The sequence below is a fragment of the Armigeres subalbatus genome, chromosome 1, assembly GCF_024139115.2.
Source record: "Armigeres subalbatus isolate Guangzhou_Male chromosome 1, GZ_Asu_2, whole genome shotgun sequence".
Lineage (NCBI taxonomy): Eukaryota > Metazoa > Arthropoda > Insecta > Diptera > Culicidae > Armigeres > Armigeres subalbatus.
The window spans coordinates 13,642,614-13,774,043 of NC_085139.1; the positions used below are offsets into that span (position 1 = coordinate 13,642,614).

Here is a 131,430-nt window from a genome sequence, read left to right on the forward strand (position 1 = left end):
TTTTAGACCCCCCTAACCATTCATTCATAGGCACGGTAAGCATAAAGCCGCATCACACCAAGAATTAGGGGTCACCTGTGTGGTGGACTTTTACCACTGGAACAGGCAATCCGTAGCGTTATTCTTAGCCAGACAACCGGCTGCCGACACCACACGGCTATCTAGGCTGTTCGTGGAGAGAAGTTGACATTGACTTTACGTCAACTCTCAATGTGGCCGAACAGCCGCGCTTTTAAACTTAGTTCCCCTTAGTCAAATGAGAGTATTTGAACATTTTTTTCAGGAGCTTATGCAGTGCAGTGCATTGGTTGTGTATGTTGGGAAGATTGAACTAAAGTCGACAAGAAAATCACTTGTAACAACTATAAAATAACTAATATGCTCATTATTCTTCCACAGTGCCTTAGTCGAACCATCACCTCTGGATTTTGAGAAGGAACAAGCAGTGGATTAACATGATAAAAGCCCTGAATAATCGACAAGGCAGGTTTGGGTAGTACTTAGGTTGCCTTGACATCATTTAAAATCACACCAAGTCTAGCTTCGATACCGAGAATAGTTCTAAGTTTTGATAAAAAACAGAATTCATGTCAGTTGAGTTTAGATGAAACTGAGTACAATTCACTAGTGGTGCACCTGTCATTTTAAACGCGGTTCCTTCTACGGTTAGTGGGTTTACGAGGACTCGTCTAGCTTTTGCTAATGGTCCCTCGTCCAGTTTATTTCTCACACTATCCACCCTCGTAGAAATGCTTTCGCTAAACCCATCAGCACCATTCCATTTATGGGGATTTACTCCGAAGTGCGCGTGCTATAGGTGATAAAATTTGCTGTTGCTTTTCTCCAAACACCACCCATCAGTCGGCCAACGCCAACACACCCACATGGAGCCATGCTCAACAGCACGTTTCTTGGTGTCCTCGTTCACACCGATGGGGGGTAGATATTACTGCTTCCTTTTCCACAAACCGTTGTGCATCGTATTTTGGAACGATTTTTTTTATCGGATTAAGATAAGGTACAAATTGCAATAATCATCGTGATGAATGTTACTAGGGTTTTCAGTACCGACCCTTTTTGGCGAGTCCCGGTACTACGGTACTGAACCCCTCAGTACCGGGAGTACCGGGAAAATACCGGTACTGGAAGTTTTTTTTTCGAAAATCATTAAAATCAATATAAAGTCAGGATTTAATGGTAACGATTCAAACTTTATTCATTGCATTCAACATTTGTCTTGGGGCTTGTTCTTATCCTTGAAATATGCTTTCAAAACGCACAGCATATTCAATGTTTCGTCAGACATATAGGATCGTATTTTAGTAGCGAAGCTTCCAGAAACAAAGAAAGCTCTTTCTGAGTCTACAAAAGTAGGGGGAACTGTTGCTTGTGAATCATGAAGCATTGACAAGTATTTTCCTTTCAGCTTTTTCTGAGTCCTTGTACGTTAACTCTTGTCTTACAATCTTTACGAATCCTGGTGCAGTAATCGAACTTACAGGAACACTCTTGCCTGAAGCGGGGACGATTTGGGAAAATACTGATAAAGTGTGACGATTTTTTTGGGATGTGACGATGTCGTTGCGGTTGGATTGTCTTGAGGTACGTCATCGGACGCCTGACGTTTGTCCTAATTGATTGTAGCTGTCGTCACTGGCAAAACATCTTTTGCTGGCAAGGATAGGCCACTAAATGTCAACGATGGAGAAATGAGTACGTTTTGACAGATAGGTAGCCAATATGTTCGGGGACGATAACAAAGGGAACCGCAGCGACAATCGTCCTGCATAGTTTATTACCTCTATTGTCAGGTGTTTGAAAATTTAGTAAAAACAGATATTGCTGTTCCAGAGAAAACTTTCCTCTTTACGGTTCAATTTTTAAACTACCGCAGCTGTCACTTCATACTTTTTCTCTGCTGTTTGGCATGGCATTCTACGATGATAACGCCAAATATCAGATTTTTGTTTCAGTGTATTGAAGCTTTTCAGGCTTGCGGTAGAACTTTGACAGCTGCGGAAGAACTTTACGGAATCCGCAAAATGGAAAATTTTAAAAAGATCCGCAATATTATCTTCCTTAATAGCTGCTGCATTCAAATAATGTGGTTTTAACCATCGGAGGTTTTAACCAAAACTTTTTCCTTAGTATCGAAAATACCGGTACTTTCATTAAGCCAGTACCGGTATTTCGGTACCGAAAATTGGTCGGTACTCCCGGGAATTCCGGTACCGGTACTCCCGGTACTAAAACCCTAAATGTTACTCAGAATCTCTATCGATGATGAATGAATCTTTTTATGTGGCTTAGTTATTTTGGAGTTATCCAAATAATGGATCAGAACGGTAATAAAAGCTCTGCAAGTGGCACATACAAACATAACGTTTCAGGCTAAAATGCGTGGTATGGCACTGTTCGTCGACGTTTTGAACCAAGACGATATTGGGTTCAACATCAAAGAATTCAAATTTTTGATTACCATGGATGACGGTTTAATGAATCATATTACCGATAAAATACTTCGTAGATTTTAAAAAATAAGCCATACAGCAGAATATTCCCATCGGCTAATGTGAAATTCGTCAACCAGTGTTAATTTTATCCAAGTGAACACCAATCTGGGGGGTGTCCACACGGTAACCAATACCAAAGCACACCCACACAAGGGCAACAGCAGCCCACCGAGCAGCGACGAATGGGGACGACGGTCGCGGTCAGAGCCAAAAGGCATCAGCAAAAATCATCCACCATTTGGGGAGGAAAAACTTCGATGTTCAATAATTTTCTTCTCTTACTTCTCTAAAAACGCATCACAAACCATCGAAATATACTTAAAGGATCCGGAACGAATCAATCTACCGAACGAAATAATTATCAAGTCGAAGTTCAAGCCGAAAATTGTTGAATATATTGTGTATTGCTCTGTGTGTCCTCTCCCGAAGTAACAACAAGTATTTTAGTTTTCAAAAACCGTTTATGTGTCGTGTAAATAATAATCGAAAATCAAAAACTTTGCCCCATACAGAGCGTGGAATGATGAAGCAACCGGAAAGGCTTACACCTTTAATCGTTCGAGCTGTTTTGGGTTCGATTGTTTGAAAAGAAAAATTGCAAGCCTTCCGGAAGAGAATCGAATTGAAGTGAAACCACCGCCTGAAAGCAAAAGATAAAATCTGGGTTTTCCAGCGCACAAACGCAAAAAAAAATTAATGAGCAACAAGAATGCCTGATCGCTGAGCTATGATAACGCAGCAGCGAGTAAAAAAACTAAGCAAATTAACCAAAAGTGACAAACGGAATCATAAAACGAGGAAAAGTTAAGGAAAGAAAAGTTTCCTCGTCACACGCGACTGAAGAAAGCATGGAGAGAAGAATGTGAAACGAAATTAATTTGTGATCTGACAAAAGAAAATCAAACTAGGAGGTTCGACTCGGTCCTAGACCAGACACCCAGCGCCCTCCCCTACAGGGGAATGCCGAGCTAATGCAAGTGAGGACAACCGCGAAATCGCCATACATTCGTCCTTAAAACAAACATCGAATTTTTACGCAGAAAACGCAAACGAAAAATAAATCAAGGAAATATCACCGCACGCATACACAAATAGGTGGGATCAAATTCGCCGAAGTCTTTTTTGTTTTTCGTTACAAAGTGATGTTGAGCATATGATATATTCTACATTGTTACCACAGACAGTTGATAAGTGAATAAGGATAAGCAAGTAAGGGAAATATTTAGATTAAGGTGTTACCGAAAAGTTGAAAGAAACGCTGGAAGGCGTGTGGGAGAAGAAAATCGGAGCAAACATAAAGCAAGAATAGTGCCCAGAAGGCTTCCAAGCTCGGAAAGTGAAAGCAATTGCACGCAGTCGGCCGTGTCCTTTTTTATTAAGTGAGTAGGCGCGCGCTCTCCCGAATCCTGATCGTCACGGAATATCGCTCTCGTGGGGTAGACAACATCGTAGCAGCCGAGAACTCTGTTCGGCTTCTGGTCGTTTTTCGTACCTAGGGTTACCCTCGAAGCAGGACGACGCATTTTGTTGAACCACCCTTACTGTTCGGCGTGTAAAACCTCTTCATCCCCACAATCCACCACCCCACCACCACTACAGGCACACAACTTTTCACACTCGCTAGAACCCCCACCTTCCCCTCTCACCAATCCTAACCAACTGCGGCAAAAATGGGTGACGACAGGAATAACAAGAAGATTCTGCAAAATATAAAAATGCCAGAGCAGAGCAACGACTACCGAGTGGTGAGTATTTTTCGTGAATTTAACCGTGAAAAGGGCCGTTTCCGGGCCAAATTCTGGTCTAATACGCTTTCCGAACCTTGCAGGTGGTGTTTGGCGCTGGAGGTGTCGGAAAAAGTTCGCTGGTTCTCCGGTTTATCAAAGGAACGTTCCGAGAAAGCTACATCCCGACCATCGAGGACACCTACAGACAGGTATCTATAGTCAGTGGGGGGGCTCCATGGCAGCGGGGAGTGTGGTGCAGATATTGGCGCAAACCCGTCGGGGCTGTCGTCACTGTCACGACCGCATTCAGTTTGGGGGAAACCGTTGATGAAGAGTGGGTGTGCAATGTGTGAGCTATTAATGGTTTGCTATGATTGCCAGCCATCCCACATGTGTCACAGCATGTCCCGGTCGGTGCAGTTGATGGCAAAAAACGCTGCACCCAGAACCGCGCTGCTGATAATTCTGGCTTTGAGGATGGCAAAGGTGGCGGTGGTAAAAATATTCGCCAATATGTGCTGCGAGTCCGACCAACCGTTCACAAGGCAACGGGGCTGTGATTGCTTTGCCTGTGTTGGTGTGCCGACTGACGACGCAGTCTGCCGGATATGGGCGAAGGGTGACTTCATTTCATTGATAAAACATCAGAAGACACGTGAAGTGCGACGCGGTGTGAGTTAGTGAATGGTGATGCCATGCTAAGAACAAATGCAGTGGAGACGCAAGGTCTGCTAGGAATTAATTATGGTCTCATCCAGGCTCACATTGTACAAAGCTATTTTAGTCAAACATATTATGAATAGAAAAAATACATTCGGAAATTCCTTTGACAATAATAATTTTGAAAGACACATTATGACGAAATAGCAAGACAGTAATTTCACAACACAGAGGCAATAAGCAACGTCAGATTCAAACACAAATGTTTTTGGCATTGCAAGGTCAATGAAAGAATTTATTCTCGAATGAATGGGATCGATCTAAACCTTTTCTCACAACAAAGAACGGTCTTGTCAGTCTTTCCATCTAGCTGGAGAATCTGTTGGTGCAGATTTTTTTTTTAATAATATGCACAATGTAATACTAAGCATCATTTTCTTCATATCCTTCGTTCGATGTGCTAACAACAACGGTTCATAAGCTGCTTATTCATGGGTGTAATATTATGAAAAAGGATTGGTGTTGTTGATGATCCAAGGAAACCCATGGGGTTATGCACTAAGAGAGGATGCAGCTTCTATTAATTGCATTAGGGGAAGGGCTTAGATTATTATTCACTTATTCACACTTGAACATATTTTTATACAGAAAAAATAAAGTGTAATAAACTCCGACTCCTACGAGGGTGCAAAAATAGGCAAATGGCAGATCTCCCCGGCAGGTTCTTCTACCGTAATGCGACGACGACGTATGCGCCAAATCACGATATATTTTCCATTTTTTGTTAACGAGTACGATGAGTTGTCTTCGTTAATACCTTTATTGCATTTTTGGCGTATACGTCACTTTTTCAGTACTGCGCTTCGGTACTTTCCACACACACGACAACCTTATCATAATATTCTGCATTGTGAACTCTCCAATGAGTACAAAAAGACCATGGACGACATCAATAATCTTACTGAAAACTTCTCAAGAAAAACATAAACCATAGGAAAAAAATCCAAATCAGGGGAGTAAAATTTCTGATGATTTGGATAATTTGACCATTGGAAACCGACTCTTGCGGCGCCAAACTTCTTGTTATGGTGGGGTACCCAAAAATTTTGACGTAGTCGATAATTCGAAGTCAGCAGTAAGAACTATAATTGGAGGCGTTGATCAGCTAAGCCAGCGGTTCTCAACCTGGGGTACATGGCATGTGGGGGTGCCTTCGCTGGCCCCAGGGGGTACCTTGGACAAAAATGCGTAATGGCGGATGTATTACAATTCAAATAAAAAAAACTTATTGTTAAAGTTTAGATAGAGGAAATGACGGCTTTGGCAGGTTTTGTTCTATTATTGTCAGGGGGGTTTTTGTGAACCGAATTTTATGAAAAAAAAATTGAGCATTATTAGTCATAGAAAACCCTCCTTACAATAATAGAACAAAACCTGCCAAAGCCGTCATGACGCGTCATTTCCCCTATGTACACACTTAATTTTTTTTACCGGGATCTCAGCAAAATATTGAACTTTTACCGAGATTCGCACAGCCGTGCCCGTGAATCCTGTCCACCTCAACCAGTACAGTGTGTAAAGGGCTGTGATACAAAAGATAAAAGGGATAAAACAACGACTGGACAAATTTAAAAAATCTTCAAAGTAATTTACCTGTTCGAGGCAAAATGTTGAATAATATTCTTCTGAACAAAATCTAGAATTTAATGGTTCGGAACCTTCTATTTGAGAGACAAGGAGGCCTTTTTCCAAAAAAAATCAGTAGCTTTGGGGCAAACAGCTCCTTTCAAGAGGCTCGGAAGCCTCCTTTCAAGAGGCTCGGAAGCCTCCTTTCAAGAGGCTCGGGAGCCTCCTTTCAAGATGCTCGGGAGCCTCCTTTCAAGAGGCTCGGGTGCCTCCTTTAAAGAGGCTCGGGAGCCTCCTTTCAAGAGGCTCGGGTGCCTCCTTTCAAGAGGCTCGGGTGCCTCCTTTCAAGAGGCTCGGGAGCCTCCTTTCAAGAGGCTTGGGAGCCTCCTTTCAAGAGGCTCGGGAGCCTTCTTTCAAGAGGCTCGGGAGCCTCCTTTCAAGAGGCTCGGGAGCCTCCTTTCAAGAGGCTCGGGAGCCTTCTTTCAAGAGGCTCGGGAGCCTCCTTTCAAGAGGCTCGGGAGCCTCCTTTCAAGAGGCTCGGGAGCCTCCTTTCAAGAGGCTCGGGAGCCTCCTTCCAAGAGGCTCGGGAGCCTCCTTTCAAGAGGCTCGGGAGCCTCCTTTCAAGAGGCTCGGGAGCCTCCTTTCAAGAGGCTCGGGAGCCTCCTTTCAAGAGGCTCGGGAGCCTCCTTTCAAGAGGCTAGGGAGCCTCCTTTCAAGAGGCTAGGGAGCCTCCTTTCAAGAGGCTCGGGAGCCTCCTTTCAAGAGGCTCGATGAGCCTCCTTTCAAGAGGCTCGGTAGCCTCCTTTCAAGAGCCTCGGGAGCCTCCTTTCAAGAGGCTCGGGAGCCTCCTTTCAAGAGGCTCGGGAGCCTCCTTTCAAGAGGCTCGGGAGGCGCCTTTCAAGAGGCTCGGGAGGCGCCTTTCAAGAGGCTCGGGAGCCTCCTTTCAAGAGGCTCGGGAGCCTCCTTTCAAGAGGTTCGGGAGCCTCCTTTCATGAGGCCCGGGCGCCTCCTTTCAAGTGGCTCGGGAGCCTCCTTTCAAGAGGTTCAGAAGCCTCCTTTCAAGAGGCTCAGGAGCCTCCTTCAAGAGGCTCAGGAGCCTCCTTCAAGAGGCTCAGGAGCCTCCTTTCAAGAGGCTCAGGAGCCTCCTTTCAAGAGGCCTCGAGAGCCTCCTTTCAAAAGGCTCAGGAGCCGCCTTTCAAGAGGCTCAGGAGCCTCCTTTCAAGAGGCTCAGAGCCTCCTTTCAAGAGGCTCAGGCCTCCTTTCAAGAGGCTCAGGAAGCCTCCTTCCAAGAGGCCTTTCAAGAGGCTCATAAGCCTCCTTTCAAGAGGCACAGAAGCAACCTTTCAAGAGGCTCAGAAGCATCCTTTCAAGAGGCTCAGAAGCCTCCTTTCAAGAGGCTCAGAAGCCTCCTTTCAAGAGGCTCAGAAGCCTCCTTTCAAGAGGCTCAGAAGCCTCCTTTCAAGAGGCTCAGAAGCCTCCTTTCAAGAGGCTCAGAAGCCTCCTTTCAAGAGGCTCAGAAGCCTCCTTTCAAGAGGCTCAGAAGCCTCCTTTCAAGAGGCTCAGGCCTCCTTCAAGAGGCTCAGAAGCCTCCTTTCAAGAGGCTCAGAAGCCTCCTTTCAAGAGGCCTCAAGCCTCCTTTCAAGAGGCTCAGAAGCCTCCTTTCAAGAGGCCTCAAGCCTCCTTTCAAGAGGCTCAAGCCTCCTTTCAAGAGGCTCAGAAGCCTCCTTTCAAGAGGCTCGGAAGCCTCCTTTCAAGAGGCTCGGAAGCCTCCTTTCAAGAGGCTCGGAAGCCTCCTTTCAAGAGGCTCGGAAGCCTCCTTTCAAGAGGCTCGGAAGCCTCCTTTCAAGAGGCTCGGAAGCCTCCTTTCAAGAGGCTCTCGCAAATGAATGCGAAAATTTATTCGAACATTTCTTTGTAATTTCAGGAATTTCTTCAGAACTATCTCCACGGATGCTTACGGAAAATGTGCGGGTTTTCTATTTAAATTCCTTCATACATTCTAGGGGAATTTCATTTCTTCGAAAAATTTTCCTGTAGTTCCTTAAAAATTTTCTCCAGGAATTCCAGGGGTTTACGAACGAATTCTGGAAGGAATTTTTCAAGGAATTCCCATAGGAACACCAGAAGGATGTCAGTAACTACTTAAATCTACCTCAAGAATTCCTTTCGACATTCCTCCACGATTTGCTTCAAAACTTTTTCCAGAGATTCGGAAACAAATCCAAAATTTATTTTGGAAATCCCGAGGGGGGAGACAAAATAGTGTTTAAATATTTGTATCGTCCTTATATAATTTTTTAGAAAAATTACGAAGAATATTTGAAAAAAATTCACCTAAATTTTGTTTTGGAAGAGCTCTTGTGGAATTTTGTGTCGCAAGAATTCAAGTAACTCGAAAGGATTTTCTTAAATTGCTTACTAAAATTTATGAAGGATTTTGTTCGGGGATGGTTCGACGATTGAGTTTGCCTTCCTACGTTGTGGGTCTTCTTCTGTCTTAACCAGATAGCTATTTTGGATATCTCAGCTCACTTGCGATACACTACCAGACGGATACGAACTCCCTAGCACTTCAGTTAAGGACGCTTTCTCATGAGATTTCTGTTTTCCACTTTTAACCATTTACTACAAGATTTAGTTCCATAAAACTGTTTATTAACCGATTGACAACAAATTTATTTCGTTCCACAAGAAAACACGCACGCACTATATTTGTTGTCTATCGTATGGCTACTGGTCAAGGGTCTAGCCAGAGGGGTGAAGGGGGGTCCCGCCTCCTAAATGGTGGAAAGATTGAACGGGTACTGAAATGAATTCCCTTAAATTTTATTTAGGTATAGGTATATAGTCCAACATTTAAAAACAACTCGAAACATTTCGGGCTTAAGAATTCTCTTTGAAATTCTTCTAGAAGCTTCCCTGGGAACTACTAAATTCCTCCGGAAAGTTATCCACAAATTCCTCTGAAAACGGTTCGAAAATCTCTCTCATATAATTGTAATTCCTCCTTATCTAGAAATCTAGAAACCCCCCACTATTTTTTTTTTAGGAAATTCATGAGGAAATTCCTCGAAAATTTCTTCTAGACATTTCTTTGGCTATTCTTCCAGAAAAATCTCCTGCATTTCCTTCAGGAATGCATTTGAAAGTTCCTTTCAAGAATACACACGGAATTTCCTCTCAAAATTCCACCAGAAGTTTCTTCAGAAATTTATGACGGAAATCCTCCGATTTCGCTCCTTAATTTCACTTGTAAATCTATAAGAAATTCCTTCGGAAATTCTTCTAGGAACTTCTCCGGGCATACCTCCAGGAACTCTTCTTTTAATTCCTCCGAGATAACTTCCAGGATTTTTTCCGGGAATACCTCCATAAATTCAGTAGCCTCTAGGATTTCATTCTGGAATTCTTTCCTCAATTACTTCTGAATATCCTTCAAGAATCCCTCTAGAAATTTCTTTAATAATTTCTCCAGGAATTCGTCCAAGTATTTCCCCGGAAATTCTTCCAGGTATTTATCCGGGAATTCCTTCAGGAATTTCTCCGGGATTTTTTCCGCGGAATTGTCCTAAAATTCTTTCCGGACTTCACTCGGAATTTACTCTAGAAATTCATTCGGAAATTAATTTGTGAGTTCCTCCAGGACATCTTCCAAGAGTTCTTCCATGAATTTCTTCAGAACAAGCCCCCGGGAATTCATCCGGTAATTTCTTCAGCAATTCATCTGGGAATACTTTCAAGATTTCATCTTGGAATTTCTGCATTAATTTCTCCTGGTATTTCTCCGGGAATGCCTTCAGATATAAAATACTTCAGGAACTTCTCCAAAAATTATTTCATGACTTCCTTATGGGAATTCCTCCGGAAGTGCTTGTGGGAGCTCCTCTGGGAGCTCCTCCAGGAGTTTTTCCAAGATTACCTGCGGGATATTTGGCAGGAATTTCACGGGAAATGGGATTTCGGAAGTTCCTCTAGAAATTAAACTCCGGGTATTCCTCCGGCTATTCCTCTGAAAATACCTCCGGGAGTACCACCAGTAGTTCCTTTGGGAATTCATTCATGTTTTCTTTCAAGAATTCGTTTAAGCTCTCTTTAAGAAATTATCTACAAATTCCTGCAGAAGTTCCTCGGAGAACTCCTCCGGGAGGTCCTTCAAGAATTATTCCATTTTCCATGGCATTTCCAGGGATTTCCTCCGAAAATTATTCCTGTAGTTCTTCCAGAAGTTCCATTGGTAGATCCTCCGAGAATTTCTCTGATTATTTTTCCGGGAATTCCTCCGGGAGTTTCTCCGGAAATTGCTGTGGGAGTTCCTCTTCAGAGGAACACCCGGAGAAACTGTCGGTTAAACTCCCGGAGGAATTCTCGTAGAAACTTTCGGTGGACCCCCCGGAGGAATTCCCGAAGGAGTTCCCGTAAGAACTCCCGGAGGAATTTCAGGAGGAACTCCTAGAAAAAATCCTAGAGGGCCTCCCAGAGGATCTCCCAGAGAAACTATCGGAAAAACTTCGGGAGGAATTTCCAGCTAAATTTCTGTAGAAAGCCTAAATGATTTCCTGAAAAAAAGCCTGAATGATTTCCTCTCCTGGAGGTACTCTCGGAGGAATTCTCGAAGGAACTTCAGGAGTAATTTCTGGAGAAATTCCCGGAAGAATTTTCAGAGGAATTCCCGTAGGAACTGCCGTTAGAACTACCGGAATAGTTATCGGAGGAAATCTTGAAGTTTCCACTGGAATTCTTTCAGGATTTCTTTGGAAATTAATCTAGGAATTACCCCGAATATTTCATTGTTGATTTCATTTTCGGTATAATTTCTGTATAAATTTTTCGCGAAGTTCTCAGTAATGTTTACTGACAATTCTGCGGAATTCCACGGTACATTTTATTAGATTTTTTGTGAGAAACTTCCGCCAAAGCGACCGTGTGCCGCTCAAAGCGCACAAGCCCAAGTCCTGGTGTTAGGTGGGACGCTAAACAGCCCTGACACGACGGCCCTCCGGCGAGACATGAGGTATGCGGCGAGACAGAGATAATGCGACACGATATAATCGGCAAAGACCTAGGCGACGAATAAAGGATCACGATTGGAAGCATCGAACATGGAACTGCAAGTCGCTAGATTTCGCAGGTTGCGACAGGATGATCTACGATGAATTACATCCCCGCAACTTCGACGTCGTGGCGCTGCAGAAGATTTGCTGGACAGTGTTGGCTATAAGAAGAGCAAGGGAACCCCCTCACAAAGAATAAAAAATATTAGAGTTCCCTCTCTACACCACGGCAGGCTACTGACTCTTTATTCAACAATAGGTATCTACAATACATCCATAACAATATTCCTTAATCTACCCAAGAGCAACTACAACCAACTGGCGCCTACCTCCTATATACAGCGAAGCGTCGCACACTACCTGATATTCCAACAGACAGGACAGAAAGTGTGGAAAAGCGGGCATCGGGCGGCTACTTTCTACCAAAGCTGTGGCACCACCAACGAGCTGGGAACCGGCTTCATAGTGCTGGGTAAGATGCGCCAACGCGTGATTGGGTGGCAGCCATCGACCACGTTCTAATCGACGGTAAATTCTTCTCCGACATCACGAACGTCCGTTTTTACCGCAGTGCGAATATTGAATCCGACCACTACCTCGTTGCAGTATGCCTGCGCTCAAAACTCTCGACGGTGTACAACACGCGTCGAAGTCGGACGCCGCGGCTTAACATTGGGCGGCTACAAGACGGTAGACTAGCCCAAGAATACGCGCAGCAGCTGGAAGTGGCACTCCCAACGGAAGAGCAGCTAGGCGCAGCATCTCTTGAAGATGGCTGGAGAGATATTCGATCCGCCATTGGTAGCACCGCAACCGCTGCACTTGGCACGGTGCCCCCGGATCAGAGAAACGACTGGTATGACGGCGAATGTGAGCAGTTAGTAGAAGAGAAGAATGCAGCATGGGCGAGATTGCTGCACTGGGTCATTACCAAGATTTGCGAGGAGGAAGTTTTGCCGCAGGAGTGGATGGAAGGTGTCGTGTGTCCCATCTACAAAAAGGGCGATAAGCTGGATTGTAGCAACTACCGCGCAATCACATTGCTGAACGCTGCCTACAAGGTACTCTCCCAAATTTTTATGCCGTCGACTAGCACCAATTGCAAGGGAGTTCGTGGGCAGTACCAGGCGGGTTTTATGGGCGAACGCTCCACCACGGACCAGGTGTTCGCCATTCGCCAAGTACTGCAGAAATGTCGCGAATACAACGTGCCCACACATAATCGATTCATCGACTTCAAAGCCGCATATGATCAAATCGATCGGGACCAGCTATGGCAGCTAATGCACGATCACGGATTTCCGGATAAACTGACACGGTTGGTCAAAGCGACAATGGATCGGGTGATGTGCATAGTTCGAGTTTCAGGGGCATTCTCGAGTCCCTTCGAAATCCGCAGAGGGTTACGGCAAGGTGATGGTCTTTCGTGTCTGCTATTCAACATCGCTTTGGAAGGGGTAATACGAAGAGCAGGGATTAACACGAGTGGTACGATTTTCAATAAGTCCGTCCAGCTATTTGGCTTCGCCGACGACATAGATATGATGCCACGTAACTTTGAGAAGATGGAGGAAGCCTACATGATAGTAAGAGGTTCAAGAGAAGACAATGTGAGCCACCCACCGCGAGTTGGCATCGGTGGTGACGAAATCGAGGTGGTAGAAGAATTTGTGTACTTGGGCTCACTGGTGACTGCCGAAAATGATACCAGCAGAGAAATTCGGAGACGCATAGTGGCTGGAAATCGTACATACTTTGGACTCCGCAAGACGCTCCGATCGAATAGAGTTCGCCGCCGTACCAAACTGACAATCTACAAAACGCTCATTAGACAGGTAGTCCTCTACGGACACGAGACCTGGACGATGCTCGTGGAGGACCAAGCGCACTCGGAGTTTTCGAAAGGAAAGTGCTGCGTACCATCTATGTTGGGGTGCAGATGGCGGACGGTACGTGGAGGAGGCGAATGAACCACAAGTTGCATCAGCTGTTGGGAGAACCATCCATCGTTCACACCGCGAAAATCGGAAGACTGCGGTGGGCCGGGCACGTAGCCAGAATGTCGGACAATAACCCGGTGAAAATGGTTCTCGACAACGATCCGACAGGCACAAGAAGGCGAGGTGCGCAGCGGGCAAGGTGGATCGATCAGGTGGAAGATGACTTGCGGACCCTCCGTAGACTGCGTGGTTGCCGACGTGTAGCCATGGACCGAGCCGAATGGAGAAGACTCTTATATACCGCACAGGCCACTTCGGCCTTAGTCTGAATAAATAATAATAATAATGCTTCCGACGCAGTAAAGTTGGAATAATAAAAATGACAGACTTGGCGAGCGTGGGCGTGAGGATGGAGAGATCCGGCCTCGAACTGTATATTGTGGTGCCCTGGAAAAGGCGAGTGCATTTAGTTTTGGATTCCTTTTTTTTAAACGATAGGATCCATGAGTCAAGAGCTTTCAGAGATTGTAATATTTGAGCTCAAAAAAGGTCAAAAAAGTATTTCGCAAATAGTCAAACAATGTCAAAACACTCAGGGGAACTCTCTGCAAACCACAAAGACTTTCAAGTAAATATGAATCATTTTTTCATTAATGGCCAGGAGAAGAAGAAAGCTAGCGTACAGAGTTTTGTTTTAGTGGACAGTACCACCCTGGGTATAGTTGCAGACAAGTCCCATGATACCATTCCCAAGTAACATTTCTAGTTTTATTCCACTCTAGGAATGGTTTTCAAGATCGAATTACAAGAACTGAGAATAAAACCCATTACTACAGGATTACCTTCTGACGACCACTATAAGAGTAAGATATGTCCAAATGGCCCTCTCTAGATTACCACTATAAACCTCTTATAAGAGTATATAAAAATCCGTTTCAAGCCACCCGCAAAAAAGGGAATTTGGCTGCGGCAGGTGTCAAAAATGTTGCTTTGAAAAAAGAGAAACAAAATCTTGCAAATAAATAATAACAAACTAAAGTGTTGATGAAAATCATGATGAGGATGACTACAAAATAATACTTTTTCAAGTTTTTTTCTTTAATGTACTTTCATGGAAATGAGGTGCGCGCTCGATTTCATGGTGAAAGCTAGTGCAAAAATGAGATTGAGCACTACGCGCCCGCAAAATAATATAGCTTTGGGCATTGAATTTAAAATCATTATGACATCAATAACGTAAATCTTCACTAAATTAATTGATATTACACCCAAATATGTTTGTTGTTTATATCTTTTACCACAAACGCGTCTTTGCCGGCGGAAACACCGTCTAATCATAAATTCCAGTGATAAATTTCACTGACTTGATTATGGTTCTCCATTTCCAATATGGCCATCATAGATTTCGATCAGAAAAATGTTGCTCTTATTAAACACCGTTATAAACCCTTTGCAATGTAAATATTCTTATTGGGGTTATTCATTTGACCACATTACGACCCAAAATTATGGCTTTGATCAAGCTTTGAAAATTGGACTTATTATGCCCTTCGTTACAACCGTAGAGCTGTTAACAAGACCAGTCGGCATTTGACGTTTGAAGCTTTTCGAGCAGATTTATTAGAGGTTTATTGATAGCAATAAGATCGCCAATAAATCTGAGCAACTAGCCATGGTGACTGCTGTCATAAATCCGCTATAAGATTTAAACAAATCTAACAAGCATGAAAATTGTTACTTGGGTTTGGACGGAAGAGTCCATTTTAAATAATCACTTCGAGAAAATTTTGTAGGAGCTTATAGGGTAAAATGCCCAATAGTGGACCCTCTAGTAGCGAAATTCTGCTCTTCCTGGCATAAGGAGTGGAAATTTTCAAAATATTAATTTTGCGTGATATCCAATATCAAGCTCTGCATCTCCTTTTCACGATACATACATAAAATACTCAAATACTCGACGTTATTTGTTGAAATTAACATTTTAAAGTCTGACTGAATCCGCCCTATAGTAGACCCCCTGGGGGTCCATAATAAGAAATTGCTTCCCCATAGTCGACACTTCCTTTGATTTTTATGTTCCGTTTCGGGACGTTCTTCTTCCCTATTATGGACCCCCCAAAATATTCCTATAATGGACACTTTCATGTTTATTTTTTATAGAATATGAAAAAAATCATCTAATTGTGCTATCCATAACATTTCCGATGCATGTAAACAAATCATAGGACTTTAAGGTAGGTTGCCCCGATGCAATTTCATAGCAAATGTTTACATTGTGCTGTAATAATGCAAAAATGGCCGGAGGGTCCACTATTGGTTGGGGGCCCACTATTGGGCACTTTACCCTAGCTTTCACATGCAGTCAAATTTAATTTTTGGATTACGTCATAAAGTCTTGTGTCATTTGCAAGGAATGTAAAATAACAACATTGCCAATGACAACAACATTGTCCTCTCTTGTAAATGTTGGGACAAACTTCACTCGCAATAAGCGTTTGTCCCAAACTGCAACAGAATAGGACAATGATCGCCTGCCACGCATTTTGAAAAGTAGTCGGTTTCCGATGATGTTTTTGGTTAAATAAGTATCAGCTATCATAGCTTAGACATATCTTTAACCATCTGTACACATGATTTGTGTTTTACTTCTGAAATATAAAAGTTATCGCAGTTTGAAAAGTTCACAACAATTATCTCTCCATGTTTGTTGCAAATAAAATGGAACGCAACAATGTCTTTATCCTCTGCAGATGAGGACAAAGAGTTATCGCTATTCTCTTTTGTCGCTTGTTTTTCGCATTTTTCAGCGACAATTACATTCCTTGGTCATTTGTCATTTCTGATCCTATGCACGATGAGGACAAAGAGTTATCGCTATTCTCTTTTGTCGCTTGTTTTTCGCATTTTTCAGCGACAATTACATTCCTTGGTCATTTGTCATTTCTGATCCTATGCACATTCTTATAGCTTATTGGAAAAGGCTAAAATAATGGGAACCCGAAAGAAACCCTGCTTATTTGTATGTTTTCAATCATATAGGTAAAAGAGAATTTGCAATATATTTTATCTGTTCAAGAAAAGAGCGGCACAATACAGTGAATAGTGGCTGAAACACGGGCAAAAGCGGTCTTATGTTCTTCCACGATTACCCATTTATTTACATTTGCGGTTAGCAAATAACCTCACCACATCATGAAAATATCGTCCAAATGCACCAGACCGCATCGTGCTTTCGTGCTGTGCGGTTCTTTCTCTCTTTGCGGAAGGAAGTTTTTAATACTACCCGAAGCTATTTTAATTTCAACGGTGCTTCTTAGCGCTATTTGTACCCACTGATCCCGTTACGATCTTTGCAAGGACCCGTGCCTTCGTTTTACGTTGGACCCGTTTGCGGAAGTAAAATTCCGACAAGCGGTGGTAATCCTGCAGGGACACCGTTCTGGGAAAAACCTCTTAGAAGGTCACGTCTCCACGCTCAGCAATGAGTATTAACAAAAACAAGAGGAAGGAGTCTCTGAATTCTCCACTTCCTTCAAAGAAACAAGGTTTCAAGACCGTCCTGCCCAAGCGCGGAAAAAATAGAAGGAAGCTGGAGAATTCAGATATTCCTTCTAACTCTAATATCGGAAATAATTCTTCTCCAATCGAACTGAGCAATCAGTTCGATTTGATTAATGATCGGTGCCCAGGTGATTCGATTCATGCGAAAAAGCAAAGGATTCCGCCAATTGTGGTATCTGTTGCCGAGTTTTCTGGCTTCCGGAATGAGATTTTGAGTAACCTTCAGGGGATCAAGGTTTCATTTCAGATTGCTAGGAAGGGTGACTGCCGCGTTTTACCGGGATCCTTTGACGATCGCAAACGTCTTCTTCACTATTTAACTGAGAAGCGCCATAAATTCTTCACATACGACGACAAAACTGAGCGATTGTTCAAAGTCGTCTTGAAAGGTCTCCCCAGTGATGACAAATCACTGGATGAGATTAAAATTGAAATTTCTCAATTACTTGGATTTTCACCAGCCCAAGTAATTAAGATGAAAAAGAAATCCCATTCTGGTACTTCCCAGAGGGCATTTCTCAAGAAGTTTATTGAGTTCATTTTAGCAAAAAATAATATTTGAAGTTTGGAAAAGGCCTGTATTATGTCTCATGTCCGTGTTACATGGGAACATTTCCGCAGGCCTGGGGGAAATTTCCAAAACCCTACCCAGTGCCGTAAGTGCCAAAAGTGGGGTCATGGAACCAAACATTGTCACATGGATGCTAAATGCATGATTTGTGGTGGAACCTCTCACGCAAAGGACGCATGTCCTGTGAGAGAAGATTCCAATAAATTTAAGTGCGCAAATTGTGGGGGCAATCATAAATCCAATTTCTGGGAATGCCCTTCACGCAAAAAAGTTTTGAATTCCCGTGCAAAATTGATGACGGTAAATTCCAATCGGATCCCAGATTCGACGGGTAGAAATTTTTCAAACGCTCAAATTTCGAAACCGGTTACCGGTCGAGCAATTCATACCCACCACAATTCACAAACAAATTTTGCCGCTCGTCAACGGGTAGCAAGCACTTCAGTAAATTCCAATTTTTCCAATGTACCTACGTATGCAAACATCGCTGCTGGTAGACAAAATTTCTCTTCTCAAAATGAGGTTTATACCCATGTCCCAACGGAAAACAACGGTCATGTTGCCGATTCAGGTAGCATGACTGCTTCCGACTTTGATTTTTTAACTGAACAATTGCATCACATGATTGATGCAATGTTCAAAGCAAATACCATTCCTGAAGCTGTTCAGGTTGGTATAAAGTACACACAAAAAATTGTTATCGGACTCCGTTTCAATGGATCCAAATAATTGTGTGAAAGTTCTAAATTGGAATGCCCGCTCTCTAAAGGGTAAGGAAGATGAATTATTCAACTACCTTTCAGTTCATAATGTGCATATTGCCATTATAACTGAAACGTATTTAAAACCAGGACTCTCCATTAAAAGAGATCCAAACTATTTTATCTACAGAAATGATCGTCTTGACAGCGCCTGTGGTGGGGTCGCCATTGTCATTAATAGACGTATCAAACATAAATTATTTTCTTCGTTTGAAACCAAAGTTTTTGAAACCTTGGGAGTTTCTGTTGAAACAAATTTTGGACAATTTTCCTTCATTGCAGCCTACTTGCCTTTTCAATGCAATGGACAGCAAAAGAATTTGTTGAAAGCTGATCTTCAAATTCTGACTCGCAACAAATCAAAATTCTTCGTAATTGGTGACTTCAATGCCAAACACCGTTCATGGAATAATGCTCAAAGCAATTCCAATGGTAAAATTTTATTTGAAGATTGTTCTGCGGGATATTATACTATTCAATATCCCAATGGACCAACTTGTTTTTCTTCCAGTCGAAATCCTTCTACAATTGATTTAGTTTTAACGGATTCAAGTCAGCTGTGTGGCCAATTGGTAACTCATGCTGACTTTGACTCTGATCATCTTCCTGTGACATTTGAAATCTCACAAGAAGCCATTTATAATCCAATCAGCTCTACTTTTAATTATCATAGAGCTGATTGGGATTTATATAAAACGTATATCGATAGGAATTTTGATGTTGATATTCCTCTCGATACCAAAAGTGATATTGATAATGCTCTCGTATCTTTGACAAATTTAATTGTCGAAGCCAGAGGCATTGCAATTCGAAATGTGAAGTTAAATTCAACTCCATTATTATTGACGACGATCTTCAGCTACTGATCCGTCTTAAAAATGTGAGCAGAAGGCAATACCAAAGAACTCGCGATCCCGCGTTGAAAGTTATTTGGCGAGATTTGCAAAATGAAATTAAAAAACGTTTCGCTATTCTGAGAAATACCAACTTTGAGAATAATGTCTCGAAGTTGGATCCCAGTTCGAAACCCTTTTGGAAATTAACGAAATTCTTAAAAAACCTCAAAAGCCAATTCCAGCGCTTAAAGAGGGAAATAAAATTTTATTAACAAATGGCGAAAAGGCTCAAAAACTTGCTCAGCAGTTCGAGAGTGCCCATAATTTTAGTCTAGGTCTCACTAGTCCAATTGAGGATCAGGTTACACGGAGCTTCGAAGACATTCTCAACCAAGATAATGTTTTTGACCCTTCGTTGGGAACTAATTTGGATGAAGTGAGATCTATTACTAGAAAATTTAAAAATATGAAAGCCCCAAGTGATGATGGTATTTTCTACATACTTATCAAAAACTTCCTGAGAGCTCTTTATCCTTTTGATTAATTTATTTAACAAATGTTTTCAATTGGCATACTTTCCAGATAAATGAAAAACGCCAAAGTTGTTCCAATTTTGAAGCCGGACAAAAATCCAGCTGAGGCTTCTAGTTATCGCTTAATCAGTTTGCTTTCTTCAATAAGCAAACTGTTTGAAAAGATTATTTTAAATAGAATGATGGTTCATATTAATGACAATTCTATTTTTGCTGACGAGCAATTTGGTTTTCGCCATGGGCATTCAACCACTCATCAGTTATTAAGAGTTACGAACTTAATTCGGCTCAACAAATCTGAAGGATATTCGACTGGAGTTGCTCTTCTTGATATAGAGAAAGCATTTGACAGTGTTTGGCATGAAGGTTTGATTGTAAAATTGATGAATTTTAATTTTCCTCTGTACATCATTAAACTGATCCAAAATTATTTATCAGATCGCTCACTGCAGGTAAACTATCAGAATTCTAAATCTGATAGATTACCTGTAAGGGCTGGTGTCCCCCAAGGCAGCATACTGGGGCCCATTTTGTATAACATTTTTACTTCTGACTTACCTGATTTACCACCAGGGTGTCAAAAATCTTTGTTTGCAGATGACACGGGCCTTTCAGCCAAAGGGCGAAGCCTTCGTGTCATTTGTAGTAGATTGCAAAAAAGTTTGGATATTTTCTCCACTTACTTGCAAAAATGGAAAATTTCCCTGAATGCTTCCAAAACTCAGCTTATAATTTTCCCACATAAGCCGAGAGCTTCTTATTTGAAACCTTCTAGCAGACATATTGTCACTATGAATGGGGTTCCAATTAATTGGTCTAGCGAAGCTAAATATTTAGGACTTCTGCTAGATCAAAAATTAACTTTTAAAAATCACATTGAAGGCCTTCAAGCCAAATGTAACAAATATATTAGGTGTCTATATCCACTTATAAAAAAAATTAAAACTTTGTCTTAAGAACAAACTTTTGATTTACAAACAAATTTTTAGACCTGCCATGTTGTATGCTGTGCCAATATGGGCTAGTTGCTGCAATACCAGAAAGAAGGTACTCCAGAGGATTCAAAATAAAATTTTGAAAATGATTCTGAAGTTGCCTCCGTGGTATAGTACCAATGAACTTCATAGAATTTCTAATATTGAGACATTGCAACAAATGTCCAACAAAATAATTTCAATTTTAGATAAAAATCGTTGCAATCTTCTATTGCAACGATTAACTCCTTGTACCCTTAGTATAAAATAGGTTAAGTTTAGTTTAAGTAGAAAACATTGTAATTCCTACATGGTTCAATTCAACCAGAGGAAAAAATTCTAACTGCTAGAGGCAATTGAAATGTATTAATAATAACTAAAAGCGTAACATAGCAAATAAGGATGATAGTGTTAAGAAAACACGGAACACCTAGTCTAAGAGATGAATGCATGTATTAGATAATTAGCAAATAAAATTAGTTAAAAAAAAAAAAAAAAAAAAAAAAAAAAAAATCGTCCAAATGCAAATAAATCTTCAATCTGAAAGCTATTCACAAAATATACTCACATCGCTAACATTTTTCTATATTTTTCATCGTCTCCTGTGCATTCTAGGTTATTAGCTGCAACAAGAACATATGCACATTGCAAATCACCGACACCACCGGGTCGCATCAATTCCCGGCCATGCAACGACTTTCCATCACCAAAGGTCATGCCTTCATTCTCGTTTACTCGGTGTGCTCCAAGCAGAGCCTCGAGGAACTGAAGCCCATCTGGAGCCTGGTTAGGGAGCTGAAGGTGAGACAGCAATGCATAATTGGAAACTTAATTACATTTTATTTCCCTCCCGCAAAACAGGGCGAAGAGATATCGCAGATTCCGGTGATGCTGGTGGGAAACAAGTGCGATGAACCGGAGGAATTGCGGGAAGTCACCAACATCGAAGGCCAAACGGAAGCTGCCACCTGGGGGATTTCCTTCATGGAGACCTCTGCCAAGGAGAACCACAACGTCACCGAGCTGTTTCAGGTAAAACATTGCACATTTATTCAAGAGCTCAAATAAATTTGGTTGAACTTTTTGTCTACAGGAACTGCTGAATATGGAGAAAAATAGAAATGTGTCCCTGCAGCTAGACGGTAAGAATAAAAAGAAAAACAAGAAGAAAATGATGAAGGAGCAGGCGAAGGAGGAGAAGCTACTCAAAGAAAAGAAGGAGAAGGCGAAACAGCAAGCCAAGGAGAAGGAAAAAACCCAGAAGGAGAAGGAAAAGAAGAAAGAAGAGCCCAAAGATAAGGCGAATGGAACCAAGACCAAAGACGGTGCTGCTGCCGGTGGGGCTGCCGAAGGCGAGGGGAGTGGCAGTCTGAAGGAAAAATGCAAAGTGATGTAATTGTGAAGCAAGTTGATATGCACAGTCTTGCCAATCGCTGAGAGGTAAGGCGTAAAAACCAAGAAAAAAAGCAACAAGCAAACAACAAGAACAACAAAATCGAATTAAATCGAATAAAGTAGAAGCAAGCAAGCAAGAATATGAAACAAGTGAACGGGAAAAGAGACACACACATTATCAGGTTTTAAATCGATTTTAGACACTAAAGAACACATAATTGATTGAAAACAAACACGAAAGAAGAAGCAGCTGATAAAGAGACAAAACAAAAATGATATTATACAACCATAATTATATTTATATATACTAAAAAGAAAAAAACAATATTATGTACATATGATAGTGCTAATTTAAAATTATAACGCAACGTAGAAACAAGCAGACGCTTAAAACTTCATGATATGCCATTAAAATCACTAGCAAATATAGCAAATTATTATATATTTTGCTTCGATAATTCAATAAATTTGAATAAATCGTTAAATTTAAAACCATCTATACCAGTTATTTTGTTTTATTTTGGATAATGTGTACATCACATTCATTCGAAAGGAAAGGGTGCAGATGGAAGACAGTTCACACCGAAAAAATCAGAAGATTGCGGTGGGCAGGGCACGTAACCAACATATCGGATAATAAACCGGTGTGAAAATGGTTCTTGACGACGATCTGACGCGCACAAGAAGGCGAGGTGCGCAGCGAGCAAGGTGATCGATCAGGTGGAAGACGATTTGCGGACCCTCCGAAGACTGCGGGAGTTGAATGAAGAAGACTTTTATTTACTGCACATGCCACTCTACTCTGGCCATATTCTGAGAAATAATAAAAAAACATTAATTTATCTATGTTTATTCTTAAATCAACAGATGAATCGCGTATGTAATGATGCACATTTTGGCACGATTTTGGCCTGTTGTTCTGAAAATATTATATTGGTAAATTCATTTGAAATTTATCACTTATTGAGCCGTCAGCATTCCGTGCAGGAATAAAAAAATCTTAAAATTCGAAAAACCTAAATTTCATGGATTGAACTTCTGCCACTTTATGTCGCTATGCCATTCCAATAAGCACTTACGTCTTCTAAAACAGGTTACAATGAGGCCACTTTCTGAATTATATAAGAAAATCTCAATCGTAAAGTTATTGGAAATTCAACGTAATTAGTTCTTTCTATTCTTGTTAATATTTATTTTTAATATTTCGTTTATTTGGAAGCTCATTTGCCGTGAAGCGTTACGGAGCCGAAACATAGGGAATGTAAGGTACTTAATGGAAATCTTGAATGATGTTTTATATCTATCATTTTATTGGGAGTAGAGATGTCGTAAAATTCCGATTAATCGATTAGTAACTAATCGATTACTCTCGATCCTCGTCGATTACTGAATCGATTAATCGTTGGATATTAATCGATACAAAATTAATCGATTATCACAACGATGAATCGATTAATCGAGGAAATCAATCCAATTGCGACATCCTTATGATGTCGTAAAATCCTGATTAATCGATTAGTAACTAATCGATTACTCTCGATTATTGAATCGATTAATTGTTTGGTAATAATCGATTCAAAATTAATCGATTATCACAACGATGAATCGATTAATCGAAGTAATCGATTAATTTGCGACATCTCTAATTGGGAGCCAATAACGAGAGGAAGACATACGCAATAGAATAACGACAGGCATCGCAACGGATAACAAAAGGGAAAACATTCGTGATGAAGTACGATCGTCAAGGAGGTGGGCGAACTATGATTACAGTACAACATAATTTTCAAAAAATCGAGATCAAGGCCCGCCAACAGCCTCCTAATAAGCTTTGGTTGAACCCGGAGATGCTCAGTTCAGGGTTGTGCTGAATCATTATCATACGATAATTTTTGGAATTATCATTTGATAACTTCTCATGTGTGAAAAGTAGGCGGGTTGTCGTTGGCGATAACTTTTGAATTTTTTAAATCAATTAATAATAAACACAAAATTATCATCTAAATGTAAACTTTACCTATATCAATTTAATGGCAACAATGAAAGTTCTGCCTGCACTTCAGCTTGTCACCTTTCTTGTAGATGGGGCTTCCTTCCACTCTTCCGGTAGCTGTTCTGTTTAGCAGATTCTGACTATCAGCGTGTGCAGAAAATTGGCCAGCTTTTCCGGGCCTACCTTGATTAGCTCAGCTCCGACACCATCCTTACCAGCTGCTCTTTTGTTCTTGAGCTGTTGGATCGCATCCTAACCTTCGCTCAGGGTGTGGGCTGGTTGGTTTCCATCGTCCGCTGAACTGATGTAGTCGTCTCCTCACTGCCTGTACTCTCAGTGCAATTTAAGTATTCTTTGAAGTGCTACTTCCACCTTTCAATCACTACACAGGCATCCATCAAGATGCTCCCGTCCTTATTCCTGCACATATCGGCTCGCGGTACAAAGCCTTTGCGGGATACGTTGAGTTTCTAATAGAACTTGCGTGTTTCTTGAGAACGACATAGCTGTTCCATCTCCTCGCAATCCGCTTTTTCGAGGCGACGTTCCTTCTCCTGAATGAGGCGTCTCCATTTCGGCTATAGCGTTCCACGTTCTGCCAGGACCTTTGCTGCAGCGCAACCGCCCACGCTGCGTCCTTCTCCTCCATAATTTGACTGCACTGTTCGTAGAACCAATCGTTCCGTAGACTTCGTCCCATATACGTTGCTCTCCGCTGCGTCGTTAATGGCTGCTTTAATTGTACTTCAGCAGTCTTCAAGAGGGGCCCTTCGATGTTGCTTCAGTCGCTCTAGGTCGTACCAAGGCGGTCCACCTGAGCGTTTAAATCTCTTATGAGGATATTGACTCGAATTTAAATTTATTCGCATAACGGTATCGATGTAAACTATAGTATAAGAGAGCAGCGTGTGTGAAAACAAATGGGAAAGAACATAATTTGAAAGTTATCGCTAGGTTGCGACAAGCATGAAAATGATTTTTGAAGAGATGTTGAAGTATGCGAGGTCCATTTGAGAATACCTAATAGCTATCGAAGCACCCTCTTTACTGTACATCCCGTTGGGGATGGTTCAGACAGTGGATGGGAGTCACTCCTACCGAGACTGGCTAGCCATCCCCAACGGTATGTACAGCAAAGGCGGACGCTTCAATAGTTAGGGGAGGAGGTTCGGTTGTGGGCACCCTTTTGTCTTTGATCTATAACTTTGGCCCTAGTTGATCTTATGCCGACATGTGTATACCAATAGAAAGCTAGACTAATAACCTTACTACTAGAGAAAATAGTTTGATTTCATCGGTTGGAAAAAAAATATTGACAATTTTACAAATTTGACATTTTTGGACATTTCAATTTTGTGGTACGGTTGTGGTTGTGGTTGTGGGCCCTATTATTCTCAAATTGCCGTCGCATACAAAAACTTCTTTTCAAAAAGCATTTTAATATTTACTTGTCGCAACCTAGTGATCAGTGCCTTGGTTTTTCATTAATACTCATGAGCAAGGAAAACGTTTTGTATCTCAAAGTAGTCTGATTGTTGTTGTTTTGAACACCACACCAAACAGTGACTATATATGACACACGCAAGATGAATACACGACTAGGTGTTCCAATCTGCCAAATTCACGATTCAGCCATCTTGGTTTTTAGTATGTGAGAGCCAGCGAGTTTGTTTACGCTTCGCACTGAAAATGAATTTTTCACCCCGCCTTCTTCTCTTTCATAAATTTAGCAGATTGGAACACCTAGTACTCTAGTATTGTCAGATTTTCTGGATATGATACACTGCGCGGCGTTTGTAATGTTCCCAAATGGGTACTTGCACAAAACTTCACGCGGCGAATGACTGTCGAAAGGTACGGCCGCGACAAACGATACACCGCAATGCTATTCATCCATAAGAATCAAGTAAACGGGGTGCAGAAAGCGCGGCGGTACCTTTCATGAAAGGTTCGCCGCGTGCAATTTTGAGAAAATCAGGCAATAGTGTATTCTTCTTGGACAAATGAGTCTATTTCCTTTGCATCAACAGCAGATGAACTATGTTTGCCATGAAAAATGAACGTGGAACTAAATGTGATTCATGCAATTGGTCGTCATGGTTTGATTTGATATTCAATCAAAGCAAGACAAACTTCATCTGGCGTAATTGAACTTCATTTCTAGTGGTAATTTCGAGGTAAAAATTTTTATTTCCTTTGAAGCCTAGAACGTAGTAAATATGGCTTTTATTTATTTTCCAGTTTGTTTTCTTTTAATTTACTTTCTATTTACAGATCTAGCATGACGCCGGCACTGACGCCTGGCTATGTTGAAAATATCGTGGGTGTTCCACGTAGCATTCTACATTGACCCCGTCTGAATTATCCTAAAACGAAGAAAAAGCTATGCGTTTAGGTATTTTTTTTTTCGGTGAATTTTTAGAATAATTCGATCTGCTTATGATATTTTCAGTTATTGCTATAGCGAAATTGGGACTATCAAAACGTTCGATTATTTAATCGGTTTTGAACGCGATCCGCTCCAACCTAAGCATGGTTCGTTCTGAGAAAAATGCGAGACGGATGAAAAAAATATAATTAATGTTGATGGGGCCTTCTAGGACCTCTGGGATTCCGTGGGAGGAATTACTTCCACTGGTACAGTGGCCCAGAAAACGCAGCAAACAATTACTCACAATTATCGAGCCGAAAACTCATCAATTAATCGCCACAGCTGCTTGCCAGAATCGTAGGCAATTCGATTTACGGTTTCCCTCACAGCTTAGCCACCTTATTGAATGTAATGCGTTCAACTTCACTCGCGGGATTGAGTTTCGGATCAAAAACAGAATTCGTCACTTTTTTACAGCAATTTATTGAACCGTATACACCAACTGGGGGAAAAAACACTATACGCCCGATTTAAACGTTCACCGTCCGAGGTTTATTTTCATACTAAAAAACGTTACTGTTGGACGTCGGTTGGATTCTACCTCTCTTCTCATTTCAATTTCGTGGTCTGACTGACCTGCTGACCACTACATAGCCAGTGTGCACGTAGGAGAGTAGAATTAATGTTTGATCGGTGATCATGATTGATCTTTAGGGTGGATCATACTTTTAAGTTATTTCAGTTGGAAATGGAATTCATCTTAATTTAAATTTAGTCCTTAATCTAATATTATATACAAATTCATTCATCATTCCGGCCACCTTGAAATGGTTCAGACATTTCAATACTACTCTCTAAACTATTTACACTATTTACAATTGTGTCACGAACGACTCTCCACCGTTCTCTATCACACGATGTTTGGTTGATGATCGTGGCTACTCGGATAAGCAACCATATGACGATTCGGTAATATACAACGTGACTTCTCGGCTCTCGACCACGTGACTGCTCGGCTCAGCAATGCGCAATCTCGGTTCGGGTGGGTGGCGATGCTGACACTCAGATGCATTGTGAAGGTGGAGAGGATCGATTGCCAGCGGAGAAGAACGGTAGATCAGTCGAAGACATCTGGGAGAGAAAAAGACCCGGTAGATCGAACGCGAAATGGAAAATGTATTGGAACCGCAATTACCTACGAGGCTCCCACGAAGGCATCGAGCAAATTTCGGCGTGCTCTACCAGGATCTCTTCTTGTAGACGAACTACTGATTCTAGGGCTTTTCCGGAACTGGGAGAACTGCTAATCTAGCAACTGCTCTGACGACTGCTTCGGATGACGCTGTTTTGAGGGTGACGACTCGCACTACGCCGTCCTTGCCGGGATGAACTTTCATTATCTTCCCGAGCGGCCATTGGATCGGCGGTAGGTTGTCGTCCTTTATTACCACAATTTTCCCTGGCTCGATGGTGACTGGGCCTTTGCATCCTTTCGCGGCGCGTGATTGGAGCTGCTGAAGATATTCTGGATACCATCTAGACCAGATTCTCTGGAAACGCTTCTGTGTGAGCTCCCAGTGTGACAGGCGGTTGTCGGGAACTTCGGTCAGATCGCACTCGGCGACGGCTTGCAGGTTTGTTCCTACCAGGAAGTGTCCCGGAGTGAGGGCTTCCAGGTCGGACGGATCGTTGGGTATTGGTACAAGGGGTCTGGAATTTAGGCACATTTCGATTTGGGCTAGAAGAGTACCCATGTCCTCGTAGCTGATGTTCGTGTTGCCAATTTCACGCAGTAGGTGGTGCTTGGCGGATTTGACGGCTGCTTCCCACAGACCGCCGAAGTGCGGAGCACGTGGTGGGATAAAATGCCAAGAAATTTCATTTTCTGCGCAGAACTGCAAAATCTGCTCGCGACCGGTATGGTCAGACTTCAGCATCTGGTATACCTTGTGAAGGTCATTCGCTGCACCTTTGAACGCAGTGCCGTTGTCGCTGTGCATTTCCTTCGATCTTCCACGGCGTGCGACCAGACGGCGGAGTGCTGATAAGAAAGCTTGCGTTGATAGGTCGGACACAAGTTCGATATGGACGGCTCGCGTTGAGAAACACACAAAAATGGCAATGTATGCTTTCGTCGGAGCTCGGTTGCGTACAGGTGACTTAATATAGACTGGTCCACAATAGTCTACACCACACACGGCGAATGGCCTAGTTGGTGTTACACGAGAGGTTGGCAAATCAGCGATGCTTTGCTGAACCAGGATCGGCTTATTACGGAAACATTGGAGACATTTGTGATAAGTTTGACGAACTAGGTTTCGGCCACCGATAATCCAAAATCGTTGTCGGATCGTGGCCAGCATGAGTTGCGGGCCAGCATGCAGAAGGTTTCGATGAAATTCTCCGGCCAGAAGAATGGAAAGTGGATGTTTGGCTAGCAGGGCTATCGGATGTTTCACTTCAATGGGTATCGAAGCATTACTGAGGCGTCCCCCAACTCGGATGAGTCCATCATGGTGGAGGATTGGTTTTAGCCACTTTAGTGGTGACGACGGCGATACACGTTCTTTCGAGGCAAGATCTGCAGTTTCATCAGGGAACATGTCTTGTTGCGCAAGGCGGCATAGAGCGACATCTGCATCACGCAAATCTTCAGTAGTGAGGAACTCGAACGGCTGCGGCTTCTTTTTCTTGGAAATGGCTTGCAAAACACGGAAATATCTTCGCCAATAGGCGACAGCACGGCGTAACTTCGAATAGTTGGAGAAACGGCTAAACAGCTCTTCGGTGAACTTGGGATCGGCAGTGGTGATCATAACCACGGCGACCTTGCTTCTTGCTTCGGGTAAACTGTAGGGATCAACGGATGGGATGTCGATTTGCGGCCAATTAGAAGGCGGAAGCGATAGCCATGGCGGACCATTCCACCAAAACGAACAGCTTGCAAGCTCGGTGGGGCTGAGACCTCTCGAAAGGACGTCAGCTGGATTGCAGACTCCGGGAACGTGTCTCCAGGAATTCACATCGGTAGATGCTTGGATTGTGGACACCCTATTTGCCACAAATGTTTTCCAGCGGGTTGGGCAGGATTGCAGCCAGTGAAGGACGTTCAGAGCATCGACGTGGAAAAACACTTCGACTGGCTTTTTGATGGAACTTTGCACCTTCTTGTAGAGTTTGGTTGACAGGACCGCCCCACACAGCTCGAGGCGGGCGATGGTTTGAAGCTTTGATAGCGGGGCAACTTTAGACTTTGACGTCAGTAGTCGCGCTTGTATGATTCCGTTGGAAGACTCGCAACGGACGTAGCAACACGTACCGTAGGCCTTTTCCGATGCATCGGAGAAAAAATGTAGTTGGATAGACATAGCGTTGGCCAGGAACACACACCTTGGAATCCGGATATTTGACAGCACTTCGAGCGTACTATGGTAGGATTTCCACTCAGCTTGGAGATGTGGGGGTAGTGGACGATCCCACTCGTAGGAATGTCCTTCGTCTGTGTGCAAGGCCCATAGACGCTGCATAAAAAGCTTGGATACGACGATGACTGGTCCACTGAACCCTGCTGGATCGAATATCACAGCAATGTAGGACATAATCTTCCTCTTGGTAAGAACAGCTGCTGGTAACTGAAGCTGCACCTTGAAGCGTAGCATGTCGGACTCCGGCTCCCAGACTAGTCCGAGAACGGAAACGGATTGCTCGTCTTGTAGGTCGTGAAACAATGCAATGGCTTGGTCTTCTTCAGGAACATCGGCCAAAACTTCAGGGACGTTGGATGCCCATTTCTTTAGCGGGAACCCTGCCGCTGAGAGCATAGCGGAAACTTGCTTGCGTAAGCGGATTGCGGATGGGAGGTCATCTGCGCCGGACAGGAAATCATCCACGTAGAAATCCTGTTTTACAGCCTGGACGGCGGCCGGGTACTTCTCTTTCTCATCTTTAGCAACTTCGTGTAGGGTGCGAGTTGCCAGAAACGGCGCAGATGCGAAACCGTACGTAACGGTTTGAAGCTCGTATGTTGCGAGCGGCTGATCTGGACTGGAGCGCCAGAGAATTCTTTGGAATGGACGGTCTTCTTGGTGTAGCAAAACTTGCCGATACATCTTCTCACAGTCGGCTACGATGGCGATTTGGTGGGTGCGGAAACGCATGACTATCGACAGCAGATCCTCTTGAACGACTGGTCCAACTAGCTGCATGTCGTTTACCGAAAAACCAGACGTGGTCTTACACGAAGCGTCGAATACAACACGGATCTTGGTGGATGTACTCGAAGCTTTAAACACTGGGTGATGCGGAAGATAACAGTGCGGAATAGTGTCTGCTGGATCGTCGATTCTCCGCATATGTGCAAGGCGCTCGTACTCGTCCATGAAGCTGCAGTATGCATCCTTGGTGGGTGGATCACGCTCAAGTCTCTTCTCCAGGTTTAAGAAACGGCGCTCGGCAATTAGGCGGGATGTACCGAGGGTGACGAGCGGATCACGGGTAAGTGGCAAGCGAACGAGATAACGACCGGACGAATCGCGAGTGGTGGTAGCGGAATAAATTTCTTCACAATAGGTTTCTTCTGTGGATAACACTGGATTGGAATCGATGGCCTCCAGCTCCCAGAACCGTTGTAGCGCTTGTTCTAGGTTTCGATCGACAGTGGTGAGGTGACAAACACGCGGAACGTTTGCGGATTGGATAGAAACTTTCCCAGAAACGGTCCACCCGAATACTGTCTCGATCAACGTTGGGAGACCTTCACCAAGAGGAACTTTACCACCTGTGTGTAGCTCATGGTAGGCTTCGCCACCGACAATCATGTCGATGCCTGCAGGGATGTGGAATTTGGGATCTGCCAACGACACTTCGGGGAGCTTCCACTGGGATATGTCGACTGGGATGGTTGGCAGATTAATCGTGGGTTTCTTCAGGGTTAGAAACTCGAGTGCTGTACTGAACGGAGTGAACTTGGACTGGATGGTAGCAGTCAGTTTGAACTTGATCTGCTTCGTGGATTCTCCGATACCAGTTACAGCGATGTCGACTGTCTTGCGACGAAGATTGAGAAAGTTGGCAAGCTTTTTCGTCATGAAATTGCACATGGATGCCGAGTCTAGTAGTGCTCGGGCGGAATGCCTTTTACCATTCTGGTCGAGGACCAAAATGTCAACCGTTTCTAGCAGCACTGTGCTGCGGCTCGACTGGACCGACAGACTCACTTGGGGGTTTTGGTTGGGATGTCTTGCCGGTTCCACTGCCGTGGACGTGGATGGTTGTTGGATTGGCTGCTGTGGCGTAATTACTGGGGTGGACGATATCTTGAGAAGTGCTTCTTGGTGCAACAGAGAATGGTGCTTGTCATGGCAGGTCCGACACGTAAACTTCGATGTGCAGCTCCTTGCTAAGTGTCCAGATTTGAAGCAATTCCAGCATAGGTGCTTCTGGGAAACCAGTTCGCGTCTCTGAGCGACAGACATCTTTGCGAATACTGGACATAGGAAAAGGAAATGCTTCTCTGAACATGCGATACACTGTGGTCCACTACTATACGGCTTGGACACAACAGTGTTAGCTGCCATCTTGAATGGCTTCTTCGGGAAAGGTATTGAACCGGCCCAGTGGCGTAGCCAGAAAATTGGTCTGGGGGGGGTTTTCTGAACATATTTTTTTTCGAAAAAAAAAATTTCTTCTGAAAATTTTGTCTTTGGGGGGGGTTTTATGCCCAAAACCACCCCCCTGGCTACGCCACTGAACCGGCCACCTTGGCCGATATCGGTTGTTGTGAACGTTGCTGCAGATCTGTGACGACGGATTTCAGCATTCGAGCTCGTTGATAGAGAAAGTCTACCATCCTCTCATAGGAAACATTGTCTTCGCTGCTGGTTGACTCTTCCCAAGCTCGTAGCGTTGTAGGATCTAGCTTGTAGGATAGGAGGTTGATTAGAGGTGTGTCCCAATACTGAATTGGCTCATTCAGCTTTCCTAGGGCCTTGACATGACGCTGGTAGTCGTCCACAAGGTTGTGTAATTCCTGGGAAGATTCACGCTTGAGGACAGGTAGATCATAAAGAGCGCGGAAGAGTTGACGCTTCAGGAATCGCTTATTATCATATCGCTTCAGCAACGCGTCCCAAGTCGTCCCGTAGTTATCTGCTTCCACATCTACCGACTCGAATGGCTTTCGAGCTTCTCCCTCGAGCGATTGCAACAAATATTGCAGCTTAGCAACCGTTGGAATGTCCGCATTAGAATGCACCATTGAAGTGAACGTATCTCGAAAAGATAACCAACGAGAAAAGTCACCGTTGAATTTAGGGAGATCGATCTTGGGTAATCGGAGGTGGAAAGCTGCATGGAATTGATGGTCAGGGTGCATTGTGCTGTTCATCAGCGTTTGGTTTTGCTCAGTTGACCGCTTCGACAGTAGAAATCCCTTCGCTTCGCAGTATCGGGTCTCAAAATCTGCTCGTTCACCGAGATGGATGTCCAGTGTTTCCGGCTTGTCGTAGCATTCGATGTCGGATTGAACTTCGAGGAATTCCTTGTATATCCGATCCAAGGTCTCCAGACGTACGGGAATTTGGCATGTATCCTTCGCTGCATCAAACTTTGCCACGAATTTCTCCACCTGTGCACGCGTGATGAAGATTGCTTTGCGTTTAACCATACACTCAGCCAGCATTTTTTCCAATTTCGTTGCCATCTTGTTTGGGAACCACTGGACTGTCTCACCACTGCACTACACTACCACCACAAAACGAACACGGTATCGGAAGTCGGAAACGGCACGTATATCGAAAACGGACTCCTTCCCGGCGCGGACGTACCGTTTCTACACGACGCGGACGAAATATGACACCAATCGCACGAATTAGCTCCTTCCCGTCGCGGGTATCAACTTTTCCCGGAACGACCGAGGCTGATACGATAAATCGTACGAATAATCCTTCCCGTCGCGATCGTACCACCTTACGCGATTGACTTGCCACTCACCACCACCTCAACATACATGCAATTAAATAGGAAAATATTTGCTTCAATTGGCCTTTTAACTTTTCAAGTTCCCAGGAATTTCCAAAACAAAAAAGCACACCGTTGCCGCGAAAACAATTAGGCCTTCGAATGGTGGGCTTGGATGCACACAAAGGGGGTCAGGCATCCAACAAAATGGCTAGGTTGGAGCCAAAAACCTGCATCACAGCATCCAGCACGCAATCAAATGGTAATGGCTTACTCACCGCACCTCCTGGTTGGGGGGGACCTCCCATCCGGTTCGAAGGACCAAATGATGGGGCCTTCTAGGACCTCTGGGATTCCGTGGGAGGAATTACTTCCACTGGTACAGTGGCCCAGAAAACGCAGCAAACAATTACTCACAATTATCGAGCCGAAAACTCATCAATTAATCGCCACAGCTGCTTGCCAGAATCGTAGGCAATTCGATTTACGGTTTCCCTCACAGCTTAGCCACCTTATTGAATGTAATGCGTTCAACTTCACTCGCGGGATTGAGTTTCGGATCAAAAACAGAATTCGTCACTTTTTTACAGCAATTTATTGAACCGTATACACCAACTGGGGGAAAAAACACTATACGCCCGATTTAAACGTTCACCGTCTGAGGTTTATTTTCATACTAAAAAACGTTACTGTTGGACGTCGGTTGGATTCTACCTCTCTTCTCATTTCAATTTCGTGGTCTGACTGACCTGCTGACCACTACATAGCCAGTGTGCACGTAGGAGAGTAGAATTAATGTTTGATCGGTGATCATGATTGATCTTTAGGGTGGATCATACTTTTAAGTTATTTCAGTTGGAAATGGAATTCATCTTAATTTAAATTTAGTCCTTAATCTAATATTATATACAAATTCATTCATCAAATGTACATAATTGCATTTTGGAAAGCTCGACTAGTAGCACTAACACCATCATAGTGACTAGACCTTGTATCCATTTCCATTCTGCTATTCAGAGTCGAGATAGGAAATTGCTCAGGTTAAAACTAAAAACGACATTATTGGACCAAGGTCGATCAAGTCTACATCCTCAAGTCAGCTATCACACTTTCTTCTCAAGAGCTTAGAGCACAGTATGTCTAGTTAAAGCGTTACCCGTTCAGTCGACAACATTATTATCAGTTCAATCAAAGGTAATTGCCTATTTCCGGGGAATAAACCACCCGACTTGGACGTTAATTTACAATGTTATGAAAACTCATATGTGAATATGTACGTTATGTGGAAGATATTGATTTGAAAAATGTATTGGAGGTAACCACTTTCCCTTCGATGGGACTCGAACCCATGACCCTACAGTACGCTAGACTGGTGCTTTAACCAACTAAGCTACGAAGGACCTCCGTCGGCCTTCGCAACCTAGCAGCTACTGAACGAGCTCGAGATTCCCAAATTGGACGCATAGTCAAATCACTCGCAATCCATTTATCAAGCCAATACTTCCACATGTGTATTGTACACGTCCACATTAGAGGAGCGTGAGTATTTAGAATGTCTGGCGGCTATACACATTCTTCATCAGCAACGGTACTGATCAAGTGAGGTTGTGTAAGCTATTTGCCAGTCGGTCGTCAAGCTCAGACCCGACCGCATTGCGTAGGCAAGAGCACGCAACTCAAGTTCAGTTCAATCAAAGGTAATTGCCTATTTCCGGGGAATAAACGAGTGATTTGACTATGCGTCCAATTTGGGAATCTCGAGCTCGTTCAGTAGCCGCTAGGTTGCGAAGGCCGACGGAGGTCCTTCGTAGCTTAGTTGGTTAAAGCACCAGTCTAGCGTACTGTAGGGTCATGGGTTCGAGTCCCATCGAAGGGAAAGTGGTTACCTCCAATACATTTTTCAAATCAATATCTTCCACATAACGTACATATTCACATATGAGTTTTCATAACATTGTAAATTAACGTCCAAGTCGGGTGGTTTATTCCCCGGAAATAGGCAATTACCTTTGATTGAACTGAACTTGAGTTGCGTGCTCTTGCCTACGCAATGCGGTCGGGTCTGAGCTTGACGACCGACTGGCAAATAGCTTACACAACCTCACTTGATCAGTACCGTTGCTGATGAAGAATGTGTATAGCCGCCAGACATTCTAAATACTCACGCTCCTCTAATGTGGACGTGTACAATACACATGTGGAAGTATTGGCTTGATAAATGGATTGCGAGTGATTTGACTATGCGTCCAATTTGGGAATCTCGAGCTCGTTCAGTAGCCGCTAGGTTGCGAAGGCCGACGGAGGTCCTTCGAAGCTTAGTTGGTTAAAGCACCAGTCTAGCGTACTGAGGGTCGTGGTTACCCTCAATACATTTTTTTAAATCAATATCTTCCACATAACGTACATATCCACATCTGAGTTTTCAGAATATTGTAAATTAACGTCCAAGTCGGGTGGTTTATTCCCCGGAAATAGGCAATTACCTTTGATTGAACTGAACTTGAGTTGCGTGCTCTTGCCTACGCAATGCGGTCAGGTCTGAGCTTGACGACCGACTGGCAAATAGCTTACACAACCTCACTTGATCAGTACCGTTGCTGATGAAGAATGTGTATAGCCGCCAGACATTCTAAATACTCACGCTCCTCTAATGTGGACGTGTACAATACACATGTGGAAGTATTGGCTTGAAAAATGGATTGCGAGTGATTTGACTATGCGTCCAATTTGGGAATCTCGAGCTCGTTCAGTAGCCGCTAGGTTGCGAAGGCCGACGGAGGTCCTTCGTAGCTTAGTTGGTTAAAGCACCAGTCTAGCGTACTGTAGGGTCATGGGTTCGAGTCCCATCGAAGGGAAAGTGGTTACCTCCAATACATTTTTCAAATCAATATCTTCCACATAACGTACATATTCACATATGAGTTTTCATAACAACATTATTATCATTTATTCAGACTAAGGCCGAAGTGGCCTGTGTGGTATATAAGAGTCTTCTCCATTCGGCTCGGTCCATGGCTACACGTCGCCAACCACGCAGTCTACGGAGGGTCCGCAAGTCATCTTCCACCTGATCGATCCACCTTGCCCGCTGCGCACCTCGCCTTCTTGTGCCCGTCGGATCGTTGTCGAGAAACATTTTCACCGGGTTATTGTCCGACATTCTGGTTACGTGCCCGGCCCACCGCAGTCGTCCGATTTTCGCGGTGTGAACGATGGATGGTTCTCCCAACAGCTGATGCAACTCGTGGTTCATTCGCCTCCTTCACGTACCGTCCGCCATCTGCAGCCCACCATAGATGGTACGCAGCACTTTCCTTTCGAAAACTCCGAGTGCGCGTTGGTCCTCCACGAGCATCGTCCAGGTCTCGTGTCCGTAGAGGACGACCGGTCTAATGAGCGTTTTGTAGGTTGTCAATTTGGTACAGCGACGAACTCTATTCGATCGAAGCGTCTTGCGGAGTCCAAAGTATGTACGATTTCCAGCCACTATGCGTCTCCAAATTTCTCTGCTGGTATCATTTTCAGCAGTCACCAGTGAGCCCAAGTACACAAATTCTTCTACCACCTCGATTTCGTCACCACCGATGCCACTCCAACTGGGTGGCTCACATTGTCTTCTCTTGAACCTCTTCCTATCATGTATTTCGTTTTCGACGTGTTGATGACTAGTCCGATCCACTTGGCTTCCCTCTTCAGTCTGATGTAGCCCCAAGTAACAATGATAGCTGAACAGTGAGAGCAATAGCTGAACAATGGTTGGTTAATGGTGTTGATAGCTGAATAAGATGATAGCTGATTATCAAGTTGAACAGTAGCTTGTTGAGTATATAGCGTGTCTCTTGTTCAGCTTATCATAGTATGCTGAATATGATACTCAATAAAAGATTATCCATCTACTCTACCACTTTCTATCCAGCTTATCTGTAATATTCAATGGTGAGCACAATGAATCTTTTATTCAACTGTTGAATGTAATAACAAAAAGTTTGTGCGGATCATAATAAAACCCAGAACACTCAACGATCGATTGCAAATATGCTGAGGAAAATATATTATCGAAAGGTAATCTTTTGGAGGTTTGGTAAATGATAAAATATCACTTGGCAATTTTTATTTGATTTATTAAAAGACAACAACGATTTTCCCGATAACGAACAAATACCGGGGGAATCATCATCGGCAGGTCCCAGAGACGTGGAGAAAGGTGAAGACCGTTGTAGCGAAGGAGATGGTATTAGTGATAATCATGTCATTAAAGTTCACTTCAGAGACTTGTTTCGCAGCGCCTTTGGTTCGAAGTTTCTTCGAAGAAGGTGGTTGCTGGAAGTCAGAATCAGAGTGGCCGGACATTTATGCTGCCTCAGCTTTCGCTTCTGCGAATGTCTTGAGCGATTTTCGTTTCAGTGCACATGGAATGCTATGCCAATTTGAAGACGGGGCTGATGAACGGTCTTTGATAAGTGCAGCGGCGTTTTTGTTCGGCCACTTCAAAACACTTCCGCTGACCCAACGCTGAGGCACAATAGTTATAAGTTTTTTCCCATTTTCTACCGTTTCGACTACGGCAAAACTGTCAAACGTATCTACAAATAAATAAAGAATACTTTTATCCACGCCTTGAAGGTATTTTATTTATATTTACCTGGATTTTTCTTCATTTTATTGGATTTTGCCGGAGATCCACTATAGTTGAAAATCTGGGCGAGCACTAAACTGTAAACAACAGCTCTGATATTTTTGACAGCTAAGCCATGTGTTCTTACAAGCACTCACATCGCTTATTCAGCTTTAATACAACCTTTGTTCAATACCTTCCAACCTTCATTCAGACATGACGGTATGTATATAGTTATAAGTTATTAAACCCGTACCATTCCAGGTGGAGCAGATGCTAAGGTAAGTGACTATCAATCAATGTACTCAAGTTCGATTCCCAATTATAATTATTAATTCGTATCTTTCAATTTCAGGCAATATGAACAGTGTATATACAGATATCCTTCCTAAATCTAGATCTAGAGTCACATGATAATCGGGACAATTTTTTTCGTGATACTACATAAGTGATGATTAATTGCTGATTTGAACATGATTAAGCGACTCTAAAGCTTCATCTGGTCATATTTTTTGTTCTATAAATAGAATCATAAACGATGCACATTTGCTGGATTATTGCTGTTTAATTGCTACATAAAGGTATAAGAAGCGCTCTCACATTCCTGCAACCTAAAAATAAGCGCTTCTGCAGCCTTAATTCGGCGCCCCGAAGAACTTTGAATCGACTTATGGCTGAATAAAATCACCAAAATTAGATGTTTAAGGTGATTATAGAATGAAGCCAGAAAATCGGCCATTTTGTAAACCACGTGCTTTTCCAATATTTTTTTCAAGTGCACGAGATGAAAGAACCATAACGCGTATGGGGCTGAAATAATGGTAGATCGTTTGCTTAATTATGCCGAACAATCATAATTTGATTTTCGGCACTGTACGAAAACTATTCCGCCAGATTTGGGCTTATTAAAATGTATGTAGATAAACGTGTGGTGAATTTGAAATTCACCACGGGCTTCATTCTATAATCACCTTAAGACCTGAACAAACGATTATAGTTCTTTTACGCAGCTTTTGTTCAAATGAAGGCTGATTTGTAAAAGCTAGAGAAGCGCTTAATCAGCATCAAATTGTTACCTGGGAGGCTTCCTCCATCTTCTCAAAGTTACGTGCCATAATATCTATGTCGTCGGCGAAGCCAAATAGCTGGACGGTCTTATTGAAAATTGTACCACTTGTGTTAATCCCTGCTCTTCGTATTACCCCTTCCAAAGCGATGTTGAATAGCAGACACGATTGACCATCACCTTGCCGTAACCCTTTACAGGTTTCGAAGGGACTCGAGAATGCCCCTGAAACTCGAACTACGCACATCACCCGATCCATCGTCGCCGTGTCAGTTTATCCGGAAATCCGTTTTCGTGCATTAGCTGCCATAGCTGGTCCCGATCGATTGTATCATATGCGGCTTTGAAGTCGATGAATAGATGATGAGTGGGCACGTTGTATTCGCGGCATTTCTGCAGTTCTTGGCGAATGGCGAACACCTGGTCCGAGGTGGAGCGTTCGCCCATAAAACCAGCCTGGTACTGCCCCACGAACTCCCTTGCAATTGGTGCTAGTCGACGGCATAAAATTTGGGAGAGTACCTTGTAGGCAGTGTTCAGCAATGTGATTGCGCGGTAGTTGCTACAATCCAGCTTATCGCCCTTTTTGTAGATGGGACACACGACACCTTCCATCCAAAACTTCCTCCTCCCAAATCTTGGTAATGACCCAGTGCAGCGCTCTAGCCAGTGCCTCACCACCGTGTTTAAATAGCTCTCCTGGTAGTTGGTCAACCCCAGGGGCTTTGTTGTTCTTCAGCCGGTCAATCTCCTCGTGGATTTCCTGGAGATCCGGAGCCGGTCGAATTATGTCCTGCGCGCGTTCCCCCAGGTCCATCACCATACCGCCATCTTCGTCTGCCACATCGCCATTCAGGTGCTCTTCGTAATGCTGCCGCCACCTTTGGATCACCTCACGCTCGTTCGTAAGAAGGTTCCCGTTTATGTCCTTACACATATCAGGCTGTGGCACGTGGCCCTTACGTGAACGGTTCAACTTCTCATAGAACTTTCGTGTGTTATTAACGCGGCACAGTTGCTCCATCTCTACACGGTCTCGATCGTCCTACTGACGCTTTTCCGCTTCCGCGCCTGTTTATATCGTGCCTCGTTCGCCCTCGTTCGGTGTTGCAGCAATCTCGCCCATGCTGCATTCTTCTCTTCTACTAACTGCTCAAATTCGCCGTCATACCAGTCGTTTCTCTGATCCGTGGGCACCGTGCCAAGTGCAGCGGTTGCGGTGCTACCAATGGCGGATCGAATATCTCTCCAGCCATCTTCAAGAGATGCTGCGCCTAGCTGCTCTTCCGTTGGAAGTGCCACTTCCAGCTGCTGCGCGTATTCTTGGGCTAGTCTACCGTCTTGTAGCCGCCCAATGTTAAGCCGCGGCGTCCGACTTCGACGCGTGTTGTTCTCCGTCGAGAGTTTTGAGCGCAGGCATACTGCAACGAGGTAGTGGTCGGATTCAATATTCGCACTGGGGTAAGTGCGGACGTTCGTGATGTCGGAAAAGAATTTACCGTCGATTAGAATGTGGTCGATTTGGTTTTCCGTTTCTTGGTTAGGTGATCTCCATGTGGCCTTGTGGATATTTTTGCGGGGAAAGAAGGTGCTTCGGACTACCATTCCGCGGGAGGCTGCGAAGTTTATGCATCGTTGGCCGTTATCATTCGATACGGTGTGCAGACTATCCGGTCCGATGACCGGTCTATACATTTCCTCCTTTCCTCCCTACGTGCGCGTTCATGTCACCGATGACGATTTTGACGTCCCGCTGTGGGCACCCATCGTATGTCTGCTCCAGGTGTGTGTAGAACGCTTCTTTCTCGTAGTCGGGTCTCCCTTCGTGTGCGCAGTGCACGTTGATGATGCTATAGTTGAAGAAACGGCCTTTAATCCTCAGCTTGCACATCCTTGCGTTGATTGGCTGCCACCCTGGCATCACGCGTTGGCACATCTTACCCAGAACTATGAAGCCGGTTCCCTGCTCGTTGGTGGTGCCACAGCTTTGGTAGTAGGTAGCCGCCCGATGCCCGCTTTTCAACACTTTCTGTCCTGTCCAGCAAATCTCCTGCAGCGCCACGACGTCGAAGTTGCGGAGATGTAATTCATCGTAGATCATCCTGTCGCAACCTGCGAAACCTAGCGACTTGCAGTTCCATGTTCCAAACTTCCAATCGTGATCCTTTATTCGTCGCCTAGGTCTTTGCCGATTATATCGAGTCGCATTATCTCTTATATTGTTCGTAATTATTGGTTTTCCAGGCGGCTTATTGGGCCTGCGCAAACCTCCTGTCTCGCCGGAGGGCCGTCGTGTCAGGGCTATTTAGCGTCCCACCTAACACCAGGACTTGGGCTTGTGTGCTTTGAGCGGCACATGGTCGCTTTGTCGGAGCCTAGTTGCGGATACATGCAGCTTTTTATAGAGGTTTAACAGGGCCCACTGTCAAACCCCATCCCATCCTAGGCAGGCGCCACAACTCGCAGATGGCCTGGGGAGGGATCGTCAAGCCCTTGGACATAGTCCCTGCTGCCCAATTCGACAACATGTTCCGTTTTATTATTTGAATGAGCGGAGATTGACATTACGAATATGTATATACGCCAAACAGGCCCTCCTTAGCCGTGCGGTAAGATGCGCGGCTACAAAGCAAAACCATGCTGAGGGTGGCTGGGTTCGATTCCCGGTGCCGGTCTAGGTAATTTTCGGATTGGAAATTGTTTCGACTTCCCTGGGCATAAAAGTATCATCGTGTTAGCCTCATGATATACGAATGCGAAAATGGTAACTTGGCTTAGATAACTCGCAGTTAATAACTGTGGAAGTGCTTAATGAACACTTAGCTGCGAGGCGGCTCTGCCCCAGTGTGGGGATGTAATGCAAATAGGAAGAAGAAGAAGAATATATACGCCAAACAAGCATGGAGAATTGGAGACGCATGGTTGCTTGTATTTTGTCAAATTTCCACTTACGTCCATCGGGGGTGACAATGGGTCTGGGGGGTGAGAATGGGTCTTCGCTCTCACCGGCAGCCTGGAGGTCGTAGAGCGAAATCGTTCAAAAAGGTCTCTTATATTTTAGTCTTCTTGCCCTCAGATACATTCAATCTATTCTACAAGTATTCTAAGTAGCTGAAACAGTTACCCATTCTCACTCCCATTTGACCCATTGTCACCCCCGACGACGGTACTACTTAAACTGCATCAAGGATACTTAGAATTGAATTCGCACGCTGAAACTATCTACTGGTCATTTAACTGACGCGAGCTGTAATTTGATGATTTCTTAATCTTGTTTCCTGGTGATTTTATGTCTTAAATCGGAAGCAGCTGTGCTTATTTATTGTTTAAACAGCAGCTGAAAGTGATAGAAGTAAAACTATCAGGTTTGTATATAAAATGTTTTTTTTTGCAAATCCTGATCATAATACCTGGTTTACAGTTCATGTTTGAATGATAAAATGACCTACTTTTGCATACCGATGAAATGGGCACTTTAATGACCATTATGCAACTCAAATGGGTTGCATAATAATAGTTCTAAGTATTGCACGATGGAGTAGCTAGAACAAATGGCTGGCCAAAAACCCTTTATCAGTTTTTGAATTTTTGCACGGTATTACATTTTTGGAAAATTCTTCAATATGTTCTTCATTATGTGTCATTGAAATTTTTACGTTTATTGCTTATTAGTACATATTAATGACATCCTATTAAAAAACATGTTAATTTAATGTTTTTTTAGCGTGCCGTGAGACAAAGTTCAGTTACGACTGCTGCCAGATCTAAACAACACAAATAATTAGAGGGTTTTAAGACACAAAACATTATTTATGCACAACGCTTGGACCTCTGTCAGTTGAATTGGGTGAAACTTAACATTAAGTTATTTTTTCATAAACATAAGCAACATGGAGTTTTTGACACTTTTTGAGTGGAAGAGAAGAATCCAGCATGAGCGAGATTGCTGCAACACCGCTCGAGGGCGAACGAAGGACGATACAAACGGATGCGGAACAGACAACACTCGGTTTTCCGGAGGAAAAAGCGCCAGCAGGAAGATCGAGACCGTGAAGAGACGGAGCAACTGTAGCGCGCTAATAACGCACGAAAGTTTTATGAGAAGCTGCACGTTTTCTGGTTCCGGAAATCTAATAAATCCAGGAGAAGATTTGCTGGCTGAAGCACAACAAAGCCCCTGGGCTTGATCAGCTATCAGGAGAGCTACTTAAACACGGTGATGTGGCATCGATCAAGTGTAGGTCGATTTGCGGACCCTTCGAAGACTGCATGGTTGGCGACGTGCAGCCATCGACCGAGCTAAATGGAGAAGACTTTTATGTACTGCACAGGCCACTCAGGCCTTAGTCTGAAAATAAATAAATAAATGGAAGTAGGAAATTTCAATTTACTGTAAATACGCTATTTCTTTTTGCCCGGTAGGTTCCATCACTTACTTACTAAGAAAGGTAATACGACTTTCATACAATTTTTATTCACTCTGTGTCGAAATATGCAAATCAACTGACTTCACGAAATGCTATAAAATCATGTTATACCACAAATTTCACCATTATTAGATACTCAAACCTGTGAATCGACCCTTCGTGTCACAAACATTGCTGCAGAATACTCACGTGGAACGCCTGCGCACCATTTGTTGATATCCATCAGGATAAATCAATACCACCGCGCGAGTGAGGAACCGACGGACACGGCAGGGGTGGCTTTCGCTTTCTTCGATGCCTCTACAGAACAGCGTCGGACCTGTCGTTGAACGCATAGCATAGCGATGTGCATCTCCGATTATTAGCATGTTGTGTTTCCATGCATATAGTAATCGCATCGGGATCACGGAAGGGCAGTCAATAGTACAGTGAGGTGGAGAACAGGAATCCTGGCAGTTTCGGGCGAGTGAAAAAAAAAACGGGACGAACGTTCAATCAAGTGCAAAATGGATTCCTCAGCAGCACCGGAAGAAGCATTCGGCGTCGTCATACCGAATAGTTGTGTAGTGGACCGTTCAGAAGCTCATTGTGACGAAGTTCGTGGCTTATCAGTGTTGTCGCAGTTCGGTCATCGCGGCAGAGTATGAATATTTATGCCGTAGTTCGTATTCAGTGTTTAGCTTTCCACAGTAGGGGATCAGTGAACCGCTAGTAGATTGCAGGATTGGGATGCTGAAGGAAAATGGTGTCGTTTCGCGAGTGAAAATTTCAATATTGTAGGCGTTTGAATTCGGCACCTGAACAATCAGTGAAACGTAGAGCAAGCGTAGCAGAAACAACAATCATTTTGTGAACTAGAAGCCTCTGTCTTTTTTTTCGAAAAGTGTATCTCTAAGTAGCACCAGTCATTATCGTCCCTAGGAAATTGATGTGCCTTTGAAACTTTTAACTGGTCACCCCTCATCCCAGACACCGAACAACCAGCATAGCAACATACAGCGCCAGCCGTGAATTTTCGATCTCCCACTCTGCAAAAAAAGCAAAAAGCAAATAACAACATTATCGCTTTGTATCGTACCACTCTGGCAAAGAGAAGGAAAATTTTACTGGCGCTTTTCTACCGACAACGGTGTGTAGCAGCAATCAGCATCTTCTTGACTGTTTTGACGAAGGCACACTCAGCGGATATTTAACTCTTTGTAACACTAGTCGGCTTCGTAGCATAAATGGCAACTATTGTGCATCTTTTAAAGTAATCATCATATCAAAACCGATATCTTTACTTCAACAAATATTATACACTTATATGTGAGTATTGTGATAAAGAGAAAAATGTTGGAATGTTTGGAAAGGTTTTGCGATCAAAAACGAGTTATTCAATCCCCATTTCACAAATGAATAAAAGAAAACATGAATAAAAAACCCTTATGGGGCAGTGCAAACTGTAGGCGTATGACTACGTAAATGAGTACACAAGTAACACCAAGCATTACAATATTGCACATATATCAATAACAAATCGGCATGCTAAATGCTAATTGCATTAGATCTGTTTTAACGATGTGTTGTTGCATTTATTTATCAACTGTCAGGCAACGATACTCTAAATCCGCAGTACGAATGCAGCGATGCATTACTGGTGCTTTATTTCAACATGCCAAAGTAATAAACCATTAATTCGGTCTTATAATTGCCCTTTTCCACTTTAAGTCAATTTTAAGGGCTGTGTTTTTTTACAAGCATATATAGCTTCATGGTTACTTGGGTAGAACCCGTTACTTTAAAAAATGTACTCAACAACAAAATTTAGAAGACTGGCTACATATCATATCAATCTTCTACTCGAAACAAATAGTCCTCTGTGATTTTAAAACGAATTGAAATCGTAAATTCTTGCTCGAGGAATCATTTTTTGATTTTGTTTTCGTTTTAAACCATCATCCACCACGCTAGAACAACGGCCAATACGCCAATTATGCTAAAAATCAAACAAATATTTTAATAACAATATCACATTTTAAAGGAAATATTCGCTAAAAATGCAGTAAAACGATTTTATGTGTTGAGTCATTGACTGATAGTGGGAAAAAATTATGTTTGAGAATACAGCACAAATCAATAGTTCACTTTTGAAAATTATTAGAAAATTGTAATGATTTTGAATCCTAGAAAAAAATACAATCGATTGATGATTAAATAATAAAAATCCGTTGAGAAATGATCGACTTTTTAGCCTCCAAAACCTATCAGTTTTTCGTGACGGTCTTATTAATCCAAATTCTGAAGTATACTCCGAAATCCGTATAGAAAAGAAATACGTAGTCCTACGTCAAAGTATCACGAGTAAAAAAATATGTTTATTCAAGCAAACATCAACAGAAACATTTTGCCCCAATGATGATGTATAGTATATTGTAATGCAATAAACAGTTTATAAAACATGCAAAAGGATTTATCTGCTGTTTAGCAAAAAAGTTATAAAAAACGTCGACGCTGAGATTCTAAAAACAATCTCTGCAGTTCACAATTATTCTCGAATCGCGCCGTACATATGGTAGTGAGGTCGATTGAAAGGAATCCTCCAAATTGTGTTGTTCCATAGCGCTTTGAGACGGATGTTGAGGTTTATTTGCTCCAAGATAATCAGAAGAGCCCGAGTGGCTCCAAGTTCATCAACTGGCATTATGCTTCGTAGCTCTGCTAACGTAGTGAATCCTTCCAAGGCACTTTTGACAGAGCGGTGTACAGATTCAATTCTGTCTGAATTGATTGATACGGTTCGGGATCACAACGTACATCGAATAAGTACAAGAAAACATGTCGATAGACATTGCCATCCGGAAAATAAATGCAAGGATTCAGAGACTATGTTCCTATGAATGTTAATTGAATGTTGAGGATTTTTCACCTGCGTCCGAGCATTCGATGATTGTGTCTAGAAACTCAAAGTCGATGTTAATCAGACCTTTCTTTCGAGAAAAGGTAGTTATCGAAATTTTGCTGGATTCACCACCTTTTGGTTGATAACGCACGCGTACATGGGTACTCTAAAGTAAAATCACGCCCGTGATGTGCAGTAAAAAGAATAAAGTTCCTTGATGGCTTCCGCTTGAAATGACTGGAAAATCGTCTGGTTAACAAATGGTTAAAAATCAATTACTAACGATATCTGGCTAATTTTACATGTTTACTCCAAGTTTATCGGAAATTCATCCAAAAAACCCTCCTAAAATTCTCTTGCAAATTCGTATAGGAATTCTCCTGGAAATAAGAACTGGAATTCCATGAAAATTCTCCTACAGCTTCTTCCAAGAAATCACCCAAATATTTTGTCGGGAATCTCCGGAAAGTCTTTTAAAAACTATCCTTCAAACTCCTCCAAAAATTGCTTCAGAGATTTATTCATAAGTTCTTTCAAAAATACCTACAAGAAATCCTCAAGAAATTTCTACAAGAGCGCCCTCAAAAATGTAATTTCTTAAGTAACTTCTCCGGACACTTCACCTTTAGTAACTTCTCCAAAAAGTTCGAATCTCTACAAGTTCACTTTAAAATTCATTCGAAAATTTCTACAAGAATTCTTTTCGGAATCTCCCTGAAAAATCTATCCGGAAGTTCACCCAAAAATTCCCATGGAAATTTCCCCTCGGATTTCTCCAGCAATTCCTTCAAAAATACCCACAGTGATGCTCTCGGAACTTATTTTAAGAATCCCTCCGGAAATTTTTCCAGGTATCTTTCCGGATGTTCACTCAAAAATTGTTCCGGAACTTCCTGCTGACTCCTCCGTAAATTCCCCCACGAATTCCTTCTTTATTTTCTTCAGGAATTTCTGCTAACACTCTACCAGTGATTCTCCGGATATTACCTTGAGCAATTTTCTATAAGCTCGCCCTGGATTTCATGAGGAAATTCGCACCGGAATTTCTGGTCAAAGTCCTTCAGGAATGACGCCGCAAAATTTCCCAGCAGTCTACAGAAATCAAGACTTTCTCTTGAACTTCCATTTCTAACGTTCTCCGGAAATTGGTAGATAAACTAGAAGGTTAATGCTTCAAAGATTTTATCTTCAAATTCTTTCTAATTTTTTTCTTACGAATTTCACCAGAAATTTCTTCTGGATTTTTTTTCCAAATTTTATTTAGGTCCATTGAGCCGATAAAATTACACTCACAACTTCTAGAAACTACTGCAGACCTTTTCGGTTTTCCAAAACGCCCGGGAGCTCAAAAGATGCGATCTACCCGATTAACCAAGTCCAGAGAGATGTATGCGTGCAACGCTAAACATCCCAGTAGGTCCATTGAGCCGATAGGATTTCATTCAATACTTTTACAAGCTACTACAGGCCTTTGAGGTTCTTCAAACCGGCCTGGGGTTCAAAACGTGTGATCTACCCGATCAACCAAGTCTTGAACGATGTATTCGCTCAGAGCTAAACATCACGGCAGGTTCATTGAGCTTGTACGATTTCATTCACTATTTTCAAAAGCTACAATAGGGCCACCATGATTCGATGTTCTGCTACTCGGTATCAACTCGTGGAAACAAATGATGCCATTCTAATGATATTTTCTCGGTTACTCTGATGGTTCATTCGAACAATTTTCCATGGAACTTCTACTCCACATCTCGATGTATGCTTGAGTCAATGGTCCTTTCATTAGCGATTCATAAAGGATCGACTGTTCTATAGACCCTTTTTGGAGCTCGGATATGATCTATCTAATGAACTAACTTATGAATGGTGTATGATATGATATCCTAGTAGGTCCATCGAGTTGATATTACTTTTTTTAGTCATTATTCATACAAGCTAATACAGACCTTTTAGGTTCACCAAAACGTCCTGGAAACCGTAACGATTGATCACTTGATCATCCAAATCCGTGAACGCAAAGTAAATCGCAGGTTAACCTTATTTTCAATCGTGACTCAACATCAATTTGTAAATACCTTGGTTGGTCCGGCAGATACGTGGGCTGAACTCCAGAACGTTTTGGAGTACCGTGAGCATCTCCTATTCCTGAAAATTAATCATAGGCATAACGTTCAGGGTGGCTCAACTTGTATGAGTATTCAGAACTACCTAACAATGTGATTTAGGATACAAACATATCAGATCTATTTGCATGCTCTCAGAAGCGAAATCTTTCCAAGGTTTCGGATGTTAAGAAACTCCCCAGGAATTCTCCCGAAAATTCCTGTAGACATTCCCGTCAGAGAAGTGAGAGTGAAAATTTTAAAAGGAGTTCCTAGAGGAATTCCCAAAGCATCTCCTGAAGGAGTTTTAAACGTATTCTTTAAAAAACGAACAACTCAATATAACTTCTGAACGCATATTTGGAACATACATTCCATTCTTTTAAGAAGACGGTTATGGACGGGAAGCATGGTTATTAGGAAAGGGGGTGTCCTTAAGGGAGCTGAAATGTTCCTTTTAACTTCTGAACGCATCGATTTCAACGAAATTCGGAACACATTCTTCATATTACGGAGAATATTGTAGATGGACGGCACGGCGGCATAGCAAAAGCTGGGTAAAGCATACCATTGGTACTTCGCGTACCAACTTCATCGGGAGCACACGCATACTCGCCGATGTGCTCTAATGAAAGAATGTGCAGGTTGAGGATCAAAGGCCGGTTCTTCAACTTCAGCATAATCAACGCCAATAGCCCATGATAAGGACGCATTCTACGCGCAGCTGGAACGTGAGTACGAAAGCTGCCCAAGCCACGACGTCAAAATCATCATAGGAGATTTGAACGCTCAGGTTCAGAGCTTAAAATATTCATCTTCATGAAGCAACTTCGGTCTGAATTTTGACAAACATCGCATGAATATTCAAAACATAGAATGATATAGTCAGACGACTACTCCACGAACTCATTCATTCGACTGTCACTGAATGTGTTTACTATGTGCAGAAAAAAACATAATCAGCATTGTTTATGTTGATGTTTACCGTTGAAAGTGCCTCGCGGATGAAAATCGGATTCAGTCCTGTGTTACAAATCACTTTACTCATATGAAACGTGTTCAGATTTCAGATAATTTATCAATTTGTCAAATGTGCATAAATATTAAATAAACTGAATATTGACTGTCCAGAACCGACTATGAATGTGTCGGAAGTGAACTGACAAATGAAGAAAAATGGACTTCACCAAAAATTTTCGATTATTTTACACTCTACTCAGGTCAGGTTGGCCAAGAGGTGGAGTTTAGACCGACTATTGGAAAGTTCAGCGCTCACCGGCTGATGAACGAAAACGGCCTACGACTAATTGATTTCGCCGCCTCCAAGAATATGGCCATTCGCAGCACCTACTTCTAACACAGCCTCCCGTATCGGTACACCTGGAGATCACCACTGCAGACAATATCACAAATCGACCACGTTCGGATTGATGGACGGCACTTCTCCGACATTATTGACGTCAGGACATATCGTGGCGCTAACATCGGCTCTGACCACTATCTGGTGATGGTTAAACTGCGCCCAAAACTATCCGTCGTCAACAATGTTCGGTACCGACGACCGCCGCGGTACGACCTAGAGCGACTGAAGCAACCTGATGTCGCCACTGCATACGCGCAGCATCTCGAGGCAGCGTTGCCGGAAGAGGGTGAGCTCGATGGGGCCCCTCTTGAGGACTGCTGGAATACAGTTAAAGCAACCATTAACGACGCAGCGGAGAAGAACGTCGGGAATATGGGACGAAGTCGACGGAACGATTGGTTCGACGAGGAGTGCAGACATATTCTGGAAGAGAAGGAAACAGCGCGGGCGGTCGCGCTGCAGCAAGGAACCCGGCAGAACGTGGAACGTTATAGACGGAAGCGGAGACAGCAGACCCGCCTTTTTCAGGAGAAGAAACGCCGCCTGGAAGAAGCGGAGTGCGAGGAGATTGAACAGCTGCGCCGTTCTCAAGAAACACGCAAGTTCTATCAGAAGCTCAACGCATCCCACAAAGGCTTCGTGCCGCGAGCCGCAATGGGCCAGGATAAGGATGGGAGCATCTTAACGGACGGAGAACTAGCCAAGGGCTGAATCGTCTCTAATAAAGGAATATATATCTTGACGGACGAACGTGTGGTGATCGGAAGGTGGAAGCAGCACTACGAGGAACATTTGAATGGCGCTAAGAGTACAGGCATTGAAAGTCAAGGCAGCGGAGGAGATGACTACCTCAGTTCAGCGGACGATGGAAGCCAACCAGCCCCCACCTTGAGGGAAGTTAAGGATGCCATCCAACAGCTAAAGACCAATAAAGCAGCTGGTAAAGATGGTCTCGGAGCTGAGCTCATCAAGATGAGTCCGGAAAAGCTAGCCACTTGCCTGCACAAATTGATAGTCAGAATCTGGGAAACTGAACAGCTACCGGAGGAGTGGAAGGAAAGGGTTATATGCCCCATCTACAAGAAAGGCGACAAGCTGGAGTGTGAGAACTTTCGAGCGATCAACATCCTTAATCCCGCCCACAAAATATTATCCCAGATCATCTTCCGTCGTCTGTCACCATTAGTGAATGAGTTCGTGAGAAGTTATCAAGCCGGCTTCGTTGACGACCGCTTGACAACGGACCAGATCTTTCTTCTTCTTCTTCTTATTGGCATTACATCCCCACACTGGGACAGAGCCGCTTCGCAGCTTAGTGTTCATTTAGCACTTCCATGGTTATTAACTGCAAGGCTTCTAAGCCAGGTTACCATTTTTGCATTCGTATTTCATGAGGCTAGCACGATGATACTTTTATGCCCAGGGAAATCGAGACAATTTCCAATCCGAAAATTACCTAGACCGGCACCGGGAATCGAACCCAGCCACCCTCAGCATGGTCTTGCTTTGTAGCCGCGCGTCTTACCGCACGGCTAAGGAGGGCCCCAGAGGGACTAGATCTTTACTGTACGGCACATACATTAAAAATGCCGTGAATACCAGGTCCCAACGCATCATCTGTTCGTTGATTCCAAGGCGGCATAAGACAGTATAGACCGCGTAGAGCTATGGAAAATTATGGACGAGAACAGCTTCTCTGGGAAGCTTATCACACTGATCAAAGCAACGGTGGATGGTGTGCAAAACTGTGTGAAAATTTCGGGCGAACACTCCAGTTCATTCGAATCGCGCCGGGGACTAAGACAAGGTGATGGATTTTCGTGCCTGCTGTTCAACATTGCGCTAGACGGTGTCATGCAGTGAGCCGGGTGTAACAGCCGGGGTACGATTTTTAAAAGATCCAGTCAATTTATTTGTTTCGCGGATTACATGGACATTGTCTGCCGAACATTAGCAAAGGTGGCAGAACTGTACTGCCGCTAACCGCAAGTCGAGCACATCTGTATATGGAACGCCATATACAGATGTGCTAGACTTGTGGTTAGCGGCAGTGTACACCCGCCTGAAACGTGAAGCAACAAAAGTTGGACTGGTTAGCGGCAGTGTACACCCGCCTGAAACGTGAAGCAACAAAAGTTGGACTGGTGATGAATGCGTCAAAGACAAAGTACACGCTTGTGGGCGTAACCAAGCGCGAAAGGGCCCGCCTAGGAAGCAGTATTACGATACCTTCGAGGTGGTCGAGGAATTCGTCTACCTCGGATCCTTGCTAACGGCTGATAACAATGTTAGTCGTGAAATACGAAGGCGCATCAACTGTGGAAGTCGGACTTACTACGTGCTCCAGAAGAAACTGCGGTCAAAAACGATTCGCCACCGCACCAAATGTGTCTTGTACAAGACGCTAATAAGACCGGTTGACCTCTACGAACATGAAACATGGACAATGCTCGAGGAGGACAAGCACTCGGAGTATTCGAAAGACGGGGGCTTAGGACCATCTTTGGCGGTGTGCAAGAAGACGGTGTGTGGCGGCGAAGAATGAACCCCGAGCTCGCCCAACTCTAAGGCGAACCCAGTATCCAGAAGGTAGCTAAAGCCGGAAGGGTACGATGGACAGGACATGTTGCAAGAATGCCGCACAGCAACCCTGCAAAGATGGTGTTCGCTTCCGATCCGGCAGGTACCAGACGGCGTGGAGCGCAGCGAGCGAGATGGGCAGACCAGGTACAAAACGACTTGGCGAGCGTGGGGCGTACTCGAGGATGGAGAGATGCGGCCTCGAACCGTGTATTGTGGTGTTCATTCAGTGTTATCTGTTTAGATGTAGACTAAATAAATGAATGAAAATGAATTGTACATGGATGGGACGGTCTTTTGGTCCCGGGTAGACGAGAATATAATAGCACATCAACAGTAAAACGTGATATTGATAACAATAGATGATATGAACTCGTTGGACATAGGTGCAAAAACAGGCGAAAATAACAAAAAAATTCACTTTTCCATTTGGTTCTACCACATTGTAATCTTTACTGAAACGTATTTTGACCTCAACTGTAAGGCCGTCTTCAGTGTCTCGTACTTGACTCAACTTAGTACAGCCCAAGTAAGCAATTCTTCAATTCTCCAAATCGGCCATATAGTGCCACTTTAATGCTTTTAAGTTTTTGAATAGTCATATATTGGCCCTATATGGCGATTTGTCGAGTTGAGCTGCATATTTATTACTTGGCTTTTCATTTTTCTGTTAAAGAGCTTAATAATTTTCTTAACGCACGAAAGTTCTGTGAGAAGTGAAATCGTTCACGTTACAATCGACGGTGATCACGTGCAACAGCCTCAAAGCCTGACATGAGTAGGGACATAAACGAATGAACGTGGGGTGATCCAAAGGTGGCGGCAGCACTACGAAGAGCACCTGAATGGTGATGTTCAGCCAACGATGGCGCTATGGTAACGAACTTAGGAGTACGAGCGTGGGACAGCTCCCGGATCTCCACGGAATTCAAAAGGGGATTGGGGATTCTGCAGTATGAGTGGATGGAAGGTATCTTGTGTTCTATCTATCGAAATGGACGACAAGCTGGATTGTTGCAACTACTGCGCAATCACATTGCTTAACGCCGGAACTCTTCCAAATTTGTAGAATTCCAATTCAAAATAGTAGAGTTCTGTAAAATTTTCCTAAAATTTGGTTAGATAACTGAATTGGATAAATTTTATTTGGTTAGATGACGTGCTGTTCGGCCAAGTGGCATTCGGACATATATGGCTTTCCGTCAAATGACTTCCGGCCGAAAACAATTTGGTCACAAGGTGAAAAGTTGTTTGGCTGATCAAACCATTAGGCCGAAATCCATCAGATCGAAAATGTCATTTCAGCTAAATTGACATACAACTTACTATGTCTGAAACTCGATTTGTGCAATTGCACAACATGTGAAAAATTTAGTTCGAAAATGTAATGGAGGGTAACCACTTCCCTCGGTGGGGATTGATTCCATGAAACCAGTACGATAGACAGGTGCTTTCCCTACTAAGCTACGAAGGACCTCCATCGTCCTCAGCAGCACACCCTTCAATACATTTTTCAAACTAAATCTTTCACATGTTGTGTTTCCGGTCGAAACAAGTTTGAAGATATCGAATCAGTCTTTGGGGAAATACGTTAGACACGTGTTGCTTTTCCGCGTTTGTATCATTATGAATATGGCGTCGTTCAAAAGAAATAATTAGTCGCTTACCATGGCGATTTCCACTATATTCCCTTCCAACTAACATACTATCCTTTTCCAGTGCGCTCATGGAGATGCAGAGGATTTCTCGGTCTCGTGTAGCAATGAGTGTCGAACTCATTTTTCTCCCCTTATCCTAATTGACTGTGAGGACGTGATCGGCATCGTTATTGGTCTTGAATTAAAGAAACTCCGAAGCATCTACAGTGACAATAGCTTTCTAGTCCTGAGACAAATATTCAATAAGGCATTTTATGAGACGTTTCGCGGTGGCCCGATTATTTACTTCTAATGTTTTGTTTTGGTATGATTCTGCGTGAACATTCCGTTAGGTCCGAACACAAAATAATGTTTGTGAAGTTTTACTTTTCATTCGTGTTTTCTTCAGCATTTTATGCTTAGAATGCAATGGTATGAATTATTTAACGACACGCTTTAAGAATCATATGAAAAACTTTGTTCTAAGCCCCTGGTAGACGAAAAGTAAAACAGGCAGAATAGATGATGGGACCCATCGGAATGTTCGGCGCGAAATTACCAAACAAACGGGCTCCCATTAATTGTCAAAGTAGATAAACACGAGAAAAACAGCTGTTTCGATCTGTCTCATAAAATGCCTTATTGGTGAGCTGTGCATTATTTGTTTTTTCTCGGCCAATCACGACTAGCAACTACGATGGGTACAGTCAATCAAGCCAAGCCAAACTAAGCTAACAAGTTCATTCGATTTTTTCGGCGAAATTCCGTTAATGTCTTGAAAATATTCCGAATAAATTTCGAAAATTTTCTACTTAAATAAAAAAATACCACTGCCGCAGCCGATCAAAATTATGACAAACACGGCCGTAGGCAGGGCAGGAATTGACACGAGTTTAACGATTTTCACTAAGTCCGTTCAGTGATTTGGTTTCGCTAACGACATTGATATTATTGCACTTAACTATGAGAAGATCGATGAAGGCTACCTCAAACTGAAGAGGGAAGCTAAGCGGACCGGACTTGTCATCAACACGTCGAAGACTAAATACATGATAGGAAGAGGCTGAGGAGAAAACTACGTACTTACTTTTTTTCGCGGACATCTTAGCATTTCTTGGTTTATTTTCCCAAGGTGGGCACCGCCGCCTTAGCAGCACACATTTTCCACATATGGTTTGGGTTCAGCCAAACCGCACCAAGCGGCTTTTCGACTAACTTGTGATATTTTGATCGTACAAGGCCAACGGAAATAGTTTCATATCAGTTTAAGCGTACATTTGCAGTAGGATATCCACAGTTATGGCGTTAAGGGATATCCGATACGATTTGCGATCAATTAAATCTGCTAAACGAAAGTTTTAGCAGGAAAATCGGTAATTTTTCGTTGACGCTTGGTGTGATTTGGCTGAACCCCGACCATATGTTACTGCAACATATATGTGACCGGATTCAGTCACAATCATGTTGATGTAACCATTTTTGTCTGATTTCTGCTGTTTGGGCGAGATTTTATTTTCCAATATTTCAGTAAAAGTGACGTTTTGGTAGCTGAGATTCGGAAAATATTTGGATGATAATCAGCTATATTTATTAGTGTTTTGGTGAACTTTAGTTTTAAAGTTTACTGTGCTACAGTGATGCCCGATTTGGTCGACCTCGGAAAACAAAATCTAGGGTTACTGGTTTTCATGGAAATACTGTAAGAACGTACGCAAACGTAACCATTGTTTGGAGCTTTTAAGCCACCCACCACGAGTTTGTATCGATGGTGACGAAATCAAGGTGGTTGAAGAATTCGTGCACCTGGGCGCACTGGTTCCGCTAAAAGCGATACCAGGTAACTCGGAGATGCATTTGGATCAACGCGCACTTTGAGTTTTAGAAAGGGAAGTGCTGCGTACTGGTGGGGTGCGGATGGCAGACTGTACGTGGATGAGGCCAATGAACCACGTCTTACATCAGCTGCTGATGCTGGGAGAACCATCCATCGTTTACACCGCGAAAATCGAACCACTGCGATGGACCGGGTAGGTTGCCAGTTCTCGATCAGGTGGAAAACGATTCGCGGACCCACCGTAGACTGCGTGGTTGACCAAGGCCAGCCATGCACCGAGCTGAATGAAGACAACTTTTATGTACTGCAAAGGCCCCTACGGCCATTGTCTGAATGAATTCACAATAATGAATATTCTTCAATGACTAATGACATCAAAATTAGTTTGGTTTGGGCTGATGAATATTAAAACTCGGAAAACCGCATTCGACAATTTCAACCTTCACATGTAGGGTAGAGAACCATTTGGGCAGCACCCCCTATTCCCGTAAGCAACGTTCATTACTCGAGTGAATTACAACCGAATTACTTGTTTTTTAGTAGGTACATGGTTAGTTTCTATCGATATCTAGTGATGTACGAACAACCAACCCATTTGGTTGGAACGCGGTTGAGTTATTAATAGGGGGTGCTGCCCAAATGGTACCGCTCCCTATATTAGATTATTTTTTATATTTTAGTTTCTGGTAAAAATCAGGAAGTTTGGATGAGATTTAGAGCTGCCAATTTATGTTTATATGGGCATTTGTATGGTAAAAATTTATGTGAGCACTCTAACAACTGCCAAACAGTAATAATTCCAAATATACTTTGCTTGCCTCATTTTTTGGTATCTACCTATTTAAACAAAATTAGTGAATCTATTGCAGAGAATCTTAAAATAAGATTTTCCATGATATAGGAAGCGTTTCATAATCGATTTAAAAACTAATGTTTTTGGAACTCATTTTTGATCGCAAAATTAAACATTTCTGTTACTGTCCTTCGAAATGCCGTTTTAATCGATATCGTCATTCTCTGTTCTGTTTCTAGAATCATATCGACAATTTATATATACACAAACACAAATTTTATCTCACGTAGCTGCTAGACATATGCATATATTAGTAGAAAACTAGTGAAAGCAAAACTATCTCCGAGCACCACGAATCAGCGTCAACAAGTGGGCCCAAAGAAGTTATTCCTCTAGAAAATCGATTCAAGGAGAACGAACGGGCAGCCTCACCATGAAGCGCCGTAACGACTACAAGGTGGCCATGGCGGAAAGCATGGAGCTGGAACCGCTAGGCGGCATGGATAAATCCTCCGACACTAAGCGCAACGGAATTAATAAGTACGGTGAGTACGATGGTATTTCCTTTCTTTCTTATTTTATTTTCCAGGGGTGGCGAATGTCGAAAGAAAAAAATAAAAGAAATAGATGCTTGTGCTCAATTTTTGTGATACTTACATAAAATATGACATTTTTGAGGGTGGTTTGTGTTTGCATCGGCTCCTTGCGGTAGCCAGGCTCATAAAACAAGTGCAAGCGGCGCGCTAGCTACTGTGACCATGGTAACATCATCGTATCGCTGGCTGCCGTCAACGGATGCAGAGGGGAAGTTGAAGCAGTTTTCACCTCGTTCTATGTCAGGTCCTGGACAGGGTCGGCTCTCCCGTGGTCAATCTAATTTTGCTCTACTTTTACATTTCTCGAACATCAAGTATATCACTTAAAAAAAAATTTTTGAATGAAGGCCGAGATAGCTTTTGACATATAAAATAATTGATATAGTCCGAGCTAATGTCCATATGTGACACACGTTTTTGGCATTATCAGGTTTTATTATACATTTTTTATAACGATCGTCGAATGTCTTAGCACCACAAATAAATCAATTTATTTTCGCTTCTATGATATGATAAATGATCATGATTATTACCACATTTTTATTAAATAACTTCTACTAAAATCGTATTCAATTCAATCAAAAGCCATACTTTACCTAAATAATTCAAAAGTGAAGAACTTATATTAATATGCTTTATTCAATTATTCACGCTATGTTTGAAAGGCACAACCAACTCTGCCATGCACCGAACTAGACAAACAGTGTTCTCCCCCTCATCCGCTTGAAATCCCTCGTCACAACATTTTCCGGAATATTTTTGCCCTTTTGCTTGTGCTCCCTTATTGACGGCAGAGGCCTAGGCGACAATATTGGTGCCTAGCTATGTGAGAGAATGCGAAAACCCCTAACGTGGTATACCGTGTGGCGGAAGAGCTCAAAATTGCATTACTCCAGGGGGTTTCTATCAATTAAAATCGCAAACAGCGTACATCCGCCCGTTCGCTCCAGTTCACCGTGGATTGGGCTCTTGTGGGTTGCCTCACCGTGAATGCTCGGTCATACTTGACTTTCCATCATTTTCGCTACTATTTTCGTCACAGATTCAGAAATATGAACGGCGCGAATGAAGTCAAGTGGATATGATGAGAGTAACAGGGCGGAAACAGGGCAGGATGTTGGAAGTCCTTGAAAACAACGATGTCTGTGTTATTCATGACATAGGTTTTCAAAGACTAATGTAGTGGAAGTAGGTCCTATAGTGACATACTTCCCGGCCTTAAGTGCATACGCCACCTTAATGGCATTTCAGCAGTTTTACGGCACACTTGCGGTTTTATTTGCTTCGAAACCCGGATACTCGTTAAATATTCATTTCCCAAACAAAAAGGACACCGAGGGCAAATTTCGGCAAAGAGATGAGTTCATCTCAATACAGTTCGGGGAACACACTGGTGTAAATTTAATGAGAGGGTAGTAAACAGGGTATCCTGTTTAGCAATAGTAATCAGATGATTGTATTTCCAAGTAGTCATTTGCTTGCTTCTTAGATTGATTTAGTGTTTATAACAGGTTTATTGTGGCAATCATCAATGCTAGTTGATCAGTTTCAATTACGCTATCAATAAACCCTTCTATAAAACATAGACTTCAAACATAAAATGTCTGAAGAAGTTGGAATGGTAACCCAATTTCGTGCTTTATTTAGGTACCATTAAATTGTACCATAAGGTCACAATTTTCCTCTAAAACGGTTATTTGATTCGATGACTTCTATCATTAATGTCTTATGTACCATTAGATATATCTTCTAAAATTGATCAAATAGGTAAATCGCAAAACCGCACTCACAAAAGACCTACACAACTAAGAACTTTTCGGAAAATTGGTCGGGGTTCTGCCAAATTGCACCAAGCGACAAGGAAAAGTTACCCATTTTATAGCCTCACTAATTTTTGTATAGCAGATCCAATTGATCACAAATCGTATCGGATATCCTTCCACGCTATAACTGAGGATATCCAATAACAAATGTACGAATGAATTGGTATGAATTAATTTCAGTTTTTATTCTACGAACAAAATATTTCAAGTCAGTCAAAAAGGCGCTTGATGCGGATTCGCTGAACCCCGACCAATTTGTCCACCTTCTTCCCTAAGCCACAAGTAAACCGCCGTCCAGCAAATTACATTGCAAGGATAGAGTTAAACTTTAGTAGCTTTAGCTATAATTATATTTTCGTTTGCTAGCTTTTCAAATATATCAATTTTACTTACATAAATCTGTTTGAACGTAACGACAGTTTTACAGTTTTACGCACACTTCTTATTTTACATGACGTTTCGGCCTACTGCCTTTCAGCCATCATCAAATTTGCAATAAATCAATTACTCATCACCAGTGTGCTTATCAAACTGAAGCAATTGATTTATTGCAAATCTGATGATGACTGAAAGGTAGTATGCCGAAACGTCATGCAAAATCTGAAGTATGCGTTTAGTTTTCACCCAAACACATCAACAAACTAAAGATATACCTATTTATATATGCACCTGATTCTATTTTTTTCACGGGAGATGCTTTCCGTGTAAAACAAATTTTCAGTTCATATTTCAAAAATTCGTGTAAAAATTTCATGGTATCTCGCCAAATCATGCAAAATGGAGGTTCGCCAAACCCAACAAACAATTTTAGCTGAATAAGCTAGTTTTCTGGTTGAAGAAGACTATTTTTGATTGAATAAGCGCTCCATTAGCTTCCAATGTTTGTTGGGAAAGTCAATATCCAGTCGGGAATATTCTCGGAATATTCAACGTTTTCATAGTTTTTTGTTCTGAACCCATCATTCTTCGGGCAATGTTGGAGCTATAATTATGTGACTTTTAGAAACACCACTATAAATAATTTATTTTTCAATTGTTATTGACTAAAGTTCCTTTCTTTCAAATATCCATTCGACGGAGCGTCATTAGACTAAATGTACCAAGATCATTGATTTGAAAATCCGTTTTAGACCAAATGTCCTTTCGACCAAATGTCCTACCTCTCTAGTGGATTAAAAATTCATTTTCTATTAAATGGCCTTTCGATAAAATGTTCATTCGACGAAATGGTATAGATTCAAATGGAGCAGCTTTACATGGCCGTGTAAAGAAATGCGAGTAAAAACATAATCGGATGCAATGAATTTATTTACTTAACTAAATTTAATTTGTTCTTTTAACAAATATTTTTTTTAAGTTCACCTTTCGATAATGATACCGTTCGCTGCATGTTTTCGTTTTAGTAAACATTGAGAAGCAGATTAACAAAAAGACAGGCCACAACATGTCATCTTCCGTCATCCTGACCTGGCCGTTACATTATAATATAGCGCTATAGCGTGGCGTTACCAGAAATGCTGCCAGTGTTAAGACTTTATACCCAGCCATCAGGTTTGTCTTACTAACTTCAAGAACCTCAAGAATCCCTTGCAGGTTACGCCAAAGTCAGCCTATTTATTTAATCGTAGACCGGGTATTTGGCCAAATGCTGGTTAGCCGAACGATTCATTTGGCAGAATAGTCAAGCTCAGACCCGACCGCATTGCGTAGGTAATATCTTTTACATAATGTACATACATATTCACATATGAGTTTTCAGTACATTGTAAATTAATGTCTAAGTCGGGTGTTTCAATACCTGGAATATAGGCAATTAATATTGATTGAAATATCCCTCAGATTTCGAGTAGTGTGAAGTTAGAAGTGAGAAGTGGTAATAAGAATTATGAAGTGTGAAGTGAGAATTGAGGAATAAGACATTTCACATTTGTCACTTCCCATAAAAACAGAGTGAATAGTCGGAAGTTACAAATTAGGGGGTAAAAGTGAGAGACAAGAAGTGTGAAGTGAGAAGTAAGAAGTTGAAATAGGGAAGTGAAGAACTAGGAGTGAGGGCTGAGTTCTCAGAAGAAGGGAGACGGAAAGTGAGGAATGAGGAGTGAGAAATGAGCATTGAAATTCTCTTGACTCCTTCCGTTTTCCTTCTTCGCTTCGTCTTCCTTTTGTCCTTCGATTTTGCTCATTGCTTTCCCTTTCTTCCTTTGTTAGCTTTTGACTCTCTGTATCTGGGCTTGAGTCTACAACCAATGGACATGGGCTGATCAGGAAGAGCAAAACACGCGTTTCTCTATTTCACTACACTGGTCTATTTACTCGTATGACTTACTTACAAAGAGTCTGTTTGTGGTATGCCGGTCGGCGTGTGGGGTCAAGAGGGAATCAGCAGCGGTTTGCGGGAGATGGACAGCGACGTCAGGGTCGAAACGGTGGCTAGCTTCGATGTTGTAGTAGGTGTTGGTGCTTCTAGCGCATCTATTGCTTTAGGTAGCAATCCTGTCGGACTCGAGGGCAACGGGTGTTCGTGCGCGGGATGATGGGCACGACGACTCTCTCTGATAGCAGACATGGAGAGGGCACTCTGGATTCTCCCAGCGATGGGCTTTATAGTGACCCGAATCTCTTCTTGATTGACTTGGATCGAGGGGAACAGCGTATGCTCGATTCGGTTGACGACAATTTCTCATGCAATGGTCGAAAATGCAGGGGATCTAGACAAAGATTCCAATGTGTCCTGCACGTGGAATCAGGAAAAGGGAGCACTCGCCTGCTGTGTTCAATTCTCTACCAGCTAGAGCGTCTTCCATAGGGTAAAGAACCTATACGGTAACACCTTTTCTCTGTTTTCTTCGTCCTACCTTATTCATTCTTCCTTCATACTTCTTTCTCCTTTCTTCCTTCTCCCTTCTCAATTCAGTACGCAAATGCTCCCAGATGGCTGACGCCGCTAAACGCACGGCCGTGAAGCCCAAGTGGTGGAATTGAAGTGAATTGTACGAACTCGTCTTATGACAAGTGAAGACATTCCACTAAAAGTTCAAAATAATTTTCTTATCTTCATTCTCTTATATTTTTTGTTTCTTCCTTCTTACTTTTTGCCTTCTTCGTCCTACGTTCTTCGTGCTTCTTGCTCTTTCTTTCTTTATTCTTCCTCAATTCTTTATTTTTTTGTTCTTTTCATTTCTTCCTTTTTCCCTTCTTATTTCTTCATTTTTCCTTCTTCTTTTTTTATTTTTCCTTTTTCTTCTTCTTTATCACTTTTGCCATCTTCCATCTTTTTTCTTGCTTCTTTACTTTTCATTCTTCTTTCTGCTAAATTTTAACCTTTTCCCACTCATTACTTTCTTCGAACACCTTATTTAGCACTTCTCTCTTTTCAAACCCCACTTCTCATTTCGAAGTTCTCGCGTTTCGCTACTCACATCTCACTACTCATTTCTCATATATCAGTTCTTACTTCTCATTGCTCACTTATTATTACTCACTTCTCACTCCTCCCTACGCACTTCTCAATACGTCATTTCTCATTTCGCAAACGAAGGAAACGCAACAGCAATACGTCTTTTCACTTTACTAGAAACATCCCAAGCAATGAGTAGAGATGAGAATTGTGAATGTGGTCGTGGAGCGCCTACTCTAGAACATACTATTGTTAACTGTCCAATTCATTACGATCTACATCGGAAACACCAGCTAGAATTATCAATAGGAAAAATTCTTGAGAATGATTCATCGTCAGAAGAAAAACTACTTCTGTTTTTAAAAGAATCTGGTTTGTTTAAAAAAATATGAATTTGTATTAATACAGAAATATCCCAATTTTATCACCCCCCTGGTGAATTTTGGAGTGATAAAACAGGGTATGTGACAAAATTGAAAAAAAAATATTTCAAATTTTTTAATTCATTCTACAAATATGAATCATTTTATGCCTTGGAAAGGCCAAATGCGTGAACGGTACCCGTTATTTCTTGCCGAAATTGCTTACAGAATATTTCCCAGGAACTCAGAAGTCATTCGTAATAAACTACAGGCGGTGAAAGTTATTTCATGAAAATCAATGTTGTTTGTGGTTTTAATTACGAAAATAAAAAGAATGACAACATTTTTTGGGGTGACAAAATCGGGTCGAAAACGTGATAAAATCGGGTCGAAAACGTGATAAAATCGGGGGTAGACAAAATCGGGGGTAGACAAAATCGGGGAGTGACAAAATCGGGTCAACACTGTATATCTAAATGTAACAGTTCAAGCTCATGACGTGACGTGAACGACTCTAAGAGTTTAAACGTCTGAAATAAAGACAAATAATAATAATAATAATCCCAAGCAATAAGGCCGATACAAATATTTAAAAACAATTATGTTACACCCCCCCTCTCCCTCTCGGATTTTTTTGACCAAATATCGTATTTTGGGGGGGCAACTAAATAAAATTCGGTAAATTTTGAGGATTTTAAAAACATTCTTTAACAAATCCAAGGAGTTTTTTGATTTTTTTTCATTTTAATATTTATTTTTTATTATCCCCCCCCCCTTGACTATTCGGAGACCAGTAGGACATAATTTCAATAAAATATTTGTAACGGCCTAATTATGGTTTTATATTGTTCTTGAAGCTAGCGATTTACTCATCAAGTGTGGTATGAAACCATTAGAAGTATAATGATGTTACTAAGGATTGGAAAAAAATAGCACACCTTAACAAGCATTCCAAGGTAAATATATTCCTAAACACTTCCAATCATATCTTCTACCAGGGATTGAATCCTAAAGAGAAAGAACAAGTCTCTCACTTATCATCTCTGTATACATATACGATAGGTAGCATACCGCGAGAAACTTTTTTCGCAAGCTGTCATGATAGAGAACTGATTCGGGATGCTATACCCCATGATAAATTTCTTTTAGAAAGTTCCAAATGCGGGGAGCACTGGCTCTGATGATGCATTTCAACTTGTTCTACACAGCTGTGCAATAACCAACACGAAAATAGCGAAAACAAAGCGAGAATCACCATTTTTCTGTGGGGGCTGCCTATCCGATTTTGTTTTTTTTCGCACTTGTATACAAGTGTGATCAATTTGTTATCATGGCTTGTTATGATTCGGAACAGTTTTTGTCTCTCTTTTATCGTTGTTCGTTATCTATTGAGAGCGATTTCTGTAAACCCTGTCTGTAGAGGATATGTAGATCCTCTTATTTCTATTCCTATCCATATCAATCTATTTCGAATTGGTAGAGTGAATGGTTATGTTTTTTCTTACCATCTCAATCTTCAGTGAGATAAATAAATACACCATTCCTCTGCGATCGTTTCCAATGAGCACGATTTCGTCTGCAAAAACCAGGAGCACATGCGTTAGCTCTGCTAAGACAAAGTACATGGATGATTATTCAACAGAGAACATGATTGAAGAAGGAGATAGATGATAATTGCTAAAAATAAAAAATCGTTCGCGTTAAAAAAAATAACCAGAAAATACTTCAAAATTACTTAAATTGCATAAACAATTATTTTTCAACATTTTAGATCCTTTAAAAGATATGTTCTTGATAAAGAAAGACTACAAATGTGTTTTTTTTCAACAAATTTTGGGGATAATTGAAGCCTGTCCACGTTAAATTTCGGACACCCAACTCCAAACGCGATTTTTGAACATTTTTACCCATCAGTGAGACGATCAATTTACAAGTCAGATCAATCTCTTCGCTTTACTTCTGCTTCCAGCATGTCTTTGCTCTTGTTCAAATGGATGAAATGGCGACAAATCAATTGAACATTATGCAACTGTCCGAAATTTAACTTGAACAGGCTTTCCCGAGTAGACGAAAATAGCTCAATAATATCAAATGTTGATAAGATAGCAAAATGAGATATGGACCTGATTGATATAAGAGAAAAAAATCAGGCGAGTAATAAGTGATCGATATCATGTGCCATTAGTTTGTTCTTATCCATAGCATATCTTGATATTTAAATGATATTTCGGTGCAAATATTTGCCTGTTCTTTTATCTCTTATATCAATCAAGTCCATATCATGTTTTGTTATTCTGTTCATGGCTTCTGCCCGGGTTACTATGATTTATCCATTGCTGAGTTATCACTTCACTTAATACGGTATGTTGGAGATGAAAACAATAAAAACCAATAATTTTTCAAAAAATCGCCTGTGAAACATTTTGAAACACCCTAGCCTCATTTCTAATGACCTTGTCTAACTTTATGTGCCCCCCCAAAAAACTATGACTGACGCCACCAGTGATTCTCTATAAAGCTCACTTTTCTTTGTACTCCGCTTGCGAGGGAAAACCAAGACGCGACTCTTTGATGACGAATAAGTTTTCATTGAAAAAGTTAGGTTATGCAGATTAGTAGAAGCATAAGTACTAAAACGCTAATGGCGCTGTAGTCAGTAAACAGTATTTTTTTTTTTACAAATTATGCTTAAATAAACTAAACCTGGATATTTATGATGCACTATGTTGTAGTGAGAGACGGGTGCTTAGGACCATCTTTGGCGGTGTGCAAGAAGACGGTGTGTGGCGGCAAAGAATGAACCATGAGCTCGCCCAACTCTACGGCGAACCCAGTATCCAGAAGGTAGCTAAAGCCGGAAGGGTACGATGGGCAGGACATGTTGCAAGAATGCCGGACAGCAGCCCTGCAAAGATGGTGTTCGCTTCCGATCCGGCAGGTACGAGACGGCGTGGAGCGCAGCGAGCGAGATGGGCAGACCAGGTGCAAAACGACTTGGCGAGCGTGGGGCGTATCCGAGGATGGAGAGATGCGGCCTCGAACCGTGCATTGTGGCGTCAAATTGTTGATTCAGTGTTATCTGTTTAGATGTTAACTAAATAAATGAAATGAATGTTGTAGTGAATAATTCAACAACATTGATTTAACATTTACAGTACCAGTACTTTGGATGTTAGGCCTATGCAAACTAGATGTTGGTCACGCGAACAGGAGCGGCACTAGCAATCTTTTACTTATGAATCAACTTGCAGATCATTATAGCTGTATTTAGATCAACTTAATTATCTGATTCGTTAAACCTTTAATAAACATTTGACTAAGTCTTAATCCAGCTACATATAAATCCTTCGAAAATAATAACTAATTGAGCGTAACATCCAAGATGAATACACTAAGGACTGTATCGAAAATAAGTTATCCACATAATTTTATTCGAATTAAATCGGATGCATTTTAAAAATTTATTAAAAATTGTCTGCCAATATATGTCAATTCTGTTTGTTAATTTTTATGAAAAAATATAATATTGAATAAATATTGCACTATTCCAACATTTATTCGAGCATTTCTCTTCCTGGTCACAAATCGGTATAAAATTGCCTCGTTTTATAACATGATTACTTTCTGGTCCAAATTCCGGTCCCTTGATTTTGATTTTCTTCCTTTTCCGACAGGTAAGCGAACGTGTGGTATTTCCCAAGCTTGTTGACCATGAATTTTTACCTTTAGGGGTGGATAGCGAAACGCTTGATCAAATTATCCATCTCGATGCCCTTCTTACGGAGCCATGTGTCCAAAACTCGAATTCCAATATCACTTTCAATTTGCGATACATCGGAAGCACCATATTTTTAACAAACAAACAAATTCTGATTTGAAACTAAACATATGAATACATCGATTGCAGGGTAAAACAAACCAATACCTTCATGAACTTCTGAGTAGTAACACTTTGAAAGTGGATAACTTATTTTCGATACAGTCCTTAGTAGGTGTCCCAATCTGGCAAGTTTGTGGAAAAGAAGAAGGGGGGGGGGCGTAAAAAATTCATTTTCAGTGCAAAACATAAACAAACCCGCTGGCTTGTTTAGCTAGTCATAACCATCGCACACTGGGAAAAAATAAGTAAAAATAATGTCAAAACGATAAAATAAAATCCGTCTTCAATGTGATTCATTCAGTTTATTAAAATTAAATGAATCTATATTCGGCCTTGTTCGGCATCTCTGAATAACCGGTTGCGATATGATACTTGAACAGTGCAAATATATCCCACACCGGTCAATAATATGTCTTCAATTTCGGTACTAAACTTAACGTTTGAACTCGTTTGAATTTATTCAACCATCAATTCCACACATGCAGTGAGTAAATAATTATATTCAAATTTATTTGCATATAGTAGATATGGAAACTGTAATAGACATGATATATGGTTGATTTTATCTATTTCTTCTTATTCGTATGTGTAGTTGAAAACCACAATACATCTTCTGTATATGTACGAATTTGTTTGTGTTCGTTTGCGCATAACTTAAATAACAACTGTATGAGTTTTCTCCATTGCTCCACCCATTTCTTCGTTATAATCTCAGACAGCTTTACAGATCGCGAATTAATTATGTATTACGATTTAATTATGTACATATTGCCCCACGGATATAAAAAAAGGCTGAGTGTTCTTGACAATGAATCCAACAAAGTCTTGAAAATAAATATTTTTTTCCTACAAATTAAATATCATCATTAAAGCCATCCAGATTTTCTCTCAAACAGAAAATGCATAACCTATTATAATGTTTTCTTCCACTGTGGGATAGATCAGATAAATGTGAAATCCAATGGTTGAGAAGGACAAAGGTTTAAAAGAATCTTATGCTTGCTTATTAATTTACTATTCAAACTCAATTCGACCACTCTTTTATAGCATCATATAATAGTCGAACAGACTACAGAGAACAGTCGAGACTTTGTTGAGTGGAGGAAGTGACGGTGCATCGGTGAACAGAATAAATATTCAGGTATCAGAACGTCGGCTCAGGAGGCACGTTCCCCTCAATTTGTGTCATCGCCTTCACTGGCCTTTCTCATCATTTACCTGACGGAAAAGGAAGTGAAAAGGGGGAAGGAAGAGGAAGTGAAGTTGGAAAGGATAATGGAACAGGTTTCTGGAGAAGGAGGATACAATCAATAATACATACATACGATGCATTTTGTAAAACGCAATGAAACGCGAAGCATAAAATATACTGGATAAGTCACACAATGCAAATGCATACGCTATACCATTTATAGGAAAGCCAATTATGTAGACTCACACGCATTAAGCTAGGGACTAAAGAGAGGTGTCACAAAAACACTGAAGACGTAACAATGGACGAACGTCAAAGACGAAACACAGAGTGAACTGTGAAAAACGCATAATGCGAATCCATATAGGTGACAATTTGTTGAAAAACCAAGTAAAAAACAACATATTCATAACCACACCCTTATTTAACCTCAAGTTGAGATTAAACAAGAGTAGCCGAAGCCGAACGTCAAAGACGAAACACAGAGTACAATGTGAAAACGCATAATGCGAATCCATATAGGTGACAATTTGTTGAAAAACCAAGTAAAAAACAACATATTCATAACCACACCCTTATTTAACCTCAAGTTGAGATTAAACAAGAGTAGCCGAAGCCGAACGTCAAAGACGAAACACAGAGTACAATGTGAAAACGCATAATGCGAATCCATATAGGTGACAATTTGTTGAAAATTTAAGTAGAACACATATTAATAACCCCACACTCACGTTGAGATTGAACAAGAGTAGCCAAAGCCGAACGCCAAAGACGAGACACAGCGTACACTGTGAAAAACGCATAATGCGAATCCATATAGGTGACAAACACAAAGTACATTGTAAAACACGCATAATGCGAATCCATATAGGTGACAAATTTGTTGAAAAACTAATTTCGGGAGATTTTTATACAATTGTTGTATCAATAATACATAATAATTGTCAGATTTGTTTTTTGGGTGTAACTATTTGCCCTCAATAAATAAAAAATGATGTTCAAATACGGTTCAGAGATGGTTTACACACTGAAAATCAACCAATTATTGTCGAATAAGCTTATACACAGATACCAGATTTAAGATAACTCATCTCGTCAATGGTGATCAATGCTATTTTTTGTTTATTCCAACTGGTAAGCGACCAAGCCAGATACAAATAGCTAGAAATACGAGAAATCGAAGTTTATTCAATGTGTGTCAACATTCTGTCAGATAATCATCTGAAATTAGAGATATGAAGTGGAGTCGGTTTTACCCAAAATTCCCCTAAACCTATTACCTACATGCACTTTTCACTTTTCCGAATCGTCAGAAAAATCGGAGAAAATGAAACGATTTGACCATTATGTTATTCTTCCTAAATCGATCTAAATTGATAAATCAATACAAAATGCTCCATCGCTAGCATCATTGCTGAAAACTAAGCAAAAACATGTGCAAAACAACGTCATCACTACAAAATGACTTCCTTTACAACATAATGACCATCTCGCTAAGGCCAATGCCCTCGGAGACAATCTTAACCCTCGACACTTTTTCACTCTGCACATAACCTATGGAAGCTGAGAAATTATTGTGACGACTTAATCATCTCTAATGTGACATGGCAGCCCACTTGCTCCATTACCCCACATACATGTGCACAGCTCGCAATAAAGGCAGAGCAGCTCCGTGTCTAACATGTCCCAGTGGGTAGATCGTGATACCCTTTTCAGTGCAAAGAACAGACAGAACACACGCACATGAATCCGAGCTTTCCATCTGGGCTCCCGCGTTTCCCCATCATGCATCACACTACACTGCCGACCAAATCCGCGAACGTGAGTAAACTTTTCCGGCTATCAAAGTGCTCCTAGTGAGTTTCTTCACGCGAAGAAGCACTCCCGCGCGCTCCCTCGTCCGTATCAACGTTTTCTCGTTTTCTCATCCATCGTTCGCTCCACCAAGGAACGCTTTCACACCACTTATATTACCCCATGCGTCGCTGCTTTGCACCATTCTTCGATTTCTCGTCACTCCCGACGAGAGCTGCTCGAAGAAGCCTAAAGGTCGCCCCCGGTTTCCTTTTCCTGTTGTCGGTATCGTTAACAACTATACCAAGCGAGAAAGCTATCGGGTTTCGTCTCACTTGAAAAAGGCGGAGGGAGGGGGAGGGCTGATGAGGGTTACCACTTTGCGAAAACAACAGAGCCCGAAAATGGGTGATTGACAATGGGAACCCTATCCGATGATACTTAAGTTTAGTGGTGTTTTGATGTATTTCGTTAGTAGCGTAGTCAGTCCTTCATTTTCAGGGACGAACACATTTGTATAAATTATTTTTAGTCTGATAGAAAATTTTCTAGACTTTTTCCCATTTGTCCTAGGTAATTCTAGGTAAGAAATAATTCTGGAGTCATAAATAATCACATGCCTTCTTCTACTGACACGAGCAAAATTAATTCTATGCATGCAATTGATCTTGATCCCAGCATGCGCTTATTTTTCATTTCTAGGCATAAATCGCAGGATTTTTTTTAGTTTGATTGGATTTCTATCTTATAGGCAGGATGCTAGTCGAATTCAAAAATATTCTGAATAATGTAGGGGAACTGTCGCGATGTCCATCTCACTGAACATAAATTCATCTCATCGCGATACAAATAAATACAGCACAAATTTTTGTCAACATTCGGGCTCACTGCAAAATCACAAAAATAAGAAACAAAACAAATTGCTTCCTATTGCTTTGTTTTTGATGGGAGGAATATCGGAACCATGCGATGAAAATTGCAAGGATTTCCTTCTTCAATGAAAGACATCCTTCAGGGAGCGATACCAAAGTCAAAGTGATTTATTTACTCATAACAAAAGTCTATTGTAGTGGTTTACATATATTACTACAGCCCACTGGACAGCACTACACAAGTATTTGCAACATGTTTATTGCATGACGCGGAGAGAGGATTAAGTTCGTGATCCTAATCAAGCTTTGTTGAACGTGTGACATGGTTCGGATCAAATACAGCATCGATAGTATTCTATTGTCCACTGTTCTCTGATGCTCTATGCGTAGCATGCAGCCCTAAAAGTCGCTTAATTGAATTTGGGTAAGGGATGCATTTTGGATTCCCCGTTTCAGGGCTCATATTTTGGATCACCAAGTTTCATTGTGTCATTTTTTTATTGGTTCCATGTAATAAAAATGAAAAAATGCAGCTTGATGGTCCAAAATATGAGCCTTGGTACGAGTGGTCCAAAATATATCTCTTACCCTATCTCTTCCGAGGATTTCCGTTTTCATTTCAATTTCGTTCGTTCGTTTCAAAGAAAAACAGGGGAAATCAACCCCCATACTTGTGGAGACGCATGGTTATTGTCTACCTAAACATCTTTTTTGAAAAGCAAGAATGCAACTTTAGTGCAATTCTCCGTTATCTTTATCGGGTCATATCAACAGCGATTGGATCCGAGTACCAAAAATCGAATCAAAGCATAAACACAAAACACCATAATGTTCTATTTGCTGCCTGGTAGGCATGAATAATTGCTATATAAACGATATGATATCGTGCTAACTTATGCACAATTGGCACAAAAAAGTTCACCTTTGAACAAAACCTGCAACATTTATCAGAATCTTTCTGTAATATTAAAGAAGACATTGAGCGCACATTGTCTGCAAACCATAAACTGCTTTCTAACTACGAAAGCTTAGCTGCCACTCACGATGAAACGCTTGAACGCGTAGAAAAAATGTTTGGTGTTATTAAGCAAAACATTTCAAACGTCGCCAGCAATAGCAAAAACAGTGCTACGGAAATAAAAAAACAAATTATCAGCATTACTGGACACACCTTCAGCACTCACCTATACGGCTGTGGAAAAGGCCGCCAATTCGGCAGCAACTGCAGCTGTAAAAGCAATAACTAATACAGCAACAACAACAGCAACGAAAGCAGAACACTCAATAGACTTGCTGCCGGACCTCATAAATGCAGTCAAGAGCGACTTGGTAACTCTAACCAAGTCAGCTGTGACTGCGGCAATAACTGAAATTACATCAGCAGCAGCAAAACGAAGCACAACTGGAGACTTCCCTTACTTAATTTCTTTGAGTGAGCAACTTTTAGAGGAGGTCAGGTCAGTTTCTGCTGCCATTTCCAATATTGACTGCAGTACTGATAAAAGTGCGGTAAGATGCGCGGCTACAAAGCAAGACCATGCTGAGGGTGGCTGGGTTCGATTCCCGGTGCCGGTCTAGACAATTTTCGGATTGGAAATTGTCTCGACTTCCCTGGGCATAAATGTATCATCGTGTTAGCCTCATGATATATGAATGCAAAAATGGTAAATTGGCTTAGAAACCTCGCAGTTAATAATTATGGAAGTGCTTAATGAACACTGCTGCGTGGCGGCTATGTCCTAGTGTGGGGATGTAATGCCAATAAGAAGAAGAAGACTGATAAAAGCTCAACGCTCGCAAACAAGACTTTGGCTAGCAGAGGAATCCCAAGACAAAAATTTCACCGAAATTAATTTAGTTGCTGGGGCTCACAATCCATAATCTCCACTCAACATCAACGTAAAACAGCACCAACCAAACCCATCTCCTGCCAGGCAGAAAATTGCGACTGATGCCATTGCTGAGCTTTTCGCTGAGCGACGCGCAAAAATGGCGCAAGTCAAGGGAAGTTGTGTTAGACATCTCAATGAAGCTGGTTGGAAATGCATTCTGCCCGGTGAAAAATGTAGCTGGAGCCCAGACTGGAAAAAATGGAAGGATACCGGCAGCAGGAAATTTCCAGAATCACCATCACCAATAATTCGTTGACTGAAAAGGGAATAAAAGTAAAAGACATCAAAAACAAAAAGCTCCACCTATAGTCCCCATCAGAAGCAAAAACAACGTCACAACTTCCTACAACAGCAATAACAACAACAATAACAATAAATCTACAGACAAACAGCTGCTCGTAATGGCAAAGCATCAATTTTCCGGACCTCCAGCATCTACAGACCACCCAATTGCAGCTCTCTCTGCTCCTGCTGCAAAATCGTTCATTAATTTCAAAAAAGGTGAAACGATAAACCCGGCCAAAAAACAAAACCCACACCTCCACCAATCCACAACCAACAGAGTGCACCAAATATCGGAAATTTGCAAAGCCTTCAACAACAGCACCAACAACAATAATAACAACATCTACGACAACAACAAGAACAAAATCATCAACAACAACAACGTCTATGACAACAACAAGAAATGTCGAAATTTCAATCGCATTAAAAGCCCAGCTAAAATGAAGGAAATTCATAATAATAAGTATCTTAAGCTCGTCCTTCTCGGTTATTTTGGCAACTGAAACCAGCTGGGATGAAAGCGTAAATAGTGAAGAACTTTTTGGAAGCTGTTCTCGTCCATAATTTCCATTTTTCTACGCGTTCTATACTGTCGTATGTCGCCTTGAAATCAATTAACAGATGGTGCGTTGGGACCTGGTATTCGCGGCATTTTTGAAGGATTTGCCGTACAGTAAAGATCTGGTCCGTTGTCGAGCGTCCGTCAACGAAGCCGGCTTGATAACTTCCCATGGACTAATTCACTAATGGTGACAGATGTCGGAAGATGATCTGGGATATCATTTTGTAGGCGGCATAAGGATGGTGATTGCTCGAAAGTTCTCACACTCCAGCTTGTAGCCTTTCTTGTAGATGGGGCATATAACTCCTTACTTCCACTCCTCCGGTAGCTGTTCAATTTCCCAGATTCTGATTATCAGTTTGTGCAGGCAAGTCCCTACCAGCTGCTTTATTGGTCTTTAGCTGTTGGATGGCATCCTTAACTTCCCTCAAGGTGGGACTGGTTGGCTTCCATCGTCCGCTGAACTGACGTAGTCATCTCCTCTGCTGCCTTGGCTTTCACTGCCTGTACTCTCAGTGCCATTCAAATGTTCCTCATAGTGCTGCTTCCAACTTTCGATCGCCACACGTTCGTCCGTCAAGATGCTCCCATCCTTATCCCTGCACATTTCGGCTCACGGCATGAAGCCTTTGCGGGATGCATTGAGCTTCTGATAGAAGTTGCGTGTTTCTTGAGAACGGCACAGCTGTTCCATCTCCTCGCACTCCGCTTCTTCCAGGCGGCGTTTCTTCTCCTGAAAAAGACGGGTCTGCTGTTTCCGCTTACGTCTATAACGTTCCACGTTTTGCCGGGTACCTTGCTGCTGCGCGACCGCCCGCGCTGCGTCCTTATCCTCCAGAATCTGTCTGCACTCTTCGTCGAACCAATCGTTCCGTCGACTTCGTCCCATATACCCGACGTTGTTCTCCGTTGCGTCGTTAATGGCTGCTTTGACTGTATTCCAGCAGTCATCGAAGGGGGCCTTATCGAGCTCCCACTGCCTCGAGATACTGTGCGTATGCAGTGGCGACATCAGGTTGCTTCATTCGCTTTAGGTCGTACCGCGGCGGTCGTCGGTATCGAACATTGTTGATGACGGATAGTTTTTGGCTCAGTTTGACCATCACCAGATAGTGGTCAGAGTCGATGTTAGCGCCACGATATGTCCCGATGTCGATAATGTCGGAGAAGTGCCGTCCATCAGTCAGAACGTGGTCGATTAGTGATTCTGTCTGCAGTGGTGATCTCCTGGTGTACCGATATGGGAGGCTGTGCTGAAAGTAGGTGCTGCGCATGCTCACATTCTAGGAGGCGGCCAAATCAATTAGTCGTAGGCCGCTTTCGTTTGTCAGCCGGTGAGCGCTGAACTTGCCAATAGTCGGTCTAAACTCCTCCTCTTGGCATTCAAATCTCCTATGATGATTTTGACGTCGTGGCTGCCCATTCACGTATTCACGTTCCAGCTGCGCGTAGAATGCGTCCTTATCATCACCAGTGCTTCCAGGGTTTGGGACATTCTCTCGTTGATCGGCCACCACCCGATCACGTGCTTTTGCATATCGCCCATCACTATGAAAGCTGTTCCCAGCTCGTGTGTGTTGCCGCAGCTCTGGTAGATGGTGTGATTACCTCTAAACGTTCGCACCATTGATCCCTTCCAACAAACCTCCTGCAGCGCTACGATGCCGAATCCACGGTCCTTGAGCACATCGGCGAGTATGCGTGTGCTCCCGATGAAGTTGAGAGATTTGCAGTCCCACGAACCGAGTTTCCAATCGCTAGTCCCTTTTCGTCGCAGTGGTCTTCGCCGATGGTTCCGGTCTGTACTCTCTTGTTGATTGTTCGTTGCGTATGTCTTTTTTAAGGCTGGCTTGCAGGGCCTGACACCAAACCCCCTAAATTTCCGGAGGACCATTCCTCCTTATTTCCGGTGGACCATGGTGCACAGTTTCATTTGGAGTCCCTCGCTGGCACTCGGATGATGATCAGCCGCCCCTAACATGGAGAACAAATGCTGTGAGTTCATCCTGACATGGAGAACAGACGCTCAGTAAGATTTGCACCTCCTGAGAGGAGCAACCCCCACCTTCCATGTCAGCATACGACCATAGTTCCCACCGGGGTTACCCGATGTTGTTGCTTGTATCCCGGTCAGCACCACGAGGAGGCTGGGTAAGAGGCTAAGGACATGCTGGTACGCGTACCTAGCATTTGCCGTGCCACACTCCGGCCTTAGTCTGGTAATAAATAAATAAAACTTATCCATGATCACAGATGAACATCCGATAGCCGATTATTGTTTAGTGAATTTAATCCAAGAGCATTTTTTCCTAAATAAGGCCGTTATAAATATTAAATTTATTGTATGTCCAAGATGTCCTGGAAGGTACGGAGGGGAAAGAGGGGAGGGGAAAAAAAGAATACGAGAAAAAAATCTAAAATAAAATTATTTTATGGACATTTTTAAATTGTGCCGAAATATGCTGGCAAACAATTAGACCTGTGCGCCGATGGAAATAGGCGGTAATTGGCGGTAGTAATCGGTGGTGGTGGCGCGGTGGCGTGAACTAATTTCAAACGTCAAGAATTTTCCGGAATTTCTATGGAAGTTCCTCAACAAATTCCTCAGGAAGTTCATCCACGAGTCCAGGCAGTTCCTCCAGGAATTCCTCTGGAAGTTCCCCCGGGAATTCCTCCAGGAACTCATCCATGAATTAGTTGGGGGGCTTCCTCGAAAAATACCAAGATTTTTTCCCAGAGCTCCACCGAAAGTTTTAATAAAAAAATCCTGGAATTCCTGAGAATTTTTTCCAAAGGATTTGCTCGGTAGTTTCTTCAGAAATCCCTCTGGAAGTTCTTCCAGAAATTCCTCCGGACGCTTCTTCAGGAATTCCTCCAATAATTGTTCTTAAAGTTCCTCCTGGAACTGCTCCGGAAGTTGCTCCAAGATTTCCTTTTGAAGTTTCTCCAGAAATTCGTCCGGAAATTACTCCGTTCTTTCGGAAGTTTCTGAAGCAAATTCCCTTTAAAAGTTTCTCTTCGGTACAGAAATTCCACAGGAGCTATTACAAAATTGCCCCATTGATTCCTCCAGAAAGCGACCTGGGTATTATTTAGATTTTTATGGCTGGTCCCCTGGAATGTCCACCAGTTTTTCCTCAATGAATTTCTTCTGAAATTCTCTCTAAAGATGTTCCGGAAATTACTCCAAGAACTCTTCATAAATTACTTCGAGAACTCTTCGAAAATTTCCACTGAACTCCTTTTGAATCTCACATAAAATACTTATGGATATTCAATTGGGAATTCCTCCAGAAAATTCTGATAGTCCCTTAATTCCTCTAGAAATTCACGCGGAAGTACCTTTAGGTATTTCCCAATACATGCCTCCAAGAAGCCCCTGGAAAATTGTTTTGAAATTCTTTAGTAATTTCTTCAGAAATTCCTGTGGAATGCACACGAAAATCTACCTGGCGATTATATTCGAATTTCTCTCAGATATTTCCACAGAAATTTCACAAATTCGGATGTCTTTACTTCCTTGAGTACCTCCAGGAATTTCTACTTCAAGAATACTTGTTTAAATCCTTCTATAGCTTCCCCACAAAATTTTCTATGGGCTTTCAGAGGATATTCTCGAAGGAATTATTAAAATAATTTCTAAAAAAATTCAAAAAGTTGAAGTATTTTCCAAGAAAGCTTATAAAAACAGCGTTATGTTGTGTTTCCAAATTAAATTAATCGACATTTAAAATTCTAAAACAGTTTCACACCAAAATTTCAAAGAAATTCCAATTGGAGTTTCTTAACCCGTTTCGGTCTGACCTAGAAATCAAAATTGAAATAACCCGTGTGGGCTCATTCTCCGTCCGATCGCCCTGAAAATTTCAGGGAAAAAGCATCATCATGTCTAGTTTTTGATGATTTGACCATGGTGCCAATCCGACCGGATTTATGTAGGGGATCCTGGGTCAGGTGCAGTCAAAAACGGGTCATTTTTTTTTAAACCATCGATAAATGAACGAAAGTGCCCAGAATGTTGATGCAAACGTGGTCAATCATTATTGACCAGCATAAGAAGTTAGTTTTGATACAATGGATCACCAGGACATGGCTCCGGATGTTCCGGGAACCTGGTTCCCTGGGGTAGTGGACACTTCTCAAGTGGTCTAAAAACCAGTCTTGCAACATATCAAACTTCATGATTTTGGAAGACAATCTCAATAGATAAGTTTTGGAAAGGTTTTGGATGCATTGGTTACGGCCGGAAGTGTTCCTGGAAACCTGGTTCTCTCAAGGAAGTGGACAAATTTATATTAGTACCGAAACTCATCTTGCGACACATCAAACTCCACAATTTCGAAAGTCAAGCTCAATAGATGAGTTTTTCAAAGGTTTGGACATATTGGCCACGTCCGGGAGTGTTCCCGGGAACCTTTTTTTATTGTCTTTATTAATGAGGTTTTCGGCCCTTGACCGGTTCACCTCAACATCCCGGGAACCTGCTTTCCTCAGGGAAGCTATTAAAATTCGATTAGCTCTGGAACCTATCTTGCGACATATCAAACTTAGTGATTTTGAAAGACAATCTCAACAGATGAAACTTTGTGAGATGTTGGACACATTGGCCACGTGCGGTAGTGATCACAGGGTCCTGGTTCCCTCATGGAAGTAGACAAGTTTCGATTAGCTTCGAAGCCCATCTTGCGACATGTCAAACTCCATGATTTTGGAAGATAATCTCACTAGATGAACATTTCAGACGTTTTGAACACATTGGCCACGGCCGGAAGTGTTCCCGGGAACCTGGTTCCCTCAAGGAAGTGCACAAATTTCGTTTAGCACCGAAACCCATCTTGCGACATATCAAACTCCATGATTTTGAAAGACAAGCTCAATAGATGAGTTTTTGAGATGTTTAAGACACATTGGTCACGTCAGGAAGTGTTCCTGGGATCCTGGTTCTCTCAGGGAAGCGATTAAATTTCGATTAGCTCCGAAACTCATCTTGCGACATATAAAACTTCATGATTTTCATTGTCATAAGACGAGTTTAGTACAATTCCATTTATTTCCACCACGTCTTAGTGGTGGATTTAAATTTCGACTCAAGGAGGTTTTACTGTATACTCGTCTTATGACAGTGAAAACATTCCACTAAAAAAAGCTAAATAAATTTATTGGTTCATGATTTTGAAAGACATGCTCTATAGATAAAGTTTTGATAATTTTTGGACACGTTGGCCACGCCCGGAAGTGTTCATGGAAAACTGCACGCATTTTGATTAGCTCAGAAATCTATCGTACTACGAATCAAACTTTATGATTTTGAAAGTCCAAACAAGATGAATTTTTGAGAGCTTTCAGATACATTGACCACATTCGGACTGTTTGCTGAGCTTGTCTTTCGTAATTATGTAATTTATTATTTCGTAAAATCAAAGGTCGAAGGTTCAAATTAATCTATTATGCTTGTCTTTCAAAGTCATGAAGTTCGATACGTCGCAAATTGGGTTTCGGCGCTAATTGTTATTTGCCTACTCCACTTTGCGAATCAGGTCTCCTTGAAATCATTGAAACTAAATGTTCAAATGGCTATATCTCAGTCGTTTTTCAACCGATCTTCTCAGTTTTTTCACCAATCTCTTAGCCTTCTCTTCTAGTTTCTGGGTATTACAAAATATTGTGTCTAGAAGTGTTCAATTTTTCGCTGGAGCTGTGGGCATATAAGGCATATAAGATGTTTTAAGGTCTTCAAATTATCCTGGAGTTCTTATAAAACAGTCTACCAATTCAATCGCGACTTCCATGATGTCCCCAGCCACAGTATCAACCCATTCATGTCCTCCGTGTATTTGTCTTTCATTTGCATCTCAAACCCAGGCATATTGGATGTTGTACATAGTATATCCAAATTGTCCTGGAGTTTTAATCAAATGGTCTACCAAATCAACCACGACTTTCATGATATTCACAGCCGCAGTATCAAACAAATCATATACTCCGAATATTTTTCTATCATTTACAAATCCAGCCATGTCAGATATTGTAGGATCTCCAAATTGTCCTGAAGTTCTTATCAAATGTGCTACCAACTCATCCATGACTCCCACGATGTCCCCAGCCGCGTCTCAAATCCTGACATATGAATTGTAGGATCTCCAAATTGTCCTGGAGTTTGAATCAAATGGTCTACCGAATCAGTCATGACTTCCATTATATCCCCAGCCGCGGTTTCAACCAAATCATGCCCTCCGAGTATTTGTCTTTCATTTGCGTCTCAAATTATGGCGAATGATATATTGTAGGATCTCCAAATTTTCCTGGTGTTTGAATCCAATGGTCTACCGAATTATCCAATACTACCATGATGTCACCAGCCGCGGTTTCAACCAAATAATGTCCTCCGTGTATTTGTCTTTCCTTTGCATTTCAAATCCAGGCATATAAGATGTTTTAAGGTCTTTAAATTGTCCTGGAGTTTGAATCAAATGATCTACTTACATCTCAAATTCAGACATGTCAGATATTGCAGGATCTCCAAATTATCCTGAAGTTCTTATCAAATGTTCTACCAAATCAACCATGATTTCCATGATGTCCCCAGCAGCGGTATCCACCCAATCATGTCCTCCGAGCATTTGTCTTTCATTTGCGTTTCAAATCCAGGCATATGAGATAATGCAGGATCTCTAAACTGTCCTGGAGTTTTAATCAAATGGTCTAACGAATTATCCACTACTTCCATGATGGCACCAGCCACGTTTTCAACCAAATCATGCCCTCCGAGTATTTGTCTTTCATTTGCTTCTCAAATTATGGCGTATGAGATATTCAAGTATCTTCAAATTGTCCTGGAGTTCTTATAAAATAGTCTACCAATTCAATCACGGCTTCCATGATGTCCCCAGCCGCAGTATCAACCAAATCATATCCTCCGAGTATTTGTCTTTCATTTACGTCTTGAATCCAGGCATATGAGATGTATTGAGGTATCCAAATTGTCCTGGAGTTTGAATCAAATGGTGTACCAAATCAATCACAACTTCCCCAGCCGCGATATCAACCCAATCATGCCCTCCGAGCATTTGTCATTCATTTGAGTCTCAAATCCAGGCATGTGAAGCATCTGTGCCCTGCAGCTTGAATAAAATGAATGAGATTTTTTTTGATAGAATCTCAGAATAAATTTCCTATGGGGTTTTCAAAAAAGTTCTCCGTGGATTTTCTTAAGGAAGAATTGCCTTGTAATCAGTGTTGGGAAAATCTCAAAACTCATGAACGATTCAAATCAATCGTGAGTTGAAACGCACCCAATTCAGCCCTTAAAAAATCATGGCTGATTTGAATCGTCCATTTTAGTAAATAATTAGTAAATAAAAATAAATAAATACATTACTTTAAAAAAAAAGTTCTTCTTGGTGTTACTTGAATGTCAGCTCGGCATCGAGAACAATTTCAAGATCTAGAATAGAATAGGCATGGTTTAGCGGTTTGCTTGTTTAAAGGAATCCTAATATGCAAATTTATGACAAATGTTCAGCTTCTGGTTTTTTTTTACAATCTAACGGTAAATCGTACATTCACAACTATATTACTCAAATGTGCAGGTATCAGGTATCAGAACGTCGGCTCCAGGGGCACGTTCACCTCAATTCGGGAGATTTGTGCCATCGCCTTCACAGCCTTTCTCATCACGCACCTGACGGAAAAGGAAGTGAACAAAAAGGAAAGGAAATATGGATGGGAGAAAAATGGGAAGTTTGGGAAAGGTACCCTTGAAGAGGGCATACAACGTATACAACACGTACAAAAGCTCATAGCTCCTTACCACTACGGGTTATGAACAACAGAATACTTTGAAGGTTAAGGTTTCTGTAGTCAATTTCACTTAGTAAGTGTTTACCAAATATTTGGAAACGCAGTTGCGCATAAACTGGGCAGTTACATATCAGATGATAAGAAGTTCCATAATCGGATTCACAACCATCACAGACAAAAGATTCAACACGTTGAATATTTGCCATGTGATAGTTGAGTCGACAGTGACCTGTCAAGGCCTTGACTAAGACACTGCAATTCTGTTTAGACAGATTAGCTAAATAGTTAGCTACTAACGGAGATGGCTCTCGGATATACAATTTTGTTTGTCGACAAGAATCCAAACTACTCCAATACCGTTTGTGCTGAGTGGAAGCCCAAGAGCTAATCAAACGCTTCACCCAACACTTAGATATTGGAATAGCTGGCTCAGGACCAAAAGTCTTGTGATGCTCCAGTGCGAGCTAACTCATCAGCCAATTCGTTTCCAGCTATGGAAGAATGGCCAGGTACCCATATAAGGTGCAATGTATTAACTGAATTCAGTTCCTCTATTTGAGTTCGACATGCGATTACTAACTTCGACCTTGAGTTGGCCGAAGCGAGGGCTTTGATAGCTGCTTGACTATCTGAACAGAAGTATATTACTTTGCCTATTATGTGCTTCTGCAGTGCGGATTGCACTCCACACATAATGGCAAATATTTCCGCTTGAAAGACAGTGCAGTGTCTACCCAGTGAGTGGGGCTGTTCCAATCTAGCTCACGTAAGTAGACACCTGCACCCGCTCTACCTTCGAAGAGGGAGCCGTCAGTATAACAAACAATGCTGTCCGACATACTTCTCTCCAAATAGCCAGATGTCCACTCATCCCGCGAGGGGAATTGTGTTGAAAATGTCTTATAAGGAAAACTACTAGCGAGTGTGAGATCACTTGGAGCGAGGACTGTTCTGTCCCAATCAACCATGAGTTGTAACAACGAAGTGTGTGTAGAACTGCGGTTTACAGGATTCTCTTCCATGAAACCGAGAACCCATAATCGGTAAGTACAAGAAAGTGCTTCTTGTTTGAGATGTATGTAGTGGGACAACGTCGAAAAGAACCTCGAGAGCAGAGAGTCGAAGAGAACGCACCAGTCATTGCCATTAGGCACATCCTTTGAAGATGGCCTAATTTAGACTGAATTGTCCTCACTTCACCCTTTTGCCACCACACAAGACATCCATAAGCCAAAATTGGTCGTACAACTGTTGTGTAAATCCATTTGATATATTTAGGTTTAAGACCCCAAGTTTTACCAAAAGTTCGTCGGCATTGGCCGAAAGTTATACACGCCTTTTGACTCTGAACTCAATGTTAGGAGTCCAGGAGAGCTTGGAATCAAGAATTAGTCCCACATACTTTACCTGATCCGTTACATTGATTTCAGAGTCAAAAAGATGTAATGGGCGAATACCATTACGGTTACGTTTTTCCGTGAAAAGTACAATAGATGTTTTATTCGGATTAACCGAAAGGCCATATTGGCGACACCAACTTTCGACTGCCTGAAGAGCGTTTTGCATCAGGTCGAATAAAGTAGTAATACACAAACCGACTATCAATATTAGATAGTCGTCGGCAAATCCATAGGTAGGAAAACCGCCATTATTGAGTAATCTCAATAGCGTATCTGCAACGAGGTTCCACAAAAGTGGAGATAATACTCCCCTGGGGGCAGCCACAGACACTTAATTTCCTAATCGCTGCTTGACGTAATGTCGAGTAGAGATGTCGGTTTTAAGCATCTGGTGAATCCATTTGGTAATTATATTAGGTAGCCCATGACAACGTGCGGCTTCCAATATTGCATCGAAAGACACGTTGTCAAAAGCACCCTCAATATCTAAGAACGCACCCAAGCATGATTGCTTTTGAGCAAATGCTTTTTCGATGTCGTAGACAACCTTGTGTAGAAGAGTCACGGTGGACTTTCCAGATTGGTAAGCATGTTGATTAACATGAAGAGGCATGTTTGCCAAACAGTCATCACGAATGTGATGATCGATAATACGTTCTAAGCATTTCAGAAGAAATGAGGTCAGACTGATGGGTCTAAAACTCTTTGCTTCTTCATACGAAGCACGTCCTCCTTTTGGGATAAACTTTACAGTGACATCCCGCCAGGATATGGGAATATACCCAGTAGCAAAACTGCATACTAAAAGTTTTTTCAAAACATGTTTGATATGCTCAAAACCCTTCTGAAGAAGAACGGGATAGATCCCATCTTCCCCTGGAGATTTGTAAGGAGCAAAACTATGAGGAGCCCATTGAATCGATTCAGTAGTTATGATTCTACAAGCCTGAGCCCAAGACCCATAACTACATGAAAAGACTTCAGGAACATCCGAAGATGCTATATCTACACATCCAGGGAAGTGTGTATCAAACAAGTGCTCTAACGCTTCTTCGTCAGAAGAAGTGTAGTCGCCATTTGGCTTGCGAATTTCGCCAACTTGGAAATCCTTGGATCTCGCAAGAATTTTATTCAATCGACTGGCTTCACTCAAATTGGAAACATTTGCACAGAGGTTTTTCCAGCCGGATCGTTCAGCAGATCGTAGAGCCTTCTTGTAAGCTTTGCGAGCCAACTTGAAAGAATCCGTCCCTGCTGAATGACGTCTGTTCCAACTCCTTCTACACTGCTTCCTGAGCTTAGCCAAATCGGAATTCCACCACGGGGTTCCTCTTGAGGTTTTCACAGAACGCAAGGGGCAAGCTTCTTCAAAAGCTTCCACGATATGCAACGTTGTAGTATCAACGGCATCATCCAAGTCGGTAGGAGTTCCAATGGATGGTAGATATCCATGAAATTTTGTCGAGAGCAACTCTGTATAGAGATCCCAGTTGGTTGAACGGGGATTTCTAAAACGCAAGGTCTGCGAAGAAACATTCAACTGATCAAAATAGATGTAGCGATGGTCAGATATAGATTCCTCATCTGACACATGCCAATTCGTCAACTCGTGACTGATTCTATTGGAACAGAGAGTTATGTCTAATACTTCTGCTCTATTAGATACCATAAAGGTTGGGCGATTGCCTATGTTAAGTAAACCAAGTTCGGTACTACTTAAGTATTCCATCAAGCTGGAGCCTCTCAGATTGATATCCGAGCTACCCCAGATGATGTGATGAGCATTAGCATCACTGCCGACAATTAGCGGAAGGCCTTTTGAAGTGCAATATATGACAACTCGTTTGAAAGCATCCGTAGGGGATGGTTCATCATGTGGTAAATAAACCGAACAATAGACGTATTTCCTGACGGGGGTTCCGCCAGTTGCATCAATTGTGACGGCACATACATCTCTCGTTGTTAATTCAGAGATAAGTGTAGCAACGATAGCATTGTTAACAAGTACACATGCACGCGGCATTGATCGAGAGTTTGCCATTTCATTACTGAAAGCAGCAAAACCGGGTTCACTAGGTTTCCTAGGTAGAAGCTACCCTTGCGAAAATAGGGTTCCTGCACCAAAGCCACTTGGGATTTGCCATTTTGCATAAGTCTACAAAGATTAATCGTTGCTGTTCTTTTGTGCTGAAGATTGATTTGAGCTATCCTAACTGTAGCCATTACGAATTACGATAATACACTCCACAACTTCAACATTTATGTGAACAGCAACGATGAAACCAAGTCGGTATCGTATCAAGAACGTCAAGGACGAAACACAGAGTACACTGTGAAAAACGCATAAAGCGAATCCATATAGGTGACAATTAGATGAAAAACTAAATAAAACATACTCATAATCCCACCCTTATTTAACCTCAAGTTGAGATTGAATAAGAGTAGCCGATTATTCCGGAGAAGCAAAAAGTCAACTACGCCATAGCTCCGGTTAGCGCAATAAGGGCTCAATACTGTGAAGGGTGCCCTGGTGCTTCACAGGCTCCGTTAGCGGTTAGGTTCTTTTTAGACCCCCCTAACCATTCATTCATAGGCACGGTAAGCATAAAGCCGCATCACACCAAGAATTAGGGGTCGCCTGTATGGTGGACTTTTACCACTGGAACAGGCAATCCGTAGCGTTATTCTTAGCCAGACAACCGGCTGCCGACACCACACGGCTATCTAGGCTGTTCGTGAGGAGAAGTTGACATTGACTTTACGTCAACTCTCAATGTGGCCGAACAGCCGTCTGTGTTGGGAAAATCTCAAAACTCATGAACGATTCAAATCAATCGTGAGTTGAAACGCACCCAATTCAGCCCTTAAAAAATCATGGCTGATTTGAATCGTCCATTTTAGTAAATAATTAGTAAATAAAAATAAATAAATACATTACTTTAAAAAAAAAGTTCTTCTTGGTGTTACTTGAATGTCAGCTCGGCATCGAGAACAATTTCAAGATCTAGAATAGAATAGGCATGGTTTAGCGGTTTGCTTGTTTAAAGGAATCCTAATATGCAAATTTATGACAAATGTTCAGCTTCTGGTTTTTTTTTACAATCTAACGGTAAATCGTACATTCACAACTATATTACTCAAATGTGCAGGGGAAAAAGAGAAAGAATATTAAAATAAACTAGCAACGATTTGTAATAAATTGAATAATTTTGTAGAACAACGACTTTTAGGGGAAGCAGTGTTTACATGCACTAAAAGCTCGAAAATCATGAAACAAGAAAATAATTTAGCTCTTTTTTAGTGGAATGTTTTCACTGTCATAAGTTTAGCACAATTCCACTTAATCCCACCACCTCGTATTACCTTTACATATACGTATTTCGACCTCAACTGTAAGGTCGTCTTCAGTGTCTTGTACTTGACTCGACTTCGAGAGTCAAGTCGAGTCAAGTACGAGACACTGAAGACGACCTTGCAGTTGAGGTCGAAATATGTATATGTAATACTTTTACGAGGTGGTGGAATTAAATGGAATTGTGCTAAACTCGTCTTATGACAGGGACTTTATCATGGTCAAATCGAGAACGAAACTAATCGCAATGTTCACAAGACTTGTGAAGCACACCAAAAGCTTCCCATTTAGAGGTTGTCGGGATGGTTCTTGGAGCTTATATCTCTTGTTAGATTTTTTTCAAAATTAAAGATAGCCTAGAAACACTAAATCAACTTGAGCTACCTCGAAATTTTACCCGAATTAGCTGAAAATTTGACAGGAGGCTTATTTTAGCATAAGAATTGTGATTATGGGCTTTTGACACTTTTTGAAAACATGAAGAGGTCTTATTGAATACCCATAGACACAATATTAGATGCCCAGAAACTAGAAGAGATGGCTAAGACATTGGAGAAAAACTCGGTTGAAAAACGACTGAGATATAGCTGAGATATAGAGGCCGTCCTTAGCCGTGCGGTAAGACGCGTGATAACAAAGCAAGACCATGCTGGGGGTGGCTGGGTTCGATTCCTGGTGCCGGTCTAGGCAATTTTCGGATTGGAAATTGTCTTGACTTCCCTGGGCATAAAAGTATCATCGTGTTAGCCTCATGATATACGAATGCAAAAATGGTAGCCTGGCTTAGAAACCTCGCAGTTAATAACTGTGGAAGTACTTAATGAACACTAAGCTGCGAGGCGGTTCTGTCCCAGTGTGAGGATGCAATGTCAATAAGAAGAAGAAGAAGAAGATAGCCATTTTAAAATTTAGTTGCAACGATTTTCGGCAGGAATGTATCCGCGTAAGTTTTTTTCTGTGAATTTACCTATCCTAGTGTTAAGACGCATAGTCTTTAGGATGAAGTTGCCAAAGTACGCCACTCATCTATTTGAAGTCGATTTGGAACTCTTCCCGTACATATTTTACAAAAATCATTCTATAGCTTTATCTCAATTTGGGGACTAAACTCAAATTAAATTTAAAAGGAATATTCAATTATTCGAATAAACCTTCTGTTCAAAATTACTTTTGACTTATACATCAAATAGTTTGTTGATGGATGTTTGAGAACCTCTCATGATCAATTAATTATTAATTTTCAAACTATCATTGTCAGGTTTATTTTTAGATTAATTCTGGAAATAAGTATAAGCTTTAGCACTAAAGATGTTATAAATAAAATACACTAAATAAAACATGAGTCAACTTTTGTACCATCTCCTAGTTTTCATTCCGTCCCTTTTAACACCCATGCTGGTAACCAACGGGAATGAGGCAGTTAACCTCCCACAACCACCCCACTCGAGTGAACGCCGTTTCTGCTTCGTCCTTCAGGTCCTTGCACAGCGAGAGTGCCGAACGAATCCATCAGCCATCAGCGTGTTTTCTCCGCGGGACTCTTTGCTATTCTCCTGTACCACGGACCGGACATGCGCACCTTTTCAGCTGTCAAAAATCCGTCCTGGCTGTGTACGTGTAGCCAACACAGACAGGAGAACGATGCTCGGACCCATCGCGATTGAAATCGTCCCAACAAACGCGAGAGTGTGGTTGTGTCCCCGTGGGTTGGTGTTTTTCCTTCTCGGGAAATTCCCTACACAGCAAATTTCATAGAACAATCCATTTTGAACATCCAGTCCGTCCATAAATCGGAATTCTTCGCAGCAGTGCACCCGTCTGCATTGTCCGTAGTCGGCATCCGGTCTTGCTTGTGTCCACTAATCCGTGCGAGGTGCAATTACGAACAATAGTCGACAAAGGCAGTTGGAAAATCGTCATATCTTTCGTTGGAGCTGCATTGGGCAGAAGGCACCGAGCAGTCTGCAAGCAGTTTCCCCTAATACGGCAGAATGCATCTTCGGTAGTTCGAAGGATTTGCAGAAGTTTTTTGAACTTTTGTTTAGCATTTTCACCTAGTTTCGCCTTCAAAGTGAATTCAAGCTGTAATGGAAGGAAATGATCTGCGGACGGTATCCGAATCATGTTATCGACAAATCAAGCATTTTTATTCTCTGTAAAAGATAGGCATAGTTTCTTAGCATGCTTTTATGCAATTCCAATTAGTGATGCAAGTGTTCTGTTCTTGTGATACAATCGTTCCATGAGAAAAAGTAAAAAAAGAAGTGATATCCAAATTAGTTTAGATAAATCTGTAAACCCTGTGAACTAGTCGTTTTCAAAGTGTTAAATTTTGATAAGATCATAACAATCATAAATTAATAAGAATCTAAAATGGACGTTCATCAACAACGCACGCAGCACGGGAGCAGAGTTCGGGATAACATCCTAGCAGTCGGTCTCGGTGGGGGGAAAACGGCAACGAAGTAAGCGACGATATGGGGATACATGAAGGAAAAACGACGGCACGTAGCGACCGAAGGGACTGAAGAGATCCTGCGATTGAAGTTGTGTTCGTGTGGAACGCACACGTGCACGTGGTTCCATTAGTAGGCCGTGCGTTGTGTTTATCAACATTTCATGAAGTGCGAGAAACGGATTGGGTTACCTTTTTCACGCCTCCTATGTTTCCCTGTGCTCGAGAAGTGATTTAGTTATATAGAGGTTGCAAAACGAGCAACTGAGGACGACGTCAGCGTGAAAGTGCGTGCTAAATGCGACCGAAGAATTGATTGGTCCCCGTGTGTGTTTGTGGCAAACGACGTGTGGGAGGCAGTGATTCTGATTTTATCCCCCCGTAAAATATTTATCGCTGCCACTTTACACGGCTAAAGTGGTTGTACCGGTGAGACCGACGACGAAATTTGGCAATCACACGTTCTATCGGTTTCGAATATCCTCTCCCCTTCTTCACCCGACGAGCACTAGCGGAAATTCGTCAGATTGGCTGGAAATCACAGACAGGGGGCCCCCGTTAAAGTGTCAGTAGTTGGAAGCGGTGGCCCTGGCAATAAGATTTGGCGACGGGAACGGATAGTGATGACGGAGCCTGACTCGGACGATGTGGCGTTTCTCACAGGTGATTTGATGCAAAGGGATTGAATAGTCTTTCGAACGTAATCAAGGAAACGGAAATTCGTCCATAATTAATATCCACTTTTTTCGTACAACGAAGTAGCTGTGCATTCATCAAAAAAATAAAAACGTCTATTTTATACACATTGCAATACAACTATTTGCGTTGTTTTCTGTGTGTTTTCAAATTTCGTTCAAAATAAGGACAAACGCCGATTTTCATAAAACATTGATAAGCTCAGATCAATCAAAGTTTATAGTCTAATTTCCGCGTATTGGCCAACCGTATTATTTATTATGTTAGAAAACTCGATTTGTGCATATGCTCAACATATGAAAGATTGAAGGTAGCCACTTGCTTCGGTGGGATTTGAACCCACGACCCCAGTATGATGGATAGGTGCTTCCCCTACTAAGCTAAGAAAGACCCTCCGACGTCCTCCGGAGTTTAGCGGGTACTGAACACCCCAAGTTCTTTACACTAGGCACAGAATCCAACTCTCGCCAACTCATTCTCCGAACTATTCCCCCACGTATTGTTTGATAAGCCCCTATATGCTCGATTAAGCTCAAATTTTGCCATGCAAATCGAAGGGTGCCGCTTTCCGATCACCCCTCTGTCAGTGTTTCAATATACTTGATATTTCATATTCCTAAAATTAAAGATAATTTTAATGCCATGCACACAGGGGCTAAATTGCAGCTAGTCAATGTTGGATATTTTGTATGAAAAACGACGGTATCGAAATTTACGTGTTCTCCACCGACGTGGAGGATATCTTATGACTCATCAAATGTTTATTGAAACAACGCTGCATACAAAATTGTTCTCCATATTTCATATTGGAACATTGGTGGGCGTGTGGTTTATAAGAAGGCCTTTCGATACATTGTTTGAACGCAGTCGGCTACACATTATTATTTTTAAACAAAATCTATTTCTGTGGGGTAATATTTAAAGGAATGCAAACCAATTTATTTTTATTTATTTCGTCAAACATAATGTAGACTACATTAAAAAACTTATAACTATGTTCTATTGTAACTAATGTTCCTAAAATATTTTCTTAGGCTCATACGAGGCATGGCTAAATCAATTGCTTCACAATACTGATTGTAAACAGACATCATTTGATTCATTGGACTAAATTTTGCATAATTTGTTCGATGATGACAGGTGGCAAACAAGTTTCGATTTCTCAATTGCCGAGTAGGAGTGTAAAAATTTAAACAAGACAATAATTTGGTGGAATCAATGCGGTGCGAAACAATATCATTCACAAATGAGATCATGGCAAACTCACGACGCTTTTTCAATGATTGGATATCTTTAAGCATACATCGCGCCTCGTACGACGGAAGTGGGAATGTTGTCCACCCTAATTTGCGTAAGGCATATAAAAGGAATTGCTTTTGAATTGATTCTATTCGATCATCATGTGATTTCATATACGGAGACCATACAATACTACAATATTCTATAATTGATCTGACATACGCAACGTACAAAGTTTTAATTGTATAAGGATCTTGAAAGTTATAACTAAATCTTTTAATAAAACTGAGCATATTTGTTGCTCTATGGATAATTCCTTGTGACAAAATGACGTGAAGCATTCAATTCTAATTTACTGGTTTGATAATAATGTTTTTCTAACTTGGATCAATTATGATTTTTTTCGTCATTCAAAATGATTCACATCGATTACATTCACCTGGGGTATATAAAGAAAGCGTGATGTATTATTATGTCACCAAGTTGAAATGTTTACATTCTACTTCTTATCGAAGTGCAAAAAAGACAAGAGAAAAGCGACATTTGATGGATCATGTTCGATACATATCAGATTTCAAGGTTGCTGTCAATCTCGCTGCTGTCTTCGTTTAGTTATAAATAAGTACTGTGGTTCTTGGCATTTGTTATTCCATGTCAGTATCATGACGTCATCCTGGATCTTCGAGTTTTATTATGATTATAATTGGTACATGGTGGTAAGGATACACCGCGTAGGAGGGGGAAATCATCAATCAATATAGGATAATCCGAGATATAATATGGCATATTGATTGACATATTTATCATCTAGCAAATGGTTCGTTTATAATTGGGCACCTTAATAGTGATTTTGGTTTGAATATTTTTTTTAATGAAGCTAACATTCTCTTTACAACTCTGGCAAACCGTATGTGTACGATTTATCAGTGGAGTTTCGGGGAGTCAACTCATTGATTTGATAAATCCTATAGACATAAATTTTCAAATACAAACCATGCAAAAAGCGACCCTAGTGTATTATTATTCAGTTTCTCACACTTCGGGGTTACGTTTGAGAATTAAATCGGTAATTCTTTTGACGAAATTCCATTGCTGAAACTTTTGGTCATTTGTCAAAGAATTCCCGACTCTTTTGATTTCAATACTTGTTGTGCCATTGAAAATGACAAATATTCGAATTTCAACGGGTTAGCAGTTTGTAAATAAATTCCATTAATACCCTTCAATGCCCGTATTACATTTCCTTGAAATTAATTCAAGTATTATTGCAGCATCAAACCATGTGTAGGGGGACGTTGTATAGTTGGGAACATGTTCGTCTCATATGCGGGAAATTACGGGCTCGATTCTCAGTCCCCTCATCAACACTTCGCGTCCAGTCACTGAATGGAGACGCCGCGCCGGTCTCGATGGTTTTTTGCCTTTCTCGTACCAAGTACGAGTAAAGGCTATATATTGGCTCCAAAACCAAACCTTTTATAGAAGGCCCTGAGACCCATAGGGTTATATACCAATCGACTCAGTTTGACGAATTGAGGTGATGTCTGTGCGCAAAAAAGTCTAGCTCACTTTTTGAGCACTTACCTTTAACTGATTTGCTCACAACGAGTTGCATTCGACTGGGAATCCTTTCCCATTGTTTCTTGTTGAAAATTGGCCTAATCGCACCATAGACTTGGAAGCTATGACCAAAACACAATTTGTTTAAACCAAAAACGTGTATAAAAGGGTAAACTTATTAGGCACTTATCTTCAACCGATTTGCTCACAACAAGTTTCATTCATTTCCATTGTTTTTGACCAGATCGCACTATGGGCTTGGAAGTTATGACCAAAATACATTCTTTTTTTCAAACCAAAAACGCGTAAAATTTTAGTTCACTTTTTTCGTATTTATCCTTTAACCGAACTTAACAACAAGATGCATTCGACTGGGATGTGAATGGGACTGGGATCGATTGAAACTTGGCCGGATCGCATTATGGGTTCAGAAGCTATGGCGAAAATACTATTTTTGTCTTTCTCGTATACTAAGTACACGTAAAGGCTATATGTCCCATTGTTTCCTGTTGGAAATTGGGCTGATCGGACTCTAAGCTCAAAGTTTTTGGCCAAAATGTTTTTTTTTTTCAAAAAAACAAACTTTTTATAGGAGGCTCGAGTATCAGTTTTTATTCGTAAAATGTATTTCAAAAATTCACTTATTTTTAGGACACTTAGTCTTAACCTATTTACTTACAACAAGTTGTATAGGTCGGGTAATCCTGTTTCATACAAGTTATAGCCAAAATATTAGGTAGGGGAACTAGGTTTAAAATGCGCCAGTCAGCTAATACGAGCCATTGCATTTCCTGGGTTAATAGGCTAAATTAAGTTACAAAACCGATGGCAGCTGTTGCCTAAACATGTTCTTAGATCAACAAATTACAAATAATAGTCAAGACATCTATAATAAAAATCTAAATAATATTTTTTTCCGCCTTTTGATAAAATTTAAGTTTCTGTTCCCTTAAGGATTTTCCACTAGATAAAAACATTTTTTCAATAATCTTTGCACATGTCTGGAAACACAAATTAGTAAAGAATGTGCCAAGTTACTAAAAAATTAACTTTACTACATTTTTCATAGAAAAACACACTTACTTACTTGATGGGCTACAGCTCTTCAATGAGCCTACGCCGAATGGAGCATCCTTCTCCACTGGACTCGATCCTGGGCCAATCGCTTCCAGTCGCTCTGAACATTGAGCGCCCTCAGGTCCTCTTCAACTGCAAAAAGCCATCGTGTACGTGGCCTTCCACGAAGCCTGCGGCCTCTTCCGGGTTCTCTACTAAATATTACCTTCGCTTGACGTTCTTCTGGCATACGAACAACGTGACCAGCCCACCGCAGTCTGTCGTGTTGAATAAGTTTAATAATATCCAGCCCTTTATACACCTGGTACAATTCGTGATACCATACCGATACCAGCAGAGAAATTCGAAGACCCATAGTGGCTGGAAATCGTACGTACTTTGGACTCCGCAAGACGATCCGATCGAATAGCGTTCGCCGTCGTACCAAACTGACTATCTACAAAACGCTTATTAGATCGGTAGTTCTCTACGGACACGAGACCTGGACGATGCTCGTGGAGGACCAACGCGCACTGGGAGTTTTCGAAAGGAAAGTGTTGCGTTTGCCATAATTCATTCCGTTTCACTGAATCGTACGTCGCCTTGAAATCAATAAACAGATGATGTGTCTGCAAGTTGTACTCCCGGAATTTATCAAGGACTAGTTGACCCGGCAGACGTTGTCCTGCACAGTAGGCGAGAATGTGCGTTCCGAACTGCCCATGCAAAGTTCGCATAGGAATCACAATTTTAGTTATTCACGGTTTGCTCAACTTTATTCGTAATTTTCGCATTAGGAAATATCATATAAACCCGTCGGAAACTATAGCGAATGTTTCTGCTGAAGAAATGAAAAAAATCCATCCAGCCGTTTTCGAGTTATGCGGATACGAACACAGACCATTTCATTTTTATATATAAGATTTGTCTCAGGGTAAACATTTGATCCGTCGTTGATCGGCCCTCACGAAAACCTGCTTGGTATTCGCCGACGAAGGACTCTTCAAGCGGTCTCAATCTGTTGAACAGAATACGGGACATAATTATGTACGCCGAATTAAGGAGGATTATTCCTCGGTAATTGGCGCCCTCCAGTCTGTGCCCTTTCTTAAAAAGAGGACAAATGAGGCCGTCCAACCAGCTAGCAGGCATTTCATCGTCTTCCCATATTTTCGACATAATATGGCGCAGAACTTCATAAAGCTGCTCACTGCCATGTTTGAGAAGTTCAGCCGGGAGCTGGTCCTTCCCCGCAGCCTTATTGTTTTTCAGCTCTTTAACAGCTTTTTAACCTCATCTAGTGTAGGTGACTCCACAGCTTGTCCATCGTCGCTAATATTTTTTCTGTTCACCGATTCACTTGCGAAATTTACTAGCCGTAGGCCGTTGTCGGTTACCGAGTGTAAAGCTGGTGTAGCTTTGCTGTCCGATCCATACCGCATCCCTGCTGGAAACGGCAGTCTCAGATGGTGGCTGTTTGAACTTGCGGGCGATACCTCATCCAGGAGATATTATCATCACCAGATGATGACGGTTTCGTCATAGCAAAGATAAACGGTATTTACTTTTGTAGCTGCCACTGTCCTCCCAGGTGGAGTGTAGTGCAGTTTACTAGGCTAGTCGATGTTCTTGCAGTGAAACTAACTGGTTTAAAACCATTAGTTGAAGCAGGCGACTTCAATGCGTTGGAGGTGGACTGGGGATCCCAGTTCACCAATGCTAGAGGCCATACTCTGCTAGAATCGCTAGCGGTATTGAACGTAGTCTTTCTGAATGAAGGCCAAGTGCCAACGTTCAAAGGACCGAGCGGTGATTCATACATCGATGTGACTTTCTGCAGCGCGGGATGGACGGTGGAGCCAGATTAGAAGGTTCATGAGGGGCATTCCCCCAGTGACCATCAGGAAATTCGTTTTATGGTCCGGTATACCCCCGTCACAACCACAAGGTTCTAGGAAGGCGTACCTCGCAGTTCAACCCAGAACTCTTGGAGGAGTCACTACGATGGGAGAATCGAACAACGGGATTAAGTGGCGACGAGTTAATTGATGTACTATTCCGTGCATGCGATTTCGACGCCTAGGAGGACCAAACCTCCCGGAAACCGACAACCAGTGTACTGGTGGTCAGAATCAATTGCAGATCTTCGTAGAAGCTAAAAGAAGGTTGCGACGTGCCAGAACAGACGCTGTAAAGGTCGACAGACGCCGGGTGTCTCAGACAGCGAGCAGAGCTTTCAACTACGAGATTAAATGTAGTATGAGAACCTGCTTTGAAGAGCTGTGCAGGATGGCGAACGACAATCCATGGGGAGACACATACAGGATGGTGATGGCTAGGACTAACAGCACGCCTCCTGAGAAATCCTCGGAGATGTTGGCCAGAATAGTCGAAGGGTTGTTTCCGAGACATGAATCATCGAACTGGCCCACTACACCGTACGAGTCAGTCGACGTGTGACTAACTTGGAGCTTATCGTAGCTGCAAGAAAACTTAAGCTGAGTAAGGCACCAGGTCCGGATTCCAAGCCAGGTCCTTAAACATGCTATTCTTGCTGATCCAGTTATATTCGGGAGCTGCCTCCAAAGATGCATGGACGAAGGAACCTTCCTAGATCGCTGGAAACGGCAGAAATTGGTGCTATTACCAAAGCCCACCCAACAGCCGGGAGACCCTTCGGCATACAGTCCAATTTGCCTACTTGACACAGCTGCAAAGCTAGAGAGGGTTATCCTGAATGGTGCCAGGCCATTAGGTAGAAGGCCATTTGGCTGAAGGTTATTAGGCCGCATGGTCATTAGGCCGAACGGTCATTAGGCCGAATGGCCATTAGGCCGAATTAGCAAAAAGAAGCCAAAAGTGAAAAATGAGTAGTTCTTCCTCCACCTTACCCCTTCTTCCTTCCTGCATCTTTCTTTTTCTATCTTTCTATTTTTCCTTCTTCTTCCTTTTTTTTCTTTTTGGCTCTTCCTTCTTCTTTGTTACTTATTTCTTCTCTCTTCTTCCTTTTTCTTTCTGCATTCTTCTTCCTTCTTTCTTCTTCTTTCATTGTTCTTCCTTCTTCCTTCTTTCTCTTCCTTCTTCCTCAACCCTTTATTCTTCTTCATTTTTCTTCTTCTTTCTTTTTTTTCCTCTTTCCCCCACACTACTTTTTTCTACATTCTTTTTCTTTTTTCCTTCTTCTTTCTTCTTTCCTCTTTTTAATTTTGTCCTTCTTTTTTCTCCTTTTATCCTTTTTTCTTTCTTTCTTGTTGCTTATTTCTTTCTGTTGCTTCTTTCCTTCTTCTTTCTTTCTTCTTGTTTCTTCTTCCTTCTCAATTATTCCTTCTTTCTTCCTACTTATTTCTTCTTCATTTTTCCTTCTTCACATTTTTCTCCCTTCTATATTCTTCCTTATTCTTTCTTCCTTATTCCATCTTGCTTCTTCTTTCTTTTTTCTTCTTTCTTCCTTCTTCCTTCTTCCTCCTTACTTCCCTTCTTCCTTCTTTCTTCTTTCTTCTTCTTAATTACCCCATCCTTATTATTTCTAACTTCTTCTTTTTTCCTTTTTCCTTCTTCTTTCTTCTTTCTTCCTTCTTCCTTATTTTTTTTTCTTTTTCCTTCTTCCTTCTTCCTTTTTCCTTCTTAATTCCTCTTTCTTCCTTCTTTCTTCTTCCATCTTCCTTCTTCCCTCTTTCTTTTTCCTTCTTCTTCCTTCCGTTTTCTTCATTGCAATATCATCTGAGCACAAAATATTATCTTTGCTTGTGCAAAGATATTATCCCTAATCAAAAAGCACTCTGGAAAGATATTATCATTTGAACGTTTGATGATGATGCGGATAGCCAGCGTGGTTCGGGGGTTGTTCGCGTTGCGAAGCTGTTGCTACAACAAAAGCTGTGAAAAAATGTTTCTCCATGACGAACATTGCACTTTGTTTACTGAGCGGATAGATAACTAAGATCGATATCCCATTATTTCATCAGTATCTTTGCTCAAAAGATCGAATGATGGGATGGTTTGCAATGCCTGGTTTTCTTCCTTCCTTCTCCTATCTTCCTTCTTTCTTTCTTCTTCCTTCTTCCTTCATCCTTCTTATTTCTTCCTTCTTCCTTCTTCTTTCTTCTTTCATCTTTCATCTTTCTTTCTTCTTCTTTCTTCCTTCTTCTTTCATCCTTATTCCATCTTGCTTCTTCTATCTTCTTTCTTCTTTTTTCCTTCTACTTTCATCTTTCTTGCTTCTTCCTTATTCTTTTTTTTTCTTTTTCCTTCTTCTTTCTTTTTCCTTCTTCATTCCTCTTTCTTCCTTCTTTCTTCTTCCATCTTCCTTCTTCTCTCTTTTTTTTTCTTCCTTTTTGTTCCTTCCGTTTTATTCCTTTCTTCTTCCTTCTTCCTTCTTCCTCCTTCCTAGTTCCTTCTTCCTTTTGCCTTTTTTCTTTTTCCTTTTTCCTTCTTTCTTCGTACTTTTTCCTTCTTCATTCTTTCTTCCTTCTTTCTTCGGTCCTCTTCCTTCCACCTTCTTTCTTCTACGTTCTTTCTTCTTCCTTCTTAATTCTTCCTTCTTCCTTCTTTCTTCTTCCTTCTTCCTTCTTCTTTCTTCCTCCTTCCTTCTTCCTTCTTCCTTCTTTCTTATTCCTCCTTCCTTTTTCCTTCTTCCTTCTTACTTCTTCCTCCTTTTTTCTTCTTTCATTCTATTTCTTCCTTACTTCGCACTACTCACTTTTCACTCCCCAGTTCTCATTCGGCTTAATGGCCATTCGGCCTAATGACCCAGCATCATTGGACATTAATTAGACTTCGTGCAGAAAAGAAGTCGAGACAAATACCAAAACGAAAATTGCTTAGACCGGCACCGGGAATCGAACCCAGCCACCCTCAGCATGGTCTTGCTTTATAGCCGAGCATCTTACCGCTAGACTAAGGAGGGCCTCGTGCCCCATTGCTGTATTCGATGGATTAATTCCTTCCTATCCTATGATGGTCGTAAACTTCGTGTTGTCCAGATCAAACCCGAGGACACTCGTTCTCGTCAGTCTCCTTGCACACCGGCCGCACGCACATCATCCTTGATTGCACACAGCCAGTGAGTGCGGGGTCTACCCCGGAGCCGACGTCCTCATTACTTTTGCTGGCCTCTCTTCTAGCATACGCACCACATGTTCAGCCCACTGTAATATGCCGTACTTTATCAGCCTGTCGTTGCACTGGCGATGTCTGCAGTTTTGTACAATTGGTAATGCTCATGAATCATGTGTCTGCGCCATTCATAACTTCCCACAACGCCGCCAAGTATTGAGCGCAGTATTTTCAGCTCAAACACTCCGAGAATTCGATAGTCTGCATATTTTAACGTCCATGCTACATGGACGTACAGACCGACTGGACTAATCAACGATGTGTACAGAGCTAGTTTTGTCCGTGTCTGTAAGTAGCGAGTTGCGGTTTTTTTACCTACCGGCTAATGTCATTTTCACATGTAACGAGCGTTCTATATGAATTCGTCGACAACATCGAATCGCATCCCATTGAATCCATCCAGACGCTCGATTTGAATTCATCCAGCGTCGTACGAATCAGCCTAATAAGCTTTACTGGAAAGCCATGTTCTAGCATTATATGCCAGTTCGTTTCTGAGATATTTTGTCCGCAAATTGTATTCTCGGAATTTATCAAGGATTTGTTGAAGAGTAAACATCTGATCCGTTATTTATCGTTCTTCTTGAAACCCGTTTTGATATTCGCTGACAAAGGTCTCCAAACATGGACACAGTTTGCCTAACAGAATTCGGGAGAGTATTTGGTAGGTGGTATTAAGGAATGTTATACGAGACTGTGCCCTTTTTTTGTAGATAGGACATATGAGATTATCCAGCCAACTCGAAGGCATTTTTTCTCCCTTCCAAAGCATTTCAATCACTTCGTGGGTCACTAGTCACTCCCAAATTTTTAATAGTTCTGCTGGAACTCCGTCCTTCTCAGCGGCCTTACCGTGCTTTAGTTTTCGGACGGCTTTTCTCACTTCGTCTAGCGTAGGTGGCTCCACTGCTTGTCTATCATCCACAATCGAGATTCTTTTTGTACCCTCTCTGTCCGGTTGTCCATTTAACATTAACCTAAAGTGATTCTTCCACCTAGCAGCCACCCCTGCTCGGTCGGTCAACAATTTTTCGGAACTGTCATTGATCATGACTGGTGCCGGTGCGCTTTTCTTGTGCATGTTGTTGATCTTATTGTAGAACTTCCGTGCGCCGTCTGGTAAAGCTTCCATATGCCCCCGAGAGTAGTTTTTGGTCGTACTTCCGTTTCTTACGCCGGTGAAGTTTTGTTTTCTCAGCTGCCCATATCTCACTATAATCAGATTCAATTTCAGATACCAATATATTGTTCTAATCAGCAATAGTCGTACTTTATTTGTGGTTATTAGGTTTTAAGCCACAACTTATACTGAATTCCGATCCGAAGGCCATACTTGCCTCCATAAAAGTACTTATTGACATTTTCTTACAGCTTCATTGATCCAAGATGGGATTGAACGGAAAGACGTCAATCATTTCTAAGTCTAGGTAGTATTTTTTCATAGCTCAAAAATAGATTGGTGAGGCCTTCATTAGCCTTGCGTTAAGATGCACATTGCACAGCTTCAAAGCAAGGTCATGCTGAAGGTGGCTGGGTTCGATTCCCGATCCGGTCTAGGAAGTTTTCGGGTTGGAAATTTTCTCGACTTTCATGGGCATAAAAGCATCGTCGTGTTGTAATGCCAATAATAAGAAGAAACCAAAAAGTAATTGTTTTTTATCGCTCTTTGTTTCCAGGAGGCGATAGTACCAGTGGTCGTCCAGGGCGGGAAGGAGTCGCCGTTTGTTCACAGAAGCGAGCACTATGCGTGACGGCCATTGTTCTGGGAACCCTGCTAGGTAATGATGTCTCTCAATATATTACACTTCTATTTAATCTTAACGTTTACTCATTGCAGCTACCGCCCTAGTGATAGCCTACGCCGGGCCCCAAAGTGTGTGCCCCTGTGCTGGAAAGATTCCACCCGGGTTTATCGTCGAAGGCTACAACAGTTCGGAACCCTTCCAGCCAATTGCCACCAATGGGCAACCCTTCCCCTGGCTGCTGCCAACACTGCCGAACAACGTACGCCCAAACCGGTACATGTTGACGATCCACCCGAATTTGACGACGCTAGATGTGAAAGGTTTGCTCCGCAATAAATAGTTTTTATGGTAAAGATAGATACGATTACATTTATCAATGTTTCACAGGACAAGTAACGGTAGAGTTCTACGTTGAGAAGGAGACCAATTTCATTGTACTTCACGCGCAAGACTTGAACATCACAGAGAAGGTGGATTTTCCAAGTTCAAGACGTCGTAATCAAATATTTGTAACGAATTTATCTTTGTAGGCTTTGGTAGGACCGAAAGGATATGCACTGAAGATCTTACGAATACTGGAGTATCCACCGAGGCAGCAGTTGTACATAGAACTACGAGATAAGCTGCGGAAGAAGACCAATTTTACCTTAAGCATTCGGTGGTACTCAAAGATGATAACAGAACCAGATGGATTTTTTGTGGATGTTTTCGAACCGGAACCGGATATTAAGAAGTACTTAGTGATAATAGTAATTGAAGAAATTTAGCATACTAATAAGTTGTTTTAAATCCACAGAATACTAGCAGCGACAGTTCTGAAACCGGGAAGTGCGCGGAAAGCATTTCCCTGTTTTGATGAACCACATCTGAGAGCGTCCTTCAGAATATCGTTATTCCGTGATCGATTTCACATAGGACTGTCCAACTCTATCGTGCAGGACACGGATGACGTTGGATTTTACATGGGAACTGGATTGGTTAGTGCACGCACTTACAATATTTCCATCACTAGAAATAACTTGTAACTTTTCAAACCATTTCAGTTGCGTGACGATTTTGCGGAAACGCCGCCCCTTCCACCAAACATGATCTCATGGGTGATCAGCAGTTTTAAACGCCAACTGCTGGACCCTTCGCCCATCTACCAAACGGTCAACATAACCAAAGACACTCACAAGCCGCTGCTAGAACCAACGAAGCCGCCACCTAAGCTGACCAAAGCGGAAAAGAAACCGTTCCGTAATCTTACTGCCGTTCTACTGTCAAAAAACCTCTTCAAACTAACGAACAATCAACCACCCAGCACCGCAAAACCGTCCAGCGCGAACGAATCCAGCAGCGATGGGGCGGCGGGAATCGTCGCTACTAATGCGATACAGGGAAATCGTACCAACTGGAACGGAACCGAATCTAATCACACTATTGCCAGCGATGCGTTGGAAATCAAAACGGCACCAGCGTACTCGTTCTACGCACCTCAGCAGTACGTAGATAAAGGAAGCTTTGTGTTGCACACATCAAGAGACATTCTGGAGTACTTGCAGCAGTGGTTAGGAGTAGCGTACCCGCTCTCAAAACTGGACTTTATAGTGTTGCCGACTCTTAACGATGACTTTACAAGCTCTCTGGGGTTGATCGTGCTCCGGATGTCTTTCCTGAACTCACCGGACGAAGTGTCCACCAAAGATTATCACATGTCAGTGGTAAAAATATCGGAGGGCATTGTCAAGCAATATTTCGGTGGTCTGATATCGCCGAAAACATGGAAACACATTTGGTTATGGGAAGGAATCATCAAGTATCTGAGCAGGTTCATACTCACGCCGATCAGACCGCTCTGGCCGATGAACGAGCTGTTCTTGATCGAGACGACTACGCGAGCTCTCGATGTCGACGCCCTGCAAGGCTGGGAAAGCATAAGTCACGGGACATCGGAGACTGGAGACAATGAAGACTTCTACATCGACAAATCGGCTACGATGCTGTCCATGTTGCAATCAGCCATTGGGGAAGCGAACTTCCGACAGTGTTTGGGCAAATTCATCAAAACTTTCAAGTTTATGACGGCGGAACCCACCGATTTGTGGTCGATATGTGCTCGGCAGGTTAACAACAGTAAGAATGTAAAGGAGATGATGAACTACTGGAGCAACTTGCCTGGATTCCCATTGGTGAACGTAACCCGACAGGGAGACGAGATTCACATCAGCCAAGCTCCGTTCATGCCGGCGGAATTTGTGGCCATTCACGACGATCCGAACGCCGAGGAGAACGATTCGCTGTCCACAACGACAACGAGTACAACAACGGTGGCTCCCAGCACTGCCAAGGATAGTAAAAGACGTACCCGGTGGACATTCCCCATAAGCTATGTGACCAGCAATAGTGAACAACTGCCAAACACAATTTGGTTCAACTCGACTGAAAGTGAGTATTATTATTCGTGTTTATAGAATAAATATTACAAAGATGTCTATTGAATTGCAGCCAAGATCTTCCTCGATCACTCACCAAAATGGATAAAACTTAATCACGACCAAACGGGGTATTATCGAGTGCTCTACGATGAGGACAATTGGTCGAAGCTGGTTGAACAACTCCACATCAATCATCACATCTTCAACACGCAGGTATGATCGGGAATGTTGATCAAGATTTTCGGTACAAAAGTTATTCAATTTTATTTTAGGATCGCGTCGGCATCGTATCAGACATCTTCACCCTTTGTCACGCAAATCTTTTACGGTGTGACTTTGCGATGGATTTGATATCATACTTCCCGAAGGAGCAGGACTGGGGACCGGTGCTTGTTGGTCTCAAGCATTTAGAAAAATGGCGCAAGATCCTCAAGTATTCCGAGTGCTATCTAGTTCTGGCGGAGTATATCCGACAAAATTTGGCGAAATCAATCCAAGATCTGACTTGGAATGATACCGGGAAGGAGGAGTTGAAGCTCCTACGACCAACTGTACTCTTGAATGCAGTACTGTGGGAAGAGCCGGATGCGATCCGGAACGCCAAAGAGCTGATGAACGATCAGGCAAACATCCCACCAAATCTGCGCTCGGTGGCCTACGTGGGATCGGTTCTGTCGGGCGAAATTCGCTACTGGCAGGACTGCTGGGCGCTGTACAACGCACTGCGTCGAGAGAAGGACATCGGATCGGAGGAACGGATGGAACTGCTGCGAGCGCTAGGCGTTACGAAGGACGCGTGGCTACAGAACAGATTGCTATCGCACGTGATAACACTGCCCGTGACGGAGGTCGTTCAAGTGCTGCAGGCGATCGCCGGTACCCCTACGGGAGGTGCGATGGCGTGTCGGTTCCTGCAAGCCAAATGGCTCGACTTCCAGTCGAAGCTGGGCAAGGGCAGTGTGGACTTTGCCCGCGTGATATCGGCCATCACGCAGTACGGGTCAACTAAGTTCGACTATGATGAGGTGAGTTTGGATTTTGGAATGTTGTGATACTTGCTATGGTTGTCGTAATAAGGAAATGGTGCATTAGGAATAACCATTTGTAGAGGAAATCAAATTCCGAGGAGATTCCGAAAAAAATGCCGAGGATATTTTGACGAAATAATTTCCCGATGAAATTCTAAAGAATTTGCCAAGTAAATCGCGAAGAGTTCCCAGACGAAATCCCAAAGAATTTGTCAAAAAAATCTGTGATAACTTGCCGAAAGAATCTCGAAAATATTTACGAGAAAATTCCGAAGAATGTTTTATTGTGTGGCTTTCTCAGTCTAATTTAGTCAAAACGATTCGTTTTGTTTTGCCCAACGTTTCGGCCTGTATTTTTGGCCTTTTTCAAGGGTGAACTAAAATAAGAGCATGGACTTTAGGAGGTACACAACATAATACATAAAACATAGTAAAATATAACCTACACAGTCTACCGTATTTCGTTTTTAAGTTTGCCGTTTTTCACATAGGGAGGGCTTCTCGTAATCCTACAATTGTAACACATAAAAACATAATACGGCCATAACATAATTCACATAAAAATTGCCTTACAGTTTAAACATTTAGTGTGAGCGTAGGGACTTTGGTAGACACTGCTATTGCACACGACTTGCACTACAATAATAGACAGGACTAGACAATGTTCAATGGTTGGTTTAGAGATGGCGGTGTCGGATGCTATAAAATTCTCATCTGTTCAGACTCATTTACACTTTCTGATCTAGTGTGGTGGTGAGCAATTCCTCTGCGAGAGGAATCGGCTTTAACGGTGTGGAGTATACCTGCGTATGTTATATAATATTCAGACCCTCCACATCAGTACGGTAGTTTACTGTATTAGGTGTGTTTTGAATATGACACATTTCTAATATTGGTAGAGCTATTTGTCGAAATGTACGATCTATTATTTGTGTGTTGTCTAGATTGAAGGTGTGTTGATTGTTTATCATATGTTGGATGAGGGCTGTTTTGGCGTGTATGTTATTTTCTGGGCTTTTGCTAATCTTGTTTATGTCGGATCTGTGTCCACTGATACGTTTTTTTAAATTGTTGGTGGTCATACCAATATAAACTTGATCGCAATCGTTACATGGAATGTTGTATACGACGTTGTGTTGGTCATATGGAAGCACTGGATCTTTAACTGGTTTCAGCAGGGATTTTGTTGTTTTGAAATTTCGTCTGGCTATTTTTATGTTTTTGAAGTCTTTTTTCAGGATGTTGGAGATGGTCGTCGTCAGAAAAGGAATGTTGAGCATTTGTTGATCATTTGAGAAAGTTTGATCATTTGACCTGATAACTAGTGTATCCAAGAAGGGAAGTTGAATTGTCACCGCTGCCCACCACATCATCGCCACCCAGTCCACCTTTTCTGATCATTTCGACACATACCCCATCAATAGATCCATGCGACGTAAACACCAGCCAAACTCCAAGATCTCAACCTTCCAGTCCACCAAACGAAGCCAATCCAAACAGCCAAGAAACCACCTATAGATCCATGCTCAACATTCCTTTTCTGACGACGACCATCTCCAACATCCTGAAAAAAGACTTCAAAAACATAAAAATAGCCAGACGAAATTTCAAAACAACAAAATCCCTGCTGAAACCAGTTAAAGATCCAGTGCTTCCATATGACCAACACAACGTCGTATACAACATTCCATGTAACGATTGCGATCAAGTTTATATTGGTATGACCACTAACAATTTAAAAAAACGTATCAGTGGACACAGATCCGACATAAACAAGATTAGCAAAAGCCCAGAAAATAACATACACGCCAAAACAGCCCTCATCCAACATATGATAAACAATCAACACACCTTCAATCTAGACAACACACAAATAATAGATCGTACATTTCGACAAACAGCTCTACCAATATTAGAAATGTGTCATATTCAAAACACACCTAATACAGTAAACTACCGTACTGATGTGGAGGGTCTGAATATTATATAACATACGCAGGTATACTCCACACCGTTAAAGCCGATTCCTCTCGCAGAGGAATTGCTCACCACCACACTAGATCAGAAAGTGTAAATGAGTCTGAACAGATGAGAATTTTATAGCATCCGACACCGCCATCTCTAAACCAACCATTGAACATTGTCTAGTCCTGTCTATTATTGTAGTGCAAGTCGTGTGCAATAGCAGTGTCTACCAAAGTCCCTACGCTCACACTAAATGTTTAAACTGTAAGGCAATTTTTATGTGAATTATGTTATGGCCGTATTATGTTTTTATGTGTTACAATTGTAGGATTACGAGAAGCCCTCCCTATGTGAAAAACGGCAAACTTAATAACGAAAAACGGTAGACTGTGTAGGTTATATTTTACTATGTTTTATGTATTATGTTGTGTACCTCCTAAAGTCCATGTTCTTATTTTAGTTCACCCTTGAAAAAGGCCAAAAATACAGGCCGAAACGTCGGGCAAAACAAAACGAATCGTTTTGACTAAATTAGACTGAGAAAGCCACACAATAAAACACCAAATCTTCCAGTCGTATTTCTTTTGTATTCCGAAGAATTTCTTATGAAAATTCAAAACAAAAAATATCCATGGAAATCTCCAAAAAAATTCAGTGTTAATTCCAAATGATTTTACGAGTAAATTTCGAAGACTTTTCCGAGGATTTTGCGAGAGAAAATTTCGAAGAATTTTTATTTAGAGGAAATATTGAAGACTTTATCAAGAAAATCCCGAGGAAGCTCCGAAAAAAAATTGCCGAGATTTTTTCGGCTAAATAATTAGCCGAAGAAATTTTGAAATATTTGCCGAGAAGATTCCAAACAATTTGTTGAAAAAATCCCGAAAAATCACTGAGGCACTTCTGAAGAATTTGCCAAATGAATCCCGAATAAATTGCCTAGAAAATCTAAAAAGAAATCCCGAGGAGAAACCGAAGAATTTATCAAGGGAAGAATTACACGAGGGAAATTCTGAGGATATTGTTGAGAATATTTTGACGAAATAATTTGCCTAGTATATTTTTAAGAATTTGCCGAGAAAGTTCTAAATATTTTGTCGAGTAAATTCCGAAGAAATCATCAAAGAATTTTCTGGGAACCTGCAGAGTGAATATTGATGCCGAGAAAACCCCAAAGAATTTTCTCGAAGCATCCGCCTAAGAAAATTCCAATTAATTTGTCGAGAAAATCCTGAAGATATTTCTTATGAAATTTGGAAGAATTTGACGAATAAATCGAAGGAAATCAAAAGAATTTCACCAGGAGATCGCTTCCCAAACAAAATTTTGAATAATTTGCCAAGGAAATTCCGAACTTTTTATCAAGTAACATCTGATTTTTTTTTTCGAAAAATTTCCAGAGGGGAGTCCAAAGAATAATCCGATGAAGTTTCAGAGAATTTTGCGAAAAAAAGTCTGGGATATTTTTCATATTTCAACAAATTACAGAAATAAATTTCTGGAAATTTCAAAAAAATTCTCGATAACCAACTTCAATGAAATATTGTCAAGTCAACTCACGCCGAAAACACTGACTGAAGTCACCACTAGTCTGGGTGTCAGCGTTTAGCGTATACTGTAGCGTTTACAAGCTTGACCGCACGCATAGGCTGATGTACCTGAGAACGAACTGAAGAAGGTTGGAGTGAACGTGGCCGCTATTCAAGAAGTCCGATGGCCCAGATCAGGAGAATGTGAATTCCGAGCCGTGGACCCCACGACCAACACTGCATTCAAGTATAACATCTATCACAGCGGCGGCGGAAAAGCAAAGCATGGAGTTGGTTTCGTAGTGATGGACAAGCAGTTGAAGCGAGGGATGCGGTGGAAACCCATTAGCGAACGAATCTGTGTGTGGAGAATACGAAGCAAATTCTTCAATTACAGCCTAATCAACGTTTAGACAAACGATAAATTCGACGACGTGAAGGAATGTCTTGATAAAGCCTATGGAGAGTTCCCAAAGCATGACGTGAAACTTGTTATCGGAGACGCTAACGCTCACGGTAGAGAGGACTTTTTCCGTCCCATAATTGGTAGGAAGAGCCTTCACTCCGCTACCAATGACAACGGACTACGGCTATTAAATTTCGCTGCTGCCAGAGGGATGGCCATCAGTAGCACCTACTTTGCACGAAAGAACATCCGAAAGCACACCTGGAGACACCCAAATGGTGAAACTTGCAACCAGATAGACCATTAATGGGCGCCATTTCTTGGATGTTATCGATGTGCGGACATTCAGAGGTCCGAACATTGGCTCTGATCACTAGCTCGTTGTCAGTAAAATTCGATCTCGGTTGTCAACTGTATCGCACGAAAGATCACAGTGAACGATGCGTTACAATATACAGCGTTTGTCGGCGGAAGGAGTATCAACGGAGTACCGCCAGAAGCTCGACGAACGGATAAGTGCAATCAACGTAAGCGACAACATCAACGATCTATGGGAGTCGATCTATGGAGCGGTGAGCACAACAGCATGAAAAGTGGTAAGCACTGCACAGATGAGACCCAGGACGGGTTGGCTCGATGTGGAGTGTCAGGGAGTGACAGACGAGAAGAACGTTGCCAGAAGCCGGATGTTGGTGTCGGGTACCCGATCGAATAGGGATCGGTACAAGGAAGCAAGAGCAGCAGAAAAACAAACCCACCGCAGGAAGAAGAAACAGTATGAAGTACAAGTGATTAGCGAGGCGCAGGAAGAGCAGAATGATATGCGGAGGTTTTTTGAGTCTGTCAATGGCGTGCGGAGAAAGACAACGCCATCTCCCGTTATGTGCAACGACCAACAAGGGAATTTGAAGATAAAACCGAAGTGGCTGCCAGGTGGAAGCAACACTTCGAGACTTTGTTGAATAGTGGAAGTGACGGACAAGCTGTAGAGTCGCCTACACTAGATGAGGTTAAAAAAGCTGTTAAAAAGCTGAAATCAATAAAGCTGTGAGAAAGACCAGCTCCCGGCTGATCTTCTCAAACATGGCAGTGAGCAGCTTTATGAAGTTCTGCACCATATTATGTCGAAAAGATGGGAAGACGAGGAAATGCCTGCTAGCTTGTTGGACGGCCTCATTTGCCCTCTCTTTAAGAAAGGGCACAGACTGGAGTGCGCCAATTACCGAGGAATAACCCTCCTTAATTCGGCGTACAAAATTATGTCCCGTATTCTGTTCAACAGATTGAGACCGCTTGAAGGGTCCTTCGTTGGCGAATACCAAGCAAGTTTTCGTGAGGGCCGATCAACGACGGATCAAATGTTACCATGAGACAAATCCTTGATAAATTTCGTGAGTACAACTTGCAGACGCATCATCTGTTTATTGATTTCAAGGCGGCGTACGTTTCAGTGAAGCGGAATGAATTATGGCAAATTATGCTTGAACATGGTTTTCCGGCGAAACTGATACGGCTGATTCGTGTAACGTTGGACGGATCGAAATCAACCGTAAGGGTTGCGGATGAAATATCGACATCATTCGTTACCTTAGATGGATTGAAGCAGGGTGATGCACTCTCGAATCTACTGTTCAATATAGCGCTCGAGGGAGCGATTAGGAGAGCTGGTGTGCAATGAAGCGGTACCATTATCACAAGATCGCATATGCTCCTGGGATTTGCGGACGATATCGATATTATCGGGATGCATCGCCGTGCCGTGGAAGAGGCTTTTGTGCCTTTTAAGAGGGAGATAGCGAGGATTGAACTCACGAACAATACCAGCAAAACGAAGTACATGGTCGCTGGCAATCAACGTAGGTGCATTTGTGGTGGTGGTAGTGAAATTGTGCTGGATGGTGAAAAATTTGAAGTGGTAGAAGAATTTGTGTATCTTGGAACATTGGTGACGTGCGATAATGATGTTGCCCGCGAGGTGAAAAGGCGTATCACAGCTGCAAATAGGACTTATTACGGACTTCGTAACCAGCTTAAGTCCCGTAGTCTGCAAACGATTACAAAACTCGCGCTGTATACTACTCTGATTCTTCCGGTGGCTTTATACGGCCATGAAACATGGACGTTAAAGGAGGCTGATCGGAGAGTTTTCAGAGTGTTTGAGCGTATGGTGCTGCGAATAATACTCAGCTGTAAACAGGAGAACGGTATCTGGTGGCATCGCATAAATCACGAGTTTACCAGGTATATAAAGGGCTGGATGTGTTTAAGCTTATACAACACGGCAGACTACGGTGGGCTGGACACGTTGTTCGTATGCCGGAAGAACGTCATGCGAAGATAATGTTTAGTAGAGGACCCGGAAGAGGCCACAGGCTTCGTGGAAGGCCGCGTACACGATGGCTTTGTGCAGTTGAAGAGGACCTGAGGGCGCTCAATGTTCAGGGCGACTGGAAGCGATTGGCCCAGGATCAAGTCCAGTGGAGAAGAATACTCCATTCGGCGTAGGTTCATCGAAGAGCTGTAGCTCATCAAGTAAGCAAGATGCTCATCAAACTGGTGGTCATGGAATACGAGGTGTGCTACGTCTTTAATTTCAGAGTATATAATAAGACAACCCTCCCGCCTTGGTTAGTCACGCTTAATCCACAACTAAGAAGCTTTGCCTAAATACATTTTTGTTTTTCGATATTTGTGGATGTATGAGTGTACAAAAAAATAGTCTGTCATACGGCCGAGCACCTTTACAGTCCCCAGAAGGGTATACTTGGACTCCCGCAGGAACAGATCCACATCCGCCCACACGGGTCTGAGTTATGCAATGATAGTGAATAGTGAGAAGTGAGATGTAAAAAGTGAAAAAAATAGATGGGAGATGTGAGAAGTGAGAAGTGTACCACGCGAACTTGACGTCACACGTTCCATTGGTTGGATTGCAATCATGACGTCATGCTCGTTTGGCTACACTGATTGAGAGTTCATTTGGCTACACTCGTTTTCGCTTCAGCTCGTCTATAGAAACTACAGTGTCTATAATCTATAATCTACTTTCCGATTTGGGTGCAATATTTAGACCACTACCCGGGATGCGGTTGGGGTCGTCGAGCAACTCGATAACATTATCGAGTTCGCAAGCGGAAGGCAGAACATCAGTAAGGAACTGAAACACAACCTGCTGGTGCACCGCCAGGCTGTTCGAGTCGTAAGACAAGGACAGGACGCTTTCATCAGCCACCCAGGGGAAGCGAGAAGGCCGACAAAGGTACCACAACTGAGGTCTTCTCCTTCGTTGGAAGATCGAATATGGCCGAAGAGGCGATTGATTTTGCCCTGACGCCTAACCAAAAACGGCTCAGGCAGTAAACCGACGATGGTGCTCAGAGCAAAGCCAAACAGTAGGCGACAGTAGGCTAAACGTTGTCTTGACGGAGCAGATCGGGGTCCCGGGTCCCTGACGGGGTGTAGTGGCGCCCGAAGGGCGTTGACCCGAGTAGGCGACTTCTCGGCCCAAAATCGCGAAAGGCATCAACCAGACGCATTTCTCCGGGTCTCAAGAGGGTACCTGCCGGCCAGTCCCATCGACCAAAAATCCCTGGCAGCTGGTTCGCTCAAAGTGGAAGTCGAGCGCAAAGAAAGTTAAGGGCAGAGTAGAGGCCTTGTTGGTGTAAACTAATAAGCATAAGTACGCCGACGTCAATGCAGGCGACCGAAAAGCTTTCGGCGCTGGAACAGGACGCGCGAAACGTCAGACGCACCAAGACTGGTGAAATGTGAAGGTTTTTTACGTTTGTTTCTTGAAGACCTTTTTCTGTATTTTTTCAGGATGTTTTCAAGACTTCATAGGAATGATCTTTTGTTTGAATGTGATTTTTTAAATTTTCTATGGAAAATTCATTGGAATTTCCACGGTAAATTTTACAAAATTTTAGCCAAAATGATTCAGAACCCCACGGGATTTTTTTTTAAAAATTACGGGAAACCGTTCGATATTTCAACAAAAAAATCGGATTTTTGAAGGAATTTCTCTGGATTTCTAGAGTGAATTCTTCGTATTGTGCATATGAAATTCTTTGGAAATTCAATGGAAAATTCTTAATAAAGAGGAAGGCTCATTTGTCCAAAAATCAGAAAGCCATTTGGCCGAATAATACGTTTTGTTGAAAATGATCAAGCCGAATTGTATTTGGCCGAAAAGAAAATTTGCGCAAAACGGTTATACAACGGAAAACAGTCTGGACAAAAATTTCTTTTGGCCAAAGCAATTTTTTTTTTTTTTTTTTTTTAATCTTTATTTAAGTGATTTTTCTTAATATCTAAAGAGTTCATCACTGAAATGGCCAAAGCAACGTACGGCTAAGAATTTGACCGAAATAGCATTTTTTCTCAAACACGTCGTTTAGCTGAAATGGTCTTTTGGCCGAATAGGTTGTAAGGCCAAAAATGGTTGTTTGACAGAAAGGCTATTTGATCGAAAATTTCATTTGGTCCAACGGCCAAATGATGATCACTGAGCGGGTAGTATGGTCAAAATATCCACCTGTTTGGCCAAATCACGTTCTCGGCCAAATGAACTTTCTGACAAACGACCTTTTCGGCCAAATAACTTTTTGACAAACCGACATTTGCGGCCAAATAAACGTTTGTCCGAAACTGTATTAAGTCGAAAATGGTTTGACCGTAAATAACATTTGGCGGAGAGCAACAAACAGCCGAAAGGCTCATTTGGCCAAATTGGTAATTTGACGGCATTTTATGCCAAATAACCTATTCAGCTAAACGGCTTTTTTGGCAAAATGATCAATTCAGCCAAACGACACTTGCCAAATAACCAAACAGACAAATTGGGGGCAAAAAAAATTAGCTCTCCTAGGATTTGAAAATTTAGTTAGCAGTGATATAAATTTTCAACATATAGCATAATAAATTACTGAAAAAGTTTGAAGACAAAAGAGTTATCTCCCATATTCAGCCTATCATAATGAAATGAGTGGAAGACAAATGAGCTTTTATTTCATTTCTGAGAAAGATTCCTGGTGGCAGTGAAATTGCACTTGTTGTTAATTATGAAAAGCCAATGTCTAAATGAATTGAAATCATACAAGTAAACTTGATATGAACAACAACGGAGAGCCACCAAAATTAAAATATCAATCAAAGCAAATGTGAAACTTTGCCAGCAGCCAAAGAAATGTGGCCAACCATCACAAACTTGAGTGACAGTTTTCCAGCAGACTTCCGCGTGCCTAGCAACATGATAATGTCCACAGATCCACAGCATCCGAGAAGAATTCTCATTGGAATCTCTAAAGAATTCATTTCAGAATCATCGAAGTATTCCAACCGGAATCCGGAAGTTTTCACATTGGATTCCTTTTAGTTATCTTTAAGGAATACCCTTGGGAATCTTTGGGGGATACCTTTTTAATCCATGGAGAATTTGCTTCAGAATCTCTCATTAATTTGCTTCGGAATTTCTCCGGAGTCATTCGAAGATTTGTTTCGAAATCGTTCGGAGAATTGCATTGGAATTTCTTGTTCTGGAATATTTTTTTTCGGAGTCTCTCGAAGTTTCGTCTCGGAATCCTTTGATGATATATTTCGGAATCCTTCAACGATTTGCTTAAACATGCCTGGAGGATTCCCTTCGGAATCGCTGGAGAATTCTTTACGGAATCTCTGGAGGATTGATTCGGAGTCCCTCGACGATTTGCTCCGAAATCCTTTGACGGTTCGCTTCTACATCCCTGGAACATTGCCTATGAAATCCCTGGACATTCAAGTTGGGATTCCTGGAGGGTTTCTGACGGAATATCTGTAACATTCCCGTTGGAACTCCTGGAACATCTCTGTCGGAATTCCTGGAATACTCTCGTCGGTATTCCTGGAGGATTCCATTTGGAATCTCTAGAAGATTCTCACTAGAATCCCTGAAACATTTCTGTCGGATTCACTGGAACATTCCCGTTCAAATTTCTGGAATATTCCTTGAAGTCGAAATTCCTAGAAGGATGGAGTATATTCATAAGGTTCTCATTGGAATCCCTAGAACATTCCTGTCGGAATCCCTGGTGGATTGCCTTCAGAATCCCTGAAGGCTCCCTTCGATATGCTTGGAAGATGTTGCATTTTTCTTTTTCTTTTGAGATAGACAGAATATTTATAAATATGCAAAAATTTCCACTGTCTACCGGTAGGAACCTGACGGCCACCCGTCACATATTGTCCTTTCAGTGTGCGGGACAAAGCCGAGCGCTACTACACTTAAACACAAAGCCATACGCTATCAATGTGAGTCGTTGTAGCAACTATCGGTGGCGGCGGCGTGCCAAAAACTGTCGGCGGCGGCGGCGCACACCTCTACTTGGGTGACGGCGCAGATGTAAGGTCGCTGGGGACGGAAGTGACCTTCCAGTGCATGCAACTGGACGAGGTCACGAACGTGGACGACGTCGTCTCTGCCGTCAGAGAGCAGTGCGGTACAAAGATCGTCCATTTGGCACGCAGCTAGCCTACCCTAGGTCATGGAGCGAAAGATGTTAACATGAGCTGGTCAGTAAGCCCAATAAGCAAACTTCAGCCACCTTCAGTGGACAGGTACTATTGGTGCTTAGAGTCGGGACATAAGCCCTACGACTTTAAGGGCCCAGACCGTAGCAACCTGTGTCATCATTGTGGAAGGGCACAAGGCGCAGGAATGCGATAAGTCACTAAAGTGTCCATCTGCGCCAGCAAAAAGCAAGCATGTAATCACGTTATGGGTAGACCTCCGTGTCTCATAGGAGAGAAAACAAGAAGGTGACATGCAAGCAACACAGTTGAATCTTAATCACTGTGCATCTGTCCAGCAGCTGCTGTGGCAGTCGATATCGGAGTCGAAGACCAATGTCGCTTTCCTGTCCGACCCTGTACAACTGACCCGACTCTGACTCAGGTCGTTATTTATGTGACTATTTCTAGACCAACATTTGAAAAGGGCGTAACAGCCAAAATTTATTCCTTCTGATTTCTCGTCTACTCGGTTGTAGCACAAAAGGTCGAAGGTCAAAAGGTCGAAGGACAAAAGGTCGAAGGTCAAAAGGTCGAAAGGACAAAAGGTCGAAGGGTCAAAAGGTCGAAGGGACAAAAGGTCGAAACAAAAAAACTGCGTCAAAAGGTCGAAGGACAAAAGGTCGAAATGAAGAAAGACCCTTCTTTTTTCTTCCTTCTTTATTATTTTGTCTCCCTTTTAACCTCTATTTTCTTTCTTCTTTCTTTTTCCTTCTTCTTTCTTCCTTCTTACTTCATATGCTTCTTTCCTTCCATTCTTCTTCCTTCTTTCTTCTTTCTTACTTCTTTCTTCCTTCCATATTTCATCTTCCCTATTTCTAACTTCTTTCTTCTCTCTTTCTTCCTTCTTTCTTTCTTTTTTTCAGTTTTTTAAGGAAACAGTTTTTCTCCCTTCTTTCTTTCTTCACTCTTTTTGGCTTCATTCTTTCTTCCGTCTTTCTTCATTCCACTTTCTTTTCTTCCTTTTATCTTCCTATTTTCTACCTTCTTGTTTTCTTCTTTCTTCCTTATTTCATCCTTCTTTTTTCCTTCTTTCTTCCTGTTTACTTCCTTATTTCTCCCTTCTTTGTTTTTTATTTCCCCCATGTTTCTTTCGTCCTTCCCTGTTACTTGCTTCTTCTGTCTACTTCATTTTTTTGTTTCCTTGTGTCTTCCTTCCTTCTTCTTTCCTTCTTCTACTTTCCTTCTAACTTCTTTCTTCATTCTAACTACTATCTTCCTACTTTTTTTTCTTCTTTCTTTCTTCTGCCTTTTCTATTTTTGTTTCTTTTTGTTTCTACCTTCTTTCTTACTTATTTCTTTCTTCATTCTTTCTTCCTCCGTTTTTCCTTCTTTTTCTTACTTCTTTCTTTTTTCTATCTTCTCTCTTTCTTCATTCTTTCTCTCTTCTTTCTTTCTTTCTTCTTGTTACCTTTCTTTCTGCCTGTTTTTTATTTCTTCCTTCTTTTTCCCTTCTTCATTCATTTATTCTTTTTTGCTTCTCTCCTCCTTGTTTCTTCTTTCATCCTTCTTTATCTCTTCTTTTTTCCTTCCTCTTTTCTTCCTTCTTTCTTCTTCCTTTCTTCCTTCTTTCTTTCTTTCTTATTTTTTTCCTTTTTCTTCCTTCTTTCTAACTTATTTCTTTCTTCTTTGTTCCTTATTTCTTTTCTATTTTTCCATTCCCTGTTACTTGCTTATTTCTTTTTTTGCATCCTTCGTCCTTCTTTTTTCCTTCTTTCATATTCTTTCTTCTTTCTTTCTTTTTTGTTCTTTTTTCTTCCTCTGTTCTTCACTTCTCGTTTTTATCACTCCTTAAATCACATTTCTCACTTGTCACTTTCTACTTCTCATTTCTTCCTTTCTACTTTTCGCTTCTCACTACTCACTGTTCACTTCTCACTTGTCACACTCAGGCTTGTAAAATGTCATCTGCATGTCATTTGACTAATTTGTTAATAACTTTCTTTATAAATAAAATTCACATCATAATTTTAGATGTACTCATAACGCTTGAGTAGTGCTATATTTTTGTTCGAGGGTACATTGCTCTAAATATAACATCTAAGGCTGGAGAGTGAAAACTCTCCAAAATGTCACGTGTCATTTGACATAATGTCATTTGAATGACATTTTGCCTCCCACGCCCCAGATTACATATTTACAGCAATGTCTTGTTAGACAAAGTTGTAGGCACATTTATGCGCTATAAGTTCGTCATACCTCAGGAATAGATGGCTACCTTCTGAAAAAAGTTCTGGGAAAATTATACAAACGAATGCAAATGACATTTTACAACACTGGTCACACTATTCACTATCCATTTTCACTTCTCACTACTCACTTCTCATTTCTCACTTATCAATTCTCACTTCTCACTTTTCACTTGTCATTTACCTATGCTCATTACTCCTTTCTTACGTCTCTCTTTTCACTACTCATTCCTTGTCCTTTTGTCCTTTCGACCTTTTGTCCTTCGACCTTTTGACCTTCGACGTTGTGATACAAATTCGACCCTTTGCCCTTTGGTCCATTCGACCTTTTGACCCTTCGACCTTTTGTCCTTTCCACCTTTTGCCCTTCGACTTTTTGACCTTCAACCTTTTGACACAGATTCTCGTCTACATATATAGCTATACAGTGTTGACCCGATTTTGTCACTCCCCGATTTTGTCTACCTCCGATTTTATCACGTTTCGCCTCGATTTTATCACGTCCCGATTTTATCACGTTTTCGACCCGAATTTGTCACCCCAAAAAAATTTGTCATTCTTTTTATTTTCGTAAATAATACCACAAACAACATTGATTTTCATGAAATAACTTTCACCGCCTGTAGTTTATTACGGACGACTTCTTAGTACCTGGGAAATATTCTGTAAGCAATTTCAACAAGAAATAACGGGTACCGTTCACGCATTTGGCCTTTCCAAGGCATAAAATGATTCATAGTTGTGGAATGAATTAAAAAATTTGAAATATTTTTTTTTTCAATTTTGTCGCATACCCTGTTTTATCAGCCCAAAATTCACCAGGGGTGTGATTAAATCTGGATATTACTGTATATGTAGACGAAGAATCAGAAGGAATAAACTTTGGCTGTTACGCCGTTTTCAAATGATGGTCTAGATTTTTACATGCATCTCGCAATTTATTCCATGTACCACAAAGAGCATGCAATATATTTGAAACAGGTCGACAAACCGTTGCTCACCCGTGTAGATCGAAAGGCCTTACTGCAGGAATTGAAACAGGTCGACAGACCTTTGGTTACACCTGTAGATCGAAAAGCCTTACTCAAGGATTTTTTGGATAGCCACGAAGTTATGTTGTGTACACATTTTATTTTATCTACAACTAGTTGACCCGGCAGACGTTGTCCTGCATAGTAGGCGAGAATGTGCATTCCGAACTGCCCATATAATGTTCGCATAGGAATCACAATTTTATTTATTCATGGTTTGCTCAACTTTACTCGTAATGTTCCCATTAGAAAGTATCATATAAACCCGTCGGAAACTATAATGAATGTTTCTGCTGAAGAAATGAAAAAAATCCATCCAGCCGTTTTCGAGTTATGCGGATACGAACACAGACCATTTCATTTTTATATATAAGAAGATAAGGAGCAACAGACCTTTGGTTACACGTGTAGATCTAAAGGTCTTACTCAAAGCCAAGAATTTATGCTGTGTACACATTCTATTTTATGTACTACAAGGTTCTTGCACCATATATGAAACAGGTTGACAGACCTTTGGTTATGTCTGTAGATCTAAAAGCCTTACTCAAGGATTTTGGTTTTCTTTGATAGCCATGAAGTTATTGTGTGTGTATATATTCGAATCTATGTTCCACAAGATCGATAAACCTTTGGTTACGCCTGTAGATCAAAAGGCCTTACTCCTGGAATTTCTTGGATGGCCAAAAAGTTATGCTTCGTACCAATTCTATTCTATGTAGCACAAAGAGCATGCACCATATTTGAAACAGATCGTCAGACCTTCGGTTACGCGTGTAGATCAAAAGGCCTTACTTCAGGAATTTCTTGGATGGCCGAGAAGTTATGCTTTGTACACATTCTATTCTTTGTAGCACAAGGAGCATGCACCATATTTGAAACAGGTCGATAGACCTTTGGTTACGCGTAAAAATAGCGAAAAACCGATTTTTTATTAAAAGTCACGTAATTTGCGGGATTTACGCGGTTTTTTTCAAAAGTTTTTTTTACGCGGTTTTTCAAAAAGGTTAGGAAACACATCTTCTTCTTCTTCTTATTGGCATTACATCCCCACACTGGGACAGAGCCGCCTCGCAGCTTAGTGTTCATTAAGCACTTCCACAGTTATTAACTGCGAGGTTTCTAAGCCGGTCTACCATTTTTGCATTCGTATATCATGAGGCTAACACGATGATACTTTTATGCCCAGGGAAGTCGACACAATTTACAATCCGAAAATTGCCTTGACCGGCACCGGGAATCGAACCCAACCACCCTCAGCATGATCTTGCTTTGTAGCCGTGCGTCTTACCGCACGGCTAAGGAGGGCCCCTAGGAAACACGTGTAAACCACAAAAAATCGATTTTAACTGGTTTTGTGGTTTTTTACGTGATTTTTTGGATTTACGCTGTTTTTTTACGCGGTTTTGATTTACGCGGAACGTATCTCCCGCGTAAAAACCGACTCCAGTGTATTGACATTCGGTGCTAAAGTGTCCGTTAGTTGAACGTCGGGGACAGATATATGAGGGTAATTGTTTAAATTATCATATAATGGTTCAGTTTTACAATAACTTATTATTTTTCGAAATCTGAATAAATACTCACTTGCTGATATTTGATCAACAAAGATGAACTTCACCAAAAACATTCAATTATTTAAAGCTCTGGTTACTAATTCCTCTATGTTAAAACTTTCACAGCTAAAATCCCTAGTGGAGCGCTTCGGCGACGGGCCGGGCATGAAGATCCTCAACATGACCCTCAGCATGGTGGCGGCCAACGTCGAGTGGGTCAGCCGTTCGCAGTCGTCCATCTACAGCTGGATCGAGACCAAGTACCACTTGGAGAAGTAAGAATCGTGCAACCCTTAACAGAATCGGTGAGAGGAATTTGCGGAGCAAATAAATAAAACGATGTAAATCTATTTTTTTAGTTTGTCCTTTTTCGAAACAATAGAGGAACATAAAAAAAAGACAAACACAGAGACATAGAAGTGAAACGAGTGTGTGCGTGTAGATTAAGTGAGCAGAACAAATCTTGGAAACAACAACCTACAAATTGCGACCGTGACCGTGATGTGAGTGAATGTTTTCTAGAACGCGAGCGCGAACAATTTGAAACGCTGAGAAAATCAGAATGCATTTATTCGTAGTACAATCTCTGGTAGAAGATTTTTAAATCCAACTATATGAAACGGAACGACTCTTCCAAAGACACAACAATGTGAATCTGTACGATAGTCCGCGGTATTGTTTTTTAGTTTGCGATCTAAAAGTCATTAAATCGAACTACTGTGTTCTCATTTTTACATATTTTAGTAAACAGGTATAAGAAGTGACTGATTTGTATCATTAAGGGCATTCATTATAAGATCACACTCTCAAACATTCTCACTGTCATATTTATCGGGTTCCAAGCGCATCAGCATCTGTAGCATAGACACAAATGTCCAAATTTTGAACAATTACTTGTAACAATAGGCAACTTAGCTCCGCTGATGATATCCATTATCAGTGTTCCAATCAGCGCAATACGCGGTATCGAAACTGTGGTGCGATATTAAATGAGTAATATCACAGAAATTTTACATAACGATGTATGGAAATTAAATTTCAAAATGCTAACAAAATTGTTTAATCAAAATGGAAATAAAAACGGATTGATGTCTAACGAAAACAAAAGAAGTCTCGTAAGTCTCAAAATAAGTATATTAACAATGAATACTTGAATAAAAATATGTTTACTATATAGGTTAAAAAGATCCAGTTCCGCACATCATACAGTTTTATATCAAACTTTGTCCTAATATCTTTTCTTCTTCTTCTTCTTATTGGCATTACGTCCCCACACTGGGACAGAGCCGCCTCGCAGCTTAGTGTTCATTAAGCACTTCCACAGTTATTAACTGCGAGGTTTCTAAGCCAGGTTACCATTTTTGCATTCGTATATCATGAGGCTAACACGATGATACTTTTATGCCCAGGGAAGTCGAGACAATTTCCAATCCGAAAATTGCCTAGACCGGCACCGGGAATCGAACCCAGCCACCCTCAGCATGGTCTTGCTTTGTAGCCGCGCGTCTTACCACACGGCTAAGGAGGGCCCCTAATATCTTTTAAAGACACTTTGAAATTTACTTTCCATGTGTTCGGTGTAAAATTTTCGTCCTAATTACTCATAAACTAAACCTTTTCCATATACCGCCACGGAGCTTTGGCTTCGCGTAAAAAGCGAAGATAAAATTGTCATTAGCCGACTTATGGGCTGCAGAGATTATCGACATCACCGCCAGTGGTAATGAAGTAATGGATTTGACACACAAACCCCCAATTTTTGTTTCAAATAAAAGTGCTGCTTTCGATGATGAATCAGAGATGTGACGAACAATACCGACAAAGAGCAGCTAGAAAAAAAACTCATTTGACTACGTTCTCGTGTACATACAAGGAAAACTGTACAGCAAAAAGAAAAACGTTCGCCACCCCTCTTCATTATTATGATGATTTCCTAATTCTACATTAGACTCGACGTTCGGGAGGCACGTGAGACTAACGGAAAGTAGAAAAATACGTGAAACTTGACTTACAGCAGGTGTGTGATATGAGTGGCGATTCCCGTAACGGATCGCATTTAAGCAGTATTAAAACAGAAAGTGGAAAACAAAGATTTTCTCTAGTCTACTAAGAGCAGAGCCGTTTCTGAGCATATATTTACGTTACAGAACTTTAAAGTTACCAGGATGGAGATTTAACGTTATGTGGTACAAGAGTGAAAACTATAGTTGACTTTGTTGCTTCTCTTTTCCCGTCATAATCAAGATATTCATACATTAACGTCCCTTAATTTATTTTTTAGTGATGATTGAAGCTTATGTAATTTGATTTAAATCGTAAAATTGAATTAAATTTGAATTAAAAGAAAAAAAAGTGCGATATTTAGCGATTTTTCGGTTGAAGTTTTTCTCCAAAACGGAATCATTCTCTCGCAATATCTGTAATAGAGTTTTTATATAAAGCAACACTTTAAATGCTCAGTAAAAATCCTGTTTAGCAATATATATCTTTACAAACGTAACACACTCATACTTATAAACGAGATATCTAGGTTTGCTTATTCTTTCCTAATAACAAGCACGAACAGTCGACGATGATAAAAAGGCAGATTAGTTCTTAGTCAATACGCTTAACAAGTACTACACGCAGAATTTAAGCCCATACTTTTATTTCAAATATTGAAACAAGGACTCAATCCCGGATGCTGACCTCCAGATCAGATATTTCCACCATTCATTCGAGACTACCACGATATTGAGTGCTTCTATTTAATCAGCGAACTGTGTTAGAGGAATAACAGAAAAAAAAAACAAGAAGCGCAATGACGGAGGAAACAAAACTGATTTCGTGTGCTAATTTTTATGTCATATTATCGTCATGTATAGATTATTATGTATATTGCGGAGCGTAGTGCCGATCGCAGCAAAGCAATTAGGTAGAGGCGCAAACAAACAAAAGAAAAGAAGTAAACAAAACAGTACGAGATAGATCGTGTTTAGGCAGCGGAAGCAGACGACAGATTTTTTTGGTCAAATAAAAGGAACAGTAAAAAACCGAAGAACCAAACAACAAACAACCAGCAGCGTGTCGTAAAACATTGTGTCAAAACAAACCGTTAAAATAAAACACTTCAATCTGTAAAATTGTTTGCCATTTTTTATTTTATTTTAAGTTTACAATGTTCCGAAATTTTATCCACCGACTTTTATGTACTGCAACTTGCTGGAAGTGGTAATTCGTAACGCAAAAAGAACTGCTACTGCCATCGATTTACTTTTTTACGTTTGACAACGTCTTACCCGAAGGTACGACTTAAAAACTCTCCAGCAATAAACTCTTGAAAATTTCAATTCTTGACAGTAAAAAATTCAGAACCAGCCAATCCCGTTCATGCATTTCCAACACGGACATCAGATTGATGTAAGTTACCGAGTCTTGTCCCAACACTTTCTTTTTCTCTGTGCATAAAAGGACACTCTGTCTCGCGTGACAGAGTGCTTCACCATCTGGAAGTTCTGTATCATGGCGACAAAGACCCAGATCATAATCCCCCCCACTCTAAATCCTCTAAACATGTCTGATACCTAAACATGTTACGCAAAATCATCCTCAATGAAACGACTGTGTAATGGGCCAAAGAGGCCAACTACTTTGGCTTGACTCACAACAGCAAGTAACAGAATCATCGATTGAAGCATAACACATAGCCTGATGCCAGATCAGGACAGCGATCCATGCATTGATGATTTGGTAATCACACATGCTGATGTCGTAGTAAACGCTAGCATACGTCTTGGGAAAAAAAATCAGCAATACATACTTTCAAGCAGTCTTGTAAAATGCCATCTGTATGTTATTTCACTAATTAAATTCATAAGTTTCATCAGAAGCCAAATTTACTTCAAATTTTTAGATCTAGTCATAACGCTTGAGTAATGTTATAATTTTGTCCAGGGGTACATTGATTTAAATATAACACCTGAGGCTGAAGAGTGAAATCTTTCCAAAATGTTACGTGACATTTGACATAATGTCATTCGAATGACATTTTGCCTCCCACGCCCCAGATTACATATTTACAGAAATGTCTTGTTAGACACAGTTGTAGGCACATTTAAACGCTAAAGTTCGTCAAACCTCATGAATGGATAGCTAATTTCTGAAAAAATGTTCTGGGAAAATTATACAATCGAATACAAATGACATTTCTCAACACTGCTTTCAAGGACATATTTCCTGGATTTTTTTTTCAAATGGGCGTAATTAATTTTGATCTTGATTTTGGAACGGCGTATGTGCTCTTCATTCAAACTATTTTCGTCAACTAATATGTCCATCAGATAGGATAGATTCAGATCTATGTATCTGCAAGTAACGTCAGTTGACCGAATTATATTAAAAAGAGAGAGTATTAGCCGTTTCAAATTTCAAGGTCGAATATAGTTATATCTATTTGAAGAATACGATCATTTTTTCATATTTCCATCTTTTTTCTTCCTTCTTTCTCACTACTCACTCGTTACTGCACACATCGCTCTACTAAGAACTCATTTCTCATTACTTTATTCTCACTTCGAACGTCTCATTTCTCAATTTTGAATTCTCACTTCTCACCATTCAGTCCGTCTCGCGTTTCACTTCTCTTAATAAGGAAAAGCTTTTCGGCAAACGGCATGCGGGCAAATGGCTTTCGGCTTAAATAACTTTTCGGCCAAATGACCCTTTCGACCAAATGGTATTCGGCCAAATGACCCATTTTATGAAAAGTGTTTGATGTTTTGGAAGAAATAAATATTTATGTGTTTCCTATCTTGATACCTCCCTAACACTCCCTAATGGTCAATGGTATAGATGACTAAATACAATGAATCCCTGAATTAACACAATTTATTGCCATAGCTTAACCCTCATGGACCCAGGACGAACGTTTTTTTTTTAATAGCTCGCATTCCGCAACTGATCGTCGGAATTTCTCGCGGTTTCGTTTGTGCTCAATGGGAAAAGCTATATTTTTGCCCTGAAACATTTTCAGACCAAAATTCTTGTTCAGATTCGTATTATTTCTTAAAATAAGTGCGCCCGGGGGTCTTTTTTTCCTATAATTCGATCATTATCTCAATGTTCTGGACGTGTTCAAGCCCGAAATTTATCAAATCAACCATCAAACCATCTCAAAAATATATTTGTAAAGATTTCTGGTCGATTCCGATGGTTTCACCATTTGAGTAGAGCAAAATTGATTGAATTAAGGGCCGGACTAAGGAGTCACAAAGGTAGTGTATGCGCTACCAAATCAATTACAATAAAATATGCATGCGGAAATGGGCATGTGGCTGTTCAAACTTTACAAATAAGGAATGTCAAAAAAATCATTTTCAATTGACCTTGACCTTCTGAAATTCTTATCAGGGTCGGATTCAAGGGTCAAAATGGAGGAGAACAGGGGCCATAACATCAATTACAATGAAACTGGGCATGCGGCTGCTCAAACTTTATGAAATCACATCAGGACCTCAAAGAATTTAGCTCCTGATGTGTTTTTACGAAATTTCATTTCCAAAACTGATCCCTGAATCCGGTCCTGGTCGAAATTTCAGAAGGTCAATTTCAATTGCAATCAGAATTTTTTGAACTCCTGATGTGATTTTATGAAATTTGAGCAGCCGCATTCCCAGTTTCATTGCAATTGGTGTTATGGCTACTGGTCTCCCCATTGTGGTCCTTAAATCCGCCCCTGTTAAGAATTTGAAAAGGTCAATGTCAACTGAAAATGGATTTTTTTTAAATTCCTTGTTTGTGAAGTTTGAACAGCCACATGTCCATTTCCGCATGCATATTTTATTGTAATTGATTTTGTAGCGCATACACTTCCATTGTGACCCCTGAATCCGGCTCTGGAGTCAATTTTGCCCTACTCAAATGGTGTAACCATCGGAATCGATCAGAATTTTTTTTCAAATATATTTCTGAGATGGTTTGATGGTTGATTTGATAAATTTCGGACTTGAACACTTCCAGAAGATTGAGGTGATGTTCGAATCATAGGAAAAAAAACCCCCACACACACTTATTTTTAGCAATAACTCGAATCTGAATAAGAATTTCGGTCTGAAAATGTATCAGGGCAAAAATATAGCTTTTCCCATTGAGCACAAACGAAACCGCGAGAAATTCCGACGATCAGGTGCTGAATGCGAGCCATTAAAAAAAACAAAATCCGTTCGTCCTGGGTCTTTGAGGGTTAATGTGACTAGACGTCCTGAGTTTCGCGGAACGCTTCATTTTTCATCTTCATTTCAAAGTTATACCAGTTTATGCAGCCTTACAAATATTTTTATATATTTTTTTAGGTTAAAATCTATGCAGAATGCCAGTGACGTAATATAGATAGGCGTCACTTGCTGGTCACATTACTCTATTTAAAAAAAATAATATTAAACAAGGGCTCAATTTGGTAGGAACACAAAAGTTATTTTGTTAGCAGAACATTGTTGAAGTAAACTATTGAGTATCGATTCTCAATTTATGAATTTATGTTTTATTTCCTACCTCCTTCATCATCTAAAGTTCAGACCTGAGTTCCCGCAAATATCCAAAATAATCAGATGGATTTAATTATAGAATTGTCATAAATATAAACAATACACAGCATTTGGTTCCTTTGATTGAAAGCATGGTAAATATGGTAACCCTTATCAAATTAGCGTTTAAAACCTCGTGAACCTTTCATCTCTCTTAGAGTAGAGTGGGGCAAGAGTACGCACTTAGTTTTCAATCGATCATGTGGCCCTTATAAAGCAAGCTTCTGCATATCAAATCAGTGGCGATGATTCATATACTCTTCCTTTATGTTGCCCAGTGGAAAAAATATTGAAATTATTGAGATTCGTTTTAGTAGAACCCTTATTGCAAGACAAGTGAAAAACGCACTCTTACCCCACCGGTGGGGTAAAAGTGCGCATCGGGTGGGGTAAGAGTACGCATTTATCCAATCATGTGCTTCAAGTATATATTAACACAAATAAGAGTTAATAATATTTAATTGATGTTTAATGAGCATATATTAGGGAATATTTAAAGATTACGTAACTCTTGAAGGGGGAGGGGGTCCTAAAAATGTGCACTTTCATATGAAAAACCATTGTTTTTTATATATACAAAAAAAAACTACAAAGGTAAAAATATATATCAGGTTTCGCGTGGCGTATACAAAGGCATTTTCCTTAAAGAAAGTCCACCAATCACGTAACGTAAAATTTGGCTATTTCATCACCCCTCCCCCCCTTTCTTACACTATTTGTATGAATCCTCTAAAAATTATATGGATCGTCACACATCTCACAACCCCTCCCAGTTAAACGTTGCGTAATTTATGAATGTTTCTTTTGATTAAATGAAATTATCATTTAGATGAAATTGTGTTTTCGTACTATGTTTAGGTGTACAACAAGTCCTAATACAATTTCATTATTTCGCTTCAGTGCTTTGTTCGCTAAGTCCTTTCTAACACCGAATTACTTCAACTTATCCTAAAAACTTGGGATAATTTCAAATTCTGCCCTTTTTTTCTTAGTTGTGGAACTTTACACTTTGGAAGAAGTCTTATTTCGGTCGGAGATACGGGTTTGACATCATAACTTGAAGATTCATATGCGTACTCTTGCCCCACCGGTTCCTGCGTACTTTTACCCCACAGTCCCAAAAATTATTCAAGTAATGGTTTTGACTTCATGGAAAACCAACCGGATTGGTGTTCTGTACCATAAAGTACTCTATACAATAGGTTATCGAAATGGTATAATGTTCACCTGATTGAACGTATATATGGTAATGAAATACTAGTTGCGGAAATCCAATTATTTTTAGCAAAATGACCAAATCAGTTATCTTTTTTTATTACCTCAAAAAATCGAAAACGTACTCTTACCCCACGCGCACTCTTGCCCCACTCTACTCTATATCTTTCACATGCTGCGTATAAGCACATCGGTCTGCAAAATGGTGGGCTAAGGGTTGCCTCGAGCGTCTGTTCACCAGAATGTGCGGCTCAAACAGCGTCTGCCTGGTACCCAGCGGCTGATTAACGAAATGCTGTATCGCGTCAGCTATACCTAAGGTGGCAGCCCCACCAGCTCGATGTAGGTAACGCGACCCCGGTAAGGTAGGAGAAAGTGAATTCCGAGCCGTGGACCCCACGACCAACACTGCATTCAAGTATAACATCTATCACAGCGACGGCGGAAAAGCAGAGCATGGAGTTGGTTTCGTTCTGATGTGCAAGCAGATGAACTGGGGGATGCGGTGGAAACCCATTAACGAACGAATATGTGTGGTGAGGATACGGGGCAAATTCTTCAATTACAGCCTGATCAACGTTTACGCACGGACAAACGATAAATCCGACGACGTGAAGGACACGTTTTATGAATGTCTTGATAAAGCGTATAAAGAGTGCTCAAAGCATGACGTGAAAATTGTTATCGGAGACGCCAACGCTCAGGTCGGTGGAGAGGACTTTTTCGGTCCCACAATTGGTAGGGAGATCCTTCACTCCGCTACCAATGGCCACGACCTAGGGCTAGTAAATTTCGCTGCTGCCAGAGGGATGGCCATCAGTAGCGCCTATTTTGCACGAAAGAATATCCGAAAGCACACCTGGAGACACCAGTTCTGGTGGATGGGCGCCATTTCTCGGATGTTATTGATGTGCGGACATGTCGGAACATTGACTCTGATCACTACCTCGTTGTCAGTAAAATTCGATCACGGTTGTCAAGTGTATCGAACGAAAGATCACAGCGAACAACGCGTTACAATATCCAGCTCGACGAACGGATAAGTGCAATTAACGTTAGCGTTGGTGTCGGGTACCCGATCGAATAGAGATCGGTACAAGGAAGCAAAAGCAACCGAAAAACGAACCCACCGCAGGAAGAAAAAAGAGTACGAAGAACAAGTTATTAGTGAGGCGCAGGGAAAAATGGAGTAGAACGATATGCGGAGGTTTTATGAGTTTGTCAATGGCGTGCGGAGAAAGACAGCGCCATATCCCGTCATGTGCAACGACCAACAAGGGAATTTTCTGACAGATAAAACCGAAGTGGCTGTCAGGTGGAAGCAACACTTCGAGACTTTTTTGAATACTGGAAGTGACAGTGCATCGGTGAACAGAATAAATGTGTGGAGTAACCTACACTAGATGAGGTTAAAAAAGCTGTTAAAGAGCTGAAAAACAATAAGGCTGCGGGGAAGGACCAGCTCCCGGCCGAACTTCTCAAACATGGCAGTGAGCAGCTTTATGAAGTTCTGCACCATATTATGTCGAAAATATGAGAAGACGAGGAAATGCCTGCTAGCTGGTTGGACGGCCTCATTTGCCCTCTCTTTAAGAAAGGGCACAGACTGAAGTGCGCCAATTACCGAGGAATAACTCTCCTTAATTTGGCGTACAAAATTATATACCGTATTCTGTTCAACAAATTGAGACCGCTTGAAGAGTCCTTCGTCGGCGTATACCAAGCAGGTTTTCGTGAGGGCCGATCAACGACGGATCAAATGTGGCCACCCTGAGACAAATCCTTGATAAATTCCGGGAGTACAACTTGCAGACACATCATCTGTTTATTTATTTCAAGGTGGCGTACGATTCAGTGGAACGGCATGAATTCCCAGTCAACACAAGATCGTATAGGATGTCACATAAGATGCTAAAGTGGAGGCCATATAGGTACTTCCCCAAACAATATGTACGTATATCGCCTCCACTTTAGCATCGTATGTTGCATCATATACGATTTTGTGTTGACTGAGTTTATGGCAAACTATGCTTGAACATGGTTTTCTGGCGAAACTGATACGGCTGATTCGTATTAAGTTGGGCGGATCGAAATCAAGTGTAAGGGTTGCGGATGAAATATCGACGTCAATTGTTACCTTAGATCAGCGGTTCTCAACCTGGGGTACATGTACCCCCGGGGGTACCTTCGCTGGTCTCAGGGGGTACCTGAGACAAAAATGCATAATGGCGGATATTGTATTGAACTTCAAAAAAATGATGAAAAACTTCCTAATTTTCAATTTCAACTCATTTGTGATACAATTGCACATAATAGGCTTGTTGAATAATTCACAGTGCCTACTTCCAAAAAGAACTACCGCCCGACGGGGCTTGTTTTGGTACCTTTAGAGTTCCTTGTAATATAATAACAAAGAGGAGAAAACGCGGGTTTTCATCGAAATTAAGGCTTTGTAATTCACAACACATTTTGGCACATAAATGTTTGAAATCCGATGAGTTTTTTTTTATTAGAAAACCGTGTAGCCGAACTGTCTATAAGTGTGACCTCAAAGATACCAAACTATTTGCATATAATTTTATATTTCTTGAATTAAACATCAGTGCCTCAGTTCTAGAGTTTAAAAATATCAAACTATGTCAACCATCGGACCATAACTGAATTCAGAAACAATATGGAGTGGAAAGTACTGTGAGGTAACGAAATCCGTACAACACCTAAATCCATCCACCTTATGAGATATCTATACATGTATAATGGAGAGTTTTTGAAGTAATTAATTAATAAAAAAAATTGTCTTATCCTGTTCACATACTTGACAGCTGACAGCCGTTGCTGATGAAGCAAGTGTGTAGGAGCCGGACAATACTAAATACTCATCCTACTTGGTTGACATGATATGTACAAAAATACATTTGAGAGAGTTAGTTCTGAAAATGTATTGCGAGAGATCGGCTGGTACCTGGTGCTGGGAATTTGGTTTCATCAGTACCCGCTAAGCTGCGGTGGACGACGGAGGTCCTTCGTAGCTTAGTAGGGAAAGCACCTGTCATGCGAACTGAGGTCGTGGGATCAAACCCCACCGAAGGGGCGGTTACCCTCCAATACCTTTTCCGAACTAAATCTATCACATGTTGTACATATGCATAATCAAGTTTCAGACACTTTTAAATTATTGAGGTACCTATCCGTTGGCTTATTTGATTACGGAAATTGAAGCTGAACAATCAAATTCGTCACTATTTGAAAGCTCTACGACAATTTCATTTTTTTCCTATTTGAATGTATTATATGGCAAATAAATTGACTTTCAATCAATTTTCAAATCACAACCAAGATACCTGAAACATTATTGAAATTTGAATCATATTACTGGGGACATTCACAAAGTACGTCACGCCACGGGAAGGAGGGTTCAGAGCAGCGTGATGATCCATACAAACATTTTAGAGGTTTGATACAAAAAGCGTGACGAAGGAGGGAGGAGGGCGGGGGGCCTGAAAATATCAAATTTCAGCGTGACGTAGTTTATGGATCTCCCCATTAAGAATTCACTTCACAGTATTATAATTTAAGATTCCCAATCAAAAACCCAGGCATTTTTAAATAAAAAAAAAGCATCATAAACATAAAACTTCTACCGTGAGACACCGAAAGCCGTACACCTGAGCACTTCAATATATTAATCTAGTAGTGCCTACAAAGTACAAAAATCAGAAGCTAATAAATCATTAGTTGTTGATACACTTGCAGGCCTGATTCTCACATATTAAAAACACGAAAAGTTTGTTAGAGTATTCATATTGGCCTCCTGAATCAAAATAATTCAACAACCATGGACAGATGTTGTAGCAAGAGATCGAAATCCCTGTTTTTTGACTGAATGAATAAATTAAACCAGACTGATGGACTAAACTGACACTGTAAACAGTTCCAAAACATACTGAGAAACGGACATTTTGATTTGTACTGCGTTGGTTAAACTGTATTTAATGTAATTTGGAAACTAAACTCAGTACATTTGGTACATTTATAACAGGCCAACAAAACACGTTAGTCGATTTATTTTCAATGCTTGTTGTTTTTATTTTAAAGACTACGAAAACGATAAGATACATTATTCTGGCACTCCGGAACCTTCCCTGGCGTGATCCTGTGCGTCTTCCTCCATATGAACATCGATGCAACTTAATTGGCCTGGCATCGCTGGAAAGCAGGAGATCTGTAATGCAAGCTGCTTTTATCGGTAAAGTGCTGAGAGGTGAGCTCGATGCTCCAGCTATTCTCTCTGAGATGAATATTTATGTCCCGGAGAGATCCTTGAGACGGCGAAACTTCCTGCTGACGGACGCTCGCAACACCCGATATGGACAACATGACCCCATTAGGTTTATGGTATCCAGGTTCAACGAAAGGTTCCAGCAATTCGACTTTGTTACCTAGGCTAGGTTACCGTATAGTGATCATGAATGTTTTGTATTATTTGTATAATGATCCTTCTGACAACTTTATTGGCTTAACTGTTTGTTTGTTTTTAATGACGATGTATTTTGACTGATTCCATGATTTATGTTTGTACCGAATATTTTTGTAATTTAATTTGGTTTAGTTTTTACTTCATTAAGACATAGGTCAGATGAAGGTGATCAAGCAAATAAATAAATAAATAAAATAAATAAAGAAATAAATAAATAAATTGTTAACATCAAATTTCTCAAATTTTCGAATTTTCCCCTCCATAATATCAAAGTTTGGGAATAAAATCAAATTTTTACAGTAACGAAAACCAATGCCCAATTATTTGTAGACATTTTATTTTTTGTGTCCCAAACGATTTCTAAGGATTCCTAAAGATCAATCGTATCCCATTTATTGATAGTTTTTGTTTTTTTAATGGCATTTTATTGTCGAAATCGCCAAAAAAATTCAAAAATAATATTAAAATTTCAACAGCTCTATCGAAGTACGAAAGCTCTTGAAGTTTTAGTTGAAGGCGAGAATAAATTTTAAAATTAAATAGAGAAATATCTCTGAACAACGAACAGTTCAAATATAATTTTGGATTAAAGTTAAGTAAAAATATGCGAATAACCATATTGGGCTTCGTGGCTGTGCGGTTTGCGACGTCAATCGTCTAAACGCATATGCTGTGGA

At 41.5% G+C, this 131,430-nt stretch overlaps 4 protein-coding genes and 1 pseudogene across 5 annotated transcripts; 3 read left to right on the forward strand and 2 right to left on the reverse strand.

Annotated features, from left to right (window-relative positions):
• Nucleotides 1-2,704: 2,704 nt before the first annotated feature.
• On the forward strand, nt 2,705-22,647 carry LOC134222019 (GTP-binding protein Di-Ras2). The gene is made up of 5 exons (XM_062701175.1): nt 2,705-4,258; nt 4,342-4,449; nt 21,369-21,554; nt 21,615-21,785; nt 21,847-22,647. The coding sequence occupies exons 1-5, from the start codon at nt 4,184-4,186 to the stop codon at nt 22,147-22,149; spliced, it is 843 nt and encodes a 280-aa protein (XP_062557159.1). The 5' UTR covers nt 2,705-4,183; the 3' UTR covers nt 22,150-22,647.
• A 5,139-nt stretch (nt 22,648-27,786) lies between these two features.
• LOC134205968 (uncharacterized) lies at nt 27,787-32,088 on the reverse strand. The gene has a single exon (XM_062681665.1). The coding sequence runs from the start codon at nt 32,086-32,088 to the stop codon at nt 27,787-27,789; it is 4,302 nt and encodes a 1,433-aa protein (XP_062537649.1).
• A 161-nt stretch (nt 32,089-32,249) lies between these two features.
• On the reverse strand, nt 32,250-33,212 carry LOC134205969 (uncharacterized). The gene has a single exon (XM_062681666.1). The coding sequence runs from the start codon at nt 33,210-33,212 to the stop codon at nt 32,250-32,252; it is 963 nt and encodes a 320-aa protein (XP_062537650.1).
• A 10,652-nt stretch (nt 33,213-43,864) lies between these two features.
• On the forward strand, nt 43,865-121,623 carry LOC134222026 (endoplasmic reticulum aminopeptidase 2). Of its 2 annotated transcripts, XM_062701181.1 has the most exons (11): nt 43,865-44,885; nt 57,007-57,312; nt 99,772-99,873; nt 99,933-100,160; nt 100,228-100,310; nt 100,371-100,573; nt 100,637-100,817; nt 100,884-102,267; nt 102,328-102,470; nt 102,530-103,282; nt 118,628-121,623. In XM_062701181.1, exons 2-11 carry the CDS (start codon nt 57,201-57,203, stop codon nt 118,778-118,780), a joined length of 3,342 nt encoding a protein of 1,113 aa, XP_062557165.1. In that variant the 5' UTR covers nt 43,865-44,885; nt 57,007-57,200; the 3' UTR covers nt 118,781-121,623. The 2 variants fall into 2 exon arrangements, with proteins under 2 accessions (XP_062557165.1, XP_062557169.1); XM_062701185.1 differs by lacking the exons at nt 43,865-44,885; nt 57,007-57,312 and adding an exon at nt 87,727-89,092.
• Nucleotides 103,947-110,516, forward strand: LOC134212689 (uncharacterized; annotated as a pseudogene).
• Nucleotides 121,624-131,430: the final 9,807 nt, after the last annotated feature.

Bases quoted from the DNA above. Each gene is read 5' to 3' on its own strand.
- LOC134222019 (XM_062701175.1), top strand. From the start codon at position 4,184: ATGGGTGACGACAGGAATAACAAGAAGATTCTGCAAAATATAAAAATG. The intron at 4,450-21,368 runs GTATCTATAGTC...TGTGCATTCTAG, and splicing joins TCGAGGACACCTACAGACAG to GTTATTAGCTGCAACAAGAA. The intron at 21,555-21,614 runs GTGAGACAGCAA...CCCGCAAAACAG, and splicing joins GCCTGGTTAGGGAGCTGAAG to GGCGAAGAGATATCGCAGAT.
- LOC134205968 (XM_062681665.1), bottom strand. From the start codon at position 32,088: ATGGCAGCTAACACTGTTGTGTCCAAGCCGTATAGTAGTGGACCACAG.
- LOC134205969 (XM_062681666.1), bottom strand. From the start codon at position 33,212: ATGGCAACGAAATTGGAAAAAATGCTGGCTGAGTGTATGGTTAAACGC.
- LOC134222026 (XM_062701181.1), top strand. From the start codon at position 57,201: ATGAAGCGCCGTAACGACTACAAGGTGGCCATGGCGGAAAGCATGGAG. The intron at 100,574-100,636 runs GTACTTAGTGAT...TTAAATCCACAG, and splicing joins CCGGAACCGGATATTAAGAA to AATACTAGCAGCGACAGTTC. The intron at 100,818-100,883 runs GTTAGTGCACGC...AAACCATTTCAG, and splicing joins TTTACATGGGAACTGGATTG to TTGCGTGACGATTTTGCGGA.